The sequence below is a fragment of the Anopheles nili genome, chromosome 3 (assembly GCF_943737925.1).
Source record: "Anopheles nili chromosome 3, idAnoNiliSN_F5_01, whole genome shotgun sequence".
Classification (NCBI taxonomy): Eukaryota; Metazoa; Arthropoda; class Insecta; order Diptera; family Culicidae; genus Anopheles; species Anopheles nili.
The window spans coordinates 31,475,578-31,619,756 of record NC_071292.1 but is presented as its reverse complement, the minus strand read 5'-3'; the positions used below and the strand labels follow the sequence as shown (position 1 = coordinate 31,619,756).

General features: G+C 45.0%; 5 protein-coding genes across 5 annotated transcripts; 2 read left to right on the top strand and 3 right to left on the bottom strand.

The window, feature by feature from the left end:
• Positions 1 to 7,668: 7,668 nt before the first annotated feature.
• On the top strand, positions 7,669 to 9,847 carry LOC128722925 (cytochrome P450 4C1-like). The gene is made up of 8 exons (XM_053816618.1): positions 7,669 to 7,856; positions 7,928 to 8,125; positions 8,184 to 8,372; positions 8,451 to 8,526; positions 8,609 to 8,735; positions 8,809 to 9,009; positions 9,097 to 9,401; positions 9,478 to 9,847. The coding sequence occupies exons 1-8, from the start codon at positions 7,682 to 7,684 to the stop codon at positions 9,752 to 9,754; spliced, it is 1,548 nt and encodes a 515-aa protein (XP_053672593.1). The 5' UTR covers positions 7,669 to 7,681; the 3' UTR covers positions 9,755 to 9,847.
• Positions 9,848 to 59,584: 49,737 nt separating this feature from the next.
• Positions 59,585 to 60,341, bottom strand: LOC128724080 (protein phosphatase 1 regulatory subunit pprA-like). The gene is made up of 3 exons (XM_053817843.1): positions 60,273 to 60,341; positions 59,673 to 60,158; positions 59,585 to 59,608 (listed from the first exon to the last, which is right to left on the bottom strand). The coding sequence occupies exons 1-3, from the start codon at positions 60,339 to 60,341 to the stop codon at positions 59,585 to 59,587; spliced, it is 579 nt and encodes a 192-aa protein (XP_053673818.1).
• Positions 60,342 to 62,763: 2,422 nt separating this feature from the next.
• On the bottom strand, positions 62,764 to 65,002 carry LOC128724079 (uncharacterized). Its single transcript, XM_053817842.1, has 4 exons — positions 64,989 to 65,002; positions 63,406 to 63,480; positions 62,837 to 62,997; positions 62,764 to 62,774 (listed from the first exon to the last, which is right to left on the bottom strand). Exons 1-4 carry the CDS (start codon positions 65,000 to 65,002, stop codon positions 62,764 to 62,766), a joined length of 261 nt encoding a protein of 86 aa, XP_053673817.1.
• Positions 65,003 to 66,298: 1,296 nt separating this feature from the next.
• On the bottom strand, positions 66,299 to 67,054 carry LOC128724077 (prolargin-like). Its single transcript, XM_053817841.1, has one exon. The coding sequence runs from the start codon at positions 67,052 to 67,054 to the stop codon at positions 66,299 to 66,301; it is 756 nt and encodes a 251-aa protein (XP_053673816.1).
• Positions 67,055 to 72,755: 5,701 nt separating this feature from the next.
• On the top strand, positions 72,756 to 117,977 carry LOC128727098 (uncharacterized). Its single transcript, XM_053820965.1, has 9 exons — positions 72,756 to 73,794; positions 100,542 to 100,754; positions 102,069 to 103,454; positions 109,761 to 109,875; positions 111,787 to 111,953; positions 112,038 to 112,157; positions 115,665 to 115,856; positions 115,916 to 116,051; positions 117,048 to 117,977. The coding sequence occupies exons 1-9, from the start codon at positions 73,716 to 73,718 to the stop codon at positions 117,097 to 117,099; spliced, it is 2,460 nt and encodes an 819-aa protein (XP_053676940.1). The 5' UTR covers positions 72,756 to 73,715; the 3' UTR covers positions 117,100 to 117,977.
• Positions 117,978 to 144,179: the final 26,202 nt, after the last annotated feature.

Sequence of the window (144,179 nt, the reverse complement as noted above, 5' to 3'; positions counted from 1 at the left end):
ATTTTCCTCGAATCGCTCGTTCCACGCGTCACCGAGAGCCAGCTCGATCGAGCGAGCGTGTGCTGGCGTGCGAGAAAAAGGAGCTTTTATATCGCTTTCCATTTTCGCGCTGTAAACACGCTCCCCGAGGGCACGGCAGAAGGCTCGAGGTTTATTTTTTGTTGATCGCTTGTTCACGGGCTCATGAGTGATTCCACCCGAATACAATGCACACAATTCGATTTTTATTCTCCACCTTTGCGATTGGGGCGCGTTCGTGATTGACGATTGCAGTGATAGCGAATAAATCGCGAAAATGCGGCAAAATTTTGATTGACCTGCACGGATTGTGGCCGCATCTAAAATATATGAATTGGTCCCCAGCTCGTCGGCTTTTGTGCATTCGGAATGTGTTACATTTTTTTTTATCCAAAGCAAAAAAAACTGTAAATTAATAACGACCACAAACAATCCGCCCAATTGCCGGTTTTGATATCGATGGTTGTGATTTCTTTTTCTGCCCTCAATTTCAATTTCGATTTCGGCAAACATGATGCGTGCCATCAATTTACGCAATCCGATTTCTGGTGACTCTCGCTACTCGTTTTTTGGAAAATTCATTTTTTTTCCATTGCAAAACAAACAAGTTTGCATTTTGCGAAACAAACCAAAACACCCTTCGCCTCCCAGCGACATCGGTTTTCCGCGTTAATATTATTCCACAATCGACCAACCGTTGGATACACAAATCATTGTGAAAGTAAACTGTGGCTCGTGATCGATGCTGTAAAACTGTAAGCCCCATTGCACTGTGGAACCGATTTTTGAACTCGATCTTGGCTAACCAAACATCTGCCGTCAAGCTTAGCCCTGTAATGATGAACAAACTTTACTAAGTTCTGCTTCGCCCCAGGCCAACGTTCGCTGCTAGCTCGCATCGCTTCCACCGGCGGAAGCGGAAAAACTCCAAAGACAAAGTCTTCCAATCATTGTCATCGGGTCATGCTAATAAGCCACTTACCCAAACGCCCCGTAGCCTCGAGTTGCCGTGCCCGTCTGGCCAGCAGCTGTGCACGGGACAGGCTGCCATCGAGTTGTGGCCCCCTTTTCTTTTCGGCAACATCCTAAATCAAACGCCAACCACCGGGAGGGCGTTCACGTTCGTTATTAGCTGGCCGGGCTTTGGGCGCGCTTTCCGGAAACTTCCCAGAAAAGCCATAAAGCGAAACAGTGGCGATTGATTGCATTTCACAGCGGCGTCGGCTTCCCAACCGGCTCGTGGCCGGTGTTGGCGAGCACAAAACTAAACATCCCGACCGAAGTTGCTGTCCCGTTACGGTGGGACACCACCGTCCGGTCCGGTTGTGTTCCTGACGAAACCGTCGCCATCCTGTTTGCACGCTTGAAGGCTTTGGCAAACTGACGCCATGACTCCGAACCGATGTGTTCGTGATTGGCATAAACCTCGAGCCGGACGCGCACGGTTCGCCACAATCCACCGGCCACCGGTTTCGTGTGCATCAAAAGAGCTCAGGTTTTCGGTGTGGCAGGGCATCTGCGCGCGGATTGGGTGGCCTTTCATGTGGAGCATCGGTTTACTTTCTGGCCGAAATTCGGTCATCGATTTTTGGGGCTGCAATGGAAACGCCACTGCATCGAGACGCACGCAGTTAAGGCCGTACAAAAGCGGGTGAATTGTGAACCGACGGCACCTAGCCATCAGGAAAACAATAAAATAATGTTTGAAAATTGCTTTTTGTTACTGGACAACATCTACTGGGCACTGGGTCTAGTAGTAAAAAAAAAGGAAAATTCGAAAGATTTTTCTTGTTTAAATTCATTTACCAAGTGCTTCTAAATTTATGAATTATTTTCATACAAATTTACAGATTTCATAATGAGGTTTTGTAACCGAGTCAGCCCGTGATAAGGCTTTCAGCAGCTGTTGGGAGGAAATGCCTTTCAGCTCACAAATATCTATACAAACCTAAATACAGCCTGGCCGTCCTTAAATTAATAAAAAATAATAATAATAAGGGTTTGGAATAATATACAATGCGTATTATCTAATCAATTTAAGTGTCAAATGTATAATCTTTTGTACCAAATGTAATGTATAAATAGTCAAGGGTTAAAATAACGAGCGTTCAACCGTTTTTTTTATATTTTTATTTTTAGTAAATTGCTCGTATACAAAAATGTCCACACTAGAAAAGTTTGAGCGTAGTTCTAAGTATTGAGCATAATTTGCACTATTACCCAGTAATAGATGATGTGCAAAATGTTTCAAAAAGCCCATTTCATGCACGACTCATGCGCTACAATGTGCGTTAATAATTCAGATAAGCGTGTAAAATCGAATACCTTACGCCACGGCTCGTTCCCATCGGCCATCATGTGACAACGTCCAGTAATTATCCTTATGTCATCCACACATTTAATTACACCCGAGCCCACACTGGTGCGCATCATCTCCATGGTTCGTTTCTGGCGAGGCGATAACCCAAATAATGCCCTGCCACCAAAGGACACAACCCACCAGCGGTCGAGAGATGCCAGACCCGGTTCGTGCGTGCCGGTCCGGACCGCTATGGCCTTGGACATGTCCTGTGTAACGCGCTCGAAAGGCACGTTACCAACGGCACCCCGAGTGCGCCAAGGAACAACCGGCTAGACCCGTGTACAGGCACGTCCGATCCGCCTGCCACCGGAGGCTATGATAAACAACAGATATGTTTACTTCATTATGGAAATTATGCCCCGGCCCGAGTGTCCGCATTCCCTACCGAAGGGGTGAACTCCAACACCGATATGGACGTAGTGGCGACTGTGTGTGACCATTGTCGTGGTGCGTTCGCTTTCTATTTTCTAGAATCTCCCAGCTGGCCAGCAGTGTCATCATCCAAACTGGACCGGACGGCAACCCAGCAACTCGGCTCTAATCATTCAACCGGCACCACAAAACCCAAAGCCACCGAAATGTCAGCCAGGCACTTTGGCATGAGCCCCATCGGTACAGGTTCTCGCCCGGACGCTGCCCCAAAAATCGGACCGGAACAACCACCGAAACTGTGACGAGATAAATTCAATCATTTAATTGAATTTCCTGCATGATAATAAAGGGCTGATTTTTTGTCTCTCGAGCTAGTGGCTCGAGCCAAGCTCGGTTTCTTTAGGCCCTGAGGTTGAGGGTTTTGTGCTGGCTGAATTGAATTAGAGAAACAAGTAACGGGGACAACCCAGCCACCTCTGTGATGATGGGCTACAATAACACTTGATTCGGGTGCTTTGTGCTTTGTGCTTTGACCTTTGACCCGGTGAAGGATGACATGAAAGATCTTATCGGGCGCCTTTCGTGCAGGAATGTCTATGCCTACGTTTCTAGCAATGTAAGTGAAAACTGAAAGATGTTCTTCCAGGAGTTCCAGGCTTTGCTTTAGAATACAATTTGAAAACCCTGTTTACAGAAGAATGAGTAGCACTCATCGAAGATTCTAAGCAGGAAAATATGATCAAACAACCGTCGGTATTCTGTTGATCGACAACAGCACCAAGCAGTAGACCAAGCGACTCATGTCAAAGCGTTTGATTCTGACAACGCTCGCATGGGAGCAGCGCCATTTCCGAATGTAGACTCCGGCTTCCACATAAACTCTAGACACCAGCGATGATTAATTGAAGGGCTTTACAGGGAAACTTTTCCCTAAGCTCCGACCCGAACACCGATCATCTCTGCCACCCGCAACCGTAAGCCGTGTGTCGTGCATCCATAATCCGGGGCAAACTTTTTTTCCACTTTCTCTCCTCTGTGCTGGGTGTGTGTCTTTGCGGCGTCTCTCTTCGAACTGCGAACGGAATGTGAAACGCTTCGGCCGAGACTCGTTCATCGCATATCCACAAAAACTAGTCCCTTCCCCCCGAAAGGAAAGGTTAGTACCGCACCGGGTCTCCAGTGAGGCATCCAGTCAGGGCTCGGTCTGGAACGGATGTGCAAAATGAGTTGTTGGTACGAAGATAAAAACCAGATGTCCACCGGATTATGCATCCCACGATAAGGTGGAACATAATTTCGTATCCCTTTGGCCACCAGGCCCCGCCCCCCCCAGTTTGACGAGCCTTCGCGATTTGGGGGCATCTGGACCATCATCATGGCGTCTCCTCCCACCCGGGTGTGGGTGGTAATTTCCGTCGACGTCACCGCAAGTACCCGGCAGCACAGGGTGTGCTGATGAAGACGCCATGCCGTAATGAACTACGTGGGGGTTCACACCGAAATCGTCTCTTCGAACAGCGACACCCATTAAACAAAGTGAATTACCGAAACTGCGAAGACAAAGGGTCGCCCACGCGACGAAGTACCCGCCCTTTTTCGGGGAGTACATTCGGCTCGGGTGTCCTTGGGACTGGGACTAGCAGGGAACCCGATGACTCGCGCCACAGTCATTATGGCGTCAATGGTTTATGACATGTCAATGTGAACCACCCGCGGGTTCTTCGGGGAACCGGAGCACCAGAGTATCGTGGGTATGTTTTTTCTTCTTCTTCTTCTCCTTCTCTTCTTCATTATCATTCATCCCCACCCACTTCCAGAACAAGAGGAACTTCCGAGAACAGATTAAAATCGGATTCACGCCGTGGTGGTCTGCGCGCCCTTGCGGCCATCTGCGTGGTGTGCAGTCGGATAAAATTTTACACTGACTTTTACAGCCCATTAAGAGGTCCACCCACGGGCTGGATGTGGGAAGGAAAACCACGGGAAACCACCCAAGGACTCGTGCGGATGCGCGCGAGCGTACTCGACAATATTTGCAGTGTCGTAAAAACCGTCAAATAATGTAACGCCGTAAGCGTGGTGATAAATTTTTCAATTTGTAACGTTTTTTTTTCCAGCACCTTCTTCGTTTTCTTCTTCTACTCGCTACTCGCCGGTCCCTTAAAACAAGGACACACCCGATGAGTGTGCGTGCCCTTGGGAAGTGACTGCAAGTGATGGCAAACAAACGAGCGAGGAGAGAGAGAGAGAGAGAAAAATATGGCCGGTCGCCGGCCACGTGACCTTCGGAGGGTTTCGGTCTGCCGGAAGCCGGATACTGCCGGCCGGGCCCTGGGTCCGCATAGTGAGTGTTATACGGTCTCTTTTAAAAGTTTTAATCATCATTAACACCAGAATGACCCCACGCCGTCCCAGGGCGAAGTACATCAAAGTACTTGTAATGGTTTGCTGCCCGTGCGCGGCAGCGACATTTGATATTGGCCCCGGGCGTGATTAATAGAAAAATCACGACATAAAAAGGATCCCCAATTGGGATACTTTGTGTTGTTTCCAGCCGCCTTCGGGGGGGAGTCATAAAAACCCCCGGGATATCTGAATGTGCACTCGAGCGCCGGGTTCATGTTTCTTTAATGTTGCGAGTTTGAGTTTCGACGCAATTTTTTTTTGTTTCTTCGCTGTTTTCCCACCGTAAATCCCACCAACGGTAGGCAGCAGGGTCCTGCCGACGCCTTCATTTTACCCCGTATAATACGCCGCTTCCCATCACGGGACGTGCCAACATTTTCCTTACTACACTTTCCCGGGCCAAGTAGTTTGCGATAGGGAGGGGAGACAAAAAACAAAACCATTACAAACTGCCGAACCAAGTGCCCACAACAAGTCTTCTAGCGGTCGCTTCGATTCGAAAGTTGACCGGATGTTTGCTTTTTCTAGCAATATTTCTAGCGCCCATTCCTTCCGCTCTCTCTTGACCGGTTCTACCGGGCCGACATAAGTTCCGCCGGCGCAACTTTCCGCCTCGGCCACCGTGCTGGGAACCGTACCACATGCAGTGATCCAGCGAACGCATCGGGTTGGAAATGGGAAAGAAAAATCTTGAAACAAACTTCCAATCAAAACAGTTCCGCGCGCGCGTTTCCTTGTTAGGCAAACGAGCAACTTTCGTTCCGTTCCTTTTTTTGCTCGTCCTTCGAAATGCGTCGCTTTTAATGGCCACCAGTGGGAAAGAGTTAAAGTGTTTGACATGCGAAAATACTCGCCAAATAAGTTGGTTTTAAGTGACGTTATTCTTTTCCCCTTTCTTCATATTTTCATCATAGCAACCCGGTGAGCTTCCCTAGTAGTGGTGGGAAACTGTTCGCATTGTCAAATATTAACCCACCGCGTAACGAGTTTACCCGCAAACTCGTGGTTTCGATTCGAGAACTCGATTAGAAGTCTCCCGCTCGGGGTGCATTATTCCGCACAATTGGTTTTCCCCAGTGATTATCCATCGGAAGGCGCTAAATCGGACCGGTAATGGCCCCCGGAGGACTGGTAATTATTGTGCACTGGTTGAGTAAGCAATCAATGTTGCTGCGCTGGCAAAATGCCAACGCGCCCGACCGTTATCGATACCAGCGCGATAATTTATAAATAATTCACCCAATCTCCCCGCAATATAGCTCCATTACAAAGCGTTGCTCACGGGTAGAACGAGAGTGGACGAGAGTGAAACGCTGGCTCGCTATTCACACTCGCTATTCACTTTGGGAGCTTTTCCGGGAAAGAAAAATAAAACGGCTCCATTTGTGTGCAGTGTGATTGTTTTTTTTTTCACGCAACGAACATCGGCAGGACTATGCTCAGGATTGAATAGCAACAATGAACGCGTTGCACGGATAAAACATCAGAAAGGATAGCACGAGGATGAATGAACAAAATGATTACATTGTTTGCGTGAAAACGGAAACAATGGTTGAAAAAAATCTATTTTTTTGTTAAATGCAAACCGTAATTGATCAAATGGTCATTTGAAAAATGCTCAATTTTACGTGAAACAAACTCAACGTTGCAAAGCGATTGGGCAAAAAAAAACATGAACGTTTGCCGCTGAAAAACACAGGCTTTGATTGTTGTTTTCCACATCTATTATTAGCACTGTGGTGAAGCTTTTTTTCTTACCACGCATTGAGAAGTAAACTTTTCGCCGGAACTTGGCATCTGCATGATTCGTTAATTGATATCAAAGGTAGAGCCTCGCAGCATGGCCGTTATTAATGTTTCGTTTGTAGTTCGGGCGCATTTTACGTGTTTTTTAAATAACAAGCCGTTCAATACAATGTAATGAAACTGATCAGTCAACACTATTGACTATCGCTGAGTGTGAGGAACTAACAGCAACAACCATAGAGGAAGCAAAGACCTAAGAACACATGTATGATCCATCATTTAGCCGAGCCGGCGCTGGCAAAAATCATCAATTACCGCACCATTACGATCTATCTCCGCTTGAAGAGCACCGGTTCGTAGCCGGCCAGAACCGGGACGGTACAATTTAAGCGTGAACAAGCCACAATCGTGGGGCAATAGAACATACAGACACACACGCACAGATTAGATAAGCCGCACTCTTATCTCGCAACAGACCCACAAACCTGCACCGGATCGTGAGTCGGCAGAAGCGCCAGTCCCCCTCAAGCAGGTCGTCAACGCCCGGTACCAACACACCCGGACCATCTAATGGTGAACCTTGGGCTTGCCGGGAGCTCATCACAGCCTCACGTAGAAAGTGATCGTCAGCCAAGCGTTCGCTCACTCACTCACTCACGCAAACAGCCGTCAGTCAACCGGCCATCAAGCCGGCAGTAAAGCACACGCGTCGTATCGAGCGGACCACTTCGAGCCGGCCTCGGGGCAAGAAAAACAAACACACGTCCGTGCGGCAGAATGACGGATCTCCCGGTGATGCTGTACGGTACCGTGGCGTTTCTGCTGCTGGTTCCAGTGCTCCAGTGGCTGATCGGGCGGGTACGGTTGGCCCAAATCTACGACAAGATTCCCGGTCCGCGAGCGTATCCCTTCATCGGTACGCTGTATTTGCTGTACGGCAAGAAACCCCACGGTATGTGTTCGCTTCACTGCGTTGCCATCTGCGCACAGCCACCGATAATCCGATGAGTGATGTTTTCGCAGAGATATTCACGACGATCGATCAAAGGACGCGCCAGTACGATGGCATACACCGCATCTGGGTCGGCATGACACCGGAGGTGCGGCTTAGTAAGGCTGAGTACGTGGAGCAGATCATCAGCGCGAGCAAGCACACGGAGAAGGCGAACCTGTACCGGTTTCTGGCCGACTGGCTTGGTGAGGGTCTGCTCACGTCCAAAGGTACGTCACGTAACGTCGGTTTTCGGTCGCAGTTAATGGCTTTCATCTTGTATTGTAGGCGAACGGTGGTTCCAGCATCGGAAGCTCATTACACCGACGTTTCACTTCAACATCCTGGATGGGTTTTGCGAGGTGTTCGCTGAGAACGGGTCCGTGTTGGTGGAACGTTTGCGGCCTCATGCCGGCACCGGCCAGCCCGTGAACGTGTATCCTTTTGTGACGAAAGCCGCGCTGGACGTAATCTGTGGTGCGTATTGATGCGGCCATTTTCTTCCCTTCGTAATCGCGACTCTCCTGTCTGTTTTTCACGCGCGTGCACATGCAGAGACGGCGATGGGCGTGAAGGTGAACGCGCAAACCGACGACGGGCAGGACAACGCGTACGTGAACGCCGTCTACGAGTAAGACCGTCCATGCCGATGACCACCGATGCCGCGCATCACACACTTACCGTAATGAACGTTTCTTCTCGCTTTCGGCCAGATTAAGCTCACTGTTTCTCGAGCGGCTCGTACGGCCGTGGTTGCATCCGGACTGGGCGTTTCGGCGATCTGCACTGGGCCGGAAACAACACGCCCTGCTAGCCGTACTGCATGGGTACACGCGAAAGGTACTCGCCCCACATCGCGCGTGTGAGCTTCTTGCGCTTACGAATCCGTTCTTCACTCTCTCATTCCTTCCAGGTGATCCACGAACGAAAGCAAACCCTGCAGGCAAATGGCACCGGTGGAAACGCGAACGAACGCAATCAATCCGCGGAGGGCGAGTTTGGAATGCGCCGGAAGCGGTTGGCCTTTCTCGATTTGCTGCTTCAAAGCGCCACCGATACCGGGCTGCTTACCGACGAAGACGTCCGCGAGGAGGTCGACACGTTCATGTTCGAGGTTCGAGGAGTCGGATGCGTCACGATGGGGGTGGCATCATTTAAACCGCTTTCCCTTTTCTTTTCCCTTGTTTCACGCCCTTGCTAGGGCCACGATACGACCACCGCTGGCATGAGCTGGGCGTTGTTTCTGCTCGCACTTCATCCGGAGGTGCAGGACCGCGTGCAGCAGGAAATTGATTCCATCTTTGCCGGAAGCGACCGACCGGCCACGATGCGGGATCTAAACGAGATGCGGCTGCTCGAGCGGTGTCTCAAAGAGACACTCCGGCTTTACCCGTCTGTGTCCTTCTTCGGACGGACACTGAGCGAAGACGTCACGCTTGGTGGTTACCACGTTCCGGCTGGGACGATCATCGGCGTTCACACGTACAACGTGCACCGGGACGAACGGTACACTGGACCACTGCTTCGGCCGCTGGGCTTTCGTTTTGTCGCTAATTTTACAACACTCACCGCCCGTCTGTAGATTTTTCCCCGATGCGGAACGCTTCGACCCAGATCGGTTCCTGCCGGAGCACACGGAACGCCGGCATCCGTACGCGTACATCCCGTTCAGTGCCGGGCCACGGAACTGCATCGGGCAAAAGTTCGCTCTGCTCGAGGAGAAGAGCCTCGTGTCGGCGATCCTGCGCCGCTACCGGATCCGCTCGGTTCGGACACGCCAGGAGCAGCTTATCGTGAACGAGCTCATTACCCGCCCGAAGGATGGCATCCTGCTGTATCTGGAGGAGCGAAACCGCTAGCCGATACGGTGCCACGGTTGGTCCCGCGAGCGTGGGCAAGGGCATTAAACGCTTAATAAAGCAGCTTTAAGACGGTCGAAGTCTGCGCGCCTCCCCACGGCCTTTGGCGGCCCCCACACAGCCCGATAATCCCGGGCATTAAGCAAATAAAATATTCAGCCCCACCAGCCGCAGCGCAGTAAAGTTAATTATTTCATTTCCCGAAGTGCAAACGGCGAAACGCAGAATCAACCCGCGGGTGTGCGCGCGAAGATAGAGACGGAATCGAGCGAGTGAGTGAGCGAGTGAGCCGGCGAGTGCAATCTCGCGAAAGGCAAAAAGGACAGCGATGGCAGAAAGATAAATACATGCCGTGCGTCATACCGCGCGGTACGCCATTGTTTTTGCTTTGCGGTTGTTGATTATTCAATCCAATTCTTAAATTTGCATTGAAGCCGACTCGGACTGCGAGCGCTGGGAAGAGAAGCAAAATGTTGCCGTTTCATCCGAAATGCAAACAAATCGTGTGATTGCCAAACCGAAGGTTTTCGCCCGCAGGTGGGTGGAAAAACAACGCACAGCGACCGGAAAAATGCACACAAACCCCCCTGGGGCGAGGGAAAGAATAAAGTCTGAAAGTCAATCCACGAAACCGAAGGCGCTATGGTCGTGTGTGTGTGTTTGTTTAAGTGCGTTGTTTGGCAAGTAGGCGGTGATCGGCAGACAGATGTCAAACGAACGAAAACATCCCGCAACCGATCGCTGTCACGCTGAGGGAATATTTCAATCAATATTTACCGTATTGGCGGCGAGCTCTCCGACCCAAAAAAGGACACACACACCCACCCACCGCACATTTTTGGCAATCTGCTAACAGCAAAGCTTAAAGCTGCTGACATTCCAGCGCTTCAAGCGCCCAAATTATGTCCCCAACCCCCTAAATTGCGAGCACGTTATTATATGACCCGATAAAAATGCCCCAATTCACCCATTTGACATTCCTTCGGTTGGTACGGCCATAAATCGTTTCGTGACATTTTCCATCCCAACGCCCGCGGGCCAAGTGCGCTCCGGGCGTGGAACAATAGCGGCCCAGCATTAACGGGTGGGTGCGCGTTAAACAAAATGTCTCATTTGAATATTCGAGCGTAATTTTACGATAATTTATCTCACGCTCAGATTCGGCCGGGTTGTGACACACCCAGCTTTGTGTTGTTGTTGTTATGTTTTTTTTTTTTATTTTTGCATCAGTTCCCACACCTCTCAGTTTCCATTTTCCTTCTCCGTTCTATTCTGTTGTGCCAGCTGCCGCGCCTCCATGGTGAAAAGCTCCGGACCCTTCCTGCCTGGTACATACACACATTATCATTAATCTTTCCTTCGCAACCGCATTGGTGGGGAGCTCGCGGAAAATGGCGGGGATCGCAGTTTGCCCCCGGCGGTCACCAGAGCAGCCGTGGGAAATGTTCACACCCGACACCCGGCCCTCAGACCCCTTTGACCCGGGAGCCACGGGAAAAACCCCACGCAGGCGATGGTAGACTGACGCTTGAAGCAGCGCATAAATAAGGTCGTTAGAACGAGAGCGCTACTCGGGGGCTCTAGAAAGCGAAATTAAATCACATTTCGACAGCGGGAAAAAGGAGACCAATATGGCGCCTTTTTTCTGTTCCTCCTCCACCTTTTACAATCCCCTCCGGCATGTCACCCTGGGACGGGTTTTGAAAAATAAACCTTCACCGAAACCAGGGTGCACATTAGTCAGGCCATTGTTTTCTTTTCTCTTTTTTTTTGCTTGTTGGCGCTACTCACGAAGGTGGCACATTGAAAATGGCGCAAGATTGATACGATGAAACACTCTGGAACGGCGCGTTCCACACGGGGAAAATTAACGCTACAAGATTTATGAGCACGCTGAAGTTCCGGCCGCTAGCGGTGACTTCGCAAGGGTGTCCTTTTTTTTGTTTGCGCCCCATCCAACGAACGCCCAACAACGGGGCACCATTGTCTTGCGTAATCCGGGATTGAGCTTGATGGCTTCCCCATCCCCAGCAGCTACTTTTATCACGTGTCAGGTGGCTTTTGGAATGATTTGTCCCTAGCGCCTGCGTCCGCTGTCACTGAGTGATTTCCAGCAATCAAAAGACGTCACGCACACCGCATCAATTAGTTTCGCTCAAACATGCACGACAATTTAATTATGTTCGAAAAACCGGCTGCTCGAACCCGCCTCGAGACAATCGAAGCGTAACGTGTTGCCCTTACAATGAACCGTACATCCGGTCACTCAAACGCCTTATCCCATCTCAACATCCCAGACGGAGGTTGTTAAAAGATATTTTAATTATGTCAAACCCGATAATCCCGGTAAGATCGAGCCGGGTGGTGGAAAACTCTCACCGCGCCTCATCACCTCGCACCGACGGGCGAAACCCTTGGGTACGGAATCTTGTGTCAACTTGTGTGGTTCTGAGATAAATTAGAACCGACCCACAACGTCGGCCTGCAACACTGCCCGGTACGATTGAAAGGAAAGGCCTAATCATGTTATTGTCATGCGAACAAAAGCCCTCTCTAGCCGACTATCTTCAGCCACCCTGGCCACTGTGCATCTCTCGCCCCTAAAGTTCCATCAAAGATTAACGTACCCAGTGCTGAAAGTGAGCCCGGTTTTATGCCCGGAAAAATCACCACCACCGGCGTAAGATACAGCCGAAACTAAGATAGACCCAAGGGTTTATTAAGCGTGCGTGCGTTAGAAGTGGGTGCTTTTGTTTATGGCGTTTTTGTTGCCCGAGTGCGATGGATTCAGTACCTCCTTTCGGTGCCACAAGTGACAGCTTTCGTCCTAGCACCGGATTGCAATCTTGTTCCGCTACCAAACGGTCGGTATTTTAAGACAATTCCGGCTCCCCACTTCACCGGAACACTTGCCTCCGGTAGGGATTTTGCTTCTCCGGAAAAGGGATGGGTTCATTAAAATCTTGCACTAGAATACCTCCGAGCACCCAAGCGATCCACCAGCTGCACCGTCTTGAGCCGTAGCATCGGAACTAATCGGATTACGTTTAGCGAGAGAAACGGTTAAAAATCGCTCACTGATTGCCGCTTAAAATCACGTACAGTTTGCGTGACTTTGCGCAGAGCGGCAACAACGCAACGCAACGAAAAACCCTTAAATAATGGGCACGATACCATCACTGGCACGTTGTCATCGGTTTCGAGCGTTTCCTCGGCAAAACTCACCCAAAACCCGGCCGGGCTCAACTTTTTACTGGCACCGCCACGGTTCGCGGAAAAATTGAGCCCAACCGAAAAAGGCTGCACTTAATGAACTGAAATGGAATTAATTATTTGTAGCTGCCGGAGTTGATTACCGGCCAACCCCTCGGCACTCCCGGCCAGCGGTGCGGCAAAACATTCCCGGATTTGTGCGCCTGTTACTCGCGGAGTGGTTTTGGGCGGAATTTTCCCCATCCCTTCGCTATCCCACCCTGTTGCCATGCCAACCACCGTGTTCGGGGCTAAATCGAAGCAACACGTGAGCTAGACCGTATCCCCAAAACCGAAGCGCTTCGGTGGTGCAGTGAACGTTTTTTTTTCTTTGCTCTTTCTTGGGTTTTTGTTTTTCCTCCCCCCCCCCCCCCCAGGCATGTCTGCTTTACCCCCCAATTCCCCAAGAACGAAACGTTGAAACAGCCCACCGAGCTTGCTTCCACGCCCAGCCGGTGACAGCTCATGGCGTGCTTGGTGAAACTGTTTTCCCAACTCGCAACGAGCGCCATCCTGGCGAAGAAGTACGCCACTTAACGGGCGCGTTGCCGGGGCGACAGCTTGGCGCAACATTTTCGGGCAAGAAGTTGAACCACCCTACGCCAAAGTACGGGCGCCGAAGCAATGTCGCTGCGGGATTACGAGTACCGCGTCGGAGGCAATTAATTATGAGTGACGGAAAGTTTTGCAATGAAAAGTAAACCTAATTTGCAACATGGAAATGAGTTTTGAAATGCAATGATCCCCCCCAGTGCGTGGTGGCACCGGTCGAGAACGGTCGTCGATCCTAAGATGGCTATCCGGTTGGCAGACGGTCAACAAAAACGCCACCCCAAACGAGGAACGGCTAAGAAGCGCAACATGGCAACAGGGATGAGAGCGTTTTCCGGAGACGCGCCGGAACGTGTCTATTGGCTCGCGTTCGGTACTCGAGGGCCTTTTAATTGCGGGTGTTGTTTGCTTTCCGTTCCCGACTGGACGCCTTGACACGATTACACGATTACGTTTCCATTCCAATGTAGCTGATTGGGGATTACTGGGCGTGTTGTGGAATTACGACGCCAATTGTCTAACTTTTCTGTCACGCTCATAACCACCACGACTGAGGCTTGCCCTAAGCCCGAGTGAACGTCGTTTTTCACGCTTGTTTAAACACCGACGGATAATTTTTCTATTTCCCATCGCATTTATGAACATTTTGCATACCAAATGCGACGCTAGAGCATTAAATCGACAGCGTACGGAAGCCATCATCTCCATCACCGGTTGACGACGGCTCGGTCGAACCTATCACCGGCTTGTGTTGGGCTTATGTTAGGCCCACCCACCGAGCCTAGACCGGGCTTGTCACACAAAAGCCGGTAATTCACCTCGAATACGCCTCCAGGACCCAAACGCCGGCCAAACCATTCCAATGCCGAGCCGGATCTTCATTTACATTCGCGACTGCCACCGACAACCTGTTTGTCTTCATTAGCATACGCCGGTTAGCGAGCAGCCAGATAAAACACGCCAACACATATGTAATTAAGCGTTTCCCGCCCGTCAGCTGTCAATTGCGCTTGCAGCCGGTGTGCTGTTTTTGTGACGAATAGCCCTTTTTCTCAGGGCCACCCCACCGGGTGAAAATTAACCCCACCGTGTGGATCCACGCGGTTAACCGTGAAACGAATGCCATGAACACAGCCGTCTTTTTGAGCGGGCAGAAGTCGTTTACGAGCGTCTTGCGCTGTATAGAATTTCCTTTTTTTTTTCGTCGCCTAAAGCGCCACAGCTCTTCAGCTTCACTCGGCTCGACTCACTCGGCGTGGGTTAATGTATTTTGAATCGCGAAGCTGAACGCAAGGCACAAGAACTGGCAAGCAGGCACCAGTGGATGTATTTTTAAATGACACTTCGTTGGTGACTCGAGATTTTTGCCGCTCGTTTACTCGCCGTTCGAGGTTCGAGCGGCTTTTAATCCACCGCACCGTGAACGTGGCTAAGAACCGAAAACGTAGGATTAGCGCCGAAATCGACGCGATGTTTAACACCGCATTAACGCAAGCCACGTGGAGCACAATAATTGAGGGGCGGTGAGCTTTAAGCGAGCCGTTTTGTGAGCTTTAACAGCGCCATTTTGAAATTGCATTTTTTTTTGTGTTTCCACGAGCTAAAAAGTCCTGCTCATTGGGTGGTGGAATAAATCTTGCTCTAAACTTTCGACATCACCAATTCGCATCCGCTTCCAGTGAGCCGCACAATCTTCATTACGCTTCATCCGGCGCGGCTCCATAACTCACTCGTATCATTTTCAATTTTCTCAACCACCCGGGTCGACCCGCCTACTCGCCCTTCTTTCCACGGGGCACAAATCGAATGCATTTGGCCTCTAATGTGCACCCATTAATCTCCTTCCGGTGGGCGCTTTTTCTCCCACGGCGTTCGTTCAGTGATCGTTCACCAGCCCATCGGGCAAAGAGCGAAAAGAAACCGTCACACACAAGAAAAAAAAAAGGAAATAAGCCTAGCACCCGAATAAATGGAAGACGAACTGGCTAGGCCCACGGGTAGTTGAGCTTCGGCCAGGACCCTGGCAAACAGATTACGAAATCACTTCCTTTCCATTTCATTAGGCTAATCAATATTACATGAGCCGGTGCGAAAGTTGCGCTTTTACGGTGCGCATTCTTCCGCGAGCTCGAGCACTTCCGGGGCCGAGTTTCCGGCCGGAGGGGTGCGCGTGCCTCCAAGAAAAGCGTTGCGTCACGCCCGGCGGACTCTAAGCATCGGCAAACGATCCTTTCACAGACGCAGCGCACCTTTCGTGGACGGCATGCTCCGACGGAAGCAGCAAAACTTCAACTCGTTGCCGCTCGTTTTGTGCGGACGTGCCACGAACCCGGGGCTAACTTTTCCCATATCGGCAAAATTATGCATCTATTTCGGGTAAAGTTCGAACGCCGGAAAAAAAAGGGCGACGCCTTGTCTACTCCGGAACGTCTTGGATCGAGAGATCGAATCGTTACCCCACCAGCTGGCAGCGATTGTTCGCCAACCGGTACCGGAAATAGCACGCGTTTCTTTTCCCAAAAACGCCACGTTTTCCATGCCATGCCGCGAGACGTTACACCAACCCACCAGGGGTAAAGTTTGCGCGCGCCACGAACACTGGCACACCCATTTCCGGGCGAAGGAAGAGCACACGAACCGACACCGATAGCGATATCTTTTGGGTAGTAAAATGTTTGGCGGTGAAACGTCGAAACGTCCTCCCAATCACGCCACGACTCAGCGATAACAGGTTATCGCTAAAGAGCGTGCTTTTAATTTACATCGCGACCAAACTTTGACTTTGGTGGGAAAACGCCCGGACAGGTGAAGCCGAACGACCCTTTATGATGCGCGAGTCACCCCCGTGGGGAGTTCGTCCATTCTTTTCCCTGGTTCAGCCAAGTTTACGAGCCACCTCGCAGGTGAAGTCCAACGACAACTTGGACACGGACGGACTTGGAACATGAATAATCCATCAAGCGGCTACTCGGGAATGGGGCTGATCGTGACGAGGCTGCTGCGATTTCACGATTATTCAGAAGGATCTGAAAGACGCTGGATTTCATCAACTCTGCCGGTTCCTTTCCAGGAGTGTGGCTCAAGAAATGGGCCATAAATTGAATAATTCCATCCCATCGGTCCCATTAATGAGCTCTTCGAAACCGCACCCAAACCCGGTCACGAGAACTGGCCCGAGCTGGGTTCACATTAATCTCGCGTCACGATTCGTGCCACTTTTCTTGCCCATTTTCCGCCAGAACGCACTCCCCAAATCACCGAAACCATAATCAGGCGGCAAACCGGGCCGAGACGCGAGTGCTGCTCATTACGAATAGCGGCACGAGGGCTTTTTCTTTACGATCCAAAAGGGAGCAAACGCTCCGTGATGCTGAAGAAAAGCTCGGCTTGCGCTCTGTCAGGACGCTGGTTGGTGGTTTTCCAACGACAAAAAGCGTGGTACGGCTCGATGACGCTAAAAAGCCGTAAATAAACACCCTTCAGTAGCACTGGTGTGTGAAGATGGAGAAAAAGGATGTAAAAAAAACAACTCCACGCAAGCACAAAGTAACATCACTCACACTAGCGTGCGACGCATAATGTTTTAATGCGCCAGGTTGCACCACCCAAAACCCAAGTCGAGTGTCCTTCTTCGCCTGGGCCTGGATAAGAGAGCAAACGCCGCATGGGAAAAAGTGCGAATGGAAAAAGACCACCGTGGTCTCGTGGAAAAACCCCCTTGCAGCGAAATCGAGCGGTTCCAGTTGGTCCTTCGCATAATAAGGACGAAGGCGAATGCGGGGCGAGTGCGAGTCCTGTTTGTACGGCATCGAGGATCTACAGAGCTGGTGTGGCCTCTGACTCGCGAACCATACGGATGCAGTGAACCTGCAATCCTGTGACCTGTTTACAGAAACGCGACGCCACGGAATGGGACGCACGCGGATATGAGTTAAAGCCCTCCCACGTGGATTGCTTTTGTGCCTGCCCGTGACTTTGCTGCCGTCACTTTACGGTCGCCAGTTACTCTCCGGTGGGAATTGTAGCATCTTTTCACGGTACGGCGATACGATGCGGTTCCGCTTTTTTTTTTTTTGGGGAACTCGACAACGAAGCAATCCGGCTGTCATCGGCGTGGAATGCATGTTTAATTTCAACCCGGTGGCATTGGGTTTTTTTTTGTCCAGCTGTGCCAGTCTCGAGTGTGCCAGTGTTTCGCTTTTATGGTCGGATGCAAGGAAGTGCCGTGGATGCGCTTTACTAGCGGTCCACTTACATTTATGCTAACGTAACGTAACGCGGATATGTATGAAAGCTCATTCGCGCATATTTTCTTGCCGACCCACCGTCGGAAAAGATGCTTGTGTCGGGCTGCCTGTAGCCATTGCCAAAGAAGGCACCATATAGTGTGCCACAAAGCATTTGAGCTTCACGTGGGTTGATTGTGAAACAAACAAATAAAAAACAACCGTACCCACCGTGCTTTGTCTCACGGGTGAATGGTGTCGGTGGTTGTGTTTTCACAAATAATCGTTATATTTTCTCAGCAATAACTATTCGCCACCAGCAAGCTAATTGATAATGGAGCAAAGTGGCATTCAGACACCCCGTGGCAGGTTCGATGGGCGAACAATGCAAATGTTAAGGTGAAAAAAATAAAATAAAATACCACCACTTCAAAAGGATCCAATTAAACGGCCCATTGGCATGTTCTCCGATCTCTCAAATCCCGCAACCGCAGGAAAACAATGTCGACCCGACGCTCGGCAACGACCGGAATCCGGAAGCCCGTTTTTCATCCATACCCAACAAACCCGCGTCAAACCGAGAAAGGTCGGGCACGCCCGGCAACAGGTCGCCCAGCCATTGTGTGACCATTCCTGTGGGCGTACGACGGAAATGCCGACCCGTTTTGTGAAAACGCAGCGAACAAAGTGGCGACGGCCAGGTGTACGGTGAAGGTGGCAACTACCATCACCTCAACATCCGCACCGTAAAGAGGCTCGCCTTAATGCACACGTGCACGGGCTTCGCGCAGCTAAAGTCAGATCCTTGCACGACCCACGTCAACACACATAGTGGCCGCTTCAATCGGTTCGCTTGTGAAGCGACACGAAACGAAGTCGAGCGAGGGTCGAAAGGTTCTTCGCTCGTTGCCATTCACTTCGCTGGCTGGCTGGCCCGGAAATGTGCACCCAAGAGGTCCCGTTTGACAAACCGCCCTTTGTTCGCGCGGATCCGACATTTGTGGGTCGTTTTTTTGTGTGTTTCTCCGTCACGGAGCCACCGTGATTTTCTGAACGAAGGAAAAATCCACTACAAACGGTTGTAAGTAATTGTCGCTGCAAACCATGCTAACGGCAAGTGCACAAAAGCACCTTAAGCCGTGTGTTCTAGAGGAACTGCATCCAACCACACATGCCCATGCCCATGAAAGCGACCAGTTTGAAGGGCACCACCATTGTCCATCTATTGCCTATGTGTGGCGTCTTGGAACGGAAATTCAACTACCAACCGTGGCAAGGAAACCGCGCAGTACGGGTAATTTAATGCGAACCGAAAGCTTCGCGGCATTCTGCGTCGCTAACGCGCATTAGCGGACAAGCCGGAACGTGAGTGCCGTGAAGAAAAGTTTGCGCGGTCCATTTTTAAGCAGCAAAAACAGAACAAAAATCTCAATCACATTTCGGACCGCCACTTTGATTTGCATAAAAAGGACGCGCTCTTGAGCGAGCCGAGTTAGCCGTTCGCAAGTTGGTGAGTGTGGGTGTTTTTTTTTTAATTTCGCTTTGTTCTGCAACGCGGCAAAAAGTGGTGCCGGTGAGCATTCGGATGGGTGCATAAATTTACGGAAGACTGATCAAATATTTGAAATATGCTGCCTCTAACTTTGTGGCTCGCAAACGTAGGGAAATGATGCCTCTCGTTTATGATTCGCTCCCATGAAAGGCATGAGCAAGTGCCACACGTTGGAGATTTTATTTTAAATCGATTTGTGAACGAAACGAAAAAGTTTGAATCCAATTTGCTAACTTTGCTTAATTCATTCACAATTAATACTAGTCACGGGGAGTGAAAGAAAGGTAGAACCTAATGCAAAATCAAATGCTCCCTAACGTGTCCAGGTATGGTGCTTTTATTGATTGTCTATCAAATAGCACATCATATGCCATTGGTGTGATTTGTAGCAGGCAAGCAACTCGCAGCTCTGCAGCATTGAAACACCTTTCATAAAATTTTATTGATCTTTCTACATTATTGCTCGTGGAAATTAGAACGGTCCGCTGCGGCACGAATACCCGAACAAAAACCCTATGTTTATTCCGTGACACAAGAACCAACACCTTCTCCATCTCAGCATCATCCTCACGTATTTCATTACAGCAATCATTCCTGCGTGTCGCATGAAGCACGCCCTTTGCTAGGCACGTTATTAATCTGATCCTGTCCCACCGACATCCGCAAGTCCAAAGTCAGCTGGGACGCTTTCACAAAACGATCGCACAAAACGTACCATAATAAAAAACCAACAACCCCATCGAAAAGGATGTTGTTCAATGGTGACCCAAGCACACAATCGCCCCATTTGGGGCCGTTAAATTGTGGCACGTACGTGCAGGAACTGCGCCATGGATGCAAAGCCCGAAAAATGATCCCTACTTCACAGTACCCAAGCCATTACACGGTATGAACGACATTGCTTTGGGCTTGTAACGTGAACTAAGATCGAAAACTAAAAGCTTTAGGAATAAATCAAATGATTTGTACCTTTTAATTATGTATACTCAAAAGTCAATATTTGTTTTTCGCTGCTTGAAATCATTGATTTATTTATAGGGTTTACACAGGTAATGCTTGAAAGCATTCAAAATGATGATCATTCAGACATAATAACATAATAGACCTTGGTGTGCATTAAAGAAAACATATTGATGAAAACTAATGAAACACATAGGAAAAGATGGTTTGCTTACTTAAAAAAAACGACGAAAAAAAAAAGAAAAGTTCACTTTTGAATCCAGAAAGCAGCATGCATGCTCTAGCGATTGTCCATTCGAACAATGTAATGGATAAATGGTGGCAGAATTAACAACTTTTACAAGACCATACGCAAAATAGATGATTGAACGAGATGAGATTAGATACAACAATAATTTAAAAAAAAAACTTCGCTCTGTGCATGCGTTGAATGTAATATGTGATCATCAAACTGGGCAACGTACTGCCTATCATGTGGCTGAACTTTTCGTGGTCAGATATGGTGCAAATTTAGCCAGTTTATAATTTAGCATGGAGTTTAAAATAAAGCATGACTTCTGCATTTGAAATACTTTGACTTATAATCATTGTATGGACCAGTCGATAACACACAACGCAAACTAAACAATAAATTAAATAATAGTCGGGTGACCAGACGGCAGATGTCCCAGCTCTCAGCCAACAAGCGTCAAAGGCGAACCTTTATTTCAGCTTAAGCTTGCGCAAAATGAAACTAAATTATATCAACATCTTTTACAATGCCTATAACTTGCTTCATAAAGTAAGCGCAACAAGGTCATAGTGTCTACGACCATCCATTTGATACGATACGAAAAAAAAACGATCCATTTCAATGCGCCACTAATGATGGAGTAATAAAGTGAAGAACACATGATACAGTTACTGCTTATACGTGCGCAAGAGAGATTTAGGAGTGAAATGTATGCTATCACTCTTCAGCATGATATGAAATCGTATTTCAATAGCATAAATGAAACTATATAAATGATCACTCGAAGATTCATTTTTATCGGAGGGTAATCTATCTGTTCGTTCATCGAACATCCCACGATCAAGTTGTTGCGATCGGGATCTAGTTTTGTGAAGTCTTGCAACAATGCGCTTAGTATGGTGTGTGTTTCAGTTTCATAAAAATTCAGAAAGAGATTACTGTTTTTATTGGGTGGGAAAAAATGTATATTTGAATAATTTTTTTAAGTGTCATATAACAGGCAGCAAATACAACAGGCGTATTTTGATAGCAAGTAAGTAAACAGAAACAGACGTGTTTGAATAGTAAGTAAGCAAGTAACGGCGTATTTTCACCATCTCTGCTGGAACTCGACTGTGTACCTGACCTTCATCGAGTCGCATCGGAGACATTCTAAGGCAAGTAAACTTGAACATGAATAGTTTGAATTGGCCATTATCACAATCTGAAGAAGCATCATGCTCCACTATCTAAGCAGAAACGCTATTAGACGAGGGATTTCCTAGATACGTAGGTTGCTGAAGAACTCGAATATGGATAGAAAAGCGATTCAACAGCAATAGGGAAGCTTTAAATCAACAAACAACGAATGCCTTGGATCCTGAGTTGAGATCTACACTCTGACCTAGCCTAACTTAGGAACAAACGTAAGTGTACGAATAACAAATATTGCAATAAACAGTGACGTGAAAAGTTGATGCATGCTGATTAATACCATGTCGTGTCATCTCGGGAGCGGATTCTTCCGCTACTATCTCTGAATGATGCTCCTAATCTTATTCCTTTGACGGTCCCATTCTTCAAATTGTTCAATAGCGCATAAGCAAAACATTGTTCAAATTATATATCGCTAATGAGAAAATAATGAACCATTGAACATATAGATGTAATTATTTCGTTCAAGTTTTCATATAGAATATCAGTGCGTACGTTTTACCTTCACTTTGCCAAACGAATGAAAATCGTATTTTAATAATGAAATTATAACTAAAAGAGTGATTTCAATATTTTGCTTATTTCATATAATGGCAAATTAATAGAGTAGACTCATCCTGTGCTGACTTTAGATGAAATCAACGAATAACTTCCACTCTTACTTTACCCTATCTAAAGCATTCTTCGCAAAGTGACTACAACTACAACTATTGAAACGTTTTCAATCAACTTTTGTTCTACCGATAATCTATCGTATTTATTTTGATCTAACATCAATTCATTATAACTTGGCTGTGACTTGGGTCTGCAATACATTTGAACGATGGGTAAAACAGTGTATGTGTTGTGGTTTCAGTAGAATACGATAGAAAAATTCTATAGCCATTTTGGTTAGTGTCCATTTCCTGCTTTTTCAGGTGCTTACATCAGTCATGGGATTTAAATTCAGCTGTGTGTCCATATCGTGTACTCTTAGTTGCTGGAATCCCAGCAAAGAAGGTTCATTCGTGTTGAATCACGTACCACGCAAAGCCAGCATGCTGAAGGTGTTGTCGTTTGATGCCTCATCGCTCGACATTGGTCTGATATATAATAGAACATCATTCATAACCCATGTCACCATCGAGAGATCTGCAGTTCGCAGTGTGTTTTTGCCATCATTTGCACGATCAAATACCTTTACATTGGAACGAACAGAGCTCAATGAAATTGCGTTTGAGGTAAACAATACTTATCTGGAAAGCCTCTTCATCACCAAAAGTAGATTATCGACTGTTCCGAGCACCATTGGCCGTCTAACGAAACTCCGGTTTCTGACGATATCAGAATCGCGTTTGGTAACCGTCGACATAAGCACATTCGGAATGTTGCAGTATCTGAAGGAATTGCATTTACCTAGTAACATGATCAAACATATCATTCTATCTGCATCATCAGGGCTAGAACTGCCAAGCCTGAAAGTATTCAACGTTCAACACAATTACTTGAAAACAATCAATATGACCATGTTCAACAACATGATGTCATTGGCCTCCTTGTTCATGAATGACAACAAAATCGAACTTATTCAAGGTCCGTTTACGTCTTCTAATTTAGTGGATCTAAAACTAGCCTCAAACCGTTTGGTAGAACTCGATTGTTGCAATTGGAATTTAAGCTCGTTGACATTCTTCGATATAGCGAAAAACAAATTAAAGCGGCTACCGTCTTGCATGAACAGTGCAACGCCGATGCTAAATACTCTATTTTTAGATTCAAATGAGCTCACAGATGACGGTTTCTGGAATACAATAGCAACCATGGCGAGTCTGCGCGCTCTTACAGTCAGTAATAATAGTTTAACGAATGTGAACTTAATCAACGTTACTGTCCAATTTGCTTCACTCGAATTGAGTAATAACAAAATACGCCACTTGAGCATTCCTTCCACAACAAGTGATCTTTTCATTCATGCAAGGTGCAATTTTATCGATGAATTTGATATTCAAAGTATGTCGTTAAACATAAGTATGCTAGATATGAGCTGCAATCCAACAGACTGTAGCTATTCAAAAACTGAATTTTTCAGCTTAGCCAATGTTTCGATTTCCGAAGAACGACAAAGAATATGCAAAAAAATAGGCTTCAGCAAGGACTGTCATGGAACAAAATGCTTCCCAAATTCTAAATTGCCCAACTAAAAAAATGAAAGTAAAACGTTTGAAATAAATCTTTATTTGTTATGACTATCGCATATATTCTATTATACAAGTCATTATCGCATAAATTTATTACTTTCAGTTAATGTGTATGTCTTATTTTAGGTTATTAAAATTGGTTTACTATATAAAACAGTATTTGCACTCAGGCTCTGCAGTCTATTCAATAACAAATTAACACTTATATGTATGACTTATTGTTTCTCTACACTCATTAACTGGCAACATAATTAGCTGTGTTGGTTTAATGAATGATGACAACACGAATTTCAATGTATTAACTTTGATCTGATTTACCGAACACTAAATTCTTTCATCTTCACCATGTACCCTTAATAGGCTTACTCATATATTTTTTGTTTGATCAGTTGCTGTTTCAGCTGCTAAGCGATCGTGGTTAGCTACAGGAGAAATGAGATCCTCACTGAAACTACTACCATCGCCAATCAATCGCTAATTCAGGCTTTGTTTTCAAAATCACATCAACGCCATCATTCAATTTATATTTCTCTCTCTTACTCTCCCTGAAAGATGTTTTTTTATGGTTTCCTTACAAACGTGACGAACCAAGCGCGAAGCATGCGAATTTTAATTGAACTCATTTCCCATTGGAATGATAAACTTTCACCGTATTATTCCTCTAAAAGCAACGCCTACATACATAAAAGCTGCCCTTTATACATAAACCACAGCAGCATGTTCTACAGCTAAATAAAACAAATCTAATATGTTTTGCGAATCAGAATCGCAACTCAGCAACAGAAAAAAAGTTTAATTTAGTGCTGCTTAAATTACCCCACGTACGTATCAGATAGATACGATGGAAAACATTTACGTACAATTCAAACGCTGTTTACGAACTTCTTTCTAAGTAAATAATTTTACTTTTTACTTGCACGTCTGCAAAAGATAATCACATTTTGATGGTGTAATTTAAACTTCATCAATGTCTCGAAATTGTCAGTAGCTATGCAGTAAAAAGAGAATACAGTATCCATTTTGCTACTAGACCATCATACTCGAACATATTGCGGCTATACCTGATTTGACAATACATTGGAACTATGCACATAGCAATGTGTGTGTTGCGATTGCAGAAAAAAAAATAAATAAATTATTTCTAACATACTTTGGGTCAGCATCTATTTCCTATATTTTCAGGTGCTTACATCTGTGATGGGGTTTCAATTCAAGTGTGAATACACAGAGTGTCATATTAGCAACTGGAGCCCCAGCGAAGAAGGTACCTTTGTGTTGAATCACGTACCAAGCACAGCCAGCATGTTGATAGTTGTGAAGCTTAACGCCTCTTCGCTCGACATTGCTCAGTTCTATGACAGAGCATCATCGATAACCCACGTTAGAATTGAAAGATGTGCAGTTCACAGAGTGTTTCTACCATCTTTTTCGCGTATCGTAAGCTTAGAAGTAGAACGAACTCGACTCAGACATATATATTTCCAGATGAATAATACTTGTCTACAAAACCTAAAACTTTCGAAATGTTTGTTGACGGCTATTCCAAGAACCATAGGTCATCTGATAAATATTAGAATGGTCAGAATAACAGAATCGCGCTTGAAAGCCGTCAACTTAAGCTATTTCGGGGCAATGCAGCATTTGGTGGAATTACATTTGAACAATAACATGATCAAGCATGTGTATTTAACTGCAACATCAAGACAACATTTTCGATGCTTGGAATGGATTCGCTTGCATAGTAATCGCTTGAAAACTATTGATATGGGCATATTTAGCAGCATGAAGTCATTAACCTCGTTGTACTTAAATGACAACAAACTGGAGTGCGTTGAAGGAACATTTACGTCTTCTAAATTGCTGCAACTTGTATTATCATTTAATCATTTAGCGGAACTTGATTGTTGCATGTGGAATTTAAGCTCTTTGAAATACCTAAGCCTAGCGAAAAACAAATTAAAACAGCTACCAACCTGCATGAGCGATGCAATGCCAGTCATGGATACATTAAATATAGATTCAAATGAGCTAACAAACGATGGCTTTTGGAATACAATAACTGCTATGAAAAGTATGAACGCTATGTTAATCATCAACAAAAGCACGTTGAAAGTGAACTTAACCAATACTAGAATTCAATTTACTTCATTTTCTTTTAGCAACAAAAGAATACTTAACTTTAATAATTCCACAACAACGGGAGATAAACAAAAATAAAAGTTTATATTATCATCTGTCATTAAGTAAGGAATGTACCAGATTCAAGACAATAAACAATTTAACTACCTTAGTGAGTAATGCACGATCGATAACAAGTATTCATGGTTTATTTTATTTTTCTCCCATGTAAAGAATGTGCCTTGATCAGCTCCAAAATCTTCCGCTTAAAGATATCTTCAGATCATTACTGTTATTTGTGAACGAATCATTATTGTTATACTAATAAGCTCTCTCTCTACTTATTCGTATAACAATAATGATTCGTTCACAAATAACAGTAATGATACGGAAACTGAAGAGAAAGAATATTTTTATCACTAACATATAATGAATTATTCCAAAAGCCGCTTTTGATCATATTCCTTGAAAATGCGTCTATTTCGAAAAGGCTAGGGGAGCTGAGTAGTTGGAAGCATTCAATTAGATTTAAGCCACCCTTATCGGCTCAGGCGCTTATCAGCAAGTGCATGTCGAATCGTGAGTTCATTTGTGAAACTTTGCCACATCCACTTACACCGTCCCAAGTTCGCCAAGCGTAAGTATGCATCATATCCTCCTTTGGAGAAATGTACCACCCCTTCTGGGGCTTTGCCATGAGGTTGGTTTTAATTAAAAGTCGACTCACCCCGCTCTACTCATCTCGCTTCACGCTTCCAACCACCATTCCGTGCATCGAAAGCAGGATTTATGCTACGAATTTTCGCTCAAACTTTGTCCGATGAAAATATTTCAGCACCGTTGCAGTAGCAGCAACAGCGGCGCATACGAAATTAATTTCTACCCCACATCAATGAACACCGCGCGGTGACTGGATCCCTTCCATTTTCTTCTCCACGAAACCTCCAGACACACACACACACACCTCACAGCATAGAGGGATACGGTGGGAAGAAACAGGAGCATAAAAATAATGCGAGGCATTATGGCGCACCGTCATAATTCGAGGCAGCGCGGGAGCGCATTTTCGTTTGAAGCCATTTATTTTCCTGCCGAACAAACTGTATCAAAGAAGTGCACTCGAACATCAGCGCACCAATGCAAATGGTTTCAGGCGAACCAGCACCGGCTGCGATGTGAAAATATAATCCTAGAGCAGTGCGAGAGTGTGAACCGGGGGAAGCAAAAAATTACTTTCACAATTAGCATTTGATCATGATCATGCGGTCTGAAACGAGCAGCATTTCAAACGGCCGAGCCAAAGCGTTGCAGGGTGCTAATGTGCTTGATATCTGAAACACAGCCATTGGTGCTTCACAGCTCACGGAAAGGTATTGTTTGTATGATGGTATAATGTTATAATGCGCGTAAAAGCTTAGTGTTAATGCTAAAATTATAAGTTGCTTTGCTGATGGGATACTAAAGCAACAGTATTATTCTTTGCCTTATACATTGTTATTGTATCATGCCTGCTAAACACCCTACTCTAATGAAGACTGTTACACTACTGAAGCGCATTAAGTTGGAACCACTTAGCGAACACACCGTGTCCCACATTCAAGCAATGAATGCAAAAATAAATGACCAATGCACAAATGTAAAGCGACACCATATATCCGCAAAAACCCAAAGTAGCCACCCAAACCAGACAGGCAAATAAGCATTTATTTACGCAAAGCAAAAGTAGGTCACCGCGCGCGTCACGGAACCATCGAACCAACACTTTTATATTATTTTGATACAGAGTTCACTATGTTATTAAATAAGCTGGATATATCAAAACATGTAACTATCAACACAAAACATTTGTATTAAACAAACCGGATATAACAAACCTGTAATTGAGTATAAATAAAGAGAAATCTTAAGAGTGGACAGAGACACAGTCCGATAAGCAAACCTAACGCTTCGTGTTTCTATTCAAGAGCTTTGAGTGTGCCCCTACCCAAGGTAAGGAATAAAAGTTTCCAACATTCTAGTATGGGAAAACTCTTCTAGATTTCCAACGATCGCCTGGACGATCAAAACCTTCTGCCGGTGAAACCTTTTTATATTATATTATTATTTCCCTTGAATTATAGTAGTTTACCCAAGTTTAATCCAAGTTTAGTTTAACAAAATCTATTCACGATATTCCAAAACCAAACGATGTCACTTCAAATGACAGATTAAATTAAATTTTTGTCCCCGCTGCACTAATGACATCACGACCCTTTCACGAGCTAAGCCACCGTATCTCGATCGAGGTGCGATCGAGTAAACCCCGGTAATCAATTTCTACCAGGGATAATACTCCAAAATGGTTAAACCTTGCACGCTCGCTGTTCCTTTTGAGCGTACTAATGAATTGAGGCGCATCCACCTAAACCATCGAAAACGGTGGGTAAACTGTAAATGAGCAAAATTAAATCAAACAAAAAGCAGATCCCCGGCAGTGTGAATGACGCCGGTGGCATATCGGGACGTTTGCGAGGACGATATGAATGCAATTAAGTTTAATCTCACACGGGCCCCGTTCATCGAATGTCCGGGGTCGACGAAAACCCTCATTAAGCGGAAAAAAGGCCTCATTTTTCCGCAGCGAAAGCAGGCCGGAACGATAGGATTGTGGCTCGCACTCCAAACCCACATTCACGCTGAGCCCGTAAAAAAGACCAAATTAAACTTTCTCCCTCGCAAACGGTGAGCGTGCACGGGAGACAGGATGCCTAGTAACGTTGATCGAGGGCATGGTCATGGGGTTCTCCCATAAATGGATCGCCACGGTCGACAAGCGTGTGACGAAACCCAGAGGCGAAGGACAGATAATGAGCACGAGAAGAAATCGTGCCCACACGTGCCAATGGTGTGCCTGCCAGCCCCAGGCGGCTTTGTACGGTTGGACGGTTTACGGTTTTTTTGCCTCTCCCTAGCCGCTATCGTAAATTAAACCGTTACAATATAACGCCTTTCGGAGCCTTCACGCACCCAAACCCTGGCGGATGAGATTCAACACTCTGCTTAACGCCTTAGACCCGTTGTTTGCATACCGCGTGCAGGTTCAACCGAACAAAAATGGTCTACTGTAACCCGCACTCGCTGTACATGTCATCCTCTCTCAGGCGTCTGCAACCACCAGGCGCCTCCATTTGCTTGGTGCCTCCTACCAATAAATGGGCGTCTCCATCCACCAGGCGTCTCCATCTACCAGGCGACTTCAACCACCAGGCGTCTCCATTTACCAGACGTCTCAAAACCACCAGGCGCCTCCATTCGCCAGAATCTCTTTGTGTCAAATGCCATAAATGCTGCTACATTTTCCCTGAGCAACTAGCCCGCACCCAGTGTACTGTATGTGTACTGCTCGTACGCACTGTACGGTGAATGTGTCTTGCAGCGCACGAAAAACGGAACCGAGGTTTCGGGGTGATAATGTGTGGCAGCAAGACGATCGCTGTAAAATTTCCAACATTATTGCCTAATGAATTTCAATGCCTCTCGCTGGTCGTGCAGTTTTGGGTAGCGGTGAGCTGGCCGCCCGTTCGCTACCATACGTGACTCTCCCTTGGCCGATACGAGACCCAATCGAGGGTGAAAGTTCCCCGGATGTGAACACCCAAACATGTTTTGCCGAGCGTACGTAAACCAAGCCCCAGTCCGGAAACACCCTAAGAGAGAGAGAGAGAGAGAGAGAGTGCGATTGTTGATCGCTGGGTTTGGGTGAAAGCCCAACCGGGGACTGTGTCGCTAATATGCTACATTGCCAATGATTGCCTGTGGGCCAGTTGTCGAACAGGACCCCGGTACCACATGGTGGGCCGTTTAAGTTCGTTACCCAACTCAAACTCCGGTGAACGCGCTGTTACCAATACGGCCTACCCATTACTGCAAGCGTCCTTGGCTGGGAGAGGCATTTTCTACTCCCCGATCAAATGAGCCGGCTTTCTGCTCGCAAGAAACCCCTCCGCAGACCAAAACTTTCCAAACACAATGCGCTCGTCTACGGCGCTCGCTGGTGGCCGAGACCGGAACCAATGCGGTGCGCCTTAGAATGGAAATTTATGGTCCGTGTTGGGTTCGCTCATGCGAAGCAGTTCCTTCGCGGTTTTAAAAGCACCCCGTCGCGCGTCTCGTCGTGTCGCTTCTTTGGCCGATTTGCAAGACAACTTTGCCGAAAACGATGTGGATGAAAAATTTCAACCACAATATGGACACCCCGGTGCATTGCTGCTAGGTACGGCAATGGTGAGCGGCTCGGGGTTTTGGTTAGCCGGGATTTATTGCGTGATATTATAATTGTTTAATGCTCAACTTTTGCCATCTATGCACCAACCTCGGCACACATCGTGTGTGCTGTAGCAGGTCCTCCTAGCCCTTAAACTGGTTTCAATTTAGCAAAAACGAATCGTTTTCTCCTGCCTATTTGTGTGCAAAAATGCGCCTGCTAACCCTAGATGAAACTTGTGCGAGGCAATAAAAGTACCGTAAAAGAGCAGTTCTGTGGCTGCCTCAATGGGAAATGAGTAACCAGCAGAGCACACACTAGGTATTTTCTTGCCAATTGCGCTATTGCATAAGTGATGAACAAAAAAGAAGAGCTAGAGAATGAATAAACAGCTTCATCGTCCCGGAATGCCCCACAGCAGAACAACTACTCCAACTGTGAGAAACCCATTTATCGTTAATTGGAGAGATGATGCCATTTTCAACGATATGTTGTGAATATAAACGCCATTTTGTACACACGGTCGCTTCCACTCATGCAACGCTAGCAAGTCTCGTGTGTGCAGCACTTCACAAAAGCACAATATTCGTTTTAATATAATTAGAACTGCTCGTTGCTGTTTTACACGGCACCATGCCACTTAACAAATCCTCTCCAGCGCGTGATCGCAACTCACCCAATGCATGATATGCACACACACACACGTTATTAAAATCTGCTAGCATCTCTTCACCGTTGTTCGAACAACACCGGGACCGTGTTACCCTTGCAGCGCCCCTTCCAAAAACGGTGACCACGAAATTACATTTAAACCATCGGCGGCCCAGACTGTGCGAGCTAACTTCATCATGGCGGAGGTTCCTGCTGTGCCAGATAGCGTGCCATGTTTCCGCGGCTTAGCAGACGTGGTTACACCTCGTTTTTCTCACCCCTCGATGGCTTGTCACGTTTCCCGGCAACCGCGTTTCCTTGGCATGGCCGGTTTAGCTCCGCATTAGCCATTCCAACAATTATGCGGCACCGATCCGGTTCCATGCAAATTCGCGTACATTTACTGCGACAGCGCTGACAGTGAGAGTGAATAGCGTGGGCTCACTTTCCAAGACCATTGCACTTCCGTCGGCGGTCATCGCCTACTGCGATCATTGATGGCACCGCAAATTAAGCCGCCAAGCTGAGATGAGAACATCCCGTGCTATGTTCACAGTGGGAACGAGGCGGCACAGTGAATGAGGTTATATGTTCCGTTATCGTGTCGGTGGGTACTGGCTGTTCCCGGTGCCAACCGTGTACGTTTTCCTTTATTGCTTTTGATGATTATTCAGATAAATTATAGTTCAATAGAAAAGTACGCTACCACAATTTAATCGATGGAATTCAATCGACTTTAGAGGTGCTACGGTGTAGTACATTTTGGTCGATACCTTTCTCTCGCTATAGCTTGATATATTTCATAAAATATGTAAGTACAGGTCGTATGTTTGGTTCGTGGAAACGGCACTGAGAGCATAAAATATGTTTAGTCTTTCATGACCGCTGTGACAAAAGCATACTACAAGCAAGGCGAGATTTGGTACTTCTCGGTGTTTCAATATGTCAATCGAAGGCGGGAAACTATAGTATCACGGCGTGATACAGTGAAAAATTATAGCTGTTTGTACCGCATGTGTGGATGAACGAGACGTAACTGATTTTCTCATAAATCGTACCGTGCAGTAGGAGTGCAACAACCACCGAATGGGTCTGCTAAAAGGGTGCAGTTCCCCTAACATACTCTACGCTACAGTGCCCAGAGGAGGATTACAAACGAGCTTCTTTAACATGAAACATATAAAAGCAAGTGTAAATCAAAATGTCACCAGTATCCTTGTAGATGCTTGATGTTGAATTGAGAGAGATTAGAGTGAATAAAAGGACATGATGAACATTTCAACTATTTCTCAAGCAACGATGCTTACGTCACATAATATCTTTAACACATCAATGTCAAAAACGATTGTGGCTATTACCATCATGGAAAATTTTCAACCGAAAACACATCACATATTTTTTAAGCACCATTGAATTACTATTTGACCTAGATGAGTCATTGCAAACACGCTACTCAATGCTGCTCATCAAAGAAGTATTAATCTGGTTGCCTGACCAAATACTGCCTTAATATTTGTGGAGAAAAATACTATACTCGTGTATTTTTCCTATAACAATTTCATTGCAGAAATGATACATATACAATTTATTAAAATGGATGTTTTGTACCGATGTTTTCGAGTTCGTGTGTGTAATTCGATCATATAAATCGATTTCGGCTCTCTCGCTATTTACTCCCACCAAACCTTTTTATTAACAATGAAATCCAACGGTGCACAAAGATCTTCTACATAAATCGTTATGAATGCTGTTGGTCCTCCCAGAACAATCCACTCCGTTCTCCTTCCAGCTGGACCATTATTGATTATATGGCGGTATTACTCTTTATCCCGAATTCATGGAAAAACTACAAACTGGTGACACAATTACCCGACCCACACTCAAATGGCTTCGTTTTCATGCGTCTACCCACATAACTACCACTTGAAACAACACCCGGTCCGATATTCCATCCTGTGTTCGTCCACTTTCTTTCAGTCTCGCATGCCGCAGTAAAATCGCCGACTCAAAACCACAAAACCATGGAGGGTGTATGTAAAAATATGCTTTAAGCCATGAAAAGGCTATGGAAATTTATGAATATTGCTGCGCGCGAAATATAAACCCGATCGGATGGACAAATTGCCGGATCACGTTGCGAACGTTCGTTGCCGTCCGGGCGTTCATCAATTTATCACTTTTCCGTGACATCAGCTGCCGGGCGTCCTGCTGATTGAGTTATGATGCGGAAAAGCGGGCACCGTTTCCCACCCACCCGATTGATGTTTATATCGAACAATTTAATTCACTTCGACCCGGGCGTCGTGCTGGCACACAACCGTATTGCTGTGCGGCCACACAAGAGCGCTCGGATCATCGGTGATTTCCGGTTGAAATTTTACAATCACACAATTAAAATTACCACATTGCAGTGCGCTGTGAAAAATGATACGCCCGACTACCGTCGTGGATTAGGTACCTTTAAACGTGACCGGAAATTGCTTGTGCCCGCGCGTAATTAACTGTCAAACAGGTCCGCTTTGTATTGACACATCCATTTAGTCGTAATTAATTCGATAACGCGCAACAAGCAACCTCCCAACTCCCCACTTTGAGTGTGGCTGAGGTGCAAAACAGCTAATCTAGTTTGTTTCAGTTTCGAGGATAAACATCGCGGTGGTCAAACAAGGCATGATTCGTTCCAAAAAAAAAGTACTAATTTACTTCGTCAAAACACACAAGATACCTCCAAGATACCAGTGAGTGAAAAGCTAAAACAGTATACAAACACATACTGCGGCACAAAAGTAGCTAGCGGCAATTAATTTTAATTAATAAATTTTAATCACAAAGCAACTCAACGTGTACGCAAAAGACGTTCACCATCTAGTTGAAAAAACGAAATGAAAAGCTCTCGTATTCATTCGCAAACGATTACCTTCAAAGGGGCTTCTTTGCGCCACTTCATTTGCACTCACTCGCGCCAGATAAAAGCTACGTCACGGTAAAATTGGTCGCTTTTGTGTACCGGGTTTGCTCCGTCTAATCCACCTCCCAAAGTCCCAAACTTGACGCAACAACGCTCGAGCGCCGGTGTGCAATTAGTCTTTCGGGTGTGCGGAAAAATAATTATTCCCATTAGGCAACACGCAAACAAAAAAAAAACAGCGAGTGCCAAAATCCTTAACCCCACCTGGAGCGCGTTCGCACATCTTGCGGCTTTAAACCCCATCACTCCGCTGCAAACCGCTTCGCTGCGGCCTTTATGCATCCAGTAAAACTCACCCAAAAAATATGTATAAAACCATGGTGTGCAGCAAACGAGCCGGTAATTAAAAGCATCGGTTCCGAGCGAACGTGAAAAGAGGGCGGTTGAGAAAAAAAAAGATATGGCCGCTCTTAAAACGTCCATTCTTCGAAGCAACGCTCGACGAAACTCGTTCCTCTTATTGAGACCTGGGAGTACGGGTGCAGGTTCAAGGGCTACACTTTCCACAGTGCCTGGCGCGAATCGAACGAGGTCCGAAGTGAGTGCTAATCCGTGAACTAATCGCCCTCCTTTTTTTTTTGGTTTACTCGCCACTCCTCAACACAAACCGGGACAGACGAACAACGACGAGCAAAAAGAGTGAACTCGCTCCATCGTGACGATGACGGAGCGAACGGGCTTTGGATGGAAAAACAATCACGAAAGCTCCCGGTTACCGTACAAACGCGGCAAGTCTCGGCCCGTCCCGGGCCGCATATGATGGAGAACGGATTCTGCAAGTGCCTGAAGGCGTAAACCTCGGTCAGACGTTGGGGAAAAAAATCGAAGAAAGCACAAGCACGTTCTCTTTAAACGATGCAACGCGAATGCTCATGAAAGAGAAGCGCACCATGCAGTGAAGCACATTCTTGCGACGCGAACTATGACGATGTAAATGAAGCATCGCGAAGAACCGTGCATGCGACGTTTGGACGTTCTGCGCCTTCAATCTAATGGCTAAACGTAACGGAATGCGGCCAGCTGTACGAGCACTTGGGATCCTTTTCGATTACACTCCGTCTGCGATTGCTATTAATAGCAAACCGCTTCGTGATCCAGTTTATCCCTGACATTTCGATATCATTAGATGCTGTTGGTCCCGCCCTTTTTGGAACAACGATCAGCCTCGAATTTCCACCAACCCCAAACGGCGAGGATCAGGACACTAAAACCACGCTGTCGCGCCAAACCCGCGCTTGTTTGAATAATGATATTCTACTCCATCGGATTAACACATAACCCGACGAGACGCTGTGTTCGAAATTATTCCATCCCTACGCCAACAGCTTTCCCGGTTCTCTCTCTCTCCCTGTGTGCGATAAGACGACCCCGTGAAACCCCGATGATAAATGATTTTTCCGTTGGTGGAAAAATTATTAGACAAACCACACGATGGGGGTTGCCACGCGAAGCGATCCACTCGACTCGCAGCATCGCAGCTATATCTTTTATTTCCTCCTCCTCCTCCCGAAATACCCCGGCAAGATGCATTCTACCCTCCACAGGGTTCGCGGAAAAGCTCATCCTGGCTGCAATTCGGAACCGGTGGCCCGCGTGAACTAGTCGAGTTTCCCGATCTACCACACGGCAACCGGAAAGCAGAAAAGAAGTGCGAAATTTGAATTGATGGTTGCGGTATTTTCCGGCGGGAGCAAAATGCACTCGCTCACCCACACTACCACGGACGGGCATGGAAGAACAACGAATGGGGTTTGGGTTTTTCGGTGGCGAACACGATCGATAGCAAAGCATACAAATTATGTTTCCCCTGGGGAAACCTGGGCGCACAAACAAACCACTCGTCGACCTTCGCAACTTACCTTTGTGCGCTATCACGGTTCCGGTTTGGTGGCCGGAAGTGCAACGTCCCCACACACGCTGCTGCCCGTTTCCCTCTTTTACCACCCATCGGACGTATGATGACCCGTGCTAAGCTTCCGGTTCGAGCCGGGTGAAATATGGTTCTCGGGCGCATAAAAATGAGCGATGCGCACTGGGCGCGATGGACGCGCTGTTCCCGGGTGCGTTTTCCCGAGCATCGCGTAGTAACATTTATCACACGCTCTAAGCCACCCCCTGCTGGACTGCTGGAGAGCCGTGAGAGGGTCCTACGGACGGTTGCGCTATGCATTAAAATCCATTTGGTGCAACAGAAATTACGGAACCGGTAGCGGCCGAGCGCACTGAGCGGATCAAACTCTTGGCCGGTGAGCTATTACCCGGTCGTGTTTAAAGCTTATGCAAATATAAAATTATTTTATACCTCTCGGAAACGAACATTATAATTATCGTCAGACTACACATCATACGGATGCGCGTAGTGCAGAAAAGTTGTCTCACTCTTTACCAGTGGAACGGCTGCTGTTATTTATTCGATCTATGCACATATGCATGAAACTTTAAAACCTTGCTAATATAACCTGAACAAAAGCTCTTCCTATGTGGGTTAGTGGTTATCCGAAACTAAACATTCCATTTGGTCAACGTAGGCCATGTTTTGCATTAATTTCCCTGCACAGTATCATCGCCTGCTTGAGCTAGAATCAATTTCTTGGACACGTGGCATGGTACAATAGCTTGGGGAAATACTCCAAATGAATGTGTTTTAGAACGTTGTCAAAAGCTTTTGACATGAAAATATAGCATATATATGCGGCAACATTTCAAAAAAGATCCGAACATAAAGAGATTTTGCAATCGGAGATTTAAAAATAAAAATTATGTTTATTCCCCATATGTTCCAATTATTCCCCATATGTTGGCGAATCATGTGACAGATAAACGAGATACTCCGAAAATGTAAATGACACTTGCTTTTATTTTCTCTGCGTTCTGTAGCATCTTTAACCGCATCGCTTAAATATATCTCTAAAGAAAGTAAAACAATCAAAACTTGAATCATTTTACGAACAAAACCCAGCACAAAGACCACTCGGCATTCTTCGCTTGAAAATTCCATAATTATGAAATTTGACCCAAACCTGTCAATGTTCACCCTCGTTCCAGCTCGTAACCATCTCCAATAACTCATCGAACGAAATGTTAACCACACCCTGTGAAGCGCGCTTCCTGTTCCGTCGCGCCGCTAATGTGAGCGCATTTCCCGCTCAATCAATCAACGGGCACGCGTTCCTGGGGCCCTCACAGTTTCACACAAATGCATCATTTGCTGGCGATGCATTGTCCGGTTTCGTCCGGCCGCCGTCATCGCACACAGTTGGCTGCTCAATCGCTCGAAAAGGGCATGCCAATCGCGATGTCATCCGACGCTTAACGATGATGAATATCGTGGCCGTTCTGTTCCGAACGTTTATAATTACGGTTACATCATCCAAGCGGGCGCATTCCGCCACGGGGTATCCATCATCGAGCGTCTCCCGGCGTGGCACAAATAAAATCCACCCAATTTCCTCATCCGTCCGGTTCCGGATGCCGCTGGGACGCGGAATTAGATTTTGGCCTTCCTGGCCCGCCAGGCCCCACATCGAGTTCATTAGCCGGTTCTGATGCGGCCACGCAGATATGGGCCCGCGGCCAACCACTTTTCGGCCGACGGATGGCGAGGAAATCAAACTGAATGATATTAATTAGCTCGCGCCCCCGATCGCTGAAAGTGAAGTCCGATCTTTCTCTCTCTCTCTCTCTCTTTCTCTCTTGCTCGCGCACACATTGCTGCATGGCCGGGCATAAATATCCACGCCTATCTGGCAGCATTGAGCCGCTCGTAAAAGCCACGGAACCTGCACCGGAACGCGCTGACGATGCGGCAATCATGGCCCTGGTCCGTGTATTTGGCCCCGCGGCCATGGTATGCTATGAAATTTATTTCCAAACCATAAAATTGCTCTGATTTGTTTGCACGTGCTTAGGGTTCTTTTGATGGGGGGTTGCTTCCTTTTTTTTTTTGCCTTTGCTATAGCTTCGACTCGGTTTTGAGCCCCACGTGATTCATTCCTCCCGGCGTGCTTCCGGCACGTGTTGGAGCGGTTTTCGGTCAGCTTGCGCTCGCGGTTTCGATTCGTTCCGGCGAGTTAATGAACGATGGCGTTGGCTTTGGGCTTTGACTAGCGCCCACTGCCCCGAAACCCATCCGTCCGTCCATTTTCATCACAATTATTTTCGCCTACGGTCGCCTCGAATCGACGCCCCTGGGGCGATGGCATCACCGATCGCAGCATCGAACCAATAGACACACAGGTCAAGTGACGACGCCGGTTGTTAAATGATAGCAGGATTACAGCTACCGCCGGGAGCTAGCGCACTATCCCAGAAGCCACCCGCAGGCCCATCACCATCTCATTTTTTGGGCGCGTGTTTTTAGTCGCGTTCGTGCACCACGTGGAACGCTGGGTTGAGTTGGGTTCCCCTCTCGATCGATCACCGTGAACACGAATGGTGTGCCTAGTTTGTTTTTTTCTTTTGGTTTTTGGCGCAATAAATTTCCCACTCGTTGGCTGCGGTGGCAGGCAGTAAATGTGCCTCACTGGCGCCCAATCAGGCGGCTTGAGTGTTGCCATTCTACGCCGTACCGCTTGAAGAGATTGCTCGCTTTACGACGACCCATCGAGGCCAGTGCACGGTTAGTGTTTCAATTAAAGTGATGATCGATAATAATAATAATTTACTGCAATATCGCAGCTTTGACCGTAATAAACGGTTGTAAAATAGTAGAAGCAATCAGCTTAAAAACATTCCGAATGGCGCCGTAAAATGAGTACATTGCGATTTTGGTACATTAATTGTGTGACAGTTTTTCAGAATTAAAGCGAGATTAAAGCGAGAAGGAGAAGGAATCTACCCAAAAGCTCGCATACCCCAAAGCATCCAGCTCGAAGAGTGTAGCATTAAAGCCAAACCGACTTTTTCCACATCGCGGCCATTTTATGTTTAGCTCAATTTTCGATTTAGTTTAGCTCAATTTAGCTCAATTCCATGGGCATCAGTTTCGAACCATCCCATCATAAATTCATATTCCGCCTCCGAAACAAGCACCATAAATTACGAAACTATGCAACAAAAAAGTGCATCGACACTGTGCCACTCAGCTGCTTTACTACCGCACGTGCGGTATCGGTCGAAAGCGGCTCCCAAATCAATTGGCCAACTTCTGGCGGGTGCGATGAAACTCGCCACGGGAGTGGAAAAACTCCCGAACGGACCCACTCGCGGCCTTCGGTTCACCATCACGTACCGAGAGTTCATCAAAAACCCAACCCAACCCCAGCACGAACTGCATCATAACCCGCGCGGACGGAGTTTCCCCAGCGCCACACTTTACTACGGTCGTAATCTGGACGAGATCTAGAAAATATCATGCATAAGATTTGTCTTTCCACTTTATGGACAGCCGTCGGACGAGAAACGAGAACGTCCCCATCTCACGCTGCAGTTTATGGAAGACATCCCCGGTGGCCAGCAGTACAGCTCGTACACGTGCCTTAAGGCGGGTGTCGCTACAACAAACCCGAAGCAAACGGGACCCTCGTGAAAGGACATGCATTTTATGAGGCGATGCACTGGCGGCGAAGATATGCAATTTTACGATGGTGTAATGATATGTATCCAAAGCACTCGCCATGCGCTCTGCCTAAGCGTGAAACTTTGTAGGCAAAAACCAACCAAAACGAGGCAGCCGACGATGAACGGCTAGCGCGGGTGGAAAGCTCACATCATGCGCGCCCATAAAAAAAAGCGTGCTTATAGCGACTATGTCTCGTTTTCGGTGGGTTTTGTTTTACATTTTAATTCAGCTGCAGATTAGCGTTATATCTTGGCTACCCTTTGCTGGGTTTCGGTGATATTCGATGTACTTCGCTTACGGTTCGATGTGAAAGTTGAAACTCTCCCCGCAGGGAAAATCGGTCACCCTTATCGGGACGTTTTCCGTCCCTTTTTTTCTGTTGTTGTTGTTGTTGTTGTTGCTGCCATCGAGCGCGCGTATACAAAAAACGACAAAAACAACAACAACGCAAACTGCAACCATGCATGCTGATGCAGCGCAAAACAAAATACAACCTTTGGGAAGAGATTTTACTTTCTTGCAAGTTGCCACACAAACTCTGCACAAACTGTGCGTCCCCGGTACCGGGCGAGGATGGTGGCTTGGCAAAACCGCAAAACTTTTCTGCACCATCCGGCCGGTTCGGTTGGCCGAACTTTTGCGCTCGAAACAGCGCTCCTGCCAGTCGGCTCGCACCGAAAAGACACCCGAGATGGCGGAAGCATGATACAAAAAGCTGTCCATTTGCCGTCCCCCGGATGCTAGGGCAGGGCCGAGAAGCAAAGTTTCGCAAATGACCTATATTAAAAGCAACTGTCGAGCCGGGACGTCCTGGACACACATACACCTATGCACGACCACGTTTACACGCACGCAATGTACGTGCATTTCCGGTGCCCAGTCCGGTCAGCTTCCGGGGAGCTGTGAAATGAACAACGGCAATAGAATGTATGACAAATTGTACGATTTTGCCGTGTAATTACCCGGGGTTTTCTTGGGGCAACGTTTCCACCAGTGCGTTGGGTGGAGAAGGAAAATGAGAAAACTGCGGTTTAAGCACTTGAGCAAATCGCTCCAGCACACACACACACACACACACACACACACACACACCGGAAAACGGTCCCCGGAGAGGGGCCCCCGAGAAAATTGGATGGAAAGTTAGGAAAAATTAGCATTACACAAACGCCCGGACGGAGTGGATAATTTTTCGTGGAAACATATCCTTCAGCACTCCTCGACAACGGACGCCGTCGTTGCGAATCATACCGCAAAACCCGAACACCGGACTGGCCACTAAACTAATCAGCAAACTTCCGAACCCATTTCGTCACGCTCCAGATAAGCTCGCCCGTCGGCTGTCGCGCCCGCTGGGGGGAGATGTTTGAAGTTTTGCACGAAATTATGCCCCACCAGCATCGACGAAAGCCTGTGGCGTGTAGCGCGTTCATAAAAATGATTTACACTGCCATTGATTCATGCGACAGTCACTGGCAGCATTATCTTCTTATTCGTGTTTTTCGTTCTTCGTTCGAAGTTTTTTTTTTGCCTTTGGCAACCGACGAACTGTTTTCGATGCCGACCGGGTTCGGTGCTATACCTTTCTCCCGTATTATCCCGTTTTCGTCTCCAGACGATTGGAGTGAAAAAAAATGTATGTATGTATGAGAAAACATCCCAATAGTGTGACGATGCGCTCGCCCTACACCGATCTTCGCTGTCGCCGGCGTCGTGTAGTTTCCCATTGGCATCGGCACGTTTCCTTTTGCCAGGAACGTGTAATTTTCCGGCTTACTTTCCACCTTACAGCCCAACCAGCCAGCCAGCCAGCCGACCCCAACACGTGACACGGAAAAGTGGTAAAGTTTTCCTTCATTAGCGATCCCGCGGAGCACCCCGGCGTAGGGTGGTAACAGAACCAGAAGTCGATCGCTCGACACACCGGTGTGATGCCGTTTTCATCGTATAATCGAATACTTTGATCGAATTTTCCCGCAAACTTCGTCGGCAGTAGTTGCGCCACTCGTCGCGAGCAAACCGAAGGCACGCCGTCTCGAGGCGAACTTGTGCGCTAGGATGCGAAATCGGCACGTTTCGTGGTCGAGTAAAAATCAATACCCAACGCCTTGGGCAGCGAACACGTGAAGGTGTCTGGAATTTTGGGTAGCGTAATGTTCTGTGTTGTAATTTCGAACGGAACGCGCTGGTGATCATTCGTAATCGGTTGGCGGGAAAAAAATGAAAGTTAAAGGGATGGTGTAACGCTGCCAAAAAAGGCCGCTTCCAGCTGTGATGATGTAAGGAAGCCGTTTGTCGTACTCCAATTCTTTCCAATACGTGCCACGATGGAATTATGCAATGCACAAAAGCGGTGGCGTAAAACACAAGGGCACACACACAACCTCTTCTTTTAAATTTTCGAGCATCAATTCAAGGCTTTAATCCGCCTTACCTTTGCGGACACGTGTTTCAACGTGTCGGAATCCGCACTGCGAGTCATCGCGTTTATCGGCGTTTATCACACGCTGCTGATCCGCAATTTATCACCTTCCCAATGTGCGCTATAAACCACGCAATAACCATGCGGTTGTTTGTTGCCGGCTGGCAAACGGGAGCGGCCATGTAATCGTACAGTTTTCGACTCACGCCACTACTCCCCGGGAGAGGTAAAAATAAACGGGTTTCGTGGGCAGCGGGCAACAATAAACCTGCTCCAGGTGCCGCATGGGAACTCACCATCGAGGGTCCGAGTTTTCCTTCAGCTCGTGCCTTGTGCATTATTCATGACATCGTTTTTCCCGTGCGCGCTTACCCAAATCAACGATCGCCCGGAATCGGAAGGAGATTTGTATCCTGCCCCGTCCGTTCGTCCGTGTGTAAGCCTTTTATCTTTGACATTTAATTGAGCTTTATTGTTCTGGACTCATGCTGCCAGAGGGAAAAACGCACTCTTTTTTCCGTATCGTTAGGGGTTTATTTTTTCACGTAAGCGATACTTTAACTGTCACACGTTTTCGCAGAAAAATCTGTTACCATTTTATATTCGTTCCAACAATTTGAACGATTTTTTGTAACTTATTTAACACATATTTGACGCGTTGTGTTGATACAATCTATACACGATGTGTGCCGTTTTACAATGACCACGCTGTCGTGCCGCATGCCACCAGAAAAAGCGAACATTTTTAACATTCATTAACATTAGCAAGAAACTTTCACACCATTTTTTGCGAGCTCCCTCGCTTCCCGAATGCCAGTGGGCGTGTATATTGTGGCTCGTTTTTCCTTGTTTTCTCGCGCACGTTCGCAGGCTGCAACTTGAAGCTTACCGCACGCGTAACGAACGATCGCGGGGCGTCGTAATAGAATGCAAAATATGCGCACGCAAAGCGGCACAATAACATCCGCTTAATGGCACCGCAACAGCGTGTCCTTGCGCGTACGCACGACAAACCCATCGCGTGGTCCTTTTTTGGGAGCAACACAAAAAAAAACGGCACGCGTAAGAGGAGCCCTTAAATTGGGTAGAAAATTTAATTCGCTACGGTTCGTGCGCGGCCAAGGAATCTTCGCGCTGGGATGTGCGGTAAGAAATTTGCGAGATTTCCACCACCGGTTTCGGCAGGTGGCGTCTAAGGAGCATTTTTCCGGAGCTCGTTAGAAGAACACCCAACCTTCTTGTATTTTTATGAGCAATCGGGAAAGATTACGAGAGAATATGTGTGAAAGAGTGAGAGAGAGAGCGAGGGATTGAAAAGTTATACACATTTTCATTCATTAAGAAAAACGAGTTCTTTTCACTGGGTAAGCCTGGGTATGAGGGCCTTAGCGTGGGAGCAAATAAACCAGAAGACAGCTAAAGATGCGAAGTGGATAATTTTTGGTACGAAAAAAAAGTCCTCCTGCTTAGCTCAACCAATCCTTTATTGCCCGTTGGAATGCCGCATTACTTTTCCCATTTTCATATTTACTGTGCTGGGTGGCAGCGTGTCTTTCTTCATTCATTGAAAACAGAGAAGCCAGGTGCAAGAATGTTGCTGCAAACCAATTTCCCGAATGGACGCTACATTTTCCGCTCGTTCCTTGTACTCGCGGTGTACCACAGCGCACCAAAGCTGCCAAAGCCCCAAAACGTTTGGGTAATATTCGCATTTAAAATCAACCATCTTTCCACACTTTGTCGTACTTTTTTAATCCACCCCGATTGCTGCTCATTACTTTGATTACACCCGGCCTGGCACCAGTGGGCTACTTTGTGTGCGATGGTGTACAGAACCACTTCCATTCGATCATTAACCGGTGGCCAGAGAAGAAGCAACGCCCTTTTTTCCGTCCACTGACCAGTACAGCAGGCGCTGGAGTGGTGGTTGCCATTCGTGCTATTTATTGCACACCAACGGCAACAAAGCAGGCGTTGAACGATGCCACCGCAAGGAAGCAACCGAGATAAAAGTGATTAAAACGCTCGAAAAGAATCAACCAACCGACAACCTTCCGATCGGTTATGTAAACGATGCCATTCCCATTTCCTCGCGGCTGTTCATTTCCATCAGCTCTAGTTTCTCTTGGGTTTTTCGTCCGCCATTGCCCCGCAATGGTTCGTTGGGAAACGAGTTTTCGCTTCCGGACGGCGTCTTTCGGTTTCGTGAAATGATGACATTCTGCTCCCCAGTCGCTTCTACTCAAAGGACCTCGCTTTCTCGGTTCTCGTCGTTCCTGGACGGGTTTCATCAGATGCCTTCGCCGGTCAGCGAGCGGTTCGATATCGGTTGGCTCATGTTTAATTAAATCTAGATTTATACGCGGTAAGTGAGAAATTACGATACCGCCACGGTTGTTTATCGTGCCGTTGAAGTGTGCCCTTTTTTTTCGCGCCACTTTTACGGATCACTCGTCCTTTTTGGAAACGCCATCGGATGAGCCAAGCGCACCCGAGCGGAAGTGTATTTTTACGATAGCAAAGGTGTGTCCTCGAAATGGATCCATCAAGGGGAAACAAAAAATCGAAGCCAAGCTCACGTGTGTATTGAAGGATTTTATATATTTGATTTGCAATTTTTCCTGTAACTTGTGATGGAAGTTTGAACGATAGCAACTATTCCTGGCTAGATAAGATCATCCCATGATATGTTAGAAACGATAAACGAAAAAAAATGGAATTTACTGGTTTACATCGACTCGAATTTCAATTTCGTAGCATTCCAGTAAAACATCTAAAGCTCAACACATCGTTTGACGATAAATTGGTCAATTATACGTTCATAGCAAATCAAACCATTTGTTATTTTGCGTGAGATAATTTGATAAACTGTATGAGCCACATGATTATTTTCCAAAAACAAAAGCAACAGAAACTTTGCTGTTTTATCCATTGGCAATATCACATCTACCAAAAGATGCATCAGTCTTGCTTTTTATGTGAAATGTTCATAAACCATGTAGGGCTTCATGATTTCAATGGGATTAAAATATTGTAACCGCACCCGACCACCAAATGCAATGTGAAGTTACGCAATTTTGATTGAATCTTTCCATTTCCGAACAAAGTTGCCATGGTTGGAAAAACCACCGATAACGTCATCAAGTAACGGGATGAAATTTAACAGCATCTAATTTACTGTCAAAATATGGCATGCTGCGAACGATACGTTACAAAATCGTGGAAATGTCACCGGAAATTTCTGACAGCAAAATTCAAATGCGATTGATATCAGAGCCCGTTTGTGTTACATGGAAACTGCAGAAAAAGAGCTCCCACGAGGATGCATTTCGCCAATCAACAAGCGATAGCGTAATCGCAGCTTTCCTACATCGCTGCTTCATGTGATTCTCGAACGCTCCATTGAGGTTAATTGGATTTTTTTCTGCAGCTTTACCAAATTGCATCGATTCGAGTGAACCGATGATCCCTACGCAATCAGACTAAAGTGAACCGATGACAGCCATATGAAATTGTCCATCGTGGTTTGTTTCAAGCTGGGATATTTGTATGCTTTGGAAACGAATATTACGAATATTTGTATGGCATTTTTTACGAATTCATCCATAACATCAGATGTTTCCAACCATTCGCTTTCTGATTAAATCCCATCTCGAATGCGATCATTCAGATAAGATAAGATATAGATAAGAGTCCACATTATAAGAGTCCTTGATATGGGTCCATATTAAATGAAAAAAGTTACTTTTTGCTGCATAAATAATCATCGTATATGTAGTATGAGTGTTTTGTTTTAATGTTTCCCCTTATCGTGTCCAATAGCTCAATGCCTGTGTCTTAAATTATCCCTTTAATTCGATTTTCTGAGCACGATTTCAAGCTAACCACAAATCGGACTACAGATTTGGCTGTTACCATAAGTTTTTCACGCTTTAACAAATAGGACATTGCAAACAAATGCACCTAGCGGTTTCCACCCGTTCGCTGTTCGAACGCCAAGAAAAACACAAATGCAAACGGTGAAAATCGGCGAAATGTTCCATGTTTCCAAAGTAGGACTAAGAAAAAAAAAGCCACAGAAATAAAAACACCACTCTTTGGACGGGAATTGAGAGGAAAATAAAAACTCCGCATCACCACCACCTGCACCTGGTGTCCTTGTTTTGCTCCTTTTCGTGCAAGTCGCAAAGAAATTGGCCCATTTATAATCAGATTCGCTTAACCGGCCCGGCGCGTTCTCGTTTTGTTTTGGTCCGCTCCCACACTGTGCCTTGCAGTCGCGGCCAAATTCTAATTCGGGATGCTTTCGAGTCCCGCGGCTCGTCCTTTTTTTCGATTCGGTCGCGCGCGCTTTTCGGGAAAGCCCGCTCATAAATTATTCAAATTAAAATATTCGTCTTCCGATGCCCGGCTTACCGACTTTCCCGGCACTCTGGCTGGCGCGCGGTTTTCCCAGGTCGACATAAACAAAATCTCCCCCATACTGCAATTCCTTCTGCTACAAATCCGCTCACTCTCTCTCTCTCTTTCTCTCTCTCTCTCTCTCTATCTCGCTTATCCTTGAAAGGAACGGTGCTGAGAAAGTACGGCGACTTTCCCCTTCCGGAAGATGTTGATTTTTCTTGTTTTCGTTTCATTTATTTGCCGGGTTCCCGAAAATCCCGCACCGTTCTCACCCCAAATGAGGATGGAGATATTGCTGCAGAGGGTTTTTGGTCTGAGAGAGAGTGAGAGAGTCACAGAGAGAGTGGTAATGAGTGGTGGAACCACAAGAACGCCAATAGCTTTGTTTCCTGTTCATGAACAGGCAAGTGGGCTTAGATAATAATAGTTTCTGAATAAATCATAGTAGGCTTACGGTCGGAGCAGATTGTTAAGAGTTTAAATAAACCTTAAATGCAGCACTGTAGATGTTTTCGCGTCGTTTCTGTTTATAATACGATGATATTTTCAATTCGAGTGGCAGCTTTTATTTTATCCAAGCGTTATACATTCCTGATACTCATGTTACATATAAATGCAAGCCGAATGGTTTATCCAAATAAAAATTGTAACAAATATGTAACTCGAGAAATAATATTGGATTAGGTTATTTTTAAAATTAAGGAAGATAAACTATATCTTTTCCAGCTATCTACGATATAATACTATCTTAAATCTTAAGCAAATTATGTGATGGTAAAGGTTCTGAAAAGGAAAGGGAATGAAAAAGTAAATAATCTGAAGCTTTCCTATTGCTTCTAACTAAGCAGCATCATGCTAAGATCCTCATAAACAAATCAGAACTGTAAACGAGGTCCTGCTCACCATTTCCCTGCCCAGTACCTTTGATTTCTAGTGAACGTTTCCCAGTTCCCCCTGGATTGTCAGAAGGCTAAAAAAAGCAAACCGCGGAAGAACAAATAATTAAATTACCCCAAGCGAGCCACGCAATCCGACCAAATTCCATGATAAATGGCAACTAACGGCATGCGGGGTCCGTTTTGCACGTGCCCCGTCCACGTTTGCTGCCATTTTAATTTCCCGAAGAGATCCGCTCCATGTTCCGATGAGCGAACGACGCGCGGAAAAACCAATGGTGGAAAACTTTTGCGCGTGCCACTGATTGAAGATTACGTATTCAACGCAAACCGACGAAAGTACCTCGGTACAGGATTATTTACCTTTCGCGTTTTTCTTTCGAAACGCTTCCCGCTCCATCCGCGCTTTATACGGCTTTCCGTTTTTCGGGGCTCGTTTTCGTAAACCCTTCAGGTCGCGTACCGTTCCCGCTCTCGGCAACGCATGTTTACCTTCCGACGGGTGGTGGTGTTTTTGTGTAATTTTTTCGCACCACCTGCTTAACCACGCGCCACGCTCGGATCCATCCACAATATCGGATGTCGTGTAGCATAATCTCGGCCTAACTTTTACTGCCAACACACGCGGTTCGCTCCACCGGGACGAGCAACGGGACCCATTCCTCCCGAACCGAAACATTGGCCCGTAAGCAACATTTGCTGATAATGAATTCCCAGTAAACACGTAACCGGACTCGGGGACGTGACTTTTCGTCGCGTAAATCCCCGGCCTCCGGCCACACCGTCGAGAGTGCCCGGGTTGGTTCATTTTTCATTTACTGTGTTCGTTTCACGATTTTTTTTTGTTGTGCCGGATGCTTTCCACTTTTTTTTCTGTTGTCCTCGTCGTTGTCTCATCCCTTCCGTTTCTCGTTTACGATCGGTTTTACCGGTGAAGCGGATAACACACTTGGCCGCCGGCTCAGTCACCGGGAATGGGAAAATAATGTTACCACCCTGTCTCCGCCCACGATGGGCTTCCTGCTCGTCGTGGCACTTTCTCGCGTTTTCCCTTTCCCATTTCGGGGCGCGGGCAGCAAATCTTCGCCGGTGATTAAATTATTAACGTTCCACAAACACTTTACGACAGTCGCTGTCCCGTCGCCTTTGACCTCTCTCCCTCGAGTGTTGCTGGCTTGAATCAGGACACGGATGTGCCAGTTTGTGTACGTTTTTCGATCAAACTTTAAGTGCGGCGTGTGTGTGTTTTTTTTTCGTTTTTTTCGAGCTGTCATCGCATGGGCGTGAGTATTTTTATTTGTGATTTTGGGTTTTACTTTCACACTTGCGCTTGCGTTTCCACATCATCGTAATCGATGCGGATAATTTAATTGGAGTGGAGAAGAACGGAACGGTTGCGAAAAATTTGGCTTTGTTTTATTTCTTCCTTTTTTACAGTTCCACTAAACCGTCGATTCAGCGTGTGTTGTGTGTTCGTGCGTAAAAATACATTACGTTCGCCTGTAGATAGCATTCGTTTCTTCCTTTTTCCGAACGTAATTGTCAATTTCTCGCATCGTAAGGTATTTTCAGTACATCTGCTCATGTTGTGAATGAAAGTTTTGATGCTCTCGCGGTGTCATTGGAAAGCCAACGCAAAGCTCGTCGAAACCGGGCATCAGTTATGGGAAGAGAAGGTTATAAAAGAGATGGTATGCAAATACTGAAGTCTTTTACGAGTTTCCGAAGAAGGAGACAAGTAAACACATCTTTTATAGCATTAAGATAAAGCCATTTCTATAGTGCAAAACATGTCTCAAAAACCTGTTATATTTGTATCATTTTTTCCAGGGAAAATTTGCATTTGGAACAGTTGAGAACTCTAAATTGTTGACACGATAAACTGCTTTCAGGAAATTACAACTTAGTACCGATTTATGAAGCTTATTAAACTTATGGTTAAGAAACAACATCAAGAAATTAATTTTCTATTATTAATCTAACAGAAACCCACACATTTCAACTCGCCATACAACTCTATTCTTTCTCAACATTTTATATAAACATTAAGTTTGAAGTTTTAGAAGTCTATTGTGAATGACTTTAACTTTGCCTATTGTGAAGTCAATTTGTACACTTATTAAGTAACAAAACTAACTATAAAATTTCAATAATTCATGCGTTTCAATCTCCAAGCAAGTTAATTATCATTATCTCCATTTAATAATTGATAAGCTTAATCGTAATCGTGTGTAGCTATAATTTGCCCAAACATTTGTGAAAGTGTAGATTAAAAGTTGATCTACAACCAAAAACTCAAATTACACATTAATTAAAATAAATTTAGAATACACGTACAAGTTGCTCAACTACGTCTACTCTTGCCGCATAAATTTTGCGAGATTTCTCGAGAAATGTTGAAAACTTTCACATCTCGAAAATGCGAAAAAGAAAAGTTCACCATAGGGTTGTCTCGTCACCCTACGCTGTTTCATACGTCAAAAATCAAATAAAACTAACCAAGCGTGCTTGTAAGTAAATAATGCACATTGATCCAGGCCGCAATTTCAACAAGACCAAACCAAATTCTCAATACCGTCACTGGCTTTGATCGCTGCAATATCAAGCAAACGAACCGAACGCAAAATTACACACTTGTTGAACTGCAGCACAGACGCAGAGAAGATTGCACTTCACGTTCATGAATTTCACGTTCATCCAGTTACTTCAAAGCTTGCGGTCACGAACGGACCTTCCCCCTTGGGGTCCTTTATCAAAAATGCATCTTCTCCATCCCGAGCCATCATCATTCGACCGGCTCGCTCTCGTTCACAACCACGAGTAATGCAATCAAACCGACACATCACCCGGGAAGTGGTCAAACTGCAACGTCTTCCGATCTACGCGCGCAACACTTACCCACGGCATGGTTCAGGACTTTCGAAGTTCCTGCGGCTGCCCAGCTGTGGTGCAGCCACCCACACCACCACGGGTTTTCTTGAGCACGGCCCGAGAACGCGGCGTCTTCGCTTTCCACCGAAACTGCATGCATGGTATTTATAACCCGAGCGTGACCAAATGGGAATAAAATGTACCAGTTAATTGTGCGGTGCGGCGGTTTGTGTGCTTGCCAGCCGGATTTTCAATTATGCGCCGGGACGTGTCGGGGCAGTTTAAGTAAGAGATTAGGAAGCGAAACTCCCCACCGCCAGATGGCGGTTGCAGCCCTACAGGACCTTCCTTTTGACCCAGCGCCTGCAGTAATTTCATTATTTAAGCAACAATGGGCAAACAGTCGCCCGGTGCCGGAGAGATGTCCGTCGAGATGTCGCCACCGCTCGAGTGCACTTGAGCTGGCATTACGGTGCTGCACTTGCGAAAACTCAACTCAAACAGCTCCAGTCGGTGCTTACGGTGTACATTTCTGCGCGTAAGTACATTCATTACACGGTGCACCGTGGAATGAGATTATCTTTTAATTTCGTTTTAATAAAGAAAAGTACCATCTGCCGTTCAAGCAGAAAAAAAACCCAAAGAGCAAGAATGCAGCTCAAACAAGCAAGAAATTCCGTTCCCCGTTCCAAAGGGACAACCTGGGGGCATGTTCCGTCGGTTAATATATCATGCTGCATTTGAATGTTAATCAACCATAAATCAAACCGATATCCTTAGGCAAATCTAATATTCATACCATCCGGACGTTATCTCCACACGTGCGCCAGGTAAGCGCAAACTTGAGCCATCCGTCTCCATCCCCGGAACCTGGGGGGTTGGGCAAGAAATGTAAAAGAGCCCGAACATCACCACCTTACACACCACCGTCGCACGTAAAAGTGTCGCCCCATAATCTACTCGCCACAATCCATTTCCGTTCCAAGCCAGCCACGAGCACACGACTCACCTGGCTTGGCAGGACCTGAGAGCGCTTACACCAGCAGTCACCCATCGGATCGGTGCGGTGGGGCCAGCAATCTAAGACATTTGTCTGAAGTACAATTTACGGAATGTAATGAATTTTTTACATCGTTCCCGTCATCCATTTCCACACCTCGAGCCAACCGCCCGCTGCGGACAAAGAAAGCGCTTTCGCCGAACTTTTCGCCCCTGCAAGCTTGACAACTGCTCGGTGCTGGTGCATGTGCGGTGCATTTACTGAGTGCATATATTACAGGGGACACACCCGACGCCGTGCGCCGGTGCTGTCGGAACACATAAATCTACATTTCATTGGCTTTCGTTTTCTTCCCATTTTTTTGCGCTTTTCACTCGCCCGGGGCACCCAGGTGCCTTTGGCTGCATCCGGGAAGGACAGGGCATACCAGATTGACTTTCTTCCAAATCCCACGACGTGGTGACGGTACGGTGGGAGTCTTTTCATCTGCACCTATGCTATGCAGCTGCCTGGTGGGATGCGATTGTTGCCGACATTGTGACGCGTTTCGATAAGTCGAACGACAAATTCAACGCTCTCCTGAGAAAAGGAACACCGCAGGTTGACACAGCTCACAAGTTGCATCATTACAGAGCTAGTGACAAATACTTACGTCTGGATTCGTATGTAACAACAGCAGTAGAATAATTTATAAACTATACCACAAGCATATAATAAATTTACGTTTTTTTTAAATCTCGTTTTGACCAAAAAAAAAAGATTGATGAAATTTTTGTCAATTCAAAAACAAAGAGCTTTTCAAAGATAGCTTTCAGAAAACGCCTTTTGAACATTTATTTGTGTTTTCGTTACATTTAAATTATCCAAGATTCTCTATAAGATCATAAAAAAGCTTCAAAAGCCACACTACAATTTATGCCAGAAAATTACGTTAAACCCTATCGTTAATTTAATGCGTGGATTTGTGATTTTCATTCTTGAATTCGCTTGATTTCTAACCGCCGCTGCAACTGTATGTGCTTATCAATTTCTTCAGTTTACTATCTGCAATTGTCATCAATTATTGCAACGAAAGATTAACCGATTCAGCCCGGGATAAGGCTCTCAGCGGTTGTTAGGAGGAAATGCCTTTCAGCTCATAAATAATTATTCTAATCTAAATTCTGCCAGGCCGTCCTTAAACAAATAACAATAACAATGTAACTAAAGATATTACCCCTAAAAAAACCACGTGTCATACATTTGCATTTTTTTCAATCAGCCAAGCATTCGCTCCACCACAAATAGGTCCTGAAACTGCCGTCCAATTGTGTGTTGTTCCAATCGTGGAGATTTTATTTCCCAGCTAAGGACATTTCATTCATACGAAAGATGCATTCCTTTATCCAGGAAATCATTTTCCCACCGCTTTGGGCACTGCACATGCACGAACTGGCTTCGTCAACTTGTAATAAACCAAAGGCAAGTACCGACGCGCTCAACCCGCCAAGCATGCATCGCACAACGACGGTTCCACCTACGGGTGCCAACAATTTCATTTACTTTTAATTCACTTTTTATCGCTTTCCGTGCAATTTACCGCTCGGCGGAAGTGCCGCTTTCCGGGTAAACTTTTGGGTCCAGCTCGTCGCGTGCCGTCGAGCAGAAGGCAACTCGGAAAAGAACACAGAAAGGGCATGCTCATGCTTGTGTATGCCTCTGGCACGGTGCAAACACAATTGGAAGGAAACGCACATCATGCGGTCCCGCTGTGGCGTAGTGCACTGCTCAAAAGCAACCACTCGGTCACGACGATCAACAACCGATGCATCCGACCGGCATTAACTGCAATCGCGGGGTCCGGAACTTTTTGTTCCACCCGTTACCGCCCGAACCATGTGGCACGCGAAATATAATAGAAACTTACCAAACCGGGTTGAGCACCGTAATCCGAATCGGTGACACCCATTTTGTGGGCTTCCGAACGTAAATAAATAATAAAACCACACCAAGAAACGGCAGCCGCATTGCTTTCCTTTCGCCGTTCGCTATGCCTTCCGTTCGCGATTTTCGGTCGTTTTGGTTGGACCCGCAGCCGTTAGGAAAATTGCACCCAATGAAATTGGACGCGGAAAATGAACAATTTCACCCGACGACCTCTGCGTGCGCTTTCCGGTGCTCGAATGCGGCAACATGTCAACGGCGGTAGCGTCGATCGTGCAGTTAAGTGACCGTAATTCCGATTTTTTTCCCTCCTGTACACTCATTGGTTTTCATTCCAACCTCTAATCGATGGGGCGGTTTGCACTGTCATTAACTGCATCGAGCAAACCGGGGGAAGGTTTGCGTGAGCGAATGCGCTTTTCAAAAGCGCACAAACAGTTCACCATAAGGACGATCGTTTGTTCGAGACTCTCACATACTTTCTTGCTTCCTTTCTTTTTGGTTCGTTTGCCTTTCTCAAACAACATGCACACACTCACACCCGAATCTGTCGCAGCGAGGTTGCCGATATTTGCCAAAACACACAGCCATTCGCCGATGCAAAGGAACCCCACCAAAGAGCCGGATTAGAAGCAAGCAATTTTAATCATGTCATTGTTCGGATGCAATACCGTCCCGTTGGGTCCGGATCTCTTTCGTTTTTCTCGCTCACTATCTTGAGGTCAACTGAAACAAACGGGCCGCGTGAAACGAAACGCTCGGCGGGTCCATCGGGTTCGTCTGGGACCTCCGGGCTTGGACGCCGGTTTTGTTCATTCCGCTAATGCTGAAACCCGGGTGCGCCACACCGATGGCGTAATAAAAATGGGCGCTTCATGCAGCGTGCTCTCGAGCCACGAGCTTCCAGAGATGTTGCGGGAAAGATGAATAAGAACGGGAGGAAAAAAAAAAGGACCAACCAAAATGGGCGAGGAAAGCTGCTTCAGTTGGCCTTCCCAAAACGCTGTGTAACGAGTTTCGGTGAAGCAGTTTCCATTTCATTTTTGGATTCTTTTTTTTTTTTGCTCCCCAGTCTCTGTTGTGCAGGAAAAGTGAGCAGAGTTTCCACTCCGAGTACAGTGTGCCCGTTTGCCCGCTGGCCACCGATGCACGCGTACGACGAGCAGAAAACCAGCGCCACCCCGAAAATTTGTATGCCTGACTCCCGGCAAGCACCATAAAGAGATCTATGTGTCCACAACAATTTCGACCGATTCCTATCAACCACCGGCTGCCGGAGATCGGCCAACGGTGCGGCACAATCGGGCGGATAAGAAAACGCGAGCCTTGTGCGCGTTGGGCATCGGGCGCAAGTGCATCAAAGAAACCGAGCCTCGAAGGACCCATTTCTAGCTCACCCTCGTGAGGACGGTGGGAACGACGAGCTCGAAACAAACCCTCTTTGCGACGCTGGCCGCTTTGGAAAACGAGAACGGAACCCGTTAAGCGAAAAGCGGTAGAAAATTGCCAATCTTTCGCCCAAAGGGGCGCCATTTGCGCGCGGCCGACTTTCGCCGCTTGCAGCTTTTCCCACCCTCCGGAATGGGGTGAGGGTGGTTGGGTGAGAAATTTTGCGTCATTGAAACCGAATTGAATGGAAGGTTGTAAAATTGCGCCAAACTGCGATCTTCACAATCTCGCTCGCCTCGAGGGCCGCCGCGTTTTTGTTTCGGGGTTGTTTTTTTTGTGTGGGGTTGGTTTTTTTTTTTTTTGCTTTGTTTCGCCAGTGGTTTTCATGCCCCTCTCGAACATTGGCGAGAGTTCGCAGCCGCGGGTAGGATAAGCGAGGGTGGACGAGGGGTTATCGCAAAAAGCAAAAGTGATTTTCGCCGGCATTCGCCCGCCCGGGGTTGCATCAGTAGTTTTATGAGCTTCGCGGACTATTTGGAGCCGGCGTTGGCGCTGCGGCAGACGACGGCGTCCTGCTAGCGTGATTACACCGTAAACCTATCGGGCAAATGATGATGGGCCGAGACCAGGCAAACAACGCCAGCAGCAGCAGCTACGAGATAATGGTTTGGAGGAAGAGAAAAAATTGCAATATCACCCAGTCACCCTGCTAGACTGGTGGACCAAAATTTCGGTCGATGGTGGCCCGTAATTTGAATCGCTTTAAAATGCTACGATTGCGGTGGTTTGCGAGTAAAATTATGATGATTTTTATTTTGTCCAAACAGTTGCCCTTTCTGTGGGTGCTCAATATGCGTATTTGTTTGCTTCGAATTCACGGTGAGCTTCGAGAGTTTTATATCATTGGGCGGAACAATGGCTTGGAATGACTTCCGTGAAGGGAGGGAATATCAATGGCCAGACATAAAGGCGTTTTTAAATGCTTTGATACTCATAATTCTGTTGTACATTGCCATCGTAACACGCATCATAATAGCAATCTTCTTTTGTATTCGTGAAAAATTATGGGTTTGTAATCAATTAAATTTCTTTTCTTCAAAGCTCAAATAATTCTTTACATTACATAAATACATATTGCATACATCAATAAGCATATTATTAGGAACTATGAGAGTATTGCGAAGTTTTAGCTACGGATCTACTTTCATAATTTTCATCTTAAACGCTTTACTTTTCAATCAAATCCCTAACATCCTTTTGAACAATCCTAATTGAAACATTTTGTTATTTTCCCATCGCGCAAATAGGCAACCCTTATTGAGTGACTGTAAAAAAAACTCAACATTCTTCTTCGTACAAGCAAACACTCACAATTCACTTTTGGAATTTGCTTTTAGGTCAATTGACTCATGCGTCAAGATACGTGATATTCAATTTCTATGACGGTTCCGAATAGACAAAAATACAACAGCATTCTGCTTTTAGATAATTGAATCACATCCCACAATTATCGCGTCCAATTTTAGGCATGTTTTCCGAGTCATTCAATTTTGCTGGAAATTGAAGGGCTCAGAACAAAATTAGGTACAATTCATCGAATTTATTGCGATCAAAAATTCTTCATTTCCATTCATCACATTCAACGGACATTTTTAAACACTACGATGGTTCGTGAAATTTTATGAGCCTTAGAGTAGGGAAGCGTTTTTTGCGAAAATGTTGATTCAATGAAAGAATGAATGGATGAACGAATTAATAAATTCATTTTAAATGTTGTTCCATTGTAGACATCAAGTCAATGACAAAATCAAAATACCAAAATTGAAGATGTTTTAGATGTATCAACTAAAAAGACACTCGCGAGAGAAACAATACAACAAAAAATGTCAATGGAAACGATGCATGACTGTGGAAAAATGCGGGACATAAACTGTACAGTACACGGCCTAAGGGATTAGCTTTGAAGAAACCTTTAAAAAATTATGATAGCTTCATATTAGTAAAGGTACCACAACACGCTATTTACGTTTTCTTTCTGTTTTTTATGATGATGATTTTAGATACAAAATTATGTTTAAAGCTTTCGACGTTACGCTACTGCAACAGAGCTTAGCAGCCAATACTAACGCCATCTGGGAACGAATAGCACAAACTACGTCAATTCAAATCATTTGTCCAAAGCCTCATGGCATTACAAGATGAAATTTCCTTCGCTGATTGTTTATAAAAGACTGAAAAATAAAGCAATTTAAACTGATAAATTAATGTACTATTAATTTCTTAGTTAGGTAATTAGTCAAACTATCTCATTCCATAGTTCTTTATTCGAAGCAGGCGCCTAGCTGATGGAGGCGCATGGTCATTATCAATATTTCCAACAAATGAATTCTCAGCCACCTTTTGCTGCATCCATTTTTTTTCCTTCGGGAGTCTTCCTAAGCAGTTTGTTGTCATTGATCTGCAAACAATCGAGAGACTCTGCTCCTTCCAGCCAAACCTACTTGGTAAACACCTTCCTATCAACCATGAACAAAAACAAACCCTCAGGGACGTCGAAACGAAGTGCAATATTACGTGAGCGCTATTCCCCAATCTAATTCGTGGTCTGTATCTTTCCTGGAAGATGTCTATTATTCCTACCATCGAAATGGCACGCTAAAGCGCAACGGAATCCGCAATGTTCCCTGCAGTGTGTCTTTGGCCAATTGTAGCTATACGAAGGATAATAATTTGATTGGCCATCTTCTGTTGGCCAGTTTCGTTTGCATGTCGTACGACATGAAAAAACGTAAACGAAATGGCGAGAAAACGTAAACTGGCTACCTATCACATGGCTTTGGATCGTTTGCATCGGATACGATCGTATTGAGCGTTTGGTCCGTTAGATTGCATTATCGTCCGTTTGTGGTTTTTCTTTGTTTTTGCTGCTTTATGTTTCCCGAATACTATATGAAGATGGCACTGCTTAAAACTAATAAACCATTGTATTTTAAGACCGTTGAATGAAAGAATAAATTATATGTGAAATTTAAGTGACAATAAAAAGTATTGTCGCAAGTAAAGCTTATGCTACAATTTGCCTTAGCTTTTGTTTCGAACAGTATCCGTGATTTTTTGCATCACAAGCAATCAATCAAAATCCTTGCAGCATTACGTGAAGACCAACGCTTCTCTCCAGTAGAAACGTGACCGAAGACTAAAGAATATAGTAACGAATCTATCGAAATAAAAAAGTATATGAAAATCCGTTTTAAATATAAAAGGGTACACAAAACCAGTTTTTTTTTATATTTTCAGCTAACTGATGACCTTAAAAACTACACTCGTTTATGTATATGCTATATCGATTGATACGTTGAGACATTATTGAAAACAATAATAGATACAAAAATCGTCGGACGTTCAGTTCATCGTTCGTGGCTTGAAAGTGGGTCGATTAATTTGATGATCTTAATACATAAAATAGTACCACAAACTTTCCTCTCTTTTGGATCAGCATACTAATAAAAACCAAATCATGTTCTTTGGAATAGTTGTTGAAATCAAAAAAAATTAATGCTTATCCATTATGTATTTCAATCGAGACATAAATGTTCCAATGAATACGTTATGTAAGCGGAGTGAACCGTGTTCCAGAATACGAATAGATTGCTTGCCCATAAATCTTAAGTAAAGTATCAATTACATAGTTTCTATTAGGCTATTATAATGCGATTTCATATCATTTAGGAAAGTGATCGTTAACAGTCACCTTTGTATCCCACATGAACAACTCAACTAATCTCAACTTAACTCAGCAATGCGCTTCATTACCTCATCGTTAGTAACAAATAAACCTAGTAATTGGCGAATTGAATTGTATAAATTTTGTACCACATCGTATTAAATGTAAAGTTGATTGTGTTATGATCAATTTGTGGAGTATATACCCTGATTTGCAATCGATGTATTACGACGGAAAAATGGTGATTTTTGTTTGATTGATTTTCAGTAACCTACCACACAAGCAGCGAAAGCTTTAGTTAAGGAACCTCTACTGGCATGTTGTTGTCAAAGTCGAAATAAAAGCTTTGAGTGTGACAAATCCTTTAAGGACACCCACATGAACAGACGATCATTAAAAACGATGAACGATGACTTGTATGACGATTTATTATTATAATTTTTTTAACCCGTGTAAGAGTATCAAATACGTATTGCTCCATAACAGTGCTTATCAAAGGTTATTTATTTGCAAATACTGCACCTTGATTAGTAAGGAACATGAACGAATAATGTTCCCACTTCAGCCATTACGCTTCTATTTTGCTAGGAGGCATCCCATTATTGTTACAGAAATGCCACATTCAAGTCATAATTTTATTCATGTGCAAATATTGGTTAATTTTCCTTGCATCAATCTAAAGGGAGAAAGATATGGTACCTAGCTGTAGAATACGCGATCATTTATGGCTTAGTAAGTGGGGAGCAAATAAAACAAACGGAAAAATGCTAAAAGTTAAACAGCTCAATTCAAGATGAAGTAAAATATAACAAATAAAGAAAGGATATGCAAACTGTTTCCTAAAGTATTGATTTTTTTCTTTACATGCATATGATCATAACAGTATAGTATTAAAACCCTTGGGCGCCACGGTCGCCATGTAATATTATGGATTCTTCACGGGCGTATAGGTCAATTACGCTGACGGGCGCATTTCTCATACCGGAGGGTTGATCGTTCACACCATCTTTGAAAATCTAGAAGATTTCGATTTTTATCCCATAAAATAGAACCATTGCACTATTTAATATGTTTCATTCTAACTACATCATTTGCAAAGAGATTTGTACAATATTTTACATTCAGTTTTATGAAGATGAGGTATCTTTGTTATTGGTGGAATTGCACATTTTGTCACATATTTTATCATCGTCTACTTTTTTACAAATACCATACTGTTCTTCAGAGTTAGAACTATTTACTGACCCGATGATTTCCGGTTTTGCATACGAACAATCTGTTGGATTACAGTTCATTTCAAGCATGCTCATGTTCGACGACATACTTTGAAAATCAAATTCCACGATATCATTGCATCTCACGTCGATGAAAAGTGGTCGCATTGTAAAAGGAATGCTCAAGTAGCGTATTTTGTTCCTACCTAATAAGAGAGTACCAATTTGTACAGTAACGTTGGTTAAATTCACATTCGTAAGACTGTTGTTGCTTGCAGACAGCCAATACAGCTTCGTCATGGAAGCTATTGTGTTCCAGAAACCATCGTCTGTGAGTTCATTTGAATTAACATTTAGGGAATCTAAAACTGGCATTGCATCATTCATGCATACCGGTAGCCGTTTCAACTTGTTATTTGATAAAATGAAGTCCGTTAATGAACTTAAATTCCAGTTGCAACAATCTAGTTTCGTTAGACGATTACTCGATAATCGAAGATCTTTCAATTTCAAAGACGCGATTGGTCCTTCAACGCGATCAAGCTTATTTTTACTTAAATACAACCAGCGTAGTGATTTCATGCTTGTAAATATATTCATATCAATGATTTTCAAACGATTACCTTGTAGATCAATCCCTATTAAGCTAGGAAAGTGTGCTTCCGACATAGCTGTTTGAAAGACATGCTTGATCATGTTACTACTTAAATCGAGCTTTCTCAAGTTCTGCAACATAGCAAAGGACCCGAAGTCGACAATTTCCAGCTTTGTATCGAGTATAGTAACAACTTTAACATTTTTTAGATGGCCTATAGATCTTGGAATAGCCTTCAGCAGGCATTTAGTAATCCTAAGTTTGTCCAAATAGGTATTATTCACCTGGAAGGATATATGTTTGAGTTTTGTTCGTTCCACTATTAGCTCTTCGGTACGCGCAAATGATGGCAAAAGCACACTGTGAATTGCAGATCTTGTGACGCTGATTATGGTTACCGATGATTTTTTGCCATAGAACAGGCCAACATCGAGTGATGAAGCATTCAATTTGATTAACTTTATCATAACAGCTTTTTTCGGCACGTGATTCAACACAAATGTACCTTCTTCTCTGGGATTCCAGTTTCTAATACTACATAATTGAGCATTACTACTAGTACACGAGAATTGAAATCCCACGACTGATGCAAACACCTGAATCAGCAGAAAATGGACACTAAACACAAATGCGTTAGAAAATCTATTATCCCATATTATTGGAATCACAATACACACCCTGTTAAGCACATTGTTGCAACATACGAGAAAATCCTATCACGATCAAACTATATCCGCCTAATTTAACGACGAACGAATGGATTACTCTCTGAATAAAAGTGAATCTTCAGTAAAGTCGCATATATTTTTTCAAATAGGCTATTATAATGCGATTTCATACCATTTTGAATAGTGGTCGGTTACTTCTCACTCTTGAATCTCAAATGAGCACTTATAATCAGTATATAAGACATTGTCGTCATCACTCCATTACTTATTAGTGACGCAATGAATTGTATCAAATTGTATTGAATCATAGCCATTAGATGGTATGCCATAGTATCCCACGATCATGCTTGTTTTCGAAAGCAAATTACACACATTATATGCAGCTTTGCTAATTTAATATCTTTTTGAATACTGATGACTAAATTAAGGGCTCGACTGTAACAATTTTGTTTAACTCTCTTTTTTTGTTTAGTATTGTGTCAACCCTGTACGTAAACGGGTTTTATTATCCTTCACACGATCTACGGTCTGATCTGCTGGTTAATCATTGATTTGTTGTTTAATTTGCGTTGTGCACTATTGACTGTGGCAACCTGCCTTCTGACATACGAAAATTATCGGTGAAATAATTTCAAATACGAAGCTCATGTCATGTTTGCAAGTCCATGCTTAGTTTCAAGCTAATTTAATTTCCATCATTTCCGAACACGAAAAATTTTAATTGTACGTAATCATCATTAAACATGATTAAATACGTTTGCACTTGTGTTATTAATGGTGACTATGCTTTAACGAACGATATTTTCGTATTTGGTTATAGTGTTAAACAAGCCAAAAGGCGAATAATTGATTAGCCAGGGAATTAGCGCAACGTTATTTCGTGAATCACTTCATGCTTTCTCGGATACCCTGCTGGTATTCTTTCGGCCACATGATTGACAGTTTATTGCCTTGTTTTATGATCACATATGCATGCACTTCGATCTACAAAACCAAACCCATTAGACCAATTCAGAAAACAGCATTATTTACAAATTTAGATAAAATTTGACTTGACTTAACTTAAGCTAACATGGTTTTTCCTGTTCAATACAAAGAGTGGAGAGCCACATAATATATCCTTGAAAGATTTACTTTTTGCCTCTTTTTTCATAACACCTAAAACAATTGTTCAAGTATGTTTATAACGACCGAATTCAATATGGACCCTATCCTAGTTCTTATTCTTCTTCTGCGACTCAATTTTGTCATATTATATTTGTCATCATCTCACTCTAACATAAGTGTAGCATTTTTCCGTCTTTCTTGAATGGTAGTAAAGAAAATAAATTAATAAAAATCTAACCCAAATCTCCACTAAGTCTCCCCTACACGCAGGACTGACTTTCCAGCTACCTGAAATCTTCATGTCATGAAAAGCTTTAGCAAGGCAGACCTCGACCTTACACACCGGTTGTTGAGCCATTTAAGAAGAAGTAAAAGATGGCTAAGCAGTGTCTAAGTTGATTGATGATAATAAAACAAAGTTGACTTAAACTTGAGGACGGAGTAAAATACAAATACCGATACAGGAAGTAATTTGAACAGAAAGTGTAACAGATGTTTCGATGTTTCCATTACCACATCAAAGTATTTACAAAAAAGCAGAACAACAAATTAAATATGAAACAATTTATTTAAAATACGGTGTTGTAAAAACTGGTTTTCACTTCCATAGCTAGGTACTTGATGGATGGGTCACGAGAAACTGGTCCGAATGCATTTATCAACACACTCCTTATTGATATCTATCTTTTGGCAAATACTAAGTCGTTCTTCTGAGTTTATTTCAATGACTGAGCTGTTGTATTGCATGTTTGAATAGGAACAATCTGTAGGATTACATTCCATATCTAACAAGCCAATGTTAGAGTACATAACATGTAGACGAAATTCCTCAATAAAATTGCAACCAACGAGAATAGAGTATGGTGCCGTAGTCAAAGGAATGTTCAAGTGGCGTATTTTGTTATTATGCAATGATAATGAACTTAGTTGAACTTTAACGTTGGTTAAGTCCACAATGGACAGACTATTGTAGTTTGCCGACAGTGTGTGTAAACTCCTCATGGAAGCTATTGTGTTCCAAAACCCATCGTCGGTGAGGTTATTAAAATCGAGTATTAGAGTCTCTATAACCGGCATTGCAACACTCATGCATGCTGGTAAGTTATTCAACTTGTTATTCGACAACTTGAAGTACGTTAAGGAACTTAGATTCCAGTTACAACAATCTAGTTTCGTTAAACGATTACACGATAATCGGAGTGCCGTCAAGTTAGAAGACGCGATTGTTCCTTCAACGTGCTCTACCCTATTTTCACTTAAATCCAAACAACTTAATGACATCATGCTGCTAAATACACTCATGTCGATAGTTTTCAAACGATTACCTCGCAGGTAAATCCCAACCAGGCTAGGAAAACGCGGTCCCGACAGTTCACTTGGATGGAGATAATTGATCTTGTTATGTTTTAAATTTAGTTCTTGCAAATGCAGCAATGATTCCAAAGATTCAAAGTCGACAATTTTCAAATGTGTATCGAGTATCGCTACATCCCTAATATTTGTCAGATGGCCTATAGATTTTGGAATAGTCCTCAACAAGCATTTGGTAATCCTAAGATTCTCCAAGTAGGTATTATTCTTCTGGAAGTATATATGTCTGAGTTTTGTTCGTTCCAATGTTAATTCTTGGATTCGCGCATTTGCCGGTAAAAACACACTCTCAATTTCTGATCTTACGATGCCGAATATGGTTATAGATGGTAGTTGGTCATTGAACAGGCCAATATCAATCGATGAGGCTTTCAATTTGATTAACCTTATCATATCCCTATTCCTTGGCACGTGATTTAACACAAAGGTACCTTCTTCCCTGGGATTCCAGTTTCTTATACTACACAATTGGATTGAACACGAGAATTTAAATCCTACGACTGATTCAAGCACCTGAAGAAACAGAAAATGGACACTAAACACAAATGCGTTAGAAAATCTATTATTTCTTGCTATTGGAATCACAATACACACCATGTTATGCGCATTGTTAAGCTATTGCCGCTTAGTATTTGATGAACAAACGGATACATTACTTGCAGAATGGAAATGAATATTCACTTATATAGTTTCTATTAGGCTGTTAAAATGCAATTTCATATCATTCTGGTAAGAGATCGTTTAAAGTCACTTTAAAGTAGGCTTACATTATATATTAATTTTATTTTTCAAGTATCACACGTAGGTACGATTCATTTTTGGATCAATAACACGAGATACAGCTTGTAATATGCGTAACCGGTGGGGCTGCCACGGGCTCGATCGTACTGGCGATCTTTGGAAATCTAGAGTAGTTTTCCCATACTGGTATATTACAATAACGTGATATGTGGTTTGACAATAACGTGATATGTGGTTTGTGAAACCATGACAACTTATTAGTAACTTGTTTACTACTTTAAACTAACTATTCTACTACTTAACATTAATGACGTTACCCTAACTTATTTCCTATTTTTATTATTGAGATCCTTTTTATTGATATTTCGCCACAAGACCAGCTATAACAACAGCCGAAATATAGTAACTTGCCGGTTGGAATTTGCTAGGCAATTAATATAATTTGATTTATAATGCCCATTGCGATTGCCTCTCAACGGGCGTATGTTCTATCAACAAAAAAAAGCTCACGAAAGGCTTCTGGCTATCACGCTAACCGCATCATTGGCCCCAGTAAGTAAAGTGTTTGCCTGTCTGTCAAATGCTTTCTTGCTGCCATCGTTTTCATGCGATATTGCACCACCTCTAAGGTACTACCTTTTCGTCGTGATCTCAAATTCTCAATGAAATATCGTCTCTCATATTAATCGTCCAATGTGGCTGATTAGATGGCCCTATATCCTTCGTAGATGTGCAAAAGATGCGGGTGCTGTGAATCCTTTCTGCATAGTTTACACGTGTTTTTATGCCTCGAGCGCCCAATTAAACGCTCTCATCTGTCATCTGCTCCCACATCAGCTTCGCAATTTCACGACAACGTTACTGTAATTTTTTACCACATTCGCTAGTAATTTTCCGACGCTGCTGCTATGGAAAAAAATATTAAAAAAACCAAAGCACACGGGTTTGAAGCTCGCCAGAGCCTCCCCCGTACGTAGAACTGACTATTCAGCTATGTGAAATATTCAACTCATGGAAAGCCTTAGCTTAACACCGGTACATCATTTTATTCATTTGTAAAAATTGGTTCCTTTTCCTCGCATCAATCTAAAGAGAGATTGCACCCTAACGTGTACTAGCAATCGGTTTTGTTACATTTTGCATCACAAAACTCCGATGGGAGTTCGATTGGTTGGTGAGAGGACAGAACTGAATACAGTCGGTTCACGGAGATTTATTTATGCTTACATTCCATCGTACATTTCTTGCAGATGTATAGTTAAGAGCTCACAGTACAAAATCGCAGTTTGATACGATTTGTATATAGTAAAAAATTCTTTAGTTTCTATTTCATGTTTCTACATTTTTAGCTCGTATTATAAAGACTGTTTTCGATTGTTTCTTTGATGTGAATTTGGCTAAAACATATGGTCGGTCTACTTATGTTTTTGTCACATTCCAATAAGGTGGTGTATCTTTCTTTTGTAGATATTTGTTTGAGAATATTTGAATGTAAGCGAAGTGTACTACATGCTACATTACAATAGACACTTACTGCTATGCACTGTGGTGAATTATTGTCGAGAATGCGATAAAGTAATCCATCTGTGAGTGTTATCACCATGTGGAGCACATACGGACTATAAATTAAAAGAAAGTTCAAATAACGACAAAAAACCACATGCATGAGGTTTTATTTTCATTTGTGTATCCTACGGGACGAATAAATTTTGTCGATAACAATGTTTATCGACCCTTTTTTTTGTCAAATGCTATGCCGCTATGCGGCATGATATCCATCAACTAAACCGCTGATTGGCGGTAATGAATAGTTACAATCTGTTGGATTTCCGTTCATTTCTAACGAGCTTATGTTAAAGAACATACGATGAAGATTAAATTCAACGATATAATTGTAATTGAATAATGCGGCTGTTACAAATGACATTTGTAACGCTCTCGCGCGCCTACTGAGTGAACCGGTTCAGAAGCTCACAGACGTGAATAGTGAAATACGATATACAGTTGGATTCGTCAATATGCTCGTTTAACCTGTTTGGCCAGTTCAAGATAAATATAGGTGTAGTAAAACAAGCAAGAATTAGTAGAGATTTAGTGAAATGATGACAGTATGAATATAGTGAAATCTTGAAATAGATAAATAAGAATAGATACATTGGAGATAAAGAATGAAACAGACATAAAAATGTTTCTTTAAAACATAAATGTATTCACAACATTACAATTCTTTAAAACCACACGACATTAAAAAAGTCAATCGTCATCATAGTATGAGGTTTTCAAAATAAATGACAACTAAATAAACACAAAATTAATGCTATTCTGCTACGTTCTTCGCTTCTGTATTGTAGATACTATAAGCTTTTACTCTTGTAAATTGTTAATCAATTTCGATATGCTCTTTGAACTTTGCGCTTTGCACTTGGAATACATTTTTTTGATAAATTTGAAACTCTTTACGCTTTAAAGGTCTAAATTTTTTGACTTAGTGAAGCATTACATGCAAATCATTATGTTCTTTTTCACATTTTTGTTGTTTACGAAAATGGTATGCAACTTGGTCCGTAACAGTGCTCACCGAAGCCATTTGTTTTGCAAATACTATATTGTGCTTCGGAGTGATTCATGCCAATGATTTGCATTTTTGAATAGGAACAATCCATTGGATTACACATCATATCTAATTTGCTAATATTAGAGGACATACTGGGAAGATCAAATTCGTCAATATAATTGCATTTTACATTGATGTAGAGTGGTCCCGATGTCAAAGGGATGGTCAAATTGCGTAATTTGTTATTACTCAAATCGAGCGAATTAAGTTGGACGGTAATGTTGGTTAAGTTCACATTCGATAAACTATTATGCTTCACTATAAGAGTCTGCAAGCTTCTCATGGAAGTTATTGTGCTCCAAAACCCGTCGTCTTCGAGCTCATTTGAACCTACGTTTATGGTATCTATAATCGGCATTGCACTGCTCAAGCATGTTGGTAATCGTTTTAACTTGTTTTTTTCTAAATCAAAGGATGTCAACGAGCTTAAATTCCAGTTGCAACAATCTAGTTCCGTTAGGCGATTTGACGATAAGAGGAGTTGCTTTAATGTAGAACCTACGATTGGTCCATGGACGCGCTCGATTTTGTTATTATTTAAATATAACCAAGCTAATGACTTCATGCTGCTAAATATTTCCATGTCAATGGTTTTCAAGTGATTATCATGCACGTAAATCCCTTTCAGGCTTGGAAAATGTTGTTCCGATATCGCACTAAGATAAACATGCTTGATCATATTACTGGAAAGGTGCAATACCTCCAAGTGTTGAAACATTCCGAACCATCTAAAGTCGATAGTTTTCAAACGGGCCTCAGTTATGGTGACAATTCTAATTTTGATGAGGTGACCTATAGTTCTCGGAACAATAGTTAACAAACTGTTGGAAATGTGTAGGATATCCAGAGAGGTATTATTTTTCTGAAATGATATTTGTCTGAGTTTTGTCCGTCTCACTATTAACTTTACAACTCGCGCAAATGATGGCAAAAAAACACTCTGAACTGCCGATCTTTCAATGCTGATGTTGGCTATGGATAAATGGGCTCTGTTATAAAAAATGCCAATATTCAGCGAGGAGGCTTTCAGCTTCACTACATTCAATATGCTGGCAGATTTTGGTATATGATTCAAAACAAAAGTGCCTTCTTCTCTGGGACTCCAATTTCTAATACTACATGATGTGAATTCACACTTGAATTGAAATCCCACAGCTACTGAAAGCACCTGAAGAAGCAGATAATAGATGCTGGCCAAAAATGCGTTAGACATTTTCTCTATCACATTTCACAGGTACCACAACACAGATTTTGTCAAGCGCATATTTGTAATGTATTGCAAAATCAAGTTTCTACAAAACCAAAGTCATTTCGTACTTAAGCAACTAGTAATCGTGAGTAAACTATTCAACGGTTGTAAGAAAACTGAATTCTGTTGTACAGTAAGCTACATTGAAGCCATTTGGCTAGTATTAAAAACGTTATTAAATTACGATTTTCAGTCTTCGTTAACCGATCATACCACATGAATAATGAAACTCAACAAATTCATCAGCATAACACCTCATTATATCATCGTTAGTGATAAAATGATATAGAATTATTTTCTCTTGCATGCCAAGATCGCCACGCGGTAATAGCGCAACGTCTTCATGTAGCTTAAATCAATGTGCAAATATATGAATACGTAAATGTCTAAATATAAGTCTAACTCAATACGTCGCGATGCTTAACCGCACCTTTTTCATAAATATATCAACTGAAAGTGCAGCAGTAAAAATGATTTTTTATGAAATTTAACGGTTAAAAATTCAGCTCACCTCACTTTCAGGTTCAGCAGCAGCCCTTGAAAAATGAGTACCTACATGAAGAATTAAATGAGCTCATTACAAGAGATCAGCTTCGCTAGTTAAAAACAATTTTAATGCTCAAAAATATTTGTGATGGGTGTATAGTTTTAATTTTAGCATTTCATTTATAAATTTAATCTCTGTATTTATTTTTTCGTTGGCTGTTCCTAAAGGGAAATGCATGAATGACAGTTGATGGACTCTCACCTCTCACGGTAGAGAGAGGCTTTCACGCGTTTTGAAGAGATATTTCCGTTTTATCTGAAATCAAAAAAGACCAGTTTTGCAGGGTATTTTAAAAATATGTCATTATTCAACCAATTAGAACTATAATTTAATCAAATTAAATAACCATAAAGAATCAATCTTATTACGTACAATTTAATTACGCAACTATCGAAGAATTATATTTGTAATTATATATTTGTATAATTTGTATATTTGTAATTATAATTTAGAATAATACTAAATTGTTACATAACACGTATTCACTTTTCAATTAGTTCAACTGTACATTTCATGAAACTTCAATGTTAAAACATTATGAGGAGTTATTCAAATATATTAAATCATGTTTTTTTTTTATGAAAACTAAACCACCGTGATCCGCCATCGACGTTGACGTCAATTTTGACATTTTGTGCGATAAACAGCACCAGCTACGATATCGTACCGTACGAGATTGGTAGAAAATTAAAATTTATTCTGTTTGTATTTATTTGGTTCAGCTATTAAATGTCGCTGTAATTATAGAATAAATTAAATTTAAAATATCAATCCCGCACTTGACTGTGCAAGCTGCCGATAGAGGTTCAAAATTCCTGCGCATAAATCCTCGATGGACCATTTGTGACAGCACGAATTCGTCAGTGTGCTGTCAAATCGCAGCAAGCAAAAAGGTTGGACCAACTGGGTTTGCAAAATCGCATGCGTTAAAATCTCGGCTTGCTACCCCGTGTACTGTGTTTTCGGACGGCAGCAGGAAAGTGCCGTAACGTTTTCCATCCGACTCGCTGCGTGGGGGCTGCTGGTTGCTGTGAGAAAAAGGGCCTCAGTTCGGTTTACGGTTCGATCTGTGCTGCGGCAGCGTTTCTTTAATCCGAGCCCTGACCCGTCAAGGCTGAAGCTTTTGGTGCAAAAGAAAATTCGGTGTGAGTGCAGGCGCTTACTTACGTTGAGGCGGGCCAAGAAGGGAACACCGATGCCACCTTCCACGGTCCTCTATTGCGACAGGCAATGGTTGTGAGGACGGAAAACGAAACCGCCCGCCGTTCGTTGATGGCGGCAGGGCTACCACGGAAAAGTGCTCCCTGTGTGTTCGAATCCGCTTCCCGTTCCTATTTGGCTTACCTGTGATTGTCCAAATCAAACAGCTCCTTTTTTCACCCTGTGTGTGCTGTGGCTGAATGGCCAGTGTCGCCAGGTGACGACGGCGACGACCGTGCGAATTTCTATACCAGGTTGCGATGGTGGACCGCGAGCTGTCAACCGAGGAATAGGATTTATCAGTGAATTACAGCATCTCAACGCCCTAGCCCGTTGCACTAATCTCGCGCTATCTAAACATTGCGGGAAAGGGTTGCGGATGTTGTGCTATTGCCTGGGCCGGGAAAAAAGGCACAGAGCAACCAACAACGAGCGGTACCACGGATACCATGGTTGTGCACGTCCTTCATCTTATCAGTAGTGTTTTCCCTAGCGCTCTTCGTTCGTACCCGGGGAAGAATTGCCATCGGCCGCAAATGACATTGCCATTAGATGATGGTGATTAACGAGCACGGGGAGTGTTGTGTCACCCGGACGGGTGGATCGCGGGGGCGGTTTATGGTTCCGAGTTCATCTGCTTGCGTTCCCCTGCTCATCATTCCTGTCGGTGGTGCCTCGAGCGCGACTGAGTGGCCGTAAAAGCCAATAATAATAGCAACCCAGCGACCAGCAGTGCACACTGCTCTGCCGCTAGCCTATCATCGTCATCGTAGTAGCCATAGGGCTGCCTCGCATCATCAGCAGGCCGTCGTCGCCGTCACTACCACTGTCGATCGAAGCAGACGGTTCGTCCGCTCAGGGAGTTGCGCGGCGCGGTGTTGGTAGTAGAATCGAGCTGCGGTATCTCCACTACTGTGCTCGCCAGTGTAGGCAGTACACACTCGTGCATATAAGCCGTGAGCGAACGCTCGTCATCTTTTTAGTACCGTAGTAGCCTGTCGCCGTCGTCGTCGTCGTCATCGTCTTTGCTTAAGAGCTAAAGGTGTACGCGGAATTAGTGAATACATTAAGTGACTTTTAAAGTGAATTTAACGTGACTCAGAGCTGTATGCGGGGTGATTTGATGCAGCTTTTGCTCTCACTCTCTCTGTCTCTCTCTCCCTTGATTACGCTCCACTAGTTTCTTTGGTGGGCAACCAAAATCGATATTGGGAGACCTTTTTTTTTGTTGTTCGCCCGCGTGTGTGTGTGTTTATGCACGGGCATGTGTGCGCTCGCCTGTGTACCAGCGATCGTGGAAGAAGTTGTGCGCGAAAAAGGAAAGCATCGATAGGGCAAACAAGAAGAAATAGAAACCCGTGCAAGTGGCCGTTTGCTTACTCTGTTTCAGTTTTAGAGATTGGTTTGTTATGGCGCTCGTACAAGGGTTAAAATATTACAAAAGTATGCCTTTTTGTATGAGCAAATCATCTGCGAAAAAATGGAGCATACCTGGAGCTAACGAGCGTGAGAACGAAAGAGAGAGGGAGAGAGAAAGCGCGTGAAAGAGAGAATGGCGTTTTGCTCTGAGTGGTAGCAAAATAAAGGCGCTCATTTTTTGACAGTTCTCTTGACAAACACGGCCGTGTAAGGGAAGTGGGTTCAAAATACCCCACCTCTCTAGTTTTCTTGTAATTAAACGCAAAATTTGTGTAAATTTATTGCACTACTCATTAAAATGATTAAAGTGTAGTATGTTGTAGAAAAAAAATCCCTACATTAAAGAAGAGAAGTGGTTTTAATCGTATAAATGCAAGGATATACATTATCATTTTCCTTATCAGGATAAGGCATTCATCTGCAAGGTCGTTATCAGTGAACGAGAAGTCCAAGTGTTGCTATATTGGCTTCAACATCATGTTCCGTTTCTATTGAATCCGCAGTGTAAATATCTGTTATTAATCGATTGGGAAGTACGAATGGCAATTGATTCGACCAAATGGAATCACTGTTGCAATTTTCGCAGCTTTTAAAGTCTTTCGTAAAAATGTATTACGATTACTTTTCATCTACATCCGCGAAAACCGTACACGACGGTGCTGATGTAACGTCCAAAATCATGGCAGGCGCCCAGCTAGCCAGCCTGATGCAAAGGAAGGACAAATTCAAACCGATCGAAGAAGCCTTTACAGCAGTGCTGTTACACAACGTGGCACCGTTTCGGTGGGACGACTTTGAAGAAGAGGCTTTTTTTTGGAATCCTTGCTTTCGAGCGCCCGTGTGCTCAACAAAATGATACGCATGGCCATAGATTACCGGCAGTGTCACGAGGAACTCGTTCAAGTTTGAAGTCAATTTCAAAAACTCTGCCCTCCTTCGCCGATTTAACGAAGAATTGAAATGCAAATCACTTCCCAACCAAACAGCGCGCTTCAAACCGACACTGGGACTAGAATCCCTAACTTTAGAGACCCTGGCTTCCGAGCCCAGGGTAAAGCATCAGCTCAGGACAGTGTTTTCTTTCGATTCCAAGTTGTGGCTCCACTTATAATCCAAAGGTGTTGTGGTGTGCAACAAATAACACAAGGACTCAGGGTTGATTGACTCTTGCTGCCTCTCGCTCGCTCTGGATGGCCGCCTGTGGTCTAATTTTCCGTGTAATACCACCTTCAATGGCTAATTAATTACACAAACTGCTTCCACCGTAATACGGCTTGCGCCCCTTGGCGCAAGTCCGGCGAAAAAACGAGCTGTCCCTCGGGGTTCAGCCAATTGTGCTACTGTTGTACCGTTTCATCCTTCCGACACATTCGGTGTGGGGTGGGCAAGGATAAAAGTAGTTATAGCCCACACTCCACTGACCGAGACACGTGCTCGCTTGGATTTCTACTTCCAGCGTATTTCCCGTTGTGGATACCGGATCATTTTCGCATCGAAGACTCGGAACATGCCTTGTTGATGTTTGAGGTTTTAATTATCCTGATTGAGAGGGTTGTTTGGTTTAAAAAAGGATAACAAGAAAAGTGCAAGCAAAGATTATGGTGCTGGTAGGGCAAACTAGCTCTGGGGTGATTAGACTACCAAGTGGACGTGTGGTAGGGTGAAATTTGGGTAGTTTTGGCTGTCTGTTAAGCCGTGGAACATTCTCAGCATCTGTGCAAAATGTAACCGCTTATCGGTTACGTTTTTCCTACGCTTTATCCTTTGCACCGTTTGCTCGAGAATCGAGTATCCTTCTTCACCCGCCTCGACTATTAAGCGCATCATCTTTTCCACCACCCAGCCAGAAGGATACGTGCCTGACGGGCAGATCGAACTGTTTCGGGCGCGTTTGCTGCTGCTTTGTTTCTAGGTGCTAATTTTATATTTTCTGCTCTTAGTTACCGACTCGCTGGTGTCGCCCTTTCGGTGGAACCAAACGAATCCCACTAACACACTCGACGGGCGTGTGCGTGTGTGTGTGTTTCCTTGCGCGCGCGTGTGTGTGTCGTGTGTATGTGTGCGCGAGTGTACGTGGGTGGCGTTGTATGTAGGTGAAGCAGAAGGAGGTGGAAGTCGCGTGTGGAATCGCGCCCATCGTGTCCGCTGTGTAGCCCCGAGTTGGCGTGTATATCGAATCACCAAGTCCGGTATCCTTTAAGTTCCTCGAGTACACCCGGTTTGGGATCTCGAAGGTGGTGTTAAAGGCGCGACTTCATACGTGGTGCTTGAGTGCGTTTGTTTTTCCGTTTCCATTTCGTTGTTCTCGCAGCGTATCCTTTTTTTTTCGACCCGCGAAGCGATCTCGCGAAGTCAGTGCAAACACGCGACAAGAAGTGGGAAGTGTAGTAAAGGGCGTGAAAGGAAATCACCCACAACGCGCGGAAGATAGGAAGTGTTTGCGTGCCGCCCTGCCTGCTCACCGACACATGACAGTGTGTGTGTGCACGTGGTGGAAATAGAGCCAGGATACGTATCTGTCGTGTGATCAGCTTTGACCGCCGCATCCTAGGTACATCGCGTCTGGGAGGTCCTTGCACCACCCGCCATACATCGGCACCGCAACGGAAGCCCCGGGCGTACCGTCACTTCCCCTGCGCCAACGCTTGCAAGGCCCGCGAGGACACCGGTAGCAGGAGTCACTCTTCCGGAGCTCCCCGAACACCGACCCCCGAAACCTTCCGGCGACGTTCGGAGGAAAACCCGCGGCTACGGTCACAATCACAATCTTCCAAGGAGGGTATCCTCTGTCCGGGAAGTGCAGCGCGCCGTACACGTCGTTGCATGGTGTTCGAGTGCCGATAAAAGCAAGCAACAGCAGCCTAAGAAGTCGAGTACGAGAGTCCAGGGAAGAGAACCAGCAGAGAAAATCAACCGGATTCAAGGATGGATTGCAAAGGGATTTCGCGCTGCTCGACGCTAGTCGTGCTATTCTTAGTCACCCTAGTAAATGCACAAAACACAGGTATTTCAATCTTTTACCTTCTGCTGCTCACTCGTACCCATCTCTGGAATCTTTCATCACTACTTTCGCCACCACTATCACCACTATTTCTACTCACCATTTTTAATACTACACACGATCGCGTTTCTAACTCACCGGTGAACCTGTTTGGAGAATGTTTCCATCGTTACCCAAAACATGAAAAAAAAAACACAAATAATCTGTCGATGATATTAGATGAATGATTTTGTATGTAATGAATTTTGTTTCCGTCCCTTGGTTTATCTCAGCAGTATGTCTTTTTTATGGATTTCAAAGTTGTTATTTTTCTTTATCAAAGTTGTGTTTTCTGGCCCCTTCTACCAGCGATCTTTCACCGATCCACATGCGTCGTGGAATGTTAATTTTGCATCATCATTTCCCATACGATTGTTACGATTTTCTCGTCCATTTGCTTCCATTTTCTTCAACCATACCAGCCATACCAATTCCTTCCAGGTTCAAATGTTTCAGGACGTGTAACGCGCTCTTGGAAGAGCATTTAAAATCTAAACCGTCGATTTATTTTCCTTCAAAGTTCAATGCGTAGCTGAGTCGATTGTTGGCCAGAGTGGGCAAGGGTTCGTTTAGATGAAGTAGAGAATTTGTATCAAAAAGCTCGTTAAAGCATGTTACAGGAAGAACCATCATGCGAGGAGCTGGGTTGGGTTTTATTTCCATTCACATATCAATTATAGCTGCGTATTATTAGTTTGCGCGCCGTAGCATCATCCGCATAATATTACGTTTTAGCTCACGCTTGATTTATTGCTCTCTTCAGACCTCACACTCATGCAAAAAGTACATTTATCTGGACGTTCTCGGTGACTCAAAAATAAAGCAAACGAGTCCCCGCTGGCGTGCTATATATTTCCTGTAAACGTAAAACTTCATTGTGCACACTTATTGCGATAGCGGGACGTAAAACCCAAAGAAGAATGAAGAATATAAAGGCGCATTTTACATTTTACGATATTTCCTTCGAGAGATTTCCGCCCATTCTCGTTGTTGCATCTTCCGTCCGTCCGTTCGACATCCTTATTGCTCGTTATCGTGCGCGCCAACTCCGTCCGGATCATTTCACGGCAAAAGATTCGACATTGGATCTTTAACCACCATCGTTAGGGTGTTGTTTAGTATTTTTTTTTTCATCTCCTTCAGTTTTTGTCGTTCATTTTTGTTCGTCCTTTATTTTCCCTCCCATCGTCGCGCCCGGTTTCGCGTTCATTTGTTTGCGCTAACGCGATCATAAACGCGCAAAGGGAGGAGGTAAACGTTACTTGCGTTTAAAGTATCGCCTTTTCCACGGGTCCAACCCTACGCCTTTTCTCTCTCTCTCTCTCTCTCTCTCGCTTCCCTTCCACCGGTCGTTCGGTATCCAATTTTGCCGTTGTAGCGAAATTCCGCCCGATCCTTGCAATCGGTTCACGTTGTGACATCCTTAACCATCGTTCCACATCATCAGCGTGCTCTTCACTTTCCACAGGTGAGATGAGAGGGTTTTCTTTCTCTCTCTCCAATTATTCACGAGGGTGAGGAGGCTGTTCCGTCCACCAACACGTTTCTGGCGGCATCTTCGTTGTCGCTTCTTCTTTTTTTTTTTGAGCTTAAATTTGCAAGCCTCGTGGAGCTGGGCGAACAAGCGTTGCAACGATACACCCTCGCGGTTGAGGATCGGGACTGAGAGTCGAAGGACACGCATCTCTCTAATTGTAAGTAAAGCTTACAGCAGAACATCCGCACCCTCCCCACCACACCATTACCATCGGGAGCACGTCTCGCGTTATGCGGGCGTGCGCTTAAGAAAGAGAGAAAGCGAAGCACCACTCGGTGTTCTCTTTCCCCGGTGTATGTGTGTGGGAGCACGGATGGGAGAAAACCGTTAGAATATTTAAACGGTTGCGTTAAGGGAGCAAGGACTTTCTCGTGTTCGTCCTTGCGGGGATGAACGGCTTGTGTAAAAGGGGGCCCCATCGTAGGTGTGCGTGCTGGGATGAATGGATCGAAGAAAATGAACACAATCTCTCCTTCCTTCCTTTGGCTTCGTCGCGACGAGGTGCTTCTTCAACCCAAGAGTCCTCCCCATACACCCACAAGCAAAAAAAAGAAGTAAGAAGTAACAAAATGAAAGAAAGGCAACGAAAGTGGCTTTAGGAAGGGACTTTAAAATAAGCTTTTCCACTCTCGGTGGCCATTGCGCTGTGGTTGTTTGCTGCTGTTGTTGCTATCCCTTCGGCGGGATTTTGTCCTTTCGGGTCCTTTTAGCGACCGCTTCGGGCCAATGGCGATGGGCCCATCACCTACCCGGGCTTTTTGTTTTTCCAAACTGAGGTTTTCGTGTACTCTCTACGCCTCTCGGCACACAACGCGATACGTGCAGGGCTACGCTAATACAGTTTTACCGGTAAAAAAGGATTTTCTCCCACCCGTACCGAGGTCGCTTCCTTGCGAGCTGCTGCTTCTTGGCTGTCACTTTTTGTGTTTCAACTGTTGCCCGTTCTGCGTCGATCGCTACCCCCATGATATGCCCACACAACACAACGGGCTCTCGCGTGTCACTTCGCAGGCGACAACACACATGCGTTTGTTTCGTTTTGCCCAGGGATGTGCCATGTTGCCCATTACGTAACGCCAGCAAAGCCGCCACCCTTCGTTTTCTCCAATTACGGGCGCGGTAGGAAAGCCTGGAAGCGGCGACACCGAGGGAAAGCTTGCTTCTATTTTTTTTGTTAATGTTCGCTTCTTGCCTACAAGATTTCCCCATTACACAACGTCAGGACACCACCTCCTCCGCACATCGTTGGCTGGGGGTTGCTTTTTAGCAGCCGGGTGGAGCTCTTGACATCCGATCCGACATTTTCCTCCTTCCATGCGCGCGAGAGAAGAAGCCGTTCTGAGGAACCACACTTGAGCGTGGTAATACAACTTGTAACAGTTTCTTTTCTTTATCTAAATGGTAATTTAATACGACAAATGGTGCTGTTGGGCCTCTATATTGCAAGCAATTTGCGCAATCATCATTCGAACATGCGGCCCCGTAACGACGAGGTTCACAAAAATCGGTCTAACCCGTTTGGCAACCTGTCAATCGTGCTTTGGGTGCGATAAGTCGTTGGCGATAACTAGCGCTCGAAATTGCATCAATTTTCTTCTTATCACACAGCAACATTCCCGGTAGAGTGACGTGTCGGTTTCGCGTATTGACACACGCATTTCGCATCGTATGATCAGATACGATCGCTCACCGTCGCATTGTAGCAATGGCTGTAGTTCGAGAATTGATTACGATTTCTCACACTATTCATAGTATGCTGCGCCGGTCCGATATTCGCTTGTGAATAATTGTCACCAACGTACAGTCGATCGGTGTCAAGAATTTTCCACCTACCTGTACGTCAGCGGGAGTCTCCTCTGTACAGAGGAACTGGTTTTTGCTGCTACTGACGCAATCGTGACTGGAATAATCTAGCCCTACTTCAACATCGACGGAACTACCTCGATCACCAATGCACACGCATCGCCGGCCTTTTTTTGTAATGATGAACACACAACACCAGCCACAGACACACACACACACACACACATGACCCTGAAGCGCCACCTCGTTCGCGTTTGGTGGATGGATTTGGCATGGCTTAATTGAAATCGATGTGCGTACGCGTCGTTCATCGGAATTCGATGCGACACTTGAGCGGTCGCGTGTGTGGGTGTGCGAAATTGATTTCTGCACTCGTACGAGCCTTCGCTCTGGCTCTTCTGGAGGCTATTTTAGGCGAGCTTATGTTGGACCGTAAGCGGATAAGCCAATAGTGTGCAGCGTTTGGTCGTTTTTCCTTTTGCCCATAGCCCGCCGGGGTGAGTAATTAGAAAGCTAAGGGAACCAAAACGATGGCGCGTTCATGCAGAACATCGTGACGTGTTGCTGGCGGGGTTTCACTGGTGGCCTTCTGCAGAGGTTAGTTAGGCCTTGAGCAGTTACGGCGATGTCAGCACCGAAGCGCGTTGTAATTGCTTCGTTTTGTGCGCATCTTCACCCGCGTGGAAGGTGTTATGATTGTCATAATGTCATTTAAACCGCGGTTAATTTTCTCTCTGCATTCGGTCAATTATCACCCGACAAGATTTTACTGTTTGCTCTCCATCGTCGATGGACGTGACACCCGGCCGGTCAGGGAAGTGTTAATAGAAAAATCCGCAATGCCGGGGTTTTCTCTAACGGACCAGTGCCGCAGAAGCATATTTGCTGACAAACAAAAATCTACTGGCCCATGGAGGGGTGTTTTTAAGCTACGCATTTAACAGCTTCACGCCATTTTTATCATTCCCGTCTCGTCGCGGCCAACCACGTGATACTTCTACCGGTGTCGCCACATCATCACCCAAACCTGGCCTATCTGATGGGGTGGTTGCTTTTCGTCCACATACATCCATTTCTTGGATTGCCCGAACTGAGAAGGCACTCTTGGGCAAGATTGTAGTTCTCGTTAATCGTTGCCACACTTGGTCCCATTGTATTCTTCTCCTCTTCTGCCCTCCCCTCTCCCACGGGACATTCCACTGCAACATGCTTGTCTGCTGCAGTTGTCGTATTGTGCCGTCAACAAATGTACCACCCTGATAAGCTTATCGTGGCCATCGCGTGGGGAGGATGTTTGCCTGTTAGCACACCTCCGAGGGCGATAAACAGGTACATCTCAACGCCACCAATTGCCAAGTGCGCTATTCTAGGCTTCAACGCGACATTCGAATTGCGGCCGTCGTAAATTGTGCTGAATCCACATGTCTGCATCGAGCGGCCACCCATCTAATCTGCCACCCGTGGTCCGCAGGATCAACAATGGATTGCGTGGGCACCTGATGGGATTAATTCGCGGATCGCTTCATCCCTCATCATTCGCACGTTGCCGAGCAGCACACAATTCCACCCGGTGCCTTTTGGGGGTTTGGGGCGTCGTGTAATGCTTTGTTGCCTTGCCGCTCGCTGTGCGGCTATTTGCTGCTCGATCGATTTACGATTGCGATTCCGTTCGATCAATCGGCACCTCTTTTTCCACGGCTTTTGGGCCACGGCAGCAACACAAAAGGTTGGTGTTCGCCGTGGATTTGGTTTTGTTTCGTGCCAAAATTTTCCCTTATGGGCCAAACAGTTGCTGAGCAGTGGTTGTTTATAAATTCGGTGTATAAATTTAACCGATTATTTACAGAAATAGTCGTATCACGAGTGAGCAACCCATACTACCCCGAGCAACACACTGCTGCTTACGCACGTTTTTCGAACCTCAATATCGTGTTTTTTTATGCTTTAACCGAAATAAAATCCACCAAGAAACGGAAGCCATGTTTCGTGCGAGTTATCCATGTTTGCGCGCGTGTTTATCGTTGCTTCGGGCGATCGAGCGCTATTTTGTGCCTCAACGCTTAGAAGCAAAACTCGATTGAATCGTTAACCACCCCGCTGGCTGCTTAGCCTTGGGTTAGCGAAAATTTAACTGCCTTTCATTCAAGGATCCAGGTTTGCAGCACTTGCCAAGCGCCAGAGAATGAGCGGCATTTGTTACGAACCATGGGACGTCGATTTCTCGAGCTAAATGAGCGCGGCGAAAATTAGTTATCAAACCTCGAATGCAGCTAATCATCGTAATAGATCGATTGATCAATTCTGATACTACGCACACATGGGTTTTCTTCTAGTCTGAATATTTTTGTTAGTTTTTCGACGTTTTAGATAGATGCAATGATGTTCTTAGCGTTGGAAAAAGGTTGCAAGGCAGCTTTTTAGTTTTGTTGTGCTAGGAAAGTTTCTAAAAACTTTCTTCCCGATGAATTTCTGAGCTTACGCACGGTATGCTAATAAATGTAGCTATAAAATTGAACCAAAGGTGCCTGTTTCGAAAGTTGTGTGAAAATATCCCCGGCAACATTTATCTTATACGGTGAATTAGATAATTTTTTAAACTCACTAAACTCTGTTCGTGCAAAACAGGATACAAGGTACAAGATAGGGTTTTCATTTTATGACGATTAGCGTTTTATCGACAAGAATGGTGCGGTTTCGCCATCCAAAACCACACCAAACGCGGGCTCTCGCGATGTTTTGCGCTCTTCTAGCATCTTAAGGACGACGGGATCCTGCGGTTGGATGGTTGGTTGGTAAACATAAGCAAGCAGCTGGCAACCCCCATGAAAACTGAACAGAACTGTGGGGAAATTCGTGCCCTTTTGCGTACGCATGCGTCCTGCGTGGGGTGCCAAATGGGCGCCAGTAAACTCGTTCCAACCGAGTGCAGAGAGTCCACCAGAAAGAAAGTCCTGCAGGAAGCTGCGATGCGAAACGACAGCCATCCGATGGGGTATAATTCTCCCCGAGGCGGCACTCGAACGGCGAGATACACAGTAAGAACGAACCGGAAGAATACGGTGTAAGGAGTCAAGGATTAGTGGCCATAACTGGCCGACGTTCAGTGGTGTGCTGGGACCACTTCGTCAAGGAGAAGGTTGCTGAAGGCTGGCGAAGGGCAGTGGTGAATTTTCCGACTGCTGGACGCCATAATTATGCCTCAACCGGTCGCAAGGGCCCTAAAGTATGGGCATGAATGAATTGTTTTTCGTCGATTCAGCGCGCATCCAACAAATTGATTCATCCCCCCAAGTGTTTGTTCAGGTTGCAAGAGCTGGTTCTTTGTTTCACCGCTGATCTGCTGGGTGCTCTTCGCTTTGTTCCGAGAAGTCGGAGTTGAGGGCAACGTTTTTGTCGACTGCTCGAGCGTGCGAAGCCTTGATGGTCGTGTTCTTCGTTAGTTTTTTTTTGCGAGCCAATTAACTGATCACCTTCCAACTCCTTCTATATTGTTTTTGTGCTGCTCCATTCCGTGGAACAGTGTTTTTCCACCTTTATTCCTTTTGTAGCACCGCTGAAATGCGGAAATAAATACACGTGTTGGGGTTGTGGGAAGCAAATATAATTGTCGAATTTATTCCCATCCAAAAGCAACCTCCTATCAAATGGAACAGTGGGGGGACAGCATGAATAAACAATTTTATTCCTCGCGTCAGTAATTGACACTGTGCATAAGATTGATTGGCATCGCCGGTAGGGAAAACAAAAGGGTCGTGGGTTGCGATAAGCTTACCTTCGGCTGCTTATCATCCAATAGATAACTGGAATATGGTATCGGCAACGCTCCAGCAACGACCTATTAAATCTCGTTTGCCATTGCACCCGTGCACCCGAGCGCTCTCTGCCATGTGACGATAAGTGCAGCACAACGGCCATTTATTGGCCTTTCCTTGCTGCCCTTACAGTGGGGGTGTTGGGGGGTGATCGTTAAACAGACAATGCACGAGAATAAAGGTCAACATTTGCTCTACGCTCTTTTCACAATCAATCAGTGGGCGCAAAGGTTGTAAAGTTTTATTTCATGTTCGCTTGGTTGGCGCTTGGTTAGTGAAAGAGGAAGCAAAGGAATGGCACGATACTCCTTACGGCAGTAATTCGTGGTGTTCTTGGTCACGTTCAAAAGCACGCATTCACTTGGCCGCAACACACCGCCGTTCCGCAAAAATGGAACGCTAAGCAATGTCGGAAAAACGGGCCACCCTCTCTTGCTTCCACTCACTGGAAAAGCTGGACAACCCATCGAGGGAATATTTTGAAGGCTAACATCGATTCCGTAACATTACCACTGGCACATCACTTGTGTGCGTGTGCGCGCGTGTGTGTATGCGATGTGTTTGTGGCCTTACAGCGCACGGATATCGATTTATGTTTTATTAAACATTATCGACGTTATCGGCTCGCGTGAACATTAGCGTCGGGGGCAGAGTGAGACGGACAGAAAGCGAGTGTGTGTGTGAGAGAGAGAGAGAGAGAGAGAGAAAACCCCCATGTGGCCACGAAGGGTATTATGAAGCCCACGAGGTGGGGGATGATATTTTAGTCAGGAAGGTCGGTTGACTGGAAATGGACCACCACCACCGTTTGGCAACGGCGCGTTCTCGTGTGTTCTGAAAGCGGCCTAATGTCTCTCGCAAGCGCCTCTATCCTGGCACGGATTTGGAGCAAGGAGGATAATCGACTATGGGGGTTTCTTCATTTTGCAAAATATATGGATCATTGAATCGGGAACGGAGACGGGCGGTGCATTGAAATATGCTCCTCCTCAATGCCCTACCCCAAGACCATCACCGCCACATTGATTAGAGTAAAGCCTCAAAGCAACATCCTTTCGCAAAAAAAAACGTGCTTTTGGCACACACCCTCAGTGGTGTGCCATTCGTCCAGTGCGCTTCCCGTGCGTCTTGGCAGGCTAGCAACGGCACAAAACCACATATACACACACACACACACATACACTCATCTACTCGGACCTGTGGGGATCCATTTTCTGTTCGATATTCGTGTACTTGGATTTTTTGCCCCCTCTCTCACTTTGCTTTTGCCTTTGAAATGTGGCCGGCAATGGACGTTTATTTTTAGATCGAATTGATTTTTGTCGCTTCTTCCTGCTTGGTGCGGCCTTTTTTTTATATGTGGCCACGACGAGTTTCAATATGCCAACCCGTGGGGGCGGGGTTTTGGCTTTCATGCGGAAGGCCGAGGGCTGTGCTACCCATTTTTCATCTCCGGATTTCCAATCACCCGTGTGGCCAGTAATTAAACCTTAAATAATGCAGAGAAACGATCCCAGCGGTTTTGGAACAAGGATGGTGGGGCAAAGGGGCGTGTAGGTATTTGAGTTAATACTTTGAAGCTGCTCCAGTGTGTTGCTTTCATGTGTTGTGCGTGCTGGACCGTAGAATTTTATGAAATATGCTTAAAAAAGATTGGTGTATTGCTCTTCAAACATGGTTTGTTGCTGGGTGTACTTCTTGTTAGATAACTGGCAAAAATGGACAAACGAAAGCATTAAAACCGCTGCAACCGGATTGCTTGGCTATTTTGTGTTAAAAAGGGATAAATGTGATTGTCTCAATCATTATGACAAAATCTCAGAATAGCTCAGGATAACTGTGCTTTAAAGTAGTTTAATCCCTCACGTCATAAGACTGACATTAAAATAATGATGTGTGCATAGATACTCCTCTTCTTTTTGGTCTTGCTTCAGAAAATATTTCGCTTGAAAAATTTCTCATTTTTAAAGGCTTTCTGTTGCTCCAGTTGAAGTAATCATGTCCAACCGCACCATATACCCAATGGTTGAAACATTTTTCAGCTCGCAAACGGACGTTGATTGCAACCGACATCTATCGTGGGTGAATCATCGGACCAAAAGCTAACCACTGGGGGGGTTCCGGCATCGGTGTGTAATCAAAAATGGCCTCAGCCTTGGCTGCCTTGCTTTAAGCGGCTTACTCATTGGCCGTGCCCAGTCAAAATAGGCTTCAACGACATATTCCATCTTGTCTTGTGCTCCATTTTCCAACGGACAGTGGCGTCGATACTGGAGAAATGGGGTGTTGATGAAGGGGAGGAATTATTAGCTTTTGCAAGGCACAAGGACGAGAAAAATGCCCACTCACACACTCACACGCGCACACACACACACCCACACTCATATACACGCGCACATAAGTGCTGCGTCTGCTGTCGAGCAGGAAACCCGCAAAGTTCTCGGGGGAAATTAATACTTATGCTAATTATGCTTAAGTAACCAACCGACGGCGGCTGTGCTTGTGGTCGGTTCGCTGGAAATGCCGGAATAAATTAAACAATAGTTGAGAGATGCGGCGACTCGGCAGCAGAGTGTCTTGGAGGGCAAAGGGAATCATTTAGGATAGCGCTGCACGAGTCCAGGTACGGGGACTCGTCCCGTGTGTCGTACAGTTGGGTTTTTTTAAAGAATGTTCCATGTTAGCTAATGACTTTGAACGATTATATTGAAGTGGACATACTAGAACATGACCGTTTTATGCAAACCTAAAATATGTTGCTCCTTTAGCAGGGAACTGTGAGTGGGTTTTAATTGCGTTTCTTTTTCAATCTTTTTCAAACTGTCGGTCGTTATAAATTGACAAAAGTCGAGCACTCTTAGTGAGTCATTCGAATGAGAACGGTCACTCGTGTCGTGTGAATCATAAATCGTATTCACCACATGATGATGTTTCAATTAAAGTTCCTAAGATTAATATTGCCCTTTCCTTCGAGTGTGAAGCATCCTCCACACCCGACATCACACGTTCGCAAACACATGATGCGCTGATGCGAGCTGCAGTGTTGAACAACGTTATTGCAGGCAAAAGAAAACGTTCTACATGCTCGGCATCATCTACATGCCGCATGTGCATGTTGTTCCATCTGGTACGAAGCGAGAGATGCACCAGTAGAAGCCGGGTATGCCAAACACAGTGGCCCATGGGCCAAGTTCTAGCCAAGTCGCGAGACCGAAGCAGTGTGTTATTGCAGGCGTTTCACCACGATTGCAGTCGGGCGCGAGTTGGTGTTTTCGTCTGAGCCGCTGGGCACATATTTTTAGCTGTCGTCCACGGAGAGCGGTTCGCGGTTCGGATCGTTTCATAAATTTTAATTTTTCCCCCGCGGTCTAGAACAAAGTGCCGGGGAAACGACCGTTGGTACAAGGCATACAACCAGCACACACCGCCGCATGTGTGCAAATACGTTCCGGCTGGCTGGCTGGGTGCTGCGATTATGTCTGGAATTCCTTGTAACCAAACCGACGTGCTGGTACGGGTTATTTCTAGATCGCGCTGAAAATCCCTAGCTGCCCTTCTTATGCTCGATGGAGCACGCACGGTGCATTTTGCTGTGCCCGATGGAAGCGAAAACAGTATCGATACTGGGCGCAATTTTTCACACAAGACAAACTGAGTCATAGGCCTCTTTTCCTCGAGATGTCCGACACCACATGTGGCCTAGTTTTCGGTGCTTCTCTGGACCGGAAAGCAAATACAAATATTTCTATTGCCGTTCTTTCAGGAAGCATTCTGGTGTGCCTGCCGTCGTAGTGTAACCCTCTTGCTAATGGTGTCGAATGCACTTCAAAGCCATCACGCGCAAATTTTACCAAAATATGCTGCACCAATGCGAGAGATGTGTTTTCACGTGGTTCGAAGGGCCGCGAGAGATGCAAATATTGGAATTGCAAATGCGCTATCATTATGGTACGGTGGCTGCTCACCATAAGCAGAGAATGATAACAAAAAAAAACCCTTCACTGCGAAAATTGACTCCCTAAACAGGACCGTCATTTGTATGGAAATCGTACCCAGCCGCTGGGAAAAGGGAATCGAGCTGGAACCACCGGCGTGATGGATCTTCACCGGAAGGATTCAGCACGTCCGGACGGTTACGTCAGAGTGGGGAAACTATTCCCTGCTTTACGTCAGACCGGAAAACAAAAACCAAATCTCATTAATCTTGATCAACGGATATCCTCTTCCGCATGTGAGAGCGCAGGTTTACCCGACCGAAACCGATTCGATCGGTTTTGCGAGCGGCGTTGAAGTACGGATTCGAACACCGCAGACGCCGGTTCAATGCTTTGTGCGGTTTTTGGTGCGGTTTTGTTGCCCCAAAAGTGTGAGTAATTGCAATATCCGCCGACAGCCTGAAATCGGCAATCGGTCAAAATGCAATCCCTGCTGGTTGCGATTGTCGAAGTACAGATAGTGTTATTTATTTATCGTACCAGTATCCCTCGTTTGATATTATTATAGGTTGTTTTTATGTGTTCAATGTTTGGGTTTCATATATCGATCATATATGCACACAAAAGCACTCTTCTTGATGAAGCGAAAATATCTTCTACCCATTTATCTCTCGAGGGTCCACAGGGCCGACCCTTCCACTCGTTGGGTTTCTTCAAACACACAGCATCGGAGCGAAAAGCAAACATCTTCGAGCTACAGCTGCCCCGGGCCATCGCCGGGCTATCGAGTTTTGCATTCTGTCAATTAGAAAGACATCATTTCTTGGCATTGAACCAACCGAATTAGTCCCCCAGCGTCGGTGCGGATTGCGGCTCGCTTGCCCGAAGACGAGCTCACTAAAATCAATGACGAAAGCGACCGCTCTCTAGGCTATATAAAACTGTGGCCAACGAGAGCAGGAAGGACAAATTGATTTTCGAACAACTAAATTGTCCCCCCTCCCATCGCGCGCAACCCTTTCTAGTACAGGGCTGCCGGTGGGATGAAACGTGGGCCAAAAGCACCCATGATTCGACGGTGAAGCTGATCCTGGCGATAGAACCACTGTTTTTTTATGTTCTCTGAGCCTCTGCATGGGTAGTGCACCATATGGCACGACAGGACACAGGACCACGATGTCAAATGCCGGTTGCGACGGTCCGGCGCAAGATGTGTCGCATTTGATAAGCCTCCTAGAGAGGAAATAGAAAACCTTGGCAGTCGAGTGAGCGGATGCCTCTCAATCTGCATGGCAATGTCCAAAATTATATGCACCTGTGGGTGGGTGTTAGCACACAAGGCCTGCTGGCTTATTTTGACCTCGCACCAAAGCGAAAAGGATCCATAGGCCCCAAACCCAGAGCTCAGGGATGCGACCTCCGCAAAGTTGCTCAATAATAGGCTGCTACCTCTTTCCATGGCACGCTGCTGGTATGCGTGCGAATTGATAAAGAATGTGCTCTACAGCGCAGCTGGCAGAGAAAGAGAACGAGATATCGTCAGTGGTGGGACACGACATCAAAAGGGTTTCCCCCGGGGTGGAAACAGCCCTGGCATTTCCCGAGGGGCTCACAGGGAGTCGGCTTTCTTTTATGCATATCGGCCCAATTTACTCACACAGACACACACCGCTCTCCCGGAGGGAACTGGCAGCAAAGGGTACGCTGGAAGGTCTCGCAACCGATAGTCGGCTGTTAGGGGTGATACGGGGAGTAAAATTTTCAGACTGAACATTCCATCCCAAACCAAACCTGCACCTGTGTTGCATCCCAGAAGTGTGGGTATCGCCGAGAAGGTATGGTGGTAGGCTTTTGCGAGCGGGAGTTTATTTTTTATTGCTCATTTCTTCCTGCCGTGGGGTTGCGCGAACAATGGAGGGATGAACGCGGGCAGCTGTCGGCACCCGGGAGAGATCCGTTCTTCTCCTGAAATAACTAACTAGCTCCGCAACACCGGCGTGCTTTTTCATTCGCCTTCCCAGGTCCCATATTGAAATCCCCTGCACAGGTAGTGGTCCTAATATTTCGCTCGAGCCGTCTGTAGGCTGCCGGTCGCCTGGTGAGAGAACGAAAGGACTTGGTCTATTTATAAACCCGGATCGTTTTATCTGTCTCCTAGCAGCAGCAGCAGCAGCAGGCAGGGGCTGTGTAATATAACCGGTCAACTTCAAACCAGCAGAAAACCATACCAACCACAAAGCACCTGCACCAAAGTTTGGCAGGATGGCGAATATATATATTAAAAAAAAGATAAAATATGGAGCAAACCATCCTGGTGTCCTCTATCTCTGCTATTGACATGCGTACCGTCGCGTGGGAGTGTGAGGCCTTTTCTGAGGATTTCTGAGCAATATTCCAGATCTGCGAAACGAATCCCCATTGCTTCCCTAGTGACGCTCCCACAACGCGTCCATTTTGGCTTTTGTGTTACGGCCAGAAAAGAATGAAAAGTCCTCCGATGCGTCCGGGGACGGAAAATGGAACAGCCCAGCCGAATGTGAATGAAGTTGGAGCCTCAGATACAACTGTCTGGTCCGCAACCCAATCGCTGTTGGGGTCTGTCTGTGTGTAGGGCTTTGTTGTTTGTGATGTTTTCCATTTTGTTGTTCATTTCACACCAAAACCCGTCACCGAGGAGAGTAAAAACACTCTTCAGTCATCGGGATTTGGTTGCAATTTATAAAACTTTCATTTTGGGGAGAAAACTTTTAGCAGCAGCCTTTGGTCATTGCACAATGGCCGTACGGTTTGGATGGAATGAGATAAAAAATCACTCCGCCTATAGTATGCAGTATGCAGAAATACTTTCTTTTTCTTTTGCCTTTTAAATATTGTGGAAAAGGAAACAAAATCGGAGTACGTTGTTGAACACGACGCAAGTCAGCGGGAGCTGGGTGTCTGAGTGAATGAAAAACAGATGTAAATGTAGTGTTTTGACCCAGAAAGCAAAGTATATGAACACTCGGTTCGGCTTTGGATGTTCTCTCGTAGGGCCTTTTAAACACGGAGAAGGGCTGCCCAAGAGCAATGTTCAAGTTTCGTGCACCCAGCGGTATGCCACATCCCGTCGTTTATGTTTGCGGTGTATGTTCGAGCTCGGGTTTCCTACGGATGAAAATGTCACGCTCAGCAGCACGTATTGCAATGGCGAGACCACCGAAAGCGTGCGGTGCATCCAAAAATAAGTTATCATTGACACTTATCGAACCATCGACTCGTGATAGCTGGAAAAGCACAATATTTAAAGCCTTTTTTTCTTGTGCCACGTGAACGCCCTTGTCATCTTACTACAAGTACACACGCAAACCCTTAAGCCCACTTGTACATGGAAATCAAATTCCGAAACAAAATGTCACCCTAGCAATAATTACTCGCCGACTCGGGCGCTTCTAAACCCCCTCCACACGAAGGATTAATAATTGCGAGCATTAATCTGACGTTTACCGAGCTGCCATGTGGAAGTGGACAGCGAACACGAACAGAAAAGGGCTGCCAGAAGTACTTAATTCAAGCCTCTCGTGGCAACTCCGACGACCCCAAGTGGCCCCGGAGAAAAGTGTCGCCGACATTCGCTGTCCTCCTCGTAATTTTGCGCGGTTTCGCAAAGTTTCGCCCAACATTTTCGCGTCCCGATTATCGACCATTTTATCGCAAACTTTGGCCCTTACCCCTTAAACGGGAGGCTTGATTTGTTCGCGGTGGGAGCAGCACAAGACCGTTTCACGTCGCCGTGCCTGATTGCGCCAATTTCGCGTCGCCATGTCAGCTGTCCGATTTCGGCTGAAAGAGAAGGGGCACTTTAAAGGATTACGAGCTGAGCACAGGGATTCGTTTACAGGGGGTGAACTTTTCGGGAAATTGGCTCCCTCAATACCAACCCTCCAACGTCGTTGTCACACGCCGGGATTGGAAAACGACGGTCAGCGCCAGAAGGAAGTTTTGTAATGCGGGTTTCACCGGTACGGTGCGCCGGAGAGGCTTATTAATAATCGCACGTCAGGACTCTGGCGAAGCTGGCTTATCGGGGCGTTCGCTTCTCCGATTGAATTCAACCCTCTCCATTGCGTCCATGGACGGGCGAATCCATTAATCAGAAACATCAGGACTTTCCCGTTCGTTTCGTGCCCTGCCCGTTGGGGTTTGGTTTTTGAACGTCGTGCCCAAGGTGTCCACACGCAAGGAAGGCGCATAAATTATGCCAAAGCGAGACAGCATTTCCGTGTGTACGTCTCATTCCTTCGTCCGGTGAAAAGCGACGGGAGAGATTGCCAGTGGTTGACGTCACATCGGTGTCGAAGACGGCTCCATTTCCACTGGCACGGTGTGTTGTGCTCCGTTGCTGAAGGGATTAATTATTCCGACGCGCCGCATCCGTGACACGCTAATGCTCTGGATCTGGCCCGTGAGTGGATACGTTCTTATGTACCGAATCGAACCCGAGCTGGTAAACGAACGAATTGTGGATTGTAATACGATGGGAAAACCACGCACGATGCATTTGTCGAAGAATGAAAAATAATAGTTCACGCAAATCGTCCAGCGAAACCGAAATCGAACACCATCAGTGAGGATCTCAGCAACACTGCTCTGCACGTCAACTTCTGTCTGTCTCCGTTACTTCCATCTCAATCGTCGGTGAGGATCGATTTATCCCGCTGGGTTGGTAATGGTGGCGTGAGAGAGAACGAGAAAGACTGAAGAAAAAGACAAAAAAATTGTATACTCCTGTGGGCCATTTTGAAACACCTGCGTTGTTACGTGGGCTGAGACGAGATGTAATTTCCCCAGCGGGGAGAACGGCTCGAATTAGACTGTGAGAGTAATACGTCCCGGCCCGTATGTGGGCATCGAGAACGTTGAAGACAATAAAAAAACCCTTCTAAAACCCCACGAACCGGCGCAATTCCCCGTGGATCGAATCTCGTCCGTTGACGCTAAGCAGATGAGGCCCCCACCGCTCACCGAGCTGTGTTTATATCAGGTGTGGCGTGGAACGGAAAAATGTTATCCACAAGCCGCCGGAAGATTTCAAGGTTAGTAAAAAGGGAGAAGCAAAAAAAGGAAAAAGCTTCCCCTCCACCCAACGGGTAATCAAATTGTCAGTTAGCGTGCCGACGTGACACGTTTATTGACTTCCCCTTGGGCCGCGAAGCGAAAAAACGGCGTTACGGCCGCACGGATTATCATTACGCACGCCAAGATTCACGCCCGGTCAGATTCGGTTTTGAAGATTTAAAACAGATTTTCCGTGGACGTGAATCTTGTGGAACTTTGGGGTTTTCCCGGCCAGCCCCAACAATCCCTCCTGGCCGTTGAGAGGGCTTAGAAGGGAGTGAAAAGCCGCTGCCAGCAGGACGCGTAAACATTGGTGGAGGGAAAATATATGTACATAATTCCTGTAAACATCAACTGCGGTCATCTCGTCGAAACCCGTTCACGGACGGATGAAATACACCCCGCGCGTGGGAGTTTTGGCGAGTGGTGGGGCAACATTTAACGATCAGCGTAAAATATTATGCAAACAAAATTGAAACATCTCGCTGTGGTTCGGAGTGGAACGCGAAGAAGACGATTGGCGAGAGGGCATGGTATTTAAGTAGTAGCAGGCTAAAACGTTACGGAACGATGAAGAGCTGACGAACGACGTGATTTGATGCCCGTTAATTTGCATCGCATAAAAACGCATCCAGCTAACGATGAAGCACAAAACGGTTCAAATGCATTGCATCTTGATGAATCTACGGGAATGAACGATGTTTCGTTGTTTGACGCGAGTTAGCGAGTGATGAACGCTCTTCCCTTTACGAATGACTTGCGATACATACATCGCTCTACAGCCTTGATTGATATTTGTATTTAAATAATCAGCATCGTTGTTGTTATTTATGCATATTTAATTTTCCATTCTACAAAGTGACTGTGAGAGTGTGCTGGAGCACATGGAGACCGTGCTGCCGCAACATCTCGTGTGCCCAATTTTGGGAGATCCATTTATAGCGTACCCCCCTCACGGATCGTGATTGAATTATCTAATATTCCATCGATCGATCGCCGCCGCGTACCAGAGCACGAAAATCGGCTTTCATTGGCGTAGCTTTCGAGCGGAACAGGCCCGGCAAAACATGGACGTGGTGTGCTGTGTGTTCACGTTTCTTTTTCCATTGACGAAAAACCCGTTTCCCGCTTGCCTTTTTGTACTCCCTCTCTCGGCTACGCCGCGTCGTGTTGTACGGTTGCATCCGCAGTGAATTGCGAATTTCGCGCATCATGCGGATGCAATTTCCCGCATCGATTGATGAAAAGCCAGCGCGCTTTTCTGCACTTTTCCGGTCAGTTGTATTGCTTCGCCCTCGTGCCTTCGATCAAGACACGCATCGAGCTATTCGTCCTCATTTTCCTTTTCCATCTGTTGTGGCCATTTTCATGCTGCCAGTGTCAGATGGTGCCGATGTCGAAACGGGTCGCCGAAATGGTACCCATTATTGTGACGCTTGTGGTTTTGTGCTATTGATTTGTTCTCGGCGATGAAGAAAAAAAGAAGGGGTTTAATTTTTCCGCGATGTAGGTCCTGCTGCTGCACCATCGTTCGCGATGGTATTGGTGCAAGCAGCTGGTCGCTGCATATTCTACGGCAGGACCCATTCATAGAGCCTTGTTTCAGTGTATACCTGTGTGTAGGTGTACCAGCGGAGTTTTTTTTATTCTACATCATCAAAACGAGGACATAACCAACCCTTTACCTTCTGATTGGCTAAACGTCAATTGGAAAATTTTGCTGTTTTTTCTTCTGCACGACAGCGAAGGATCGAAGCGATTTTCCACCGCCAGGCCGCTTTTCCGCTATATGTGTGTATCGAGGGTTTTTTTAAAAGTTGTGTCTTACAAAGTTCCATTCATTTCCCCACAGGCGATGTCGCCTTCTCGTCTGGATGGTTTAGCTTACTGACGATGCGTGTTGAATGGCCAACAAAATCCGTTTCCATTCCGTTGTGATCAAGTGGCCCCCAGAACCTTTCCACCCAAGAAGGATTCTGTGAGTCGCGCAATTTTTCATCCCCAAGAACAAGCGCGTTGTGTAGCCTGCGTGTCGTCGTCTCGGCATGTCCGTAAAAACGCTGTTGTCGCAGCTTGTACACTGGCCATTTGTAAATTTAATATCCCATCTCCTTGCGGCTCTTTACACGACCGACCGAGCTGTGCGACGATGCACAGTTTCACACGAGCGGCTAATTATATACGGTTTTAAATCGCTGAACAAAAACCTGCTAATACATGTCGATAGACGGGACCGCGGACGATGTTGCGGGATATTTTGAAGGAAGTTTGGCTCGTTTGCTTTTGCCCGTTGGTGACCTGAATTCATTCCCGTCTGCATTCCAGCGGACGCTCTCTCTCTCGGGACACGCGGATAATCTATTAATCTTTTCGTGTCGTCTCCCTTGGCCAGTCAGATTCGGTCTGCTGGCTGGGGGGTATTTTTTCACTTTTTTCGGGCAGGTCACATTAACAGACGCTCCCACTCGGTGACGTAAAGAGGCGCGCGTGCAGTGGTTGGCAAATTGTTGATTACAAGCTGACGGTGAAATGATTTCAACCATGCAAGCGCATCCAAAAGCAAAGGAGACTGTCTAAGCTCCACTGTCGCGTCACTGCCGACAATTATGAAGATGAAAAGTGTCCCAAAAATGTGCTTTCACAAGCACACAAGGGACACTATTTTCCGAGCCTCGGTGGATCGCTGCCAGCGATGCTTTAACCAACCGTCTGGTGGCTTTTGTTCGAGTGAATCTAGCGCCACGCGAGCCATGTGACATTCAAGGCGCACACCCGAGGTCACCGACGACGAAACTGCGACGAAAACCATGGCGCGTGCACGGGCTTGATCGAACAATCACACCGGAAAAAAAGGGGCACCCGCTTTTCCGGGTGTGCTAGATTGTGGTTTGCAAGCTGCGATAGAATGAGTGCGATTGCGAGCCGATTCTGGGCCACGTTTGTGCCCTCATCCACCAAAAAGGGGCTCGCGCGCTTACCCTGCCCTGGAGGATGCTGGCACAGCGTCCTTTCTCGTCCCGCGGCTCGCTCACCCAACGATGACGTCATTGGTGGGAAACTTTTCTGTGTCACTACGCCACCGACACACGCACACGTGCGGGGCTCAACCGTGCCCGGTTAGAGAGGCTTCCCTCCAACGCAAACAACCGGGCAGCGTGAAGAGTGAGAGCGCGAATAGAACCCTGCGATGGTGGTCGGAAAAGCGCAGTGCGTGGGAAAAGGATACCGCGAAGATACCGCGAGAGGAAAATTCGCATTCCACCGAGCGAGAGAAGCGCAAGCGCCCTTGATTCGAGCGTGCGAGTTCCGAATCCATCACCGGCGCGGTCCCGGCGCTTTGTGTGTACCGTTGGGAAATTGATTTTCCTCGCCGTGGAACTCTTCTCTTATTTGTTGTGTCTCTTTGGCGCGGTTTGGTGAGAGCGAACCATTCTCTCGTGGTCCGTTCTCGATGGGCGCTCATGGCGCGGTGGGTTGGCTGGCTACCCATTTTCCGTGTCCGTGTGCTCGTGTGAACGCCGGGATGATGTAACAATGCTGGCGAGAGAGCCAGCCAGCCACCCCGTCCAATGTCGCCCTTTTGCCGCCTTTCACGGGTTGGCCAAACGATCGCCGAGCTGAGTGTCCTGCGAGAAAACCAGCCAGCAACCCGGGACGAGAAGGTGACTCTGCCAACGAGCGAGATGGCTAGAATAATGATGTTTAATGGCCGTAGAGGGTGAAATAAGGGTGCCAGGAGTTGTGCGATCACTGACGAAACTCACCTGTCATGTGACAGTGGTGGCACTACACACACACACACACACCGTTGAATGCTGAACATGCGGCTGCTAATCGCGTTCGACAATGCCGCTTTGCTTGTCGCTCGCACCCGTTGTGTGGTGGCGTGGCGGTGGTGCATTCCAGACGGGGGAAAAAAAAACCACGGTCGAGGATGTGTTTTTCCTCGGCCCACACCGGGTGCCGGTGATTGACCGACTTTGCTGGCGGAATTCGGTCGCTTCGTCGTTCATACGGCGGCTTGACAACGTGAACGTGATCTCGATCTGTTCATGGTTTCGATCGCAACCGACCTGGGCTGGGGCATGATTGTGGTTGCGAGGCAGAACACCAGACAGCACAAGCGGGCCATGTCTCGCCCGTCAGCAGGATGTGCTTAGAGCGCGTCCGCTGTATTTATAACCGATGATAGAAGTTGAAGGGATTGTTGTGGATTTGTCTGTTGTCTCATTCAATTTTTCATTTATCTTCGTGCCGTGCCCGTGGTTTGGTCGATCGCGTTCGGATTGTCAATCAAATAGTCCGTTGGACAGTCTATTTGAAGGCTGTGGGTTATATTTTTAATTTTTTTTAAATTGAAAAAGCTTCACGGATCGACGTAAATGGGACAGAAAACGGATCAGCCGTGCTTTGGCGCTGTCCTATGCACCGTGAGATGCTGCTACCAGTTTATGTGCTCGTTTTATGAAGCGGAAAATCCCTAAATGGAGTTTTCATCTCAAACTTTCCGTCCGCATTCGGGTAATTATTCAACGCCGCGCTGTCGTACGGCCGGTCCCGGTGTTGACCAGGATCATTCCCCAGGATCGAAAGGCAGAAAGCAAACAGAAATCCCTCATCCTTCGCGGGAGCTCGTCAGCGGGCCGACGCTTTTCCTAGGGACTACAATTAATTACTGCCATAATGAAATTGTGTGCAGTTGAGCACTGTTTCGAGGCTTTTGCAGAAGCGATGGAAAGCACACACACACACACACACACGCGCTTTGGGAAAGGCAGCGAAAGGCGAACGGCCACAGCAACACCCGGAGTCACACGGAGCTCGGAGGTCAATCAATATCCCGACGAGAGCGCATTATCGACGCAGGGTCCTGTGCCGCTTTTATCCTTCCCCGGGGCTGTTGGTGGCTTGGTGTGGGAAAACAAGGCACACGCACACACGGCACACGCCCGCCCGGGTGCCCGCACGCAATCGTATCGATTTTGCGATGTCGAGTTGCTGCCCCGATCCTGGCGCGCTTTGGTTAACATGATTTTCTTCCAACCCCTCGTTGGGGGGTGGTGGGCTGGTACGGTGGAATGGCCGGCATATGACATAATGGTGGAATTTTAATGAAATTGTTACCATTGTTCGGCGGTGTTGAAGGCGCCCTCGGAGCCCCCCGGGACAAAGGTGGTGGTCGGCCTCAGCGAGTTTGAAGACACGCCGCGAGATGATGACCCGGACGCTGCTGCCATTGTGTCATTGTGAGAGCTTGCGCGAAAAGCGGAACAACCGTCGCCAGATTCCTGGAACAGCTCAGCCGAGAGGGCAAGGAACCGAGCGGTCCGGAGAAATTCCACCGGCAAATGACTATTTATAAAGCGAATTAACCAGCCCCGCGCCGTTTGAAGGTTGCGATCGTGCAGAAGAAAATTATGTAACGGCAAACGCGCGGCGACGACGGCGTTTGGTGTATTTTTTTTTGTTTCGCTCACAGCAAAAGAGGTGCAGGGCGTTTATTTTTGTTTCCCCCTCTCAGCTCGGGTTGTGTGCTTTTGTGTGCTTGAGTCGAGTGGCCACAACGGGAACGGGAACATAATACGCTCGAGAGGTCGAAAGGAAGCGCCCGAGAGACAAAAAGAAAACTCTCCTCCTCGCTTGTTGGGAGGAGGGAGTTAAGCATAAAGAGCTCGATCGAATGGCCATTTCGCGCAACTGTGCGCATCTTTCGGGAAATGCGTGACGGTGGGGTGTGTGTGTGTGGGGGGGTGAAAAAAAACAGGAAATTGTGGGAAAATGCGATCCGGCAATCAGGAGCGCTCGGCATCGCGTGGATGGCCGTAGTGAAATGGGTCCAGACGTAAGGGACGAACCAAACCAACGGCCATTTTATCGCCCCAGGGCCATCTGGCATTTTGTTTCGATCGATTATTTAGCGTTATCCCCCCGCGAAGGGGGCACTGGCTGTGGTGAGAAGGATGGGGGCCCTATTAAGCGTTGGAAAAGCGCACACCCCTTCCCAGGGGGTTATGTGATTTTTTTTTTCGCCATTTTTCTTCACCACCCCACGATGTCGGGGGAGGGGGGCTTTAAGAATCGAAATAAAAAGCTCGCACACAGTCGCAATTCGTTGGTGTTTGTTTCTTTTGCTGCAGTCCCACTATCGAAAAATCAACCAAGCGGAATGGCTTTTCGCACGTCCGTTTGATCCGCGTGTTAGGGGTGAGTGGGAAAAGGGGTGTGTGCGGAAGGGGTGTGTGTTGGGGGTTAGGAAGCGTTTGAGAGATAAAAAATAAATCTCCTCCCATCAGTGGTGGCGCCGTAGGTCAATAATCGGTCCGACTGACCGTGCCGGAGCCGGAAAATGTGATCTTCTTCCACCGCTCCCCCTCCATGAGTCGATCCTCCATTTTAACCGGACGAAACCAAATCCGACCGACGCGAACCCGATGGAAAGGGGGTGCAATTTGAGCTATATTTGTTTGCTTGGCGCTTGTGAGCGAATGTAGTGTTTATAAAACAATTATCGGGAAAAGCACCATCGGAGAAGCGCCCGATCGAGAACGACAATCGTGCGTCGTGTGTGTGTTTGTATGTTTGTGTGTACACCAGCATTTCGGAGGGCCGTCGGGAAAACTCTTCTTTCCACTTTCCCCGTTCAATTGAAAGCAGCGTAAAATCGTTACAATCAACGGAGTTTGTGCCTCGAAAGCGAACGTCTTCTCACACCACAGTCGTCATTTAACGCTCGTTGCCTAATTATTGTGTGCGTGTGTGTGTGTGTGCACATGGCCCCGGTCTGTGGGCTCTAAGAAAATCTAAATTTTCCAACTTCACTCAAAGCCCACAAATTAGCCCAATTGAGAATCTTGCAGCTCCCCAACGCTCCCGGTCTCGTTCCCGTTCAATGCGGGAAGGTATTTAGCGCCATTGGCGTGGAAAACGTTGGTGTTTTATTCCCTCCCATTCGTGTTGCGGGCCCGAGCCGTGGCCGTGCTTGATGGTGCTCGCTTCCCACACTGGATGAATGGATTGAAAATTTAAAATTCAAATTAAGCAACTTTTCTTCACCATTCAACCCCCACAACCGGGGTATTGTTGTTGTCGGGGGTTGGGCGCGTGAATTGTGCTCCGAGGGCGGGCAAATTAAGGTGTTGTTGAGAGAATGGGGACGATGGAAAACAAAAAAAAACGCACACACTGCCACACGGGTGGGGTATAATCGCGGCCGGAGGGGGGGGGGGATCGTGCGCTTGAACCACTCCGTGGAACGTGTCCTATCAAATGAATCAATCTGCTGTGGAAGGCGAACGAAAACGAGCTCGCGCGCGCGCGCGTGTATCCACGGGAATCTTTCAAGGACTGCACGGTGAAGAAAGCGGGTGTCTCACGAAGCACTGGCTGGGTGGCTTCTTTCGCTTTGTTTCTTCTCCTAATCACTTGTGTGATCCCACCATCGATGTCCTTCGGCCCCAAGCGCGGGCGTAAGAAGGGCGAGCAAAAATGAATAAATAAATCCACTTCCGTCCACGGAGAACTTTGCGCCTCCATCTGACGGATGCAGTGGGTGGGGATGATGGTAGGAGGATTTTTCCTTTGGAAATTATTTCCCCCCCATCTCCCCCACAGCCAGTTGACGCGCGCGTGCAAGGGAAAAGTTTTTTTTTCGCTCCCCATCTTAAGCAGAGTGCAGAGGCGATGGAGAAAAAGCATTACTTGTGCCGCCACCGTGGAAGATAATCAATCAATTTCTCGCGCATTTCTTCGCTCTCCATTTGTGTGCCTCGCCTGAGTTAAAAGAAAGTTTCCTCTACTGATCTCAACGGCCTTTTACATTTATGAGAAGCCTGCAAACTCCGATTCCTTCACGAGTGCAGGAGCCTTGGGAGCATGGGAGACGACTTGCACGATAAACTTTTCCACCCACCCCGGGAGGCACCTTTCCAGTCTCGATGGAAAGTTCAGAATCGTCCGGGATGGTGTTATTATTTTTGTCACCCTACCACTCGCTCTCTAAATCATTTCCTTTCCCATCCCTCCGGGCCATCCGCCAAGCACACAGCGCCAATCGTTGACAACTTGTGAGAACGTTCCGATGGTTGGCCGGAATGAACGGGGGAAAATGAATGTCCTAGGGGTTGAAATCCGTAACCCCCCCCCCCCCCCCGCCTTTCTGCTTCCTTTCCGTGAGTTGAGAAGCGTTTCCCGAAAGCACGACGGCGCCATTTGTGAAACAATAGGCGCACCCCCAGCCCTTCGTTTGGCGCCCTATCCGGGTCATACTCCTCCATCTGTTTTCCGGTGGAGGCGCCTGGTCGTGCACTGCGACGGAAATATCGTGGGTCGGTGGGTGATAGTGTCATCGGGTGGGTTGCGCGCCACGTTGATCGGTTGATCCTATTATCAAAGAAACTGCTTACTCACAGCGATGATGGTGGTGGTGCCACCCGTTTCGTTTCCTTCGCTCGCTCGCGTGTGCCACTTGAGCAAAGTGTCGTGCATGGGAAAGCGTCGGCAAAAAGCGCTTGCATACATTCACTCGCGGCAGATGATGAGCCGACGAAAAATCGAAGCAAAACCCGTACGAGGCAGATGCAAAACTTTGCCCGACAATCGCTTTCAACGGTTGTGCAACCCCATTTGCACACACCCCTTGCGCGCGTTGTAAGTAAATGATTTTATTTTCCACTTGTAAATGGTGTTCCTCGACGGATCTGCTGCTCGGTGTGGTGTGTTGCATTTGCCGCATGACACAAAAGAAACTGATTCTGACAGCTTCCCATTTGTTACATCGTTTCCACACGCCTCCCTGTGGGCCACGGGTTCGAGAGCCGATATGGGGGGGGGGGGGGGAAAGCATGAAAACTACCAACGAATGCTTTCGCAGGTTGCAGCAGGTGCCCATTTGGCACAAGGCGGCGAGTACCTCAGGCTCCACGCCAGAGTTGGTTGAAACTTTCCACTCTACCAGGTGATGGTTACCCCACATTTTTCCCGAATTTCCCGACAAAGCCGTGACTTTTCGACCCGCTCTCGGCATCGCTGTAAGACACACGTGCAACCACCGAGAGAGGTTGGCCTTCTTCTCGCATTGTCTCGCAGGAAAACGGTGTTGGGTGAAATGCGTGCCCAAACGATCCGGACGGGTGGGAGGCACACCACCCAACAACGGTGCGATAAAAGTTTCCGAGCTAAACGAAGCGTGCCTTTACTCGCGAAGCCCGCAGAGAACCACAAGAAGGCAAGATATTTTCTTCCCGTCGCGGTACGGCTAGAGGTGGGTTACATAATTTGCTAACTAAAATGAAATGAACATCCCGAGTGGCTCGTACCGGCGCTTTTCCGGGTTTGTTTGTACGTGTGTAGTTGTGCAGCTCACTCGCTTCGTATCAGTCTGGGCGCGCTACGGTGGTGGCTAAAGGGTGTCGAGCGGCGTTGAGTCCAATTGAATGGAACAGTTCCTACCGGGAAGCATTTTATTTGCGAATTCCAGCGAAACGGCCGCACTTTTTGACCGTCCGCAATGGGTCCGCACTTCTCGCTCACGGCATTCTTTGTTGATTCGTGGAACTATAAGCGTTATCGCAGGCGCGGCAGAGCACCGTTGGGTTGAAGTCTCCGTTCATGTGCTTTCTCAGGGAATAAGCTCTCGCCCCCGTGGGGCCCATAACGCTCCCACACGAAGCACAACGCGTATTAATTTCCTTCTGCGTTTCGTGCGGCTGAACACCCCTCACATTCGGCTGTCATAAATCACGCAGCGAAAGTGCTAAATTTGAGCAACGTTCTCGTTGAATTTGTAATTTGCGGAGCCGAGTTAATACGCGTTTGCGTGACCGCCAAATGGGGCTGCCAAAGGCGAAACATTAAATTTTGCGTGTATCAGCACACGGTTTAGCAGGCGAAGGGCAAAGTTTGACGCCAATCGTCTCAAGTAACAATGTGTGCTGCCTTGCGGTTCTCTGAATCAGGAAGACGATACACCAAAACGGCACACTTAAGTGAGGTGATCGTAACGCAGCGATCTTTGAGGGTTTTACTTTCGGTTTTTGTACACGTTCATCCAGCGAAAGCGCTCGTTCTGTTGCTAGAATCATCTCACGTTTCGTACCATTAATGCGTATCGTTTGTCATCTTGCTGGCCTTTAGTCGTTAATTGAGCTAGAGAATTATTTCGTGCTCTCATGCCATCATCTCGTGCTCGTTGCCACTCTCAAGTTTCGGGTCGTTTTTAGTTGTTCTAGGAAAATGCCAATATTAGTTACGTTTTTTTTTGCTTTCTTCAACATATTTTTGGGATATCGATTACGGTTGCCCCAGAACGGGGCGACCTTTCGTTGGTTTTATTTATCCTTTCAAACATTCACCAGTAATTTTCAGGATAAACCGTGTACATTATTCCTGTATGTAGCTTATAAATTATCACTCTTTGCTATATCCCTATCTGAAACGCTTCCCTTCGTCGGTGTGTGTGCTGTATGTGTGTGCGTTGCCGTGAAAATGAATTAAAAACCAAAACCCCGACATCTCGAATCCTGCCGGAAAAAGGTGCTCGCAAACGGGATTTGAACAATCTGTATCAAGTGATCTATTACGGTGACTCGCAGGTCGAGGTCGGCAAACCGTTCTCGATCTCGTGCATCATCAGCATCGCCAATCCGATCGAGTGGCACAAAGACGGTGAACCAATCCGGAAACACAGCAACATACGCCACGGCAAGGACGAGCACAGTTACATCGAAAATGAGATGGGCATCTCAGGTAATGGGGGTCTCCTATTGTATGCAATGTGCGCAGCCTCATATCATCCTCACAATTAGAAGAGCTAGATCGATCAGCAGCCATTATTGGATTAGGATACATATTTTTATTTAACAAGGTCGGAGTTTCTTAAAAATAATGGATAGGATAGCTATTGAATAATTGTTTCTCATGTAGGTTAAAGCAATCATATCGTTGAAGACAATCTTAGATTACTGTAGTAGTTGTACGCAGGTACGTTCATCCTGTACAGATCACGGTCGATCACGGTGACACTCAATGCCAGACAGAATAGGAAGTCATCTCTTAAAAATACTTTAAACCCACACTACAGCTCCGTTGGCATCAGCACTCGATTGCGGATACCTCCACAAACCGTGTCACTTTTGAACGGAAAAAACTACACCCCGAAAACAGCTGCGACAACATCATCAAGATCGCCTAATTGAACATATCCGTTATCCTCTAGTGTCACGAAACGTGCGATGGATATAGACAGCGAAATGTGAGGGTAGAACATACAACACCTCAAAAACTCCACACGGCTGCAAACACCTCTGGTCTGTCTCCCACGCTGCCAGGCGTCGGGCCAGTGTCTGGCTGTCAAAAATTTGGCCTCCGAGAAAAATATATATTGATGTCGCGTCGAAACCGACCAGGCGTCTCCATTCGCACGTTCCGGAAACGACACAGACGATCGGAGGGTTTAGCTAACGTACGTAAAGGTTGTGTGTTTTTTTTTAGACACGGTCATATCTATCGTCCGATGCCACGTGGCTGTAACTTTTTTTGTATAAATTTATTTTTCTAAGCAATTTTACACTTTTAAAAGCAACATATGCACAAGCAACAGCAAACAGTTATAGACAGGTGGCGATTAAATGTACTCCAGAATACTCAAATACGTTTACACGCAAAGATGTAAAGTGTAAAAACACGATCGTAGCATGCATGTTAAAAATAGTAGTAAAATAAGGAGAGGGCTATCGATTTCTTAGGTTGTTCATAATGTTTGATAGGCTTTTAAGTTAAATCATCACGCATTCAATACAGAGACAGAAAGCAATTAGTGTCAGCGTATCATCTTTGAACTCGTGCCACCTCGCTCCATATTTAGCGTATCGCTTTTCTCGCGCACACTTGCGAGTTTATCACACGCCAGTAGTTCGCTCATACGCAACAGTAGTGCGGAGTGTTCGTAACTCCCTTAAAGTGTTGCGTTTTGCGGGAGGGCCGATACAGATTTGAAGACGGGTTGTTGATCGAGCTTTTCTCTTGCATATTCCTTCGCTTGGTCGTGTCCTGAAATCAAAGGGATACGGGATAAGGTCGAGGCATCGATCAGCGTGCAACGAGCACTGCCGAAGCACCAGGGCAAGTATCAGTGCAACGCGCTGTATAAAAACTACCACCAGCTTTACGTGTACCGAAACGGAACGTTACTCGGGAGTCACACAAGCTCGGCCGAAAAGCGTCACGAGGAAGTACCACTCGTTCTTGGTACAGCCAGGTCCACCCTAATGGTGCCGCTGTCAGGTGAACATCACCATTTCACAACGGCCGTAGCACTTGCGCCAGGTCCATCGGTCATTGGTGATGATTTTCCCGGCGGTGATGGACCTTCGGAACGGGAACGGGAGTCCGTTCCGAAATCGACTGGTCACAGTCCGCATCATCACCGGCAGCAAGCGGTACCACCGGTAACTACTGCAGCAGGACCAGGCCATCGACATCACGCTCAAGGTGGCGGAGGAGTTGCCAGTGCTGGCGAGAAAAAGCTCTCACAGCAGCAGCAGCAGCACAATGCCGCCGGTAAAGAAGACTCGAAGCGGTTCGTCAGTCAAAAGACCACGATAGAGCAGGACTTGCTGCCCGCCGAGGAGGTGCTTGAGCAAACGGTGCAGGAACTGGAGAGCCTTCCGCCGGCGATACGTGTCGATAAGCCGTCCTCAGTAGGGCGAAGCTCGGTGGCCACAAAGCCGAAGCACTCTTCAGCAGGTCGACTGCAGCCTCCACCGCCGTTGATAGAAACGCGCGAAGACGAAGAGGACGATGAGGATGCTGAGGATGATGAAGAAGATGCCGGAGGATCTGAGCGAACAGGAGAGCAAGGAATTGGATTAGTTGAGGGTGCAGAAACGCCAGCAGAGGGCCCGAAACTCGACCCAGCGCAGAGCGTCGAAGAGCTCGTTGAACCAGATACCGAAATCGTTATCGAGAGCAAGGCGATCTCGCTGGAAGATGATAACATCGATAGGCTGATTCAGAACAAGAGCGACATCAACGGTATCATTCTGGTGGACAGTTTAGAGGAATTGCCTCGGAAAACGGTCGAGGACGATGAAGTTCTCGCTGCCAACACCGCGCTCATGACTCTTCCTGCTACGATCGTGCCGGTGATAAAGATCGGTAATATGTCCGTGGTGCCAACGGTTCAGCATCAAGCAGCAACGAAAACTGCAGATTCGTCCTCGACCGGCTCTACGCTTTCTGGAGCAGGCGAACAGGATACTACTGCCCATCATCATCACCATCATCATCGGGAGCATCATACCACAGCGGCCATTGCTGCCGCCACATCGACTACTGGGGCTGCTACTCCACCTATCACTATCACCACCTCCACCACTACCATTACCACTACTTCTTCCACAACCACCACAACTACAACGGCGGCTACTCCCACAACCACTGCTGCCGGTGAGGATACAAGAATTTCTCTTTCCCAAAAACAAAACGACCACTGCACACATGTTGGCTAATGTTCGTGTTCGAGCAGAATGGTTTCGGTTTGAATCGATTGTTTTTAGTTTTTCTATGATATGATAGTATCCATGTTAGCGTTTTTGCTAGAGATGCTAGAGTTCTTTTTCTGCTACATTTCCGTTTCCGTTCAATCATCTCCCTTTTTTTTCCTCTCGCGTCATGTATACATTTGCACTGAGTGAAAAGCAAAGCCGAGAGAGAGAGAGAAAATGAAAACTAAAATTAAGAATATTATATTTGGCTAGTTAGTTAAAGTAACTACCCATTGTGAATGAAAACCGACTCTGTTCAATTGGCGTGATAGAAGCGATTGACTTGCCTGATTTACGCTCAAGATCGCAAATGTTATTGCATCGTATAATCGATCCAAATATCATCAATTAGTGAACCCAAACAAGACGCTGTGTTTCATATCCTAAGTACCGCTGGTAGCATAAGTTCTCCAATGTTCCTTAATAAAGTTTAAGCTCATTTTTCGTTTGTTTTATCTCATTTATATTACCTGATTTGTTCTTCATATTACTAAATTTATACGTAAATGTCTTTTGCTCTATTTATCTTTTCTCATTATTCCTTCAATTCTATCGTTCCCGTTAAGTGGCTGATTTTGGAATGAAAATTACGTTCGTGCTGCTTTCCGTGAGCGCCTTCCCATCCCGGCACACCCTACTATTCCGCCTTTCTTCCTCTCAATAGGCTAGTGTACGTGTGTTTTCGTAATGTTTGAGGAGTTTCTTTCGCTCCGTAATGATCCTTTTCATACGCTTGGAATGACGTTTAAAGGTTTTGCGCTCATTTTTATTTTGTTTTCTACTTCGCCCGCCCCGAAAGAGGCATCATTTGCTATTCATTCAAGTCCATTCGGTAACGTCGTACTGCTTGCGGACAGAGATTACGGTACAACAAGCTCTGGCTGTTCCGAAAGGGAGCCTCTTTGCGAAAGGTATCCATTTGGCTGCTCCATTTGCGCATCGCATAACGAAAGCGGGGCAAGATTAATTTGTATTCACTGCCAGGTATCCTAATTTTTAACTTTGCTTTCGGGAACCATTTTTTTTTGTCTCCCCAAATGGCACATTTCATCCCTCGGTTCGTTTGGATGAATTTAGAGCCTTTCCAACCACCCTACCTGCAACCGGCATAGAGGTTTGTGATCTTTCGAGTGTAGAGCGTGTTTTATCTTGAACAGTTTCACTTTGAGATCAAGACTTCTCGCCGCTAATTACACAATTTCACTCATTTTTGTTATGTTCATTGTTGATATTGTGCATTTTTGTTTTCGTACGCCTATTTTTATTTCAACTGTTGCTTTGCTTGGCCCACTTTTGAATCGTCATATTGCTTTGTGGAGTTTTATTTGGCAGATCAAAGAACTTTAAGCATAGTTTAGCTTGAAAATAATCTGACATTCTTGTTACCAGCTGTTGAGAGACATTCTTGTACCGTAAGCTGCCGCTTGAAGTTGTATTATCGGTTTTTCCAAACGTCCTTTCTAACGCTACCTATTTATATCTACTTTAGCTTTCCCAACTTTCGAACCAATAAAACGTTTTACTTTTTTTCTCGTTTCCTCATGATTGTTTCATTTTGGTTGAGAAATCACTTTACGTTCCCGTCTTTTTCTTCTTCTCTTAGTTACTTTAATTGCTTTCGTCCCACTTGAACCTGCTAGACGCGTTCCGCGAATCGCTTAAAGTTGTAGCATTCCGTAACACCCGTTGACGCTAGTTTTAATGTTTCGTAAAGCAACGCCCTCAGCGAAACCTTGCAGGGACTGCGAAAACGAACGCGATCGTGTGTGCGCACGCCACAGAGACACACATTCATCAGGTCCCCCGGAAAATGGCAATCTTCCGGCCCCGTGAATCAATTTGTGTGTTCATTAGCATACGAGGGTTCCTTGAAGTTCCGAAGCAACAGAGCACACGCGCCTCGGCCTGATTGCCGGGCGCGTGCTACGTGCCAATGTCGCTTTTCCCGGCTCTACAGGCACACACCGAAGGGCTTTGCTAGCCCTTCACGCGACCCTTAGGCTGAACGATAACGCTCAATGTGGTCTGAATAAGTGACAAATGCGAAGGATAACGCAAGCGAAGGTGTCACGGTGGTACGCCGCCGACGGCAAACACCACACGCACTGTGTGCATCGCGCACCATTCTGCGAGGCTCGGTCTTTTAGAGCTGTACTTCCGTTCTATATCCCTTTCATCGACCTGTTGAATCGAATCCTGGCGGCCAACCGGGGCTTCGTTTGAGAACCACGTGAAGCATTAGCATAATTAGGTCAGCACACGAGCTTTTCGCTCTCACTCTCCCCCAGGAGGGTGAGACATGCGCGTGCTGGAACCGCAATTTCGCAACAAAACCACCTGCAACACCTGCTGAGGAGTGTCGTCGGTAGGTGAGGTGAAAAAATCGCAACAACCAGTTCATAATTATTGGAGGGCGGCATGTGCATAACTCGCCACGCTACAGCCATGGCGCCCATGTTCGTGGCTCACTCGCGGGTCACTAAACGAAGGTGATAGGGAAATAAGGGTGCGCTGCACGCACTATGGATGTGTGTGTATGTGTGTGTGCGTGTATATATGCCCTTTGTCCGTGGGCTTCGTGGGCACTTTGCAGTACTTTCGTGTGCCCTTTTTCCACGCTACTGTGGGTGCGCGCATTTATTTCTGCCCCGAGTTTAATTGGCGCCCCTTGGGTGATCGACGACGCGGACGAGGCGTTCTTTCTGGCGGATTTATTTGCAACTAACTGCCGGAGCAAGTGATTTATGTCCCGGGTTGATGGGGAATTTTTTCTCTAGATTCATGTACATGTTTAACATTTTGCTCAGTGGTGTCTTGTTGTATTACTTTTGATTTTATCATGGCTAGAACGCAGATACGCCCGTGTATCCGGTGTGAATTTTGCCTCGCGACCAGCTAAGCTGTAAATCAAAAGAATCGCGCTCAATCGCGTCGAACCTGGTGGATCAGCGGCCATTTCTTCGCTGCTTTTGGCACGGGAAAAACAACATCCTAAACGCGAGTAATACCAGCGAACCGGTGCCGGTTGCACGTTTCTTTGGCTTCCCGTGCAAAAACAACACGCCAACGCAAGGCAGACCACGTAGGCCGTACGCCATCGCTACCAATTGCATATATTGAAATAAAACAAGCACCTTCTCGTCCATTCCATAGTACCTACGGGACTCTACGGTGTGTTGTACTGCTCGGAAACCCCTGGGAGCAGAAGGCTACGCGACCGTTCGTTTGTGCTCGATGGTTTTTTTTAGTACCTTTTTGCTGCAAAAACACCCGAATGTGTACGCGATCAGCATCGCCACCCACTTAACCACCGGTCCACGCAGCATCGCCCACCGGATTTACCGTCGTGGAATGCCGCGGTAAAGAGCATATTTGTATTTCGACAAAATGGATGGTGTGAGGGTGCTTTTTTTGTGCTTCGCTTTCCCGCCTACACCGTCATTCCCCAGAACGTGCACATCTGGCGATATTATGGGGGACCGGTCGTGTAAGCGCGCGTAAGACGAGCCGAGGGCATTTTTCCTTTGAAGTTTGCCAAGAAACGATAGCAATTGAACGAAAAATAATAACACAAGCTGCAAACCAAATGCAACTTACAGGCCGTGGAATGCTACACGGTCACTGCCTTACGATCGCCTCATTGTTTGTGCTGCCTGGTTTGTTGGAATCAGAGAGTGGTTTTGCTTCTTATACCAAACGTTTGAAGTTGAAATCCTCGATCGGAAACGTGTGCAGTGAAACCTCAAAACAATGCCATAAAGTATAATATTTCATCAGTAGTTTGTGGTGGAACGGTGTTCGGTCATTGCACCGTAATGCAGAGCAATCCTTTTGAAGCTGGCCCGAAGAACATTCGAGCCGTTGGCACTCAAATAGCGGATTTTTGGACGTGTGTCCTTCACGTCGTTTGTTGGTAAAATCAGCATTGGCGCACCGTTTGGTAGCGCTGTCGTACCGACGTAACCGATCCTCGCTTTTAATTGTTTGATTAGTAAAGCTACACCCGTTCGGTATTGAAGTTACATTTACGACATCCAGCAGAAAGGCAACGTGGTTGGTGTAAACTGTCAACTTCTATCCATCGAGCCAAAGGGGTTTCTAAAGGTAAACCCTTCCCGAGGCCAACGAACACGGGCCCGTTCGCAGACCGTTGGTGGAATGCAAATATTTACACTGCACCATCCGATACGTTGCGAGATCGCACCAGTATCGTTCGTTACTGAATCCATAAAACTGACACCGGGTCGATGCTGGCTGGTGCAGCAGCAACCAACGAGCGCACACACACACTCCCACAGCCATTGGCTATTGTTGCACATGTCCGTCTTCTTCTCGGTCGGTGCATCTAAAAACCATCGAGCCAGGTGCGCCCCATTACCTGATACACGTGTGCCACCGTAATGTGGTTGTGCTAAGCGAACGGATTTTTGTTATGAGATTAGAAAAGTTGCTCTACCTTGGGGTGCAATGCTCATCTCTCGGTGTGGAAATTATTGGCGGACCGACGTATAGCGATAGGTGAATTTTCCGAGTCCGAACCAACCAACCTGTCGGTGTTGTTTGGCTGTGTGTTTTATTACCGATGAAATTCAAGCCAAAATTTCCAAAAAGCCGCCCAACCAACCGGTGGCATCCTGCCGTTTGCTTCCAAACCGCTCGCGCCTGGCTAGTGAGTGTAAACAACAGCAAATTAAATATTTATTAATTTTATAAATATCTGCCCCAGCACACCGGGGCCCGGGTTTGCTTGCGTCGCCATCTTTTGCCGCTCCTCCGGGGCGATGCCCCTTTGGTTTAGAGTTTCCCGGAAGCCCCGCTGCAGAACCAGCCAGTACTAGGCGACGCTCAGGCGGACCCCGGTGTGGTCGGCCAGCTGCTGCTGTTGCTGCTGCTGGGAGCGATGGGTTCGACATCTTCTCGTTTGGCGCGGCGCACGAAATTAAAAGCCAGATGACTGCGGTTTTCATTAAATAATCATGGCATTTCTGGTTTCCACAACACCGTGCAGCGTGGCGTGCTCCCTGCCTGGGACGGTGGTGGGTGTTTCCATCTCCCACACAGCGGGATTTCGCGTGTACGTGCGTGGGTGTGTATGTGCGCTACGCATCTTTCCCGCTCGATTAACCTCGACCAGCCATGCGAGGGGATCGGTTTTTGGGACACAACGCGTAGCAGAGATTGTGCGCGTGCCCACCCGTTCGCACGACAGACATTTTCTATTATTGTCCTCCCTCCACAATCTCGGCGATCGTCCAAGGGTTAGGGGGAGGATTTGTGAGGGATTTCTAACTCATCCAAAAACGAATCAGTCAAATAACGAAGATGGAAATGGAACAGGTGCGCCGCCAAGCTCGGTTGTCGTTTTCCATCCGCGCCGTTCTCTGCGCCAAGTTGGTGTTTGATTTGCTTTTTTTTTTCTTTTACACCCTGTGTTGCGTTAGGTTGTGTCCAAGAATGGGACGAAGTTGGAAATCTTTCCAAACGGCTCGTGCGCGCGTGTGCTGGCTCGCGACAAGGGCCAAACGTTTTTTTTTTTGTTCATCCAAATCTCTTGGCGCCCTCGTGGAAGCAAGCAAAATCGTGACGGTTCAATCTGGCGCCGTCGTCGAAACGACGGAGAGGCTTTTTTTTTCTTACCGAGAGATATTATTATCTAGCCGCAATATCTAACTTGCCTGGGGATCCGCATGGAACAATCGAGCAGCGTCGAAAACGTGTCTTAGACAGCTAGAATTGAGTTTGAATGAAATGTTTTCCTGATATATTATTAGATGCGGTTATGTAGTTGATGTTGCTACATTTTTTTAAAACATATTTTTGTCATTACGAATAGTTAAATTTGGATTGAATTTTAGACATTCTTTTTGACCGATAGTTACCAACAATCGTACGCCTGTTTTAATTTACCTATATCTCTCGTTGTATGCATCTTGCTACCATATTCGTTTCTCTATATACGTTCTTTCATTCGCTTCTCTTAAACTTTCACCTTCCTCACACCTTTAAGGCCACCATTCTCTCCCTCTGTCCTTCTTGTATAGCACAAGACTTTTAACTCACCTTTATTCGCTTTCCCTTCCACGTTCTTCTCTTTTACTCCGCTCTGCTTCGGAGCGATTCCGAAAGCTTGCCCGTCACCCTGATTTGATTATGCCGTGGCTAATGAGTTTCATTTTGTTCTTCCGCCCTGTTTTTTTTCCCATTACAGATGTTCTGAAGCCTAACTACGACCATCCCAGCACTAATTTAAAAGTATTCGATATAGCAAAATCTGTGACGCTCGGTTGTAACGTTACACAGGAGGGAGTCTATGATTTACATTGGTAAGTTTCTGTCCCTGGTTGTGCGTGTGTGTGTTTGTCGTGTAACTAGAGAACGCATTTTTTGTCTACAGCATTGACCTCAAGTTAAATGTTGTTTAGTTTTTTTTCCTCGAAAGCACCACTCAGTCCGAATTGACCACGATGTCACGATGGTCCAATCTAACACGTGTTTCCCTTTAAGCGCGTGTCTTTTTCTCCCTCCGGATGCCATTCGTTTTACCGGACTGAGCCTGCTTTTTATCGACCGTTGTAAAAATAACCATTCGCACAGTAAGAAGTTTTTTGCGATTTGAGAAACGATCTACCGATTCACGATGTTGACGAATCATTGAAAAACAATAATGATTTGCTCTTGAATAATAAGATAATATTTTATTAACGTTATCCTTTGCGTTGACTTTTGTTTTGTTTGATTAAGCGCAGTCATTTGTAAAAATCGTTTTTTTGACATTTTGATATGCTAGCTATTCACGAACGAAAGATAAATTTATCATTAATATTTATCAGTCCATTCCAACCAAATGCAATAAGGGAAGAAGAAAATGAAGCGAGTATTTTTTTCTCGTCTCAATGCTTTTTTGTTATTTAAATATCGTTTTCACATACGTTCCGGTATACTTTTTTGTTGTTGTCTATCGATAATGTAATTTTAGAAGGAGTGAATTATTGGCTATTTAATGTAGCTGTATATGAGAAATATTTAAAACATTTGAAAACTTATATAAAAAATGAACTTTCAACCCTTGCATTTATGCTCTACTGGCATAAATCTACCTACTACTAGGCGCCTCCATCAATGGTAGAAAATCACAGATACCCATGTCTACGCAGTTTATAATGATTGATAGTCTGCTAAGAAATAATAAATATACTATTAAATTCTTATGGCGATATAAAAAACAATTCAACGTTTGCATTAATATTGTTTAGCCATGAAAATACCAGCTACTAGGCGCCTCCATCAGTGGCAACACATACCACTAGCCTGTTCATATCAATTGTTAGTCTAGTATTTTCTTTTTCATTGACACATGCAACCACAAATACACACACATAAACCTTTTCTTTCTCTGCCTCTCCGTTTGCTAACTCATATAATTCCGTATAACTCCCGGTGTGAGATATTATTAATCTAGCTTGATTAGATGTGTTTATTTGACTTTGTTCTATTTTCCAAAATATACCAAGCAGCCCCAAAGTGGAAGCCAACTTTCACTAGCGAACTAACAAAGAGACGAAAACAAAAAAATAACAATACGCTTCAAAATAAACATCTCATTAACACTCGGCTACAAAACGCTGACGTCAGCGAGCAGGAACACACGCAAAGGTGGAACAGGTTTTTGTTGCCTAAAACATTTCAGTACGAATTGCCTCTGGCATTTTGCGATGTTCTTCGCTTGCTTCGCCGGCGGGAAAGTAACAGCTAACGCACCCTGCCAAACGCAAGAACATCGTTTGGCTTAATAATGCTCGTTTGCGAACGACCAGGCGAAATGCGGTGCGATGACGCACTGCTCGGGGGCTTGTTTGATGTTTTTTGCCGTAAAAGAACACAAAAGGAATTGTTTTTTTTTACTAGCGATTATTTGGGCTTATTGGTAATGCGGTATATTTTGATATAAAAATCGGTTATACTAACAGCTTTCTTGCATCAAGATGTCTGCTCATGAATAAAATGCGTAAACACAAGAAAAATAAAATAGAATGTTTGATTCCGGATGAGCTAGAAAACTACCCGGACAAGCAATGATACAGCGTTCGTTGGCTACATAGTTCTCTCACTAAATCGATCGCCCAGCGTTTCGCTAAATCTATCTGTTTCACCGCCGGTTACATCATCTTAATGATTCTCATTCCGTCTTTTCTATTCTCTTTCTCTCTTCTGCTCTCTTTCATACACGCCTGCAGGGCAAAAGACGGTAAAAATGTAAGTGAACACGAATCGCTGAAAGATCGCTTTAAGATACTGTCGGCGGAGCGAAAGTTCATCATCAGTCGGGCGTTGGAGACCGATGCCGGACAGTACACCTGTAGCGTACCACAATTGGGTGTATCCAAAAGTTTTACCGTAGTTGGTAAGTGGTTGGCCGCGCGTTGGTTGGAAATCGTGTGACGATGTTATTGGTAATTTTCTGCTACGTTTCTTCCCATCTTTGCAGCTAATGTTGTTGTTAAATTTGAAAGCACAGAAATAGGCAAAACTAACATAGTGGAAGGAGAAACGCTGACGCTTCACTGTATAGCTTTCGGAACGGATCCCAAAATTACATGGAAAGTTGGTAAGTATCGCCATTTGGGTTAGATTCTATAACAGGGTTGAAACAACCAGCTCATAAATGTGTGATTAAGAATTGAGGGATGGCATCTGCGTGTCACTGCTACTACACGCACACAGTGAAGACGGGATCTCAAATGTCACTCTTGGAGTTCAAGAAAAAGAACGCTAAACTCTCATGTCCCACCATTTTAGCGTCCACATGAGAAGGCTCTTTCTCGGTTCTACTTTCCATCACGGTTCTAGCGCACCGTTACCGCAAGTAGGCCGCAAGAAAAAAATGGTTTATATGCAACACACAGCTAGCTGACGTTATTGGAATAGAAAGCGCCTCCGTTCCTGAGCGGCAGGATGCTCTGGCTCGAGAAAAAAAATCGCAAGGAACAAAGCAAAGTGTGCCTCTTTTGGATTCACCTTGAAAGCATGATATTGTCGCTATTTTTACAACGGGATAAAAGGAAAAATGAGAAGATTTCTTTTTCTCCTTCTCCAGCCGAGAAACACAGACACAGGATTGCGTTGTGCAGCGTAGAGTTGAATTCGAATGGTTGTCTCCTCTTCTCGGTGTGAGTGGCTTTGAAAACTCATTCTTTGGCAACAATATCGGTCAGCATCGGTGGCAGTGGCGGAATTCTGGCCGAGTGCACGACGGGGAAAGGGCCGTCGGACGAAAATATCCCGACAGGTCTATTAATAGCGGCCAACAATATCCACCCCAGTCTCATAAGTATTATCAGCTTAATTTAAAATTTATTTTTAATATCCACTCGTGGCCGCGCCTTCATTCGTTTCTACCCACGAATGTATGCCGCCGAACGCCGTTGATATAGCTGGGGTTTTTTTTGTTTGCATGTCGCTGACGTTGCTCATCCATTAGTGTTCCATAATTTGCATATCGAGCGCACGCTATTTGATGCCATGTATACAAGTTGTTCTCGATGCGATTCTTTTTGTCTCATCTCAACAGCAAATCGAAATTATCTTCAAAGTTTTTTAAGTTACCACTTTTGCATTAGCCTTTCTTTACATGTAAGATTTGTTCATAACTTCCTACGAAATTACCTGAATGTTTGATTTGACAAACGAATGTCCTTTTATTGATTTTTGCTGTGCAAGGGTTTTTGTTGCATTCAACGCAAAAAAATTCAAATGAATAACGGTATTGCAGATAGCTTCCGATCAATAAATCATGTTGGACTGATTTGTTACCGACGAAAATAATCATCTTCGCGTGCTGCAGTCTAAAAACGCCGTTTGCCAAGTTGGTGGAATGGACAGATTCGATTAACATTAATCAATTGAATAAACAAACATCCGTTACGATGGTAGCCGGTTTAATGAAATCTTGCTTCGTCCCGTACGAAGCTGAGCAGTGTTAAGATGATTGACGTGCCCATTCGTGGCAAACGAAACCCAACCGCTGAACCTTCGTTTTTGGGTAACCTGCCAAACACAACGTATTGGAAATGCGTGTTTGTAAATGTGTCCAATCCGACTGCACCATCCATAATCGGTCAACCACTATCTGATCAATATTTTCGCTGATCCACCTCCACCAACAGATTTATGGTCGGTCCAATATTTCTCGTGTTGGTCATGCATAAATAGCTAGAAAAAGTTAACCGGAATCGCCATTCAATTCATGGCTGGTCGGGATAGCTGACACTCTGTAAGAAAATCCTTTATTCCCCATCCCACAAAAATAACTTCAAATTTGTCAGTGTGAAAATACACGATCATACTAACTGCAGCGATCAGCTTGTAACATTTGGGATGTAAACAAACTGCGGTACACGCGTCTCGATTACATCGTGACGGATAAATATTTATCGTTTTCGTTCACGAGCGTATATTGTCGACATTTTGGACGTTTTGCAACAGTAGGCCTCCCAAATCCATTACTATGATTACATCCAAAACATGATCGCTCCATGCGGCAAGTGTTTCCATCCTGTTTTCATAAGAATGTGTTTTTTTATGTTATATTTGCCTTTGAGAATAAGCCACATTTGTAAATAAATATTCTTTGTTATTTCGTTTAAATACAATACGCTTGATATAATGTCTATTGTGTTTGCTTATGTTACGTCATTACTAATTTATTACGATTATTTACCCAACGAGTCAGGTCTTATTAATACATATAATTGCGCAGCAACAAATCCTTCCTGAGACCGTGATAATGATTCCAAGCAGAAAACGGCTTCGTTATTAATGGGATTGTTACACTCTCGTTTCTTTCACCCGTTGTTTCCTAAGAGTAGTGAATTTATAGGTAGCCTGTGTATCTGCGATATACTAACTTGCTGCTGTTTATTCCTTATGCCTCTGCTTTCTGCGGAGTCCGTAAGCAAATCGATGAGGAACGCATTTTTCTTCCGTGATTTATGCCAGCAAAGAAGGTATAACCATCTTACCTTCATGTCATAGAATCTTTTTAGCATAAATTAAACCGTTTAACAGCGCCGTGTTAACCCATAAGCCTGGAAAGGTGCAATATCAGCAAGTGGTTTTGCCAATGTGCCTGGATTCAACTTGGGACAATCTCACCACAAACACGATGACCCCTTTGGGCATGCTGTCGTTGTACTGAGAAATAACGAAAGGCGTTAGTTAGCAGCAGTTTGTGTGCTTGTAAATGAACGGCTGCCAACATGGGGGCAATGTCACGCTTGTGCACGGTATTGAGAAGGAAAAAAAAGTGCATACCAGTGGTCTCATCCACAATGCTCGTGTTCCCAGAGACACAGCCGACCGCGAGGGTTTGAGTAAAAGCAAATCGATCGAACTCGGTTCCGCCAGTTGCGCTCCCAGGTTCTCCATCTAACATAACCCGGTACGGTCTCGTTATTCTGCTGCAAGCACTTCAACAACCCACCTTTTTCCGGACGATGGCGTTTTTCGTCCTCCGCTCTTCCTTACTGCGAGTGAAGTGTGATGCGATGTTTCGCGCACGGAACCGGCATCCCGAGGAAGGACAGAAAAAGTTTCTCACAAACACCGGCTTTTCGAGGCGCGCGCGCTGAGCCCTAATGGACTTTTGTTTCTCTTTCCGGCTCCGAGAAAACGGTGGGCAACGGCAATCGTGCGCCCACCGCTCGAAAGCCATCGAGGCAAAGTGTTCTGCTCTCCTGGCGACTCGCGAGCAAATCGCTCGGCCCTTGGGCGCTGCCGGGACCTCTTCTGGTCGTCCGTGTCACACTCGTTCGCCGTGTGGATGTGCTAGAATTACGTGACTAGCAGCTAGGCAAGTGTGCAATCGTACCATTATCCTTGTGGGCTTGTGTCGCTTACTGACAAGCTCTGAAGGGTGCGAACTAGGATGAAACAAAATATGGGTGAAATTGAAGCTTTCAAACCGGGTGGGAGGATGTACGAAGTCATAGTTCGAAACCCGATCGCTCGCTGGTATCAACTTAACGACGATAAGTGTTCATGTAATACGGCATGAGTACAATTAAAAAAAAAAGCAATCGTTAATCCGTTTCACACATCCGCTCCATCATTGTAGGCAACAATACTTACAACGCGTCGACAGATCACATCGTACTGCAGGAGGACGAAAGGGGCGTGGAAAATGCGAAGCTTATCATCGAAAGCATAAGGCTCGGCGACTACGGCGAATACACCTGTGAGGCGCGCAATAATGCCACCGACTTCACGGGCAAGCCGGCCCAGGTTATGATTCACGTTAGAATTAGAGGTACCATTTCTTCTTCCCAGTAGCGACGAAAAAATGCTTAATATATGCTTTAATTTTAGGAAAATATGCCGCGCTTTACGTGTTCCTTGGTATCATCGTGGAAGTTGTTCTATTATGTGCGATTATTTTAATATGCGAAAAAAGACGTAACAAGACAGAGATCGAGGAGAGTGATACTGACCAGAGTCCCGACCAGTAAGTAACCCTCGTTTCAACCCGGTTGCATTTCGAATCCCATCCCTTGTGCTGGGTGCCTTTGCTTCCCTCATATCCACTAGCTTCCTTGTCAGTCAGCCACACTGTCACAACCGGCCGCTCTCGGCGCAGGGCTTATCGGTCGATCTTGCCAGCAAGCACGGCATCACCGCTACAAACGATTGGTGTACAGTGTGGATGATTGGATGTTTTGTCAATGCTTAATGTCAATTCCGGTTACCTTTCGTCCGGAACTACACGTGATGCAGTAGCTACCCCGTACCTTGTAGCCGCCAATGTGCACCAGCTTTCTTGTTTCCTGTTTTATCGCTATCATCTCGTAAATTGTGTTTCTCGTCCCGTACACATCCAGTCGTTGTGGTCATTTTTTTCTGTTCGTAGTATAGTTGATTTATTTCACGCACCATTCACCGTCACACGTTCATCGTCGAAATTCCCATCAATTGTTCAAAAGTGAAGAAACTGTATAAGGAAATTGTCTATATTCAACTATTTCATTAAGACAAGGATCTAAAGGAGGGGATCTTTAAGAGAAGAAGCTGATATTCGTTGCATCTGATAACCCTTATCCGTGTGCGCTAATAAAGAGCATGTAGACGTAGGACTATCATACTAACTGAAGGCTTTCCATAGGGCAGTTTCGTGTTGTGTTTTGAATCACGTAACTCATTCGTATACTAATCGCTATAATGCTTCGAGTGGCACTGTATGTTTGCGATTACTAACTGCAGCCACCGACAGTGTTCGATCGTGCGTGTCTGTAGCACACTCTAACACACTGCTACTCCGTACTAACTAGTCTGTTGCAGAATAGCAACCGTGTTCGCTACCAGCTAATATCGTCTTTCAAGCAACCGTTTAGCTAAAATCTTTACCTTTTCGATGTTGTCCTGCCGTATTGATCCAGCCTAACCAAAGCCTTCCTTTTTTTTCTCTCCCTCTCTCTTTCTCTTCTTTTATTTTCCCGCTTTGCAGAAACAAGAACGGCTACCACGGTAATGAATCCGAACTACGCCAAAGAAAGTAGAGCCAAGTATGCGCGCATGTTCGGGCGCACGTTTGGCACGGGCGTGGGATGAGCCAAAACAGATACAGCAGCCCCTTAGACGCTGCTGGCGCTTTAACTTTTTGTTTCGTTAGCGATTCGTTCCTGGCAGACACGAACGTATGGATGTGTTTCCCTACGATTCATCCGGGTTGTGTCCTTTCTTTTTTTTTGAATCCCTACGTTACGCCTGAATCTTAAATACACCTCTACTAACCTTTGCACCACCTCAACCACCGATGAGCAGCAGTAGCAGCCAGCAGGACACCGAGTTTGATTTTGCATTAAACAAAATATCTACATTTACCCTCACGCTTGCTGTTTGAGCGCGCGCTCCTCCTTGCAACCAGCCGCTAGATAACAGCAGCGATAGCCGACGTATCCACCATAACAAACCGACTCTGCAGTCCGTGCAGTGTCTCCATCTTGTTAGGGCGACGAAGTTTGTGCCGTCCCGTCGTTGATGTACAGGCGAATGACGAAAAGCTAACCCTTATTATCCCCACGGTAGATTGCGCGCAGGGTGATAGGGCGCGAGAAGAACTTAAGCTATTCGGAAAGCGATGTATGATAGTTTAGTTTAGTTTGTGTTTCTTTTCCATATCCTTTCGAATATATCCTTTTCTTTCATGTTCACCAATCTATTCTAGCGCATAGTAGAATAGTACGCCTTACTCGACCATGCGCCCCCATGCGCTGTTGCATTAAACCCTGTTGTTGAAGTATGTTAATATTGTCAGTATTTTAAAAACCGAAGCGCAGCAGAGAATCGATTAGCCAGCAATTACACAAGGGTAGCGCCACCAAGCTGTGTTTAGCATCGATACGAATCTCAATAAAATGGATTTCATTCTTCTAACAACAACACCACGAATGTTGTGTTTTATTGTGCGCTGCAGAAAACTATGTAGCATAAGTTAAAATTAACAAGCGAGCGATGTACGATACGTTCAAATCAGCATAAAGTTTTAGGTCAGGGTAAAGAGATAAGAAAATCATACATGAGGTTTTTTTTTTGCAACATCGCTCGGCACCACAAATGAGATTCTTTGTATTGAATTGTTTTCTCTTTGATCGCACATCTACCTTGCTATAGGCAAGCGAAATGCACCGTTCACGAACGCTTTAAAAACATAGCTCCGTCGCACCGGCAATAAGCTGTGGAAAGAAAAAATTTCTTCTACTCTTTTGATTGTGTATCCTTTGCTCGTCACCTTGCCATTCCATGTCACGAATCATGCCCAACCAACGACCTCTCATGTGCATGAACCGTCGATTGCCTCAGCTCTCTATTTGATCATTTTAGTTCGCGCCAACAAGTTGACCATTTCGTGTCGACCTTTATTTTTTCATTATACTCCGCCACCCATTTGAATGCCAAAGATACTAAAAATTAAGCAATCGCATTTACCTTCCAGTAGCATGCTTGGGTAGCCATTGTAACGATTAAATGATGCTTTGCTAATGATTGAAAATTTACGCATTTTCTCTCTTCTCTTCCTCCGTTTGGTTTTCGACATTCTTGATGCGTTCGGTTGTCGTTTTCGATTCATGTATCTTCTTCTACTCTTCCTTCTGCTCATCGTGCAACAACAACACACGCACACACACACACACTCACGGCTGTGAACGAAATCAACTGTGTGCTGCTGATGCTGATGATGATGCGCCTATTTCTCGTCGGAAACAATCGCTAACCTCAACTCAACTGTGCCCCCATTGCCTATCTTTGCTCTGTTTGTCTGACTGTGCGTGCGTGTATGTGTGTCTGTGTACCTATGGTTTTTGTGCATAACTATATATACTAATGTGTGCAATTGTGCATCCCGGTTATGTCGGCGTGCAAACTGGACACGCAGGAGAAGGCGAAAATCCTCTCGAAATTACAACTAATGATAAGTGCTCTGTAAGTTGATGTCTGATCGAGACGACAAAAAGAAAATGAATTGTTGACAATTAGGTCAGTTTGCGAAGCGTACAGAATAGAACGAGTGGGTAAGCCGCTCTCCAGGATATGACAAAATGATGAATCCGGTTGCAGGTTGAAGAAAAGTGCGTAAAGGCCAGGCGAACGGCAAGCGAGCATCACCAGCGTTACGTTTACGACAGGAGGAGGGTGAATACACTGCAAACCAGTCATACACATTCTTACTTTGAACACTCATTTCACAAACCAAACAACTGCGGATAGATACCGGTACTTTTGAGAATAGAGTATAATGTTGACGGGAGGCGGTGATGAAGCGGAAGAAAAATCACACATGCTGCTAACATAGAAACGACATAAAATTCAACAACAAAAAAATACATGAAAGCACACAATAAAATGCTAAACCAAAAAAAAAAGATGATAATACTAACTCGATGCTAACATGGGGCAGCAATCAAGACTGTCCGGAGGGCAGTTTAAAATAGAATTAAATACGATGCATAGCAAGTAGTGAATTTATGATGAGATTCTTAAACCACGGCTACCAAACACATTCAAATTCAACACTCCTGTAGGTTGCAGGCCGGAACGTGTCCGAAAGACGCACGTGTGTAATATTTGTTAAAATCTTACGAACACCCACAACACAAACACATATACATACAGGTACACTCCTGGAAGCCGTCACTCTGCGTGAAGTAATTCCACCGCAGGCGACCCGCAGGACTCCCGTAAAGGTGCCTGTCCGATACGTTGTAACTGAAGGCCGGTGGTATGCTTCAAGCAAGAGTTTTGTGTATCCGGGAGTGTCCGACCATGCTGCCAACGGTATGAAGCGATCCAGTAAAAATAAAGGATTTCGACATAGGAAATTTGAGGAACATTTAAAGTTTATATTGAATCCCACCAGAGAGAGACATGAAGTAGTTTAATTACCTTACATCGCAAGACGGAAACGCAACGTATTAAACAAATAAAAACAGGACCGCGACAGGAAATAACGAGAAACGATGAGGCTTATTGTGTAATCTATTACAGCATAAGAACGGTACGATTTACACAGCTCTAGCAGCGGATTCAGTGCCGATCGATTGTGGAGCAGAATCATGTTCACAGGAGCAACAAGAGATTAGGGAAATGATTTCATCTAATTCCTACCGGATGAACGACATGCGAAGAAAAAAAAACATGACCCTTTATGGTTTACTAATGGAAATGTGGTAGAACGGAACTCGGAAATAAAAATAGTTCATATGCAGGAATAACAAAAAAAATAGATCATAAATACACCTAGTGGGATCGATGCAAAGGCGAATAGCGCATTCTTTAGTCCGTTTAACGAAATCGTTCCAATGGAAAATGGAAGCTCGGTTTTTACACAGCACACAGCAAATTTTTTTTTTTTACGCAAAGCGAATCATCTTACGATCACCGTGTTTCTCTCATTCTTGGTGTACGCATGCTCAATCGCTAAGGTTTTCGCAAACTACCCGATTATTGACCGAATCTGGACCGAAAAAGATAGGATATAAAACAGCAGCAGAACACTCGTCGACGACCATTATACGGAGGCCTAGTATCGGTTCTCCATGGGAGAAATCGTAGAAAACGATAATGAAAAATGGTCACAATCGCCTTTTTCCGGACCCTACTACGATCCCGCCAGCCAATCCACATCTCTGATCCTTTCCTAAGCCCCTTCTCTTCCTGTTTTCCTTTCCATCTAACTATCATTCGATCGAAATGATGCAATCGATAGCTTTACATCTGTTGTCCTTCATAGTAGTAACATCTGAGCTACTACTAGTAATACTACTACTGCTACCAACTCTCTACAAAAAAAACTATAACTACTATTTCTGACTACATTTAGATAACTAAAGTAATTGAGAATTATGGAAGATCATGCTTTAACACACGTCTATCTAGTAGGAGACTATGCTTTTCTAGTCCATCCTTTGGAGAACAGGGTCAGCAGATGGAAGAGGGTGGTTTTTAACAAGTTTCAAACCTGTCCCGTGTACGAGACGCGCCGCAGCCTGTAGCCACTAGTCATGCGGTGATAGTTTTTTTTCTTCCTTTCCATTCGAAAACGGGAGCACAATCCAACCAAATAGTCTATAGCCGGACAAACGACCGTAGCAAGATCAGATCAAATGCTCGAACGAAACTACTCGCGGCGAGACTTTTTCGCGTTTATTTTTGCATCATAATCAACGTACCTATAGGATCATCATAAATGTCGTTACACACTCTCGCATACTCGGGTAAAAGCAACATTGACATCGTTTTTCGATCTGCATCTCTTCCTTTGTGTACCATAGTTATACTAAATGAAGATGAATAAACATAGAGAGATTGCCGTAGTGAGCATTTTAATGAGGTACAACAGTAAATTAATAACAAAAATACGAGCTGCACGGTCAAAAAGGCTCCCGCTTATTTCGTTAGGGTAACGTCAAAGGCAACTGAAACCGTTTGCCAACGGCCATTCGAAGCCGTTTAAAGAGCACCTGCTAGCACAGAAATGCAGACATTTACAAGTCGCGTTACTGAAAAAGAAAAGAGGTGAACGAACGGTAAAACAAACCGACTCCCAAAAATGACAAGCAAGAGCTAATGTTAAAGCAACAGCCATACATACAAATCAATCGAAAATAGCATGTATTTTGTACCACTGATCTAATAACGACAGGTTTTGGCGTGTACGCGATGCAACATAAAAGAGGACGACAGCAATGCTCACTCAATGCGATTGAGTTAGCCGAATCTTTATGTGATGGTTGAACCATAGTACGATCATCTCGAAGTGAACGGTGAAGAGAAAGTAGCATATAAGATTATTTAGTTGATCGAGTATTAGCAAGCGTCAGCAGCAGCAGCAACAGCAGCATCGTACGTCTTAATATGCTTTTGCACTGTACATACTGTAAGATAAAACCAAAAGTGAAACAACAAAGAGAGCAAAATAACTTAGAAAAATTACCACTAATAATATATATAGTGAAAAAAAATCTACTCGATTAAAGCAAAAAAAAACGGAAGAACACTCAGTAGCGATACCGTAGATATAATTGGATAGGTAAAGTGCACCCCAATCGGAAAGCGATTCCGGATCGTGAAAAGATCGTGAATGGGGACTTCTTCTGGAGAAGGGCGAGACGCGCAATGAGAGGCTAACATAAAAGAAATTAATACCAACCAAACTTATGGGCATAAAGGTAAATGGTGTGAATTATTGGAAGAATAAGAAGAAAAAAGCAAATGTAAGGAATGATTATTGGCCTCTCCATACTGTATGTTTTCGGTATAAATTATGTCAGTTTTGAGTTATTTAGTTTTCATTTACCATTCTGCGTCGTAGCTGCAGTAGTTTAGTGCAAACTAATAGTAGAGAAAATAACACAGTCACAGCAATCAAGTATGAAAATTTAATTACGATACACATTCAATTCAATCACGCAAGCTTGCGAAGTAGACAAATGTTTTATGTGAGGACCGATTATATCATACCGGGATGTCTCTCGTTTGGGCGCAGATGTATTTCTCTAACAGTTTCTAATGATCCTGGCTTTGTAAAAGAAAACTAATTAAATTCTAACTTGATCACTAGCTGTCGAAATCGGAAGCAACTGATGTTATTTAACAAACTGATTATCTACTGAGAACGATGCGTTCCAATCTCAGATAGTATCGGGTCGCGCTTGTTCAAAAACAAGTTCATGAATTTTCTTTTTTGTTTGCTTTTTTTCTCGTTTCTTTTTCTCTCTATCTTTTTCTGCATTTGCACCCTATGTTATTGGGCTAACTTTTTTTAAAGACAAGAATTAAAACAACACAGCAACAAAAATGACGATCCCAACATTCTACCAAAATCCTGCCCTGTACTCCACATATTTTTGATATGTGGAATAGAAAAACGCAAGAATTTGTTTACTAGTCGCCTTATCAGTGAGTAAAAGCAAGTAATACAAACAGTAAAATTGTATGTAAACATTTAAATAGTAAGACAAGAGACATCTCTAAATTGAATCTACATTTCCAAGGTACGAAAAGCTGGCGTATACACTGTAAGTAGACAGAGAAACAAGGATAAAACCGATGCAAAAGAAACACAAATGAAATTTATCCTACATTTATTTTACTTGAAACGAGATTCAAAGAAGTAAAACGATGGTAAAGAGGCAAATATTAATTGAGATAATGACATAAATTGGAACATAAATCAAGCAACACGAAAGTATGCGAAACAATGCAACACTAGCATTCGGCAGACAGATCGTATAGAAGAACAAATCAATGTCGGTGATTGTAAAAACGAGGACAGGGCGTTGAGAAACTACAATTAATGAAAACTGAAGATAATCGCTCGATGATTGGCCACGTGTTTATCAAAGGAAGCGAAATGAAGACTTCGTGTTCATAGCCTTTCGTATTGCAATAATAGTAGCTGAAGGATAATGTAATAACTAAAATTTTACACGTTGTTTCGTTTACTGTCTACGATCCGTTCGGGAGTCTGTCGTTCTCAACCCGTTGCATGTTTTATATGCTCTATTGATTCTATTTTCCTTATACAAAATTACACAAACTGTAACCTCTGGATTGCAACCTATCAGTAGCAAATAATTGAAAGTGTAGTTTCAGTGGTACTGAAATGTCTCAAAACAGACAGTTCTATATTATGGAAACAGTGTTAAAGTCGTCTTTCTTTGCTGTTATGAACTTTTCGTCAAATCAAACTTGTACTCAGTTCATGTTTCACTGGTAAGCGAATAGCCGCCTACTAATCTGTGTTGTATTCATGATCAGCTGTTACCCTTGTTTTACTGTTTGAAACGAATATGAAATCACCAAACCTGCGTTGATGAGAGGGCAACGGTACGATCACAGAACTGTAGATATCTTTAAATAAAATATTTGCAAAATACGCATAATTATACATTAACGCGTGCGCGCTGAAGTGGTGGATTCATTGCGATAATTCAACTTAACATAAAAACCAAACAAGATGGCAGATGCATTAACAACACACTCAAACTACCGAATACTAAAATAGCACATAAACGTTTTAAAAATGAGCATACTACTCCCACGGGAGCACCGCCATCGGCCTTGGTTTCGTTCGTAATTCGCGTTCCTTTTTAGTACCAATGTAGCTCGATGAGTGTTCAATAAGGAAATTTTTGTTTTTGAATATCGAAACACACCCGCGGTGATACCATCGTGCGTTAAATATTGTGTTATTGCCGCTCCAGCTGTCTAGGGCATTCTATGTAAAGCGTGTGCGCATTTCGTCGCATTAAGGGCAGCCATTCTCGTCTCGCTGTAGGCACACACCACCGTTTACTACACCACTCACCAGGTTCACGTACGCACGCTCACGGAGATTTATCGAAAAACAAACCCCCCATTTGCACAACGTCTAAAGTCACCCCAGTCCTTAATAAACCGCCACACCAAGCGGCATTTGTGAGATAAAATTTCACCTTTTGAACGGAGAAGCATTAGTGTCTGTCATGAAGCTCGCCCCGGCACCGTTCTGCATGCAGAATTTGCATTTAAAAATATTAAACCAAACAAATCGTACCACTAATACTCATGATCGAAGATTCTTAACCGCACGTAACCATTTTCATCATCTTCTGTGCTAGGGCAAGTGAGGAAAATAAAATAAAACTAATGCGCGAACCCTCCCGGAGAATTGCAATAGAGGCGCAGCAAATTCGAATAAAAAATACCCCCCCGAAATAACACACCAAGACGTGGAGGAAAGACAAACGAAACGAGTCTCGTGTGAATAAGAAACGGAGATAGAAAACTGTCACGATAAAACAAAATGGTTTGATAGGACACTGCTGCTGAAAATCATACCCACTGTTCCTTTGCGGCGAGTGCCAGTCGGAAGAAGACAGGTATTGATTTTGCAATACTTCTCATACCGGTTGAAAAGATGGCAATTGAGGATGTTCCGATTCCCTTTAAAAATGAGAACCGTCTTTTTGTCTTTTATTTTTGTTCAATTAATCATTTCTCGTGGATCTTGTAGAGCTGATCTTCAACAGATCATGTTTCGTTGCAGATAAATAAGCTGAAAAAATAACATCGTAAGGGTGATGTTTAAGGGAAATGTTGATGCTATATTTGTTTATCGAAAAACAAATTTAATTCTTTTAATCATCTTCATTTATGTTATTTCATGTGAGATCCGTATAAGGACCCCGAAAAATCTAAACTTCGGAAACACGAAAAAACACGGAAAACCGAAATGAACACTCTGAATGCAAAGTTTTCTAGTGGCTACAAGGTAGCTGTAAACAAAAAAAAGTTAAAGAGCGTTCAGAGTTTTACCGGTAGCATGCTATACACAAGAATAAATCTCATAATGGGACAAACACGAACGAAATGTGGGAAGCATTAACACTCGTGGCCTGCCAGTCCCTCAAAACATAGCGGTTCCAAACAAGCAGCAGTTGTCACCAAAAATCTCATTGTTGTCGCGCCAAGTTCAGGAGGAAAACGAGTGGGCGTTTGCGAAGAGATATGAAAATTAGCTATCAATCTTTGTAGTTATGATAATGCAACCGACGAGGGAGCAATCGAGATGAGAAGCAGCAGCACCAATAGCAAAGAACCCAATGCGCTTTACCAAGTGTATCCAAGCCACAACAAAAAAGCAAGGATGAATTCACGAACGTTCTCTCTCGATTTGTTTTCCTACACCGAGCTAGATTTAGGTGATATACGGTTTAGGGCGTTTGCTTACCGGCAGTTGTTGAGTTATTGAAACTGTTTACTTGTTACACGATCTGTCTGCTGTAGTTTATTAATACGCGACCTAACCCGATGTACGTCGAGCTCGAGCGTTTTAGAAGAATCGCTCCAGCTCGGGAATGGCACCGTTTATTTATCACTAACAATTGGTTATTACACTAAGATTTAGCTATAATTAAAAGAGTTTACTTCGAACTGGACAGGTCCTGCGGTCGTAAAGTTCTAGTCATATGCATCAGTTTGGCGTTTGGTGTGCCTCAGGATAATCGTAAATTCTAGCTAACTTCCCTGTACTACCCCGGGCAGAGAATATCATCACGTCTTAGTTTAATATGAGAATGAGAGCCAACTCATTTCATTTTTTGGAGTTTGTTGAATTCATGATACCAGTCAAATGAAGCAACTCGGCAGCAAATGAGCACATTGAACAAAAGCAAACATTTCAAAACCAAACCAAATGTGGGGAAGACGATCCATAAAAACACACCATACAGCGAGCTGCCCTCTCACTATCTCTCTCTCTCTTTCTCTCCATCCCAGCATAAGCACCAACATTAGACACTAAAAGCGTACAGTTATGCAGAAAATGTAAACGAAAACCATCATCTCGTAGAATGGAGCGAATTTGCATGAACTCGGGGGGAAATATTGGGGAGACAAAAAAAAACGCGACAAACAGCAAGTAGAATACCGCTGCCGCTGTTACGCCGCCGCTACCAGTTCTCCCAAGACAGAGTATTGTGTGTTAGTGCGGGATGAAAATGCAGAACTTAACAAAAAAAAACAGAAAACCAAACAAAGACAAAACTAAGCTTAGTAGACACGACGATGAAGCACGATTGCACGTCGAGCGGTGCGAGTAGCTGCGCAAATATGAAACAAGAAGATCAGCTAAATAAAGCAGAAAAAGCATAACAACTGTAGAAACAAATACAAGAGGCAAGAAAAAAGAAAAGAATAAATACATAAAAACACACAGACACAAACAGAAAATGAAATAATAAATTTAATGATAAAAGGAATGCAGAAGCAAACAACAAACAACAAGAAGAGATGGAAGAGAGCGAAGAGGAGCCGCTAGGGTGAGCGTAAAAAAGAACGAGGAAGGACGGAAGTCAGTGGAAGAAAAAAAACTACCAGATATTGTTATTATGTATAATGTTTGACCAATAAAAGAAAACCAGTTGATTTAAAATAAGCTGCCCGTCCGTGTTGCTGTACCCGTGTACTAACGCGATCTTGTGCGAATGTAGTGCTCGTGTGTGGATTTTTATGTGCGTTTAGTTTAAACTGCAACGGCTTTAATTGTTGTGTAGAAACAAAATATGCTGTATCGTTTTGTATATTCTGTTATCCCTTTTTACGTGTATGTGTGTATGTGTTTTCCTTTTTACCTTATTATTTCCAATTCCGCAAGCTTGTTGGTTTATTTTTCATTTTTTCCAACTTTTTCTTTCGTTTACTCTCACCTCCATCTCTTTACAGAGAAAAGCTGAAGAACTGATGCTCCGATCATGCGCCACCAGATACAACTTAAACCACTAATGTACATAAACTCGAGCCGTCGTCGTAAACGCCCGTTCGTTCAATCGCAGGTCCTTTCGCGGAACTTGCAATGACCAACTACAACAAAACATCCGCTATCGTCGCGCGATGCCATATCAACTAACTTGAACTAAATTTAACGGCTTTGCGGAGTGAAATGTGCGAAGTTTTAATCATTTTCTTAATATTTAATTTATAACTTTTAACGTTTTCCAATTACCTCTTCTCGGTGAACCGTTATAGGGCTCGTATATATCGCTTCCGAAAACGATTATGCTTCTCTGATTCACCTGAGATGAGTTTTGGGTGCAACAAACAGAATTTGTTCACCCTCGCGCGTAGATACTGCACAGCTAGTGATTCCCTTCTAAATCTACTTCCAATCTTTGTGTGCGTGTGTTAAGTATTGTTTTTCTTTTCGTTTTATCGGTTAAAAAATGCATTAAATCGTGCCCTTGTTGTAGAGTTGGAGCATTTGAGTAATTTTTCTATTCAATTTCATTCTTTCGGAATTAAAAGTTGATAAGCGACACCGCGGTGATACAATGACAAAGCATTGTTGATCGTTTGTAATATTAAAAATCCTTCGGAACAACTGACAATTATGAGAAGATCTCCATAATTGAGGATAAGGACATGGTGCATAAGGAGAGCAAAGAAATAGTGTCCATAGGTAACTAACATCGCCTGGAAAATGTTTCGAATGCAAATATAAGCACTTAATCCTTATTATTTGGTGGATAGAAGTGCAAGGATGGCTTGCATATTTACTTCAGCTGCATTCTGTTTTGAAAGTAATCTAAAATCTTATCTTCATAAAGACCTCGATTTCCTATTAAAGTAGATAGTGTAGAAAACAAAACAAAAGCGAGCCAATCGATGGTAATACCTTAAATGCCTGGTTAATATTTAAGGACATATGTATTTTTTTTTTTTTATCGTAATATGAACGATTTTGATAGCTGCCCATGTTTGGATGGGTGATTTTTTTTGCAAAAACACAAACAATTTATTTTGTTTTAAAATTCAACATCAATCTCCTGTAATGATTATTTTTTTGTCGGGTATTGTAACCTATCTTTTATTTTTCAAACGAAAATCTTACAGAAAGGCACGTGATCTATCAGAAAAAGCACATGAAAGTGTGCGGATGCATGCATACCAACATAAGAACATAAGCAAATCTAATGTAACTGGTGAAAACCCTTAAAAATCACTGATTAATGAAGTGAAGTTACTCACAAAATTTCTATACTTCGTTTATTTAGGCCACTGGTAGGCAATTACGAGATAATGAACATAACTTGACGAGCAAAACCATTGTATAGAAAAAAAAAAACCGACCCTTCATAGGTACACAACCACCAGAATCCATTCTACATCTTCTTTTTTTGGTTATTAACACCGTAAATATGGGAATGTTAAACTATTTCTAAGCAAAATACTAAAATTAGTGAAAAAAATAAATGAAATAACGATTTTGTTTCTTTTTATTCCCTATCACGAATTTACATACCATTTCTTCTGCGTTTCGATGACTTACATTTTATTGAAAAAAATATTCAGTCCCGTATAAATGGGTATTCGTCATATATTATGTAGGTATTCGTCGTTTGTATATTATAATGCTCTTATAATTCTTATTTCCATGTTCATTGCATTGCACATAGTTTCATCAGATATTTTGACATTTCTGTCCTAAGGAACTAGAGAGAGAGAGAGAGAGAGAGAAACGATTAACACTCTCATCCTATGCCCAATCTCACAGTAGCATACAAAACTTGCATGCTACTGCTACTTGCACAGAATGCTTGGTTACAAGCCACCTTCTCGCCATTCTGATGCATTCTCTCACGTACATGTAAAAGCTCTCCAACTCTTTCTAGCTGCTCTTCCTCTTCCTATATCCGACAAAACTTCTCTCTCTCCGATGGCTAAGTTTCTCCCTCTAACGCACACGGGCACATATGCTCTTTCTCTTTTTTCCGATACTCCTGTATCTTCCAAACGTCATGCGATGGTTTCTCTCTCATTTGAATTCATTCGTCAAAAAGCCGTTGAGCAGTGCGGGCGGCGTGTCTTCACAGGAACGGCGAAACGCCACCAAAAGGACATGGTTATCCTTTTCTGATCGACTATTTCACGTTGGAGTGTTGTCGCGTGTTCTACTTGTGGGTTATTTGTTGTCCCAAACGGACAACGTGCCGTTTTACTTAATTTGCAATCGCGATAGTTTGTGTGTGTGTGCGCGCGTGTGTGCTAATTTTCATATCGGTTATCCTGTCTTGAGATTCCCACGAAAGCTCCGTCCGTGTTATGTGCCGCGTTGTAGCTCTATGTAACGGGTACTAGCCCTGCCAAGTGAAGTTTGACCGACGCCCCAAATAAGTTCCAACAACAGCTAGTTGTGGTTGGCAAAGCGGGCCACGGCGGAGACGCGAACCGTATGCGTGATCTTTTGACCGTTCGGATAATTCTATTAAGAGGCCGCATTGACCCCGTCTACCTCACGTTCTTCCCGCGACGGTCGCCTGGCGAGACCGAGTTATTAGTCGTGCCCGCCCTTCTGATGTACGTGTAAGGGAAGACGTGAAAGAAGAAAACATCCGCCCATCCAGTCTACCGCGATCGTGTGTGGTGTCCCATAGCAAAATGTGTGATTAGTCGTCTTGAAAAGAAAGAAACCCCGCACGTTGAATTTGTGTGGTAAAAATGCGTTCCTAGTGAAATATCGTGCTTAAAAGTGCCTTAAAAAATTGCTGCAGGACAGCAGAGAAGTCTTGAGATCGAAATTGGGTGTTGCCGCGATCGCGTCGCGTGGAAACACGCGGGTGTGTGTGTGAGTGCGTGTGCCCAGCCTCATCAACCTAGCACGGGCGGCGGCGATCTTGCGTCGAAGCCACGACACCACGGGCACGGGAGCCCAACCAGCCCAGTCCACACGGGGCAACGAAAACAGGTAAGAAACGCTTCGAAAACGAGTGTATGTGTGCGTGCACCTATAGCGTGGTTGATGGTGAAATGCAAGCAAATCGTCGGCGGAAAAGAATTCGCCTCGTTTTGTTTTTCTTCCGGCGTGCATTTGTTTCTCGCTTCGAATAATAAACCTGGAATCGAACCGCAAACTCCGTACTTCCTCTTTATTGTTCGATTTAGTCAGGCAGAGAGTATACAAATCGCCCAACAATTGCCCACTGCAGCTTGTTTGTGCTTATCAAAGAACTACCTTTGTGGCTTAGGCAAAAAGCAACGAACCTCCTTCGTCGACGAATGGCGTTGGCTATACAAATCCCACCTGTACGGAGAATTTGCATCAAAGACCGTTTCAGAAAGGATAACATAAAGCCATCTTTCTCTCTCTCTCTCTCTTCGTTCCTCGATCACCACACCTGTTGATGCGCGGTGTTCAAAAGTCAAAAAGAAACCCAACTAAAGGGCGTGGATCGTGTGCTAGCTATGGTTGCGGTGGTGTGCGTTTTGTTCCATTCCCTGAATATCGTTTTATGTTTTACCTTCTATTGTAACATTCCGCGACGGTTGGTTTTAGCAAATTCCTTTTTGAACGTTTGTTCACTTTCAGTGTAACAGACTTAAAGCAAATTTCTCGTCAATTTAAGCTAACGGCCGGAGTTTTCGCGAAAGAGGTGTAGCGATCGCGCAGCATGCGGCACGAACACACGTTCACACAAGGTGCGATCGCGGATGCATCACCTCCCTCCGCGTCACACGCACACCTAATCGTGGCAGTGCGTGTTGGTGGTTGCTACTAGTGACGGATTCCACCGGGGACTTGCTATGCTGTCATTTGTCGCGATCGATCGCGCGCTACGAGATGAAACAATAATGAAAATAGAAACAATAATGCTCGTTGTACAACGCGCGCCCCCTTTTGACTCATCCAAGTAACCTACGACGGGTGATGTACTCGCGGGGTTCGCATTGAGAACGATCACGAATGAGTCAGCCTAGTGGCATTTCACGCGCACTATATTCAGATTTAGTTTGAAGCTGGTTTATAATTGTTTCTTTTCAAAATTCTTTTTTAAGGAAGATACAAGCTTGTTTACTTCCTACAAGTGTTCAACAATGGTTTAAAATATCAATTTTAGTGTGTTGAACCATTCTCCTTTCTCCCCTTACATAATATAAATTTTCTACATTCAAATAAGCCACCCAGTCATCTTGTGCATATGATGGTTTAAAATTGTTTGTCTTTCCCCTCCATTAGGAATTTAATTGTAGCGTAGCGAATCTGTTTACAACAACCACCCGTTGGGATAAGAAAAGATATAGGCAGACACGCTGGGTGATAAAGAAAAGAGCTGGTATTTTTAAATTAAAAAATGTCTATCTGGCGTTGGAGTTTGTGTGGTTTAAAATATACCAAACCCCAAGGAAAGCTACCTAGCTTTGACAGGTCGGAAAATTCACAACGAATTTAATTTTGCGAACCGAACAAAAACGTTTAAAATGTGGATGTGTGTGTAAGCAGAATGAAATGACGGCAGCTGAATTTGGAGAAGTTTTTACTTTGAATCAAAGTGAGGAAAATGTGCCCTTTGCCTTAGAATGAGATTGAAATGTTTCCATCGCTTACAACTCGCTTGTTTGCAGCCAAGCCGGCGTCATGGCAACCGGCGTTTTACACGTTATTCAATATCGTTGTTGCCCTCGGTGGCTTTGACCGGTAGAAATATGAAATCGTCAATTTTTGTTGCAATCGGGGGTTATTTCTGAATATACATTTTGTTGCTAAATTGAAAATACAAATTCATAGTTTGCTATTTCAGCCTTTAAGCACGATAATAAAATCAAACAATGAAAACAGCCATAATTGAGTGACAGCCAACGGAAATACTATGTTGCTGACTTCAGTGGGGTCCTTATCGATTGGAAAATTAGCATTTAGTTTGATGAATGAATGAATATAAATTAGCACCTTTTTTCTCACCCCTCACGAAAACTAAGCATAAAGCATGGATCGATAGGTGTTGCAACTTTTATATTGTATCCAAATTATTGGACACTAGAGTCAGTTTTCTTTCCTGACCAAGCTGTTTTGTTATAGATCGCTATGTTAGTTTGGCGGAATTAAAACTATTGATCAATTTGTGGTTGAAGAAAGATTGAATCATCATTATTATTTACGTCTTTTAATATTACGTTCTTTGTATGAAACTCTGAGCTGGCGACTTTCTTTTTTTTCTATTGCCTTCTCTCATTTAATTTCTATTTGATATGCATTTCATCCGCAAAAGCACATCGCCGAACGGTTTTACTGTAATAAACGTTATATCTGAAGTTGTTTCCAGAAGTGCATTCCCGTCAACATTTGCATACAATTCGTTCTCACTGTATTCTACCCGATCTCATCGGCGTGTCGAGTCAGAATCAATTAGTCCAGACCCAGAACAAGGTTTGTGGATCGGTCGGCCTCTCTTTCCCGTATCACTTCCCATCTACCTTGTCGAACCGGGTGTTTGTTTCCCGACAGTACCCTTGACCACCACAGCTGTCTGCAAAACCCACCCTCCTGGCGCGCGTTACGAATCGTTCTCATCCTCGGAGGGGTGTTGTTGTCTGCTTCTAGCTGATTAGATCCTTGTGTCTGGGTGTTTGTTCCGTTCAACGGAGGATCCTCGGGTTTCATTTTTTTCCCTTTTCTCCCTGTCTACATAGAACAATTTATTCCTTTTTCGTGTCTGCTGCTAGCATAGGCTGATAATGACGTTCACTTGAGAGCTACAGGGGTACGCGGGAGACGAAAATCGCCAAGCAGCATAGCCGGCAAAATGCAAACGCAATGGTTTTTAATGTGGAACCAACCGTTGCCGCCGATTTTGTGGCCTATTCTTTTCTATTGGAGGTCGAGCAATGTGCGGTATCATTGCCCATCGGTTAATAATTTTTCCCGTGTCAAGCGACCCCAGGATATGTGTGCTGTTTTGTCAGAATATTTATGACGCAATATTAGGGTCTTTGCGAGTGCAAAGAAAAATGCTCAATAATCAATTCATCCCGGAAATCTCTGTTATTTTAATTTTGTTTTCTCATGGTATGATTAGAGCGATTCTTTGATGGGATTGTCCTTGGAATCGAGGAAGACGCTCATGCGCTTACACAATACATCCCTTGATCTAGCCGGCGGCGGCGGTTAACCGTTACGAAAGTGATCAATTGGGCATGTGAACGCACGTTGACAGGAAGTGCATTTCCAACGTTTGTCCTTTTGCGTTCAAAGCACCGACCGCAGGTATTCATGTATTATCACGATCATGTCGGTGAAGCTCCGCCATACCCAACGAACAGCGTTCGAGTTGATCGTCGTCGCTCTTTGGTCATTTGTGTGGTTCCGATTTTCATCAACGTCGTAACGGAAAGGACGGCGCAGGACATTCGAGTGTACTTCAAGAGGCTATTATTCATCGTCCGGAAAAAAGCACTTCCCGTGCCTTATGCGGAAAGTAGAATAGCTCACGTCCCCCCATGTCCAAGTAGAATGGAAAAAAAGGGACGTTAATTATTTATCACTTGATCTCGCTCATGTTTGAATTTAGTTTTAATCAAATAAGCTAAATGGGCTGTGGCGGAAAACGTGTGCGTTTATGAGAAGCAGTAGGAGGGATAACGTTGTGGCAGAGAAGGTATAAAATGGCCCTCGGATAAGAAAGTGTGCGAGACATTATGAAAAGCGTACCGGCACGACGTTGAAAGCCAGCGAAAAGGAATGAGGGTCTCTTTGAATGCGCTTTTTACACGCAATTGGGGTTTTGTTTTCTCTTTTTTTTCACTTCCCATTTGTGAAGGAAAATAAAAGTTTTCTAATGCATGGTGGTCAATTGGTCATCGGGGATGATAATATAATTTTAATTTGCTTGACAATGGTCACACATCGTCTGGTTTTTGTAGAACAACGGCAACGCCAACAGTACGACAATATTTGTATAATTATTGCTGCGTATCCTGATGCCTTGATCGTTAGAATGGATGACTATTTGTTGACATTTTCCTTCTAGCCCAATTCGGCTCTCTAGTGTCGGGATGATCTTTTAAAACCCTTAGCCTAATACAAATTAATCTACCAGCCGGTGGTGGTACCGTTTTCCTTTTTTTTACCGCCTTTTAAACGAGCGGCGTTCTGATGGCTTCTTCAAGGCATCGATGCACGACAGAGAAATATTAGCCCCGTGACGAGAGCAACCAATGGCTGCTCTTTCATTTTGTGAGGTGGCTCCCACACGAGGTACGGTATTCTATTACCCCGGACAGAGGCAGGTGCTGCCTAATTACTATAACCATTAGTGACGAACGAGCTTCCAATAAAGCTGGCGTCGAGTTGCATCCATAGTTCCTGGAAGAATGCTTTCTAAGAACCTGGAAATGCGATGCACTGCTTGTATCCTGTCGGCGTTGGGCGCGCGCTCAGCTGGATTACACTTAAAAGAAGGGTTTCCTCAGTGAAATATCGGCCATTAGTTTCCGGTCCAAACACTTCAGAGTGCTAAATTATTTCCCAAATGGGTAGATTATTTTTTCTCTTGCAACACTCCAAAAACCAATCTGCCGTTTATATCGGAATACGATACAAAATGGAGCGTGTCGTATCAAATAATAACCACCAACCAGGGAGAAATAAGCAAAAGAATCCCCATATGAGCGGAGCGGAGGCATTTTCAATTGACTGTAAAGTGGGCGATCTATCATGCGTGTTATTGATTTCATCGAGAGGAAGGCCCGCGCACTGATGCGCCTAGTCATTGCATTGCATTATAGTCCTTCTTTTGAGGGAGAGAGAGACTGATGGTTGTGTTCCCTTGCGCTGACACATATCTGCGTTTATTTGAGGCGTTGTTTTTATCCTCGTTTTTTTGGCACATTAATCATGCAACGACGACGCATATACGCCCCCCAGACTGACCTGAGGTTAATCCACAATGCCGAAGGGTCGTCAAAGCTCGCTCTGTCTCTATCACACGACCTTTTTTTGTGGAATGGAACACTTTTTTGTCCCGTCCGGGGGAGGTGGTCACTTATGGATTGAGACATCGCTGCGGACATTGTCGGGAAAATGAACGTCTGGCGGTGTTGCTTTCAAGTGGAATGGGAAGCTATAACTTGCGGAACTGGCTGAACCACACCACCATCCATCGCCCGTCCGTCGGAAGCCAAAAAATTATATCGGGGATTAACTAGCGCGCGTCCCCTACCCCAGACACACAGCGCAAGGTAAAAACAATCGATTGGCGAACCCACGATGGATGACTTCATGCTGCAGAGGAGGGATAAGTAACCGTCTCGACGCTGAGAAGGGAGTCTAGTCTGGTCGCCATTGCCGGAGTGGATATCACCTGGATATAAATGGATTTCGCCGGGCTGGGTTTAAACGTCTACTTACAGAATTTTATTTTTTTTTTAGCTAATAAATACTACTTCCTTTTGCCTTTTTTTCCTCCTCCCTCTCAGAGCTCATGACTGGCTGTTAGTTTTCAATTTTTCTTTACATGTTCTAGCCAGCATTTGCGCTGCGTCATGGCCAGATATTATATATCGCACGTTCTGCTGCACAACACAACGCAACGCTCTGGGGGTAAAGGACCTGCAGTTGACGGTTATCTTTTCTGTCGTCTCCACGTTTTGCTCACCCCCTAGGCGCGTCGTCCAAAGAAAAGGAACACGGCGTCGTGTGTGCCTTACTCCCCAAATTCTTCGGAAAATTACCCATACTAGTGGTGTTGGGGTCTTTTTTTTTCAGTGACGAAGCGAAAAAACGCTTTCACTCACTACTGTGTAACGTTGCTGCGGCCAAGGAACTATGCATGATGCAATGAGCTCTCTCCGATGGAGGTTGTTTAGAATGGTTTTTTTTTTGCTCATTTACGATTCGTTTCCACTACCGTGCAAAGGTAGGTGAAATTTAGCATTTTCATCGGCTTCATTCGGTAGTAAAGAGAACCCTCCAAACTGCTTTTAATGATAATTACCCGACGGGCATAATAACCCTTTCGGGGTTGGTGGATTTTCACTCGTCGTATAACTGTCGAAAATGCAACCTTGCGGTCATTCGATATTTTAATCATTATTACGTTGCTGTTTGTCCCCAGCCAACGGAGTTTGGTGTCCGTTATTGTTGTACCAAGGAAAACTATAGTAGGGGGGAGAAATTTGAATTTGTTTTATTGGTGCTCGTGTTTGGTGGTATCGTAATTGAATCGCCTCCGATGTAATTATTTGTTTGCGGGAACGATCGAGGGGATAATGCTTAAAAGGATTAGTCATAAACCCCGTGGCACAATCGTTCCTGTTGGTGGGAATTATTTATTGTTTTAACGCATACCGGACCGCAATTAATTCGTTTTTTTCCATACGTTTACAAACGCCTTTTGCGTTTCTATTGATATCATCAGAGTGAGAGTGTGCAATCGTGATCAAATTGTTTCTCTCTTTAAAGAGGGTTTCTTTTCCGCATCGGATGTGTTTCCGGTCCATGAGAGGAGAAAATGGAGTACGATCGTATTGTCGTTTATTTTTACTCGGTTTCGCAATTTCGGTTAACGTTTGATACGATCCAGGTTGAACATACTTTCACGGTCCTATTAATAGCTCGTAGAATTCAGAAAAATTTTGGAAAAGATAAAAGAATTGCTTGCCTCAAATTTGTAACGGACATATTGGATAATTTATATACCTTTTTGAAAAATGATTTATTCAAACTTAAATTATATTTTAAATTTGTCCCGCATATTAATTACTCGTAATTTTTATCTCACTTATCTCGATTTAAAATACGAGATATACATACCATTATCATCAAAGAATCCCATCTTATCGATGCGTTTTCTTCGACCGATCATTTGTGTAACTTCCGCTCGGTGCATCACTGCTTTTTTCTCCCACTAAGCACACGGCAAAATAAACAAACGCTTCTCGGCGGCTTTGAAGCAACTGAAGTAAGTCACTGTGCTGGCCATGCCACACCCGCCTGTTGGCACAATTCTGCTTCCCATCTGATCAAAACATACGAGGTGAAGTCGTTGAAAATAAAAGGAAATCTTAGAGGCATGCTGTTGCATGCCTGATTGCACAAACCCGAGATTATCGAAATCGCATTATGGCTGTGGTGGGTGGTGTGCAGTCGAATAGAAAAGAGCATGAGGCACACGCCGGGAAAACTCGCCTATTGTTGGAAAATGGGGCACAGATTCACATGCAGATACACACTCACTCACACGAGGAAACGGAAGTGGCGGTTTATCGATGGTTGACTTTTCTTATGCCGTTGTTAATCCCCTTTCGAAAAGAAGAGTGGCCTAGGCATCCGAGCGAGAAAAGAAATGTGACTGTGTACGAGGCTCGGGGAAAAAACGACTAATGTGAATGGGGTGCGCGCCATCGTTTGCCGGAGATTAGGTGATTTTTCACGCCGATCAAATCCTTATCCACCGTTTCTGAGAAAGAGCAGGATATATAGTTCATGCTTGCTGGTGATTAGCAGTTCCTGACCGACAAAGAGCCGAGCTGCAGTTTTGTGAAACACCACCAGACGAACCGGAATGCGAATGATCCGCTCATCATCCACCCCGTAATCTCATCATTCCCTCGTGATGAGCGAAACGGATGTGCGTGCGGAGGACCTGCTGGAGGATTTGATTTTTCACACACCATCACACACAAATGGTGGGGTGGCAAAAGGCGCACAGGCACGTGCCAGGCACATGCTTCCAATTTCTCCGATTTTATTCCCCCGAGGAACGGCGAGAACGATTCTGGAAAATGCGAACGCGAACAAAACAAAACACAAAATCGAGCCTTCTCAAGCTCTCACACACGTTTGCAGATGGCATTTTTTTTTTGCGTGCCATGTGTAAATTTTTATATTATTCCATTTCCCCGCCACCATCTCGTGCGCCGGATGGTTTTGTTTCTCTGCTTGCAAAGCAAAACGGCAGATGAATTTGATTGATAAGTGAATGGCTGGCGCCTCCGGGGCTCTCCTGTTTCGTCCTGTGACACGAGGAAATTTGATATCCCGCACGTGAAACATATGCTGCTAACGGAAGAATAATTACGGAAAGCTTTGCTGCAGCAGTGGAGGGTTGTATATAAATGTAGGAATTTCACCGTTACCCATAATAAATTGAGTTTAAATTATTTTAAAAAGTATGCTAAACAAAATGGTAGCTTGCATAGAAATATAATTCAACATTTTATTACCTTTTGGGGGGCTGGTTTCATTTCGGTGTTCGAAGTATGATCCTTTAACTTGTTTTTAGTGAACAGATCATATAGATTCATTCAGATTTATTCAGCATCAAATAAATCAAGATCATTAGGTGTATGGAATTTCAAGCCCCGTGTTAGAGTCGATGAAGCCAATATTGATTTCGGCTTTTGTTTTATTATTATAGTCAAACCTGAAACATCAATGAATATTCGCCCAACTAAACACAGGTCAAGAAGTGTTACAAATTGTGTTTGCCACCAACTCCTAATTGCTTCATTATGTGCCATTTCTCTCAGCTAGCAAGCCTTGTTCGGTACGAGTGCAAAAATATTATCTTTCGCACATAGGTAGGTGTCCCAAAGGAGCAGGACCCTCGACTATGCAGCTGTGTGTATCCTCAAGTCGATGCTTTTCGTTTCGTTCCCCTTTTTCAACGCACAACTGCTGTTGCTGCTGCTGCTGCAGAACCCAACCGGCGGCAGGGAGTTGCAAACTGCATTTTCAACTGCCTCTCTTATCCTTTTTTTTCTCTCCTTTCCAACGGGTTCACTCGGTTCGGTGTGCGTGTTTGAATGTGTTAGTAGAGTAGGGTGTACATTTTTGACCAATTTTCCCCGTGCTGCGTTCCCGGTTTTCAGTTGATCGCGTCGTTCTGGTTCGTGTGGCATTTTACTTCCCCTAAAACGGCCAACAACCTTACGCAGGGCGCGAACCATTGGGAAGGTTGTACCTCTACAGGGCATGTCCTTTTCGCTACGAATGAGTGAGAACGGACCGGAGCAAAGGTGCTATTTCATGTGTTCTATTTCCGATAAATCCGCACACAACGCCAGGGGTGTGTGATCTTCTTTATGGTTTCGATCTCCGGTTGCTCCGTCAGCCGTCGTCGTGCTGTGAATGCCTCCCTCGATTCTCTTTGTCTGGCCGTAAAATCGGTTCCGGTATTTCATTTCCATGTCCCACCGTCCCGGTGTGTGCATCGTGTTTCATGCCCACCCTCTACGCGCTTCGTTCCTAAAGTGATGGAAAGCGATTGAAATGTATGTTTTTATCGAATTGTTTTCAAGTGATTTATGGCGGCCTAGAAAAAGAGGAATTTCCACCCCTAATGGGAAAACGCACTCTTCTCGCGCTTTTTCTCCCTTCCCATTCTAATCTCCCACCATTGGTTCCGGTAAATGCGATGAACTTCTCCACGTGCGTTTACCAGGAAAAGGATCAGGAGTTTGTGCGGCCCTCGTTGCAGTAGAAATTGAATTTTCAGTTAACCCCTTTTCCGTGTGCTCTCAATGGTAGGGTTTTTTCAAAATTTTTAATTTCATAGCAAGTGGCTTGCAGCGTGTTATCGTACTTTTAACGGTTTTAAGCGCCATTTAAAGGGTTGCCTCTGTTGCAGTGAAGAACCACTCACACTGTCGCTCAAATTAAATCTGGTTCTAACATCGAGTTGCTAGGTAACCGACGTGCTCTATCTGTCAATCCAGCAGCACCGGCACAGCAAGCGAGGCCTACTCGATCAACACAGAGACGATGTGAGATAGCTAAAGCCATTTAGCAGAACGTACGAGAACAACCACAAGTGTCTCATCGACGGGAACCAGTAGGAACGGGGATAAAATTGCACTTTGTTTGCTTTATCGCTTCACCGGTCGGTCCAAAAGCCGGCCACGCCGTCGTTCCTTTCGTCCTTGTGTCAAAGGTTCGCGTTTGCCGGTGTTCGTAGACACGAGCACACAAACAACCAGCAGCAAACATGACAGGCTCTCTCCGTGAAGAGTGTTGTGTAGTTGTTTGCATTTCGGATTGATCCTGCCGGCGCAAGGATGCACCCCTTGACGCGACGGCCGGAAACGCTCGAAGGGGTTGCAGGGAACAAGGCTGTGGCTTTTCGTTCTTATCGGGGGTTAAAACCGGTTCCTTGCCGTTGTTTGCCGTTGCCAAATATCGAGAAAAAAAAACGAGTGCTGCTGTACGGACGGAGATAAGAGAAAGAACACCCCGAATGTTTCCCTTAGTTGCAGCAGAAGCGCTTGTTTGTGGAGCATTCCCATGAGGACTCCTGTTTCATGTTCGGGCTCGTTTGTGGCATCCTTAAAAGATGAGAATGTCGGAACAAATAGCGAGAAAGAAAAAAAATAACGTCGCACACACCTCGTTACCGTTTGAGATACTGATCGAATGACGTTTCCTTCCGCAACCGGAAGCAATCGAGGCCCAGGTAATGAACGCAATTTATTGGGCTTTTCCCTCCACTTCAGGATATTGATGCACCAGATTGCTTTTGTCGCGCGGATCTCGGTGAAGTGTGCTCTCGTACTCTGGAATCGTATCGGCGGGCACGTGGCTTTCACACTTACACCCTTTTTTCTCCCCCAGTGTTGCTTTTACTGGCCTGGTATCGATCGGAGCGATATTTGTTTTGGAATCCCTAAATGGTTATCGATGTAAGAGGATTTCCAAGAGCTTCCTGGAGCGAAATTTGTTTTACGGGCAAAGTAAACGCCTTTGACGTGTCATTAGAAACAGCATTTCTCGGTTCTTAAATTAGCTTTAACCGTTTCTTGGGACAACCATTTCAGCCCTCACCGATGAGTGGCGTATTTTGTTTGACAAATAGCTCAACAAATTTAAAATTAATGACCCCAAGGTACAATGGAGGTACAGACACACACACACGCCCGGAACGCTCTGCGGGAACGCAAATCTGTCAACCGCGAAGCTTCCTTCTAGTGTGTAGTACCTTTGACCGAACGAACAGCACCTTTCCTTGAGCAAAAGAAGAAGAAGAGAAAAAAACCCGCATTCAGCCAGCCCAGGCTCTCCTCACAGATCGTACATCTGTCGGCGCGAGTTGAAAGCACACACACACGCTCTCACGCCCGCCGAAAAGGACCACTCCGGTGACAGAAAACCAACGTTGGACGACCGCAACAGGAAAAAGCCGATCTTCTTTTTCGATGCACGCGCGCATATTTCCTAAATGGTAATTTAATATCTTCTCTCCCGCGATCGATGGTTGGCGTTTTTGGGCTCAAAATTGATGGCCTCACCGAAGTGATGACACGCCACAAAGACCCTTAAACGTGAGGAGTTTTCACTGCCGTCAACAAATTTCTTCCCAAACACAGCGGGCACACGAGGAGTCGATTTTTGGAGAGCAATATTTTCTCCCATTATGGTGCATTGTCGTCGGTGCATCTGCTGTGCTTGCACCACCGGTAAAGGGGATGCACGAGGGTCACGCTTGGCGTCGAGAACATAGAAAAAACGTCAAAACAAACAACCAATGCCACCCCGCGGGACACGATCGGTATGCGGTTTGGATTTTCGGAGAAAACCACCACAAAAGGACAAACCGCCGTTCCCCGGAGCGTCACCAAACATCGCTGTATATTTATCTCAACGAGGGTAGACGCTAATGAAGACGACGACAGACACACGGGGGATAATATGGGTGTGGAGAATAGTATCCCTTCGGGTTGAAGAAAACCTTCGAAAAGTCGCGTGCGACAAATCGAACAGCAAACAGAGAACACACGGACGGAAGAGAGCGCCACTCGCGCGAACGGCGCCGCAGACCTTCAAGTGTGTGGATTTCCTTCGTGCCTAAATTTATTTTCCCGTGTGTCTACAATTTTCCCTCATGTCTGGTGGTATGTTGGCTGCTTCCTTCAACAATTGTTGTTGGTGGTTTTCTTTTCGCGGTTGTTTTGGAATACCCACCACACCGTGGTGAGGAGAATCTGTCCCGCCTCGGCTGATCTTGATCTTCGATTGCAAAGCCGAGATAATTCTTTCGATCGTGGATCTCCCCGAGCGCGTTTGAGGAGGTTGTATGCATTAGGTTAAAATGTTTGTGGGCTCAAGCTCTCTTTCTCGCTTGTTCGGGTTCCTTTCGACACTCTGGAAAATGTGCTTCAATTGCACTCCGTTTTCTAGCGGTGGAAGGAACTTAACGATCGGTGAAAGAAGAAGGAAACCTCTTGTGAATGGTGTAGAACAAATTGTCTATTTTTTTCGACTAACAGCTGCACTTTAATGTGATATTTGATCAGATGTCAAGGAATACGTTTTAGAATTCTCATTTTGAAGGTATATTGTGTTGCACTCCTTCCTTATGCAGTTACATTTCCTCATAGCAAATGAGAGAAATAGAAGACATTTTAAAACAGTCATACATTCTATTAAGCAAAACTTGCTAAAATATTGTTTCGTAAATGATGATCATTCAGCAAGTATATATAAATCTATTTCTAATGTTAACGAAAGAATCATTAAGTTTACTCGACAAATGGATCGTTTTATCTAAATAAAATGCAATGTTTCATCTGCCAGTACTACATTTATCGTAATCCATTCCATTAGTTGTGGCTGGCTGCGTGTAGTACATTACCGAATTTTCCACATTTATCAACACAAATTATTGCATTCTCACCCATCGCGTGTGTGTGTGTGTGCTTCAAACGACACTGGGGTCGCCGAAGTTGATTGTTTCCAGTGCGTGCATCAGCACGACCAAACAATTGTTCACTTCCGGGTTTTGCGAGGGGCCACCCAAAAATACAACCTCTTTTTTTTTAGCTGTACAATAAGGTTTCAGGTCTAATGATTTTCAGGTGCACGTTGTATCGCACACGGCACGTGGGGTCAATGCCAGCTGGACCGCGCTTTGGGAGTTTTCCCTTTATTTATCCACCCGGGTATTTTTTACGTTTATCTTAACATACTCCAGACATTTGTAGTAGTTCCCCCCCACCATTCACACATATTGTGCGTAGTTTTATGGGGCTGATGCATTCGACAGCTATCTAATTTTATGTCCTCTTTCCTTCTTCCGTTTCAGGTACGCGCGTGTGTGTATAAGTGCAAGTGCATTCTCGGACTCTCACTCATCGCCCCAGTTTTTAACCCCAAGCCAGAAAAACTGATCTCCTTTCGCTTTTATGCTCGATAAAACCGTTTTCCAATTTTACTGGTAATTAAACGCGCGTGTTCGGGTGGGGGGATTTTTCACCGGCTGCGTTCAGAACTAAAACACAGTTCTGCTCTTCACTTGTTCTCGTTCTCCGCGGGATGACCCTCTCGCGCGGCCAGGAACACGATCCAGGAGGGTATTGGGTGCCGCGGGGTATCGTAAAATATTTTATTTCCCTTTCCGAACGCTTTATCTCTACCGAAGACATGTGGTTTGGCGGATCCCATTTCAAAAGGAATCGTTCATGATGTGCGGCTATCTAATTACCACCACCACAGCTGGTTCGCGGTGGAACCGAAAATGCGAAGCGATCCCCTTAAAAAAGAGTTTTGTGAGCGATATATTTTAAACCACTCTTTGCAGCACATCCTGCGGGAAAATGTAGCCATACTTGGTAAGATTTTCCACCGATCACGCGGTCGCGTTCAACTGCAAAAGGTCCTTTTTGTCGAGTTCTCAATAAAGCCCCCGTAGAGCAGGTCTCGGATGCGCTTTACGAAATTTACGATCACTTCTCATTTGCGAGGCGCGACGATAATAAACTAAATGCCGCATCGGCGGGGTGTTTCCATAAAATGGAGAAAAAAATACTCCACACGACACATCACATGTGTGCG

Coding starts and splice junctions, on each gene's coding strand:
- LOC128722925 (XM_053816618.1), top strand. CDS start 7,682: ATGACGGATCTCCCGGTGATGCTGTACGGTACCGTGGCGTTTCTGCTG. Junction 7,857..7,927: donor GTACGGCAAGAAACCCCACG/GTATGTGTTCGC, acceptor ATGTTTTCGCAG/AGATATTCACGACGATCGAT. Junction 9,010..9,096: donor TCGACACGTTCATGTTCGAG/GTTCGAGGAGTC, acceptor CGCCCTTGCTAG/GGCCACGATACGACCACCGC.
- LOC128724080 (XM_053817843.1), bottom strand. CDS start 60,341: ATGATAAAGTTAATCAAATTGAATGCTTCATCACTCGATGTTGGCCTG. Junction 60,159..60,272: donor TCTATGGCAAAAAATCATCG/GTAACCATAATC, acceptor ATATCCTTCCAG/GTGAATAATACCTATTTGGA. Junction 59,609..59,672: donor ACAAGTTGAAACGGCTACCG/GTATGCATGAAT, acceptor ATGAACTCACAG/ACGATGGTTTCTGGAACACA.
- LOC128724079 (XM_053817842.1), bottom strand. Junction 62,998..63,405: donor AGGAATAGGGATATGATAAG/GTTAATCAAATT, acceptor GCGTTTTCCTAG/CCTGGTTGGGATTTACCTGC.
- LOC128724077 (XM_053817841.1), bottom strand. CDS start 67,054: ATGATCAAGCATGTTTATCTTAGTGCGATATCGGAACAACATTTTCCA.
- LOC128727098 (XM_053820965.1), top strand. CDS start 73,716: ATGGATTGCAAAGGGATTTCGCGCTGCTCGACGCTAGTCGTGCTATTC. Junction 103,455..109,760: donor TCCCACAACCACTGCTGCCG/GTGAGGATACAA, acceptor TTCCCATTACAG/ATGTTCTGAAGCCTAACTAC. Junction 109,876..111,786: donor GGAGTCTATGATTTACATTG/GTAAGTTTCTGT, acceptor ACACGCCTGCAG/GGCAAAAGACGGTAAAAATG.